Source organism: Miniopterus schreibersii (assembly GCF_964146895.1).
Source record: "Miniopterus schreibersii genome assembly, chromosome: 6".
NCBI lineage: Eukaryota > Metazoa > Chordata > Mammalia > Chiroptera > Miniopteridae > Miniopterus > Miniopterus schreibersii.
In genome coordinates, this window is record NC_138107.1 from 49,034,892 (window position 1) to 49,179,070 (window position 144,179).

Here is a 144,179-nt window from a genome sequence, read left to right on the forward strand (position 1 = left end):
TCACCCATAAATGTGTTGTAAACTAGTCTACAATTTATTTTACTATAATGAAATTCAATTTTACATAAACTTTTTTCATTCAAGTTAAGAGTAATATGCTCCCTTACAGCTGTTTTATTCCTATAAAATGATACTCTACTATATCCTCTGAGTTTAAATGGTACATTTTCATTTATAAAATTTCACATAAATTGGTTAACTAGAATTATTAGAATAGTTTTATTTTAACTTACCATAATCAAAATGTGGCAGATTTAACCTGTGTGTGTTTAGAGAAGAACTCTATACCTGGTAAACCTTCATGGTATAAACATAACTCATAAATGCCATGTTAAACTGACACAAACCTGCCTAATACAGCACATGACTTATTTTAGGACTAATAAAAAACCTATTTTCTCATTTCAGTTTAGACTTTACAACCAAATTCTGTGTAATATTGAAGAACTTGAGGGCTTTAAGTGTTCATGATCTTGGAAATAACCTAATTCCATCCTTATACAGTTGAAGACATTAAGGCCCATAATGATTAAGTGATTTGCACAAAATACATCAAGTATCAACAGCCAGGACAATCCAGTATATCACTACTTCCATTAAATCATGCTTAGTAGACCATTTTTAAAACTTTAGTAAATTAAAATAGATTTTAATATATGTAAGAAAAGAACTCAGTTTAAAAGAAAAAATTTCCAGAAGACAGTATCATAGACTTTGGAACTTACATAATTCCTATGTAAAAATAGACTATGTTTGAGAAATTCACCTATTGTGCACATACCATTAGAAACAGATGCTATAAAATTTTTTTTTACAATGGCAGAAAACATACACCGAGATTCCACACCAATCTTTATTTATATTTTGGGGCCTGAAACAAATCTTATAATTACTTCTTCCAAATTACATTTTATACTCTTAATGGTGTGGTTTACCCCCAATCCACAAAAACAAGTATGATTAATACACTAGAAATTTTTTTTTAAAAACCTCTTAGACAGTTTTTATTAACCAATCCAGACCAATGATTGTCTCAAAAATTGAACCTATTAATTTTCTTGGTGTCATTTTAGAAAAGATTTCATAATCAAATTATACATTTAATTAACTTATGTGTAAGTTTTAGCATTCACATCCCAAATCATGGAAGCCCTATTTTATAAAATCTTACCATTCAAGGTAAACATACTTCATTACATGTCAATGAAATGATGAACTCTCTAAATTATCCATAAAAATCTGAAAAACCCAAATATCTAATTATAACACTAATGTGTCTTCTAATAATCACACACATCCTGACTGTGTTTTTAAAAATATCTACAGATTTAAATTATAAGAGGCTTGCATATTATGGCAGAGTAAATAAAACTGTCAAATACTGCTTTTGGCTGTAGTTCATATCTTGCCCAAAAATGTGCATATCATAGCCAGCAGAACTTTTCTGTAGAATTTTATTTTGAAAATATTATTTCACTTGAAGATTGATCTAAAAAACATTTTAAGATATGAAAATGTTATACAACTTATCTATTACAAATTAATTGAGTAATTCTACAATTAGGTATACCATGTTAGCTCACCTACATAAAAAATATTGCACACTTTCCTTTATTTTGTCTCCAGATGGGACTGATGTCTAAACTATATAGAATTCTAAACTATTTAAAAGTTATTCTGTGAAATGTCAACTTTATAAATATCAGAACTAAATGCACTGTAAAACAACCATTTTGGTAAACATGCATTTATTCACAGTTGATTTATTTCCTCTAGATAAATGCATAACTGCTCAAAATTATTTAAGAACTTATATAGAGGTACAAGAGCACACTATACAAATCTATTTCTACCTTCGTTCTGAGGAAACACTGATCTTGGCAAAAATCTGGCTTATTTTAAAATAAACTATTGCTGGTAAAAAGGCATACTTTAAAACATTTCTGTGACCTGCACCTGCTCTTTTCTTTTTAAATTAAAATTTAAAAGCATTTGTTTTCAGAGATTTATATGACTACTGTGGCATAAGTGAATAATCACAAAAAAATGAACCCTGAAAGCAGCTGAGCATTAAAATGCCTGCAGAACCATCATTTTACTCTTAAGTTATGACTGCCTTAAATTGCTAGATCACTCACTGAGCCTAATTTTAAAAAACTAACAAAACAAAACCATTTCAATGTTATGAAACTGACACAAACCTGCATAATACAGCATTTCTCCACTGAGCTGAAGTCTTATTATACGTTAAAAATATAAATAAATATATTGAGTTGTGAATCTTATTTCTATAATAACGCCAAAGTGTTTAAAATACGCTTCTAAAACAGAAGTGGGTAACTGCAAAATATAGTTCCAGACTTGACTATTAGTGTCAAACACAATCATTCCTTATAAGTAACTCTAATTGGTACACTGGCTTGATTGAATCCAGCAATTTCATTTTACAGGAGTGAACCATACTTTATACACACAGAGAATATATTACTTGAAAATCTCCAAAATAGGAAAAGTTTAGAAAGCTGTCTAATGATTCCAAATAAAAAGTAAATGTCTGCTTCTGGCCCTGTTCCACACCCTTAAAGTTGGAATTTGACAAAAATCCATGGGTACAATTTACAAACTTTGACAAACTATTGAGATAAAACCATTTTCTTTGGGGATGATGGGAGGAAGTACCTTTAAAACTTGTTATACAAAGTTCCAGCTGCCTTTTTATAAAAGTACGTTCCTTAGATTAAAATCATAAAATTAAGGTGCAAGAGGTTAACAAAAATGAACTAAAGAGCTTTATTGACATCACAGTACATTCAAGAATAATTTTAAGAACATTACAGCTGAAAGAGAATGGCATGTTTATAGTCTTATTGTGCACTATTTTTTGGAAAAAAAAAAAAAAAAAGAATACAAAGAAATCCTATTAACTTGGAGCAGCATTTGGAAAAAGTACACCTATTTACAGATAAAAAAAAAAAAAAATTCTGGTTTCACCTACACAGCCACAATGTGCCTCTATAATGAGACAAGCCCTTAAAACTCATGGAATTTTTTAAACATCATGGCATTCTTGCCACATCATTCCTCAGCGTTTACGACGGGGAGGGGTTGTTGATCTGAAAAAAAGGGAAAAGACAAAATTTAAAAATAAAAATGTATTTTAAACTAAAGGATCTGCAATTTAAAAATAAATAATAATATATTTCTAAAATTACTTAAGACTATGATCATTTATCAAGTACCAAACTGAGTTTATTAAAGAGAGAGAGAAAGGACACTTTCAACTTTGAATAAATTCAGTCAAATTTTTAAAAAAATCAGACAAAATACTTTAAAAAGTATACTACCTTGATCGGGACTTAGACTTGTGTTTGCGGCTTGCCTTCTTACCAGACCTTTGAGATTTCTCCATGGATCGCGATCGACTATGTTTAGGCTTCTTAGCCTTCTTTTCTTTGCTACTTCCTGGAGATTCAGAACTGCTCCTTCCACTAGAATCAGAGCCTGAATGTTTTTTACTATCTTTGGTAGTACTTTTCTTATTATCCTGTCTAGAATCATGCCTAATGATTTTAACAGATATAGAACCACTCCTAGAGAACGTTCTTTCACTTTCTCGTTTCCTTTTCAACCTATCATCCTGACCACTGAACTTAAAATCTTTTTCTTCCCTTTTTTGTTTCTCTTTTCTTTTATCCTGTTCATGCTCTCTTTCTTTGTCTTTCTTTTTCCTATCTTTTTCTATACTTCGACTCCTCTCTTTTTTCCTCTCTTGTTCTTTAGCCTCACCTTTATGTTTATGACTGCTCCCACTAAGATTTCCACGTTGGTCATCAATTTTACGTCTATCTCGACTCCTACTGCGACTGGACCGATTGGTTCGCCTATCCCTTGAGCGACTTCTACTTCTACGTCTCTCTCGGGAAGGACTCCGATTTCTTCGTCTTTCTCTTTCAATGCTATTTCTATTAGATCTTCTCCTATCTCTAATCTTTACTCTAGCCCTATTGCTGTCTATTTTAATTCTGCGGGAGTAACTTCTACTCCTACTACGTCTAGCTTTAATTGTTGGAGATCTACTCCTACTATGTCTTTTTTTCCTTTTAGGAGAAGAAGATCGAGAAGATGTGCGACTACTACCTGAGCTAGAACTGTATGAAGAACTAGAGACAGTACTACTAGTACTACTAGTTCTGCTATTGCTACTGGAACTACCACTACTAGAACTTTCTGATCTACTCCTTCCTTGTTTCTCTTTTTCTTTATGATCTTTTTTTGGTTCTAAAACTGATGTAGTTTCATTTGGAGTTCTTTTCTTTTCATTAACCACATCACCATCTGTTTCTCTTGCTTCTAATGATAAACTATTTTGCTCTTTATGGATAAATTCATTCATCTCTTTTGTAACCCTTTCAGTTTGCTGCTTTTCTTCTGAAACAGAAAAAAGACAAAAATATTAAGGAAAATCAAATGTACAATGAAAAATTCCCACATAAGCAATGCCAAATTATCTAGCAGCTACATTAAAAAAAAAGGTAAAAACAAACAGGTAAAATTAATTTTTATTTTATGAACCCAATATAACAAAAAATATTATCATTTCAACATGTAATCAATTAAAAAGAATACTGAAATATCTTTTTTTCACAAAAAGTCTTTGAAACAGTGTACATTTAATACCTACAGCACATTTCAATTTGGGTTAGCTACATTTCAAAACTTCAACAACTACATGTAGTTAGCTAACCTCCTGGATAGTATAGCCACAGAGTACCGGGGTATAGAGGTACATGTGAAGCAAGTAAGTAAAATACCTCCCCCTTGTCCAATAAGGCAACTTAAAGGTAATGCCATTTTTAGGGAATTTTTGGCTGCAAACTCTTAATAATTACCTTTCACATTGTCCAAATAAGAATTTTCAAAAAATAAATTCTAAATAAACATTCTTTATTATTTCTAGCATCAATTATGTAAACAGTTACGAATGGTAGTTATTACAGTATTTTACATAAAAAACTTCTAAAAAGTCCTGTATTATCCTTAATTATCCTAGCTACAAATTACTTTTTAATAGTTTTACAAATATATTTCCCCCATTTCAAAACTCCTTTTAAGAACTTTAACAAGAAATAAAAATACACTTAAATAGCTACTTATAGCCCCTGAAATTAATCTCTCCCCAAACAAAAGTTTACCTTTCCTAAACTATATATTTCGAATATTACAATTAATTCTGAGTTTACGTTTGATAAAAATTACAAATGAGCCAAAAACCCTAGTTTCAGTTACATTTCATATTATTTATAATGTAGCCTCAATTCCATCCTTTGGTATTTTCACTTATATGAAAAATGTAAAGAAATACAAACAAAACTGGACAAAATTAAGTGAATCTAAAAGATGTACCTTCCATCTGTTTATCATGTAACAGCTGCTGTTCTTTTTCCTTTCTCCAAAAAGCTTCCTGTTTTTGCCGGATTCGGTGCCGTAATTCCTCATCGTCAGTGTCAGATGATTCAGAGCCTCTGTCACTCCTTTCATCTTCACTGTCTCCTGATCCATAACCACCCAGTCCACCTGTGTGCATTAAGCCCAGTCTATCATATGGAAAAATTATTCTGTGCACTAAAAACTTTTTAAGGTCCGAGAAGAAAGCTCATTTCTTTTTTTCATTTCATTTTGTTGGAAGAATATGCTTATTCGGGGTGGGGAGAAGCATAAATTCCAATGCTTAAGGAGTTCATAGCAACCGTCAGGAAATTTGATACTTAGTATCTTATTCTTCCTGAAATACTTCATATATTTGTCACCATAAACGAATTGTGATAATAGTTTTACTGTCCACACTAACCAAAAAAACTATTTAATAGGACAGAAGTAACAAAGCCTCACTAAAACATAATCAAATAAACTACCTTAAATTTTATGATCCTGAAAATAGTTCTACAATTAACTTTTTCATTGCTCAACACTTAGAAATGCCAGGTAGTATGCTAAGTATTCCCCCCACAAATTAGGATACTATAATTCTGACTGTACAGAAATGGTATGATGCTAAAACTACTCCCCACCCTGAAGTGATCTAAATAGTAATAACAAATCATATGGGCATTTGGTTCCAGGCATTTCTGTTCATCCTCACAAAGATTAATGTTTGAAATGAAGATGTAGAAAAGGCAAATTCAAGCTTTTAAATACTTGATAATATAGCATGCAAAAAGAAAATTATGAACACATCACTACTATTCTAAGATAAACCCTTTCCTCTATGGTAAACCTGACTTGCTGCAACACAATCTAAATAAAGGTCCTTAAAAGCATTAGTGGATAGGTTCCTCTCTAAGGCTTGTACGCAACAATTTTGAAAGTGAGCTTAAATACTATCATGGCTAAATTATAACTATTACAACTTGCCTTATTAACTATGAATTAGTCACCACATTTAAAATAATCCCACTGTGAATGCTTTAGTCAAAAAAAAATTTAAAAATAGGCAAACCTTTTAGAGACTGATATAACCCTAAGACCTAGGTTTTATAAACTGAGTAGGAACAGTACAGTTTCAAAACAGAACATGTAGAGAGACAAGGTGTGATTTTTCCCTTTAAGGCCCTCTCACAAATAAGGAGAACACTTACCGAGTCCAGTGAGGGAAGCCAGTGCACTGGACTGTGCCAGCTGTTTTGCAGGAGCTTTGTATCACATCAACAACAGGAACAACATGTTAACACAAATAGCCACGATTTCATAGTCATGAGAGTCTATGGTATTGTTAAATCTACTACTATTGCTGCTTCTTGGGGAGAGAAGAAACATTAAAAACATAACATTCATTTTAAACCAGTAGCATGTCTGGCCTTGAAAGTCTAATTCTGATGTGAGTTGAAATTGGTTTATAATGAGGAAAAATGTTGACAGCATATTGGTATTTTTATTTTTGAGGTATGGTCCATAATTTAAATTTTGCTTTCAGTATATTTTTTAAGTGTTACTAAAAATATGGGGGCTGGGTGGAAGAATCACTAGCTTTTGTAAGAATTATAAGTGGTAAACTGTGAAAACTCTGAAGGTTCCTAATTCAATTCATTAGTAAAACTAAACTGCATTAGAAACCATACACCACCAATACCATGGTATCTATAAAAAAAAAAATTAGGTGAAATAAATTGAACATCAAGAATTTTCCACAGTACATTTAACAGAACAATAGTATAATTACTAATTTGTGCTCAGATAGGTAGGATAAAACAAAAATATTTGTATAATTGTAATATGGTGTCTATAAATCTGAACTTTCCCAAAGAGTAAAACATGCAAGAGAATCTTCAAATATCTGCTAGTGTTTCAACAAGGACAACAAAAAAAGTCCAAAATAGCCACCAAAACCAAAACAACCCCAGAAAAACAAAGCCAAGAACACCCACAATATACCTTTTGTTGCTTTCCGGTGTGCATCTTTGGCTACATAATAAATTTCTTCATCTGTGACATCCAGCAGAATTTCAGTCAGAAGCATTTTTGTCAGTAACATCTACGGAATATATATTGTTTCTAATTATTATAGTTACTAACACAGTTTGACATTTTCAAAAAAACTAAAAGGCGAAGGCATTTTATAAAACATTTGTAGAGATGAGATCAAATCACTCAAGGAATAGAATATCTTGAAAATTATTCTACATTATCAAAACTTTAAAAAATTTCAAAATTATATGGATTAAAGAAATAATTTATTTGTATAGAGACACTGAAGTCTAACTCTAGAGACAAAACATTTACAAAGTTCCTAATTTTAATAAAAATTTCCATAGGTGTTTTAAGCTGAAAGAAGTATCCTTTCATTTAGTATTATTAATAAGCAACACATTAGCTTCTAAGTCACTTAAGAACTTAAATTAATTAACCCTCAGCTCAAGGTAAAATTTGAGGAGGGAAAATAAGACAAAGGCAGTTATTTCACTTTGTTAGATGAAGTCCTTTTTTTCTTGATTGCTGCAATACAGAGTACAATAGACTTGAAATAGAGCTGGATTAAAGCACTGGTTTGGCTACCAACAGCTATTTCAAATGCAGACTACTTGTCCCTTAGCCTCTCTGGGCTCAGATCACAGTACTCATCTACTAAAATGAAAGTACACTGAATCATCTTCTAAACATATTCCAAAGATCACTGTCTTACAATATGAAAAATGCAGCATTTTATATTTCCAATCTCAGAAAAGGAAAACACATTATAGATATTAAAGGCTTTGAGAAGTTTTATAATGAAGAAATATGTTTACCTGTGTTACCCGTGTTCCCACCCAATGCTTCCTAAACTTATTTTTCTATAAAGTCTTTTAATTTTTCCCAGTATTAAAAAAACACACTTTAGAAAATAACAGACATGTTCTCTTGGGTTTCACATAGTAAAACATTGTTTAATTACAACATTGGTATTAGGAAATGTGCTTAATAATTGCTTTACAAGCTGTGATTTCATATTATGTGTTACCTGGATTTTACAGACATTATTGCCCAGGAAATCTATATATTAATACATACTTTAAAACTGTTTCATGAGTTCTCAGTTTAAATGTTTACGATACCAACCAATAGTTTTAAAAAATTATAAACAAAATCCTATGTTAATTATACCTCAAAACAAATTTTTTTTTTTTTTTAAAAAGAAATTTACATTTTTACCATTTGATACTCTTTCTCTTCTTCAGTCATCTCTGGTTCACTTTGCTCTTCTTGAGGAACTGGAGATGGACTTCTGGTGACTTTTCCACTGCTTGCAGCCTCAACATTTTCAACATCTTCATCTTCCTCATCACTATCCTAAAAAAGTAATATTATGTGTAGCCCAAATTCATGCTTATAAAGTTGTTATCTTGCACATTCTATTTTAAAATCCTAAGTTTAAAAAGTCTATGAAACAGATAAATAAAAATGAAATTTCTCCCTAAATTATATTTTTGTATGATAAATTTCATTTGGTAATTTGAAGTGTAGCCTGAGAGGAAATGTAAAATTATAAGATGGCTTATGAGATTCAATTATTTTAATTATTTTACTCAATTTGCTTTTTTCCTTAGTCATTTCTTTTTAATCCTCACCTGAGGATATGTTTTTATTGATTTTAGAGAGGAAGGGGGAGAGAGAGAGACAGAGAATCATCGATGTGAAAGAGAAACATCCATCAGATATCTCCTGTACACACCCCAAAGGGGGATTGAACCCACAACCTAGGTATTTGCCCTGAGGGGGAATCAAACCCAAAACCTTTTGGAGCACGGGACAATGCTCCAACCAACTTAGTCACCCAGCCAGGGCTTTCCTTGGTCAATTTGACCTCATTTTATAACCAAAAACACATCATGCCCAAAGACTGACTTAATTAATAGTCACTATATGATGGCTGAAATGAGTGAGTGGCTTGTAGAACTTTGGGTAAATGAACTACAATCATATTATTCAGTGTTACTTTTATAGCTATAAATGTAAGCTATTTACCTAAAATTGTGTGATTTAAAAGGAAAAATCTGTAGTCAGTTTCCAGATCTCAGATGGCCCTGAAACTTACTGAAATTTGCTTCTTTATAGTTATTTAATGGATAGAAAGATTAGAAATGAGGTCTACTTCAGGTGAAAGAAATGCTAGCAGTTTGTCTCTGTCTCTATATAGGTCTTAGGTTTTCAGTATCCAGACAGCATACCTTAAAAAGAGGACTCTACTTTAGGCAAAGAAGTGTTCCATAGTCACACTTAGCAATCCTACTAAGAGACAAGGTGATCACCTAAATACTACTATGGAAAGACCATTTGAACCAGGAGAAGAATTCATGTAACACAAGCCCAAAGGCATCTGGGAGGAGAATGATAATCTCCAAACAATTTTTTTTAACACTTAAAAAAACCACCAAGTCAAGCCCGGCCGGGAGTGGCTCAGCAGTTGAGCGTCAACCTAGGATCCAGGTGATTGAGGTTCGATTCCCGGTCAGGGCACATGCCCAGGTTGTGGGATCAATCCCCAGTTGGGGGCGTCCAGGAGGCAGCCGATCAATGACTGTCTCATCATTGATGTTTCTATCTCTCTATCCCTCTCCTTTCCTCTCTCTGAAATCAATAAAGATATATTTTTTAAAAAACAAAAAACACCAAGTCTGGAAATCCACTAATACTTTTCTATAGACTAAAATACTTATTTCAATAACCTTTTCACATAGATATCAAATGGAGTTTCAGGTCAAGGGATTCTACTCACAAATTTACTTCTCTGAGGTAAACGAGGGCCATCACCTCCTTCAGCATCTTCTGTAGTCTTCTTTTCTTTTTTGGACAACTGTGAACGCTGTTGCTCCATTCTTTCTTTCTCCAACTTCTTTTGCTTTTCACGTTCCATTTTTTCAAGACCTTCCCGAATCCAAGCAGGAAGAGTCCTGCGTTTTACTGCATCTGTTTCACATGAGAAAAAGAAAATTTGTAAGTCAGTTAAGTAAAAAACAGAGGCATGAGTTCCTTATTCCTGAATTGTAAATTTTTTGGAAAAAGAATGCTGGTGCCATTTGAGCACTTGTAACAAATACTATCATTCTCCAGCAAGACAATGATAATAAAAACAACCCATTAAACATCAAGGTTTTCTTTAAAATCAAAACTTTTAATAGCAGCATAAACATTGTATTAATGTTTACAATGTGCCAAGGAACTATAAAAACACATTAAACCATCATCTCAATCCTAAAAAAAGCCCTAAATGATCACTACTATTACTTGATCTCTTTTGCAAATGAAAAAACTGAAACTCAAAGAGATTAAGAGATGTCCTCAAGGTTACAAAGCCAGTCAAGTAGTGATATGGGCTACTTCAGAGCCAAACTTACACTATATTGCTTCTTAAAATATAAAGACAGAAGAGAGTCAAACTCAAGTCCATTTTCACACTGAAAATTCACTTAAACATGTATTCCATATGGAATACTTTTTAATTTATTCTGTAAGTTATAAAAGAACTTCCTAAAACGTCTACATTGTAATAAGGAAAGACTTAAATGTTCTGATCCATTAAGTGCTGGATTTGGATTTCCAGATATATAGTAGCATAAATACATAATTTTTCACTGGAAATAAGTTCTATTATGTTATTTAATAATTGAAATTTTCTGCAAAATATTTATGGAAAGTGAAATAGTGAAAGGAAAATTAATCTCTCAGCAGCATATTGGATGAGCTGAGAGTACAAAGAACCCAGAGAGAAAAACTAAGAGGTTTTAAAAGTGGGAAATGCTCATATACTGTCAACACTGAAAAAAATACCAAAATGCTACAGCCATGTTAAATTTTTATCTCATCACAATATTCAAAGCTTCTAACATTTTAGACAAATCTCTTCTTTGGAATTTTGAGGTTTATGACTACAAAGTAAAAGAGTTTTAAAGTGTCAATTCCTCACATATCAGAGGTATTAGAACAACTTAAGAAAATAAGACATCCTTTTAATATGATCAAGAAATCATGACAACTGTGGTTCACTAAAGTTAAAGAACTACCAATCTGCGGAGGCTCCTGCTTCACGGGAAGTGCAATAGGCGAACGCTGCCGGTCCCTGAACGATGACGGCCTTTCTCTGCGGTTCTGGGGAGGGGCAGGAGGTCCTGGAGGTCCCGGCTGCCAGTAAGGAGGATGAAAGCCACCTTGCGGGGGACCAAAAGCAGCCCCGTGCTGAAAGAGTATCGCAGTTTATTTTTCTTCACATAAGACAGCATACACTCTGGGACACATGTGTTATGAACTGGGACAGTAGAAATCCACGTGTGCAGCAAATCCAAGAATTCCACTGTTCTAATAGCCACTGATACTTCTGTAGCCCAAGGACCTAAGCTTACTTTCCTTAAGAAAGAGACTTTCTGCCTACATAAACACAAGAGCTGTCTAAAATTCAGCTGATATGCTATTTTCAGAAGTACAGAAAATAATATATATGAACTTTTAAATTTTGAACCCATTTATAAACTAATCCTTTTACCACCAAAAAATCAAATGTCAATTTTTCTACAGTCAGGAAATACAGCAAAAATTTTTTAAATCAATTCCAACTTCCTATTTCTTGTGAATTTAAGTTGTTCCTATAACCTTGCAAAAAGTATCTCCTTTAAGCAAAGATAAAAATTACTAAATCATTACATTAAATATTTCTTGTAACATTATCATTTTCAAAGGCATTTCTAAGCCAGTTGCCAAAAGAACTCTTTGTCTTGTTAGCAAGGGGCTCTACCAAGTACATGTGGTAGAAGCAGAAGCTCCCTCACACAAAAAACTATCATATCTGTATACCAAGTATGAGTGTGCAACAAGCATCTGAATATGTATGAATAAGAAGATTACTGTTTCAAGGTGAATTGTTTACACTTACATCCATTACCCATATAATTAGTTATATAATGTATGGGTTTTTTTCAAAATTTTAAACTATAATAGCTTAGTTTACAAGGTAACAGCTGCAATAGGTTATTTCAAAATGACACCTAGTATTATAATTTAAGAGTGGACCCTGGCAGAGTGGTTAAAAAAACAATGACACTATTCACCATAGAGTTCTACGTCCCTAGGAATGAATTAGATGCCACAAAGGAAATTATGTACAACTCCATTAACAAACATGTCATGTCAGGATGGAATAAAAGGAACAACACTAGAAAAAGTCGTAACTTTACAGAGGAGAAGGAATTGCATTTAGAAGATGATCTATGTCCTTCACATCTTAACCATAATCTATTATTGATAAATAATGTCTTCAACTACTGTGCATTTCCTAAACTTTATTGAACATTTAAATATACCATATTGAAATTATAAATCAGAAAACTATTACACTTAAACATTTTTCATTTTATGCAAATTTTTCCCTAATGACCCTTTATGCCATTTTCTAATAAAACTAACGATTTTAATACTCAAAAACGGATAACTTGTCTGAGACATAATGTACACTTATCTGTATAAGACTGAAAAGTGAAACACGTATCTCAGGTACTCTTGATGAGACAAACTTCCAAAGAATGGATTATGTGCACATCTACAGTATTAAAGTAACAAAATATCTTTCACCTGATAGTCAAACTGGTTCACTGGGCCCACTGCAAAATTATCGGGTGGTCCACCAAAGTTGTGATTGTTCTGGTTAAATATATGCCTGTTGTCAGGGGCAAATTCCCCACTGTCCTGACTGTTGCTGTCTTCGGAAGGAGGAACAATGTCCATTGGGCCTGGTGTTGGTGGCATCCATGGCTGATCTGGAGGGGGATGTGGGGGTTGCTGATGCATTCCCCATTCTATTTAGGATTTAGGCATAAAAACATTCAACAGGGAGTTATAACAAAATCAACACAAATTTTTAAGCTCTCAAGAAAGCTAGATTTTTCAGTAAAGAAATAAATATAAAAATTATGACTTCTTGGTCAAATTCCTTTTGTATATCTTAAAAATAAGCAATGAATTAATCTAATAACTCAAATGAGCTAACTCCACTCAATTCATATCCTAAATAAATGGGAACAAAATGCCCAAAATTATTTTTAGTAAATGTAACAAAACTCAAAGCAATTTTTTGTTGTTGAAGTTTTCTATTTCTGTTCAGTAACACCTCCATAAAAATAATGTCTAGGGATTTTATATAATTTCTTTCTTCCATGAACACATTTATCCTCACAACATCCCTGTGAGGTAGGGGGAAATCAAGTATTATTTTTTTGCCAATTTCAGGAGAGGAAACTGAGGCACACAGAAATAAATCACTTGCCAGGATCACAAAGAAAGCCAGTAGAGCAAAGTGGGGGAAGTGGAAATGCTATGGTGAGTCATTTATAAACTTGAACTTGGGGACTAAAACATTTTCAAACTTGAGAAAATTTGGTAGAGCTTCAAGAAAACAAGAAATGAACTGCCTCACAGTATCAAATATTAGAATATTCATTATCCTTTTAAAAGTGATGTTAGAGGATTACCTTTCATTCTTACACTGAGAAACAAAAATAAGTATTAATAAGGAGAAGGGACATATGATTTTACCATCGGCACATGTAAATGTAAGATTCCTCTATAAATAAATTAAAGTGACTATTAAAAATAATAGCACAAGTCATGGAAAACTAAACTAGCATCAAGGAATTGAAATCATACTGTGAAGTAAAAAAACAAGCAAGCAAACAAACAACAGATAAAAACTTATGAAGATCTTTACTATCTGAAAAAAAGGGAAGTAAATATGGGTGGACGGTAAGGGCAAAGTATATTTGACCGACTAATTTGTCACATAGTGACACAATTTTTCTTTAAAGACTAGACATGTTTTGCTCTGCCAGTCCTGCTTCTGAAAAGGCCAGAGGTTGCAACAGAGAGACCATAGAATGCTCTCTTCCCTAGATGCCAAGTGAGGTTTCCAGTGTTCCCAGCCCCTGTCAGCCTAGGAATGAAGAACCAAGAAAAGAATCAAACTGAGTGCCACAATGCTAGCAGACTGAGTACAGAATAATTTTAACCACAAAATTTCAAGGTCAAATCTAATTAAAACTCCCTATTCTTTAAGTATTAATTTCAAGAAGTCATAAGGCTAAGCAAATTAAACAATTAATTTTAATATTTTTATTTTAAAAACAGTCCTAAAATTTAGAAAACATAAACAACAAACCTGGCTGCCACATCCTGTTAAAGTTTGAATCCCCTTGAAAATTCCCATGATTGTTTGGACCAGATTCCATTGTAGACATATCTTGTCCATTTGGCATCATTCCTGGTGGTTGTTCTACCATGCTTTGCTGTCCTGAAGCTTCTCTTTGGGCAATCCAAGCTTGAGCCAATGCAGCCCAGTCAATCTGGCCTAATATAATTTAACACAGCAGAATTAAACATTCAGAATGTAGAAGCTCACAGAATAGTGCCTCTATGTAAAACAAGCATCTCAGTAATTCCTTACTAGAGAATTTAAATATTACCAAATGTTATGACTGAAAGGGCACTGAGAATACCACCTATATTCAGGCTACAAAACAAACTACTTAACACTTTCCAAAAAGGACTCTATAAAAACAATCTTAACCAATTAGTTTCTAATATTAACTCATAAGAAATTTATCTTCTACACTTTAGTTTATTGAGTTTCTTTTTCTCATACATGTTTTTATTGATTTTAGAGAAAGAGGAAGGGGGGGAGAAAAATCAATCCCGCCGCCCGCTTCGCCCCCCAGGATTGAACTCGCAACCCAGGCATGTGCCCTGGCCAGGAATCGAACCAGAGGCCTTTTGGTGTATGGGATGACACTCAACCAACTGAGCCACACTGGCCAGGGCAGTTTATTGAGTTTTTTAAAAGTCTTATTCCTTTTTAAACACATGATCAAACTCACTCATTTTTTCCTCAAATAGATTTTCTTCAGGCCTACAGTGGATCCTATAGACCTCAGATGAGTATAACTATCTATCCCTGGTCCTCCTCACAGTCACCCTTCTTTAGTTAAGGCTCCCTTCTCTAGTCAAAATACATCTATAACAAATTATTAGTCATTTTTTACTCAAATTTATTGTCCCCACTACTTTAAAGGTCCTCCTTTCTTTCTCAAATATCTATACTTAACACTTAATATCTAGCATTATTAATAAAGGAAACAAAGTAAAATAAGATAGTTTTTCACATCTCAGTTTAGTAAAAATTAAAAAGGTATTCTCATACATTCTGACGGAAACATAAATTAGTCACAATCCACATGAAGTTAAACTTGGCAATGTCTATCTAAAACTTTCCAAATATGCAGCTGTCATCTAACAAACCTAGTTCTTAAATGTTTTTCCTAAGAAAATAATTGGAGCCCGGCCCGCGTGGCTCAGCAGCTGAGCATCGACCTAGGATCCAGGAGATCGAGGTTCGATTCCTGGTCAGGGCACATGCCCGGGTTGCAGGATCAATACCCAGTGGGTGGCATGCAGGAAGCAGCCGATCAATGACTCTCATCATTGATGTTTCTCTCTCGCTCTCCCCCTCCCGTTCCTCTCTCTGAAATTAAAAAGATATCAAAATAATAATAATAATTGGACACATGAATAATGATATGTATACAAAATTATGGCAATTATTTTAAAAAGTAAAAACTACAACCAACTGATCAATCATCTAAAAGTGGATCAATTAAATTACAGTATAGGAATAGGATAGAAATAATAGAATGCTATGTAGCTATTGAAAAAATAGGTTCAGATTAACCCAATAAAGGCAGGGCAGTAGAAGGGGTCATATCAATGAAAAAAAATTGGCCATGAGTCAATAACTACTAGAGCTAAGTAATAAATGGGGGCTCCCTATACTCCTTTCTGTATCCATATATGCTTGAAATGTTCAATAATAAAGAGAAATGATTTAGCATACCATCAGCTGACTATGATCTACATAGAACTATAAGATTCAGAATTAACAACAGAACTATGCTTTACTTAAATTACACATTTAAGAAAGACTTTCTACTTTCTTTAGAAAAAAAGAACTAAATCAGTTTTAAAGATTAAATACTGATCATAAAATGATCCAATAAACCAATTCCAATTCCATCTCCCTTAATCCCACTGAATATTTCCCACTTAGCTCTATATCTTTCCTCGCCCACCCTCCGAATTCGGTTTGTTTCCTTACTTGGATCCTGCTGGTGCTGGAATGACTGCATCCACTGTTGTTGGTTCAATGGCCATTGCTGCCAAGGCTGTCCTCCTTGATCCCACATCCTGACTTTAAAAATATATTGGATTTTCTATCTTCAATAAAATGAAAACAGTTTAAAAATGAGAATGAGTTCCTTAATTTTAAAATCTCACATAGAAATTACTATATGATGATATATTTATGTGATCAGTGCTCTAAAATTCTGGTCAATAGGTTGCCAGAGGCAACTGGAATTTTTAGGTTGGCAAGCAAGAGTAGAAAATTTCACACTAATACTTGTGTCAGAGTCTGGTGTTAAGCATAGTTCTAATCAATTTAGTTCAAAAAGGAAAAAAAAGTCTAATTTCTCCCAGTATAAACCTCTGGAAGTATAATTATTCTGAAAATAATAACAAAAAAATGTGACTTGATCTCCCCCAACCAAGACTCCTTGAAGAGGGTAACCAAATAACACTAACAATGAAGGAAAACTCATCCTTATAAATAATGAGGGCTAGCGACTGCATAGGGTAGAACAGATTTAGAAAACTGCCATATTTCCAAACCTAACAAAACAACTGACTCGGACAATCTTAGAAATAATGGGAAATCACAAATTAAAAGGTTGTTGAAATGTCGCCTCTACAGATTTAATAATCTGTAATGGTAACTCCTCATGAGATACAATATTATGTCCCCAGAATCATTATAAATATTTTTACCAAAAATGTTTTACTGAATCCAACTGAGCTTTTTGATCTCACTCCTAGCATGTAGGAAACCATAAGGGGACAAAGGTATAAGAAAAACGGTATCGAAAGAAACCACCAGATAAATCCAGAAGGTGAGATAGTTTACAAGACCAGGTTTGGTAATGTGTAAACAGCATGGTAACGATTCGGGAAGGGAACTATTAAATTTAGATAATGGGTATGGGGAAGAGGGTCATCACACTAGTTTAACTAGTTTGAAAACTTTCATAATAAAAAGTTTAAATTCCTACAAGTTTAATATCTTTGTACTTTATCCAACACTGATATACAACCCTGTTCAAGAATCAATGACACACATGGTAAGCAGCATACGTTTCTTCATTTTTGCACCCTAGGGCTTAGCATAAAGTAGGCATTAAATAAAATAAAAGTTTACTAAATAAATCCTTCTAGACTGACCCTTTCCTCTAAAAACAAGACAAAAGCCTTATTATTGCAGGATCACAAGAAGTAGAGAAGCCAGATAACAAGGAAGTAAGAAACACCAACTCAAATGGAACAAATGGCTATTATAATTCAGGCTCTTATAGGTGGGAACTCCAGTCTTTGCAGCATTTTCAGAACATTTTATAGTTTTATCTATGGCAGATGTTGACCTCTCAATTGAAGAGCACTATGCATTAGGGAAGACACATTCCTTTGTTACCTTGACTCACTTACGAGTAAAGTGTACTTATCTTCTAATTGCATGAATATAGTATATTATAAAGGCATTATTAGAATATGGCAAAATAGGCACCAAATAGCACCATAGTTGAGGCCAACAACTGAACTGCGTATCAAGTCCAAACTAAATATACTTTTCCTAATCTCTCTTCAGATTTTCGTTCCTCTCCCCCTTTCCCCCCTCTTCTCTTTTCCAACTATATCTTTAAAGCCCTTTAAAAGTTAAATTATTCATTAAATCCCTTGAAAACTTCACTTATAACTTTAATTAAAAGGTAACAAATAAAGAGGAAACCCCCAGAAGAAATATCAACTGCTATTTTGACTGACCTTAGAGGTTCACCTTCTGTTTAAAATTTAGGCTGATTCAGACTACAGCTTGGAAGCATAGCAGCAAGATTACTTATGCCCTGGGGAAAAAAAAGTAAGTTTGCTCTTAGATTATGAAAAATTAGAATAAAAATAAATTTTAGAGATGTAACATGAAAATGTGATAATCTCCAAATTAATTTGGAACTTTTTCATTAACTATAGTGAGAAAGTATTTACCATTATAAGGTTAAGGGAAACAGGAACATCAGAAACGAGAGGGCAACACTTCTTAACATTTTTTTTCTTTTAAAATATCTTTTTTATTTACTTGAGAAACTCATTAACAATACAAAGCAGTGTCAAACAATTTAGGGATTGTAAAATATGCTGAGAGAAAAAAAGGAACAAACATTTGAAAAGAAGATCTCATCCACCTGGTGTTAAGTGGTACAAGTAAGGTAATAAAATACATTAATTCAGATTTTTCTATGGAATTTTAAGTTTAAAAATTAACACCAGCAAAGTGAGAATAGTGTGTCCCTATTTTCTTCTTCATTTTCTTCTCATTAGAGAAGAAGAATAGCTTTTCAAAAATTGAAAGACAAATGTATTCATCTTTTTATCTTCCACAAGGTACAGGACAGCTTCCTCCACATGCAGCCACTAAACACCAAACAAATAAATAAATGGTCTGTAACTCTTTCTTTCTGTTTACTTTGAAACGTTAACGATAAGGAAGCTGCTGACCTACATTTATGAGAACCAAGATACTGGCGATAGCACAGCTGGGTGTTTTCCAAAGTTCTAATGGCATATCAGAATTCAATGTATAGATTTTTCTGTCATAGGCTGTAAACTCATACAATGTAGGAATTATAACTAGCACTATACAGTGCCTACTTGAGTTGCAGACAGATGTGCACTTAGTAAAACCACTTTAATAATGAAAATGATGTATACTGACCCCCTACCATCATTTTCAATACACAGATTTACTTTTCTAAAAATCCCTCTAAACAAAGTTTCTTTTACTTACTTATGTTTAAAGGCTTTTAAAAATCCTAACCTGAGGATATTTTTTCCATTGCTTTTCAGAGAGAGTGGAAGGGGGTGGGAGAGAGAGAGATGTGAGAGACATCGACTGGTTGCCTCCCACATGAGCCCAGACCAGGGCCAGGGATGGAGCCTGAAACCAATGTACGTGCCCTTGCCTGGAATCAAACCTCGGACCCTTCAGTCCATAGGCTGAGGATCTAACCATTGAGCAAATGGCCAGGGCATTTAATGGCTTTTATGGACAAGTTTTTCAGTTCTCTTTTTAAGTTTTCTGATCGTCACTTGCCACTTAAGACTTCAGAGCACAAGCTCTGGTTCATGATGCCTCCCTATACCGCTCATTAGCTGTGTGAACGTGGACAAATGAACTACTCTAACCCTTGGGTTTCTCCTCTGTAAAAGGGAGGACATATAAGTGTCTGTCCAACAGAGTAAGTGTGAGCATCAAATGAGAGACCCATGAGAATGCAGCACAGGAAGCTTCAATAAATGGTGGTGAATATCAACATTGAGTTCGTCACTTTTTTTTTTGTTAATCCTCACCTTGAGGATATTTTTTCCATTGCTTTTTTAGAGAGAGAAGGGAGGGAGGGGAGACAGGGAGGGACATCAATGTGAAAGGGACACATCAGTTGGTTGCCTCCCGCACATGCCTTGACCAGGGACTGGAAGCGAACCCACAACCAGGTACATGCCCTTGACCGGGAATGGAACCTGCAACCCTTTGGTGCGCAGGCCGACGCTCTCACCACTGAGCACCACCGGCCAAGGCTCAGTATCACGTTTATAGCTTTCCTCAAGTTTACAACTTAAGTGTCTATTGGGTAGACACTTATAATGTCCTCCCTTTTACAGAGGAGAAATGCAAGGGTTAGAGTAGTTCATTTGTCCACATTCACACAGCTAGTGAGTGGTATAGGGAGGCATCATGAACCAGAGCTTGTGCTCTGAAGTCTTAGGTGGCAAGTCTTGGGTTGGGGTGAAGGTTGATCAAGTCAACCCATTTCTGCTCAATTCAGATTTCATTTTTTATTTAGAAAAAAATTTATCCTGTCCCTACTCCTCACATCACAGGTTGAAGCTTTTATTACTTAAAAAAGGGGGAAAAACTTCAAAATTTTCCTACCCACAGAGATTTAACTTACATGTTTTCAAGACTTTAATTTGTATTACTTGTAGCCATTTTTCTGTTTGTTAAAACTAACCACTTCTACTTTTACTACGTTTTCCAAAGCCTTTTCCCCAAAAAACTTTTGTGGGGGAAAAAAAGTTTTTATGGAAGCTACTATTCAAATACAGTGTTTGATACACTCAGGCTGAGAAAAATATTGAAAGAGAGGTGAAACTCTGAGAAGCAGAGCAGAATAAAAATGCAACAAAGGTGACAATAAAAGTCAAGGAAGAAGTTAGAAGCTATTTAATAAAATGTTTCAAGCAAATCTGCACTTGAGAAACTTGATTTGACTACAGAGGATGAGTGCTGAATAAGGATGCCAGTAGAGTACCAAATCATTAGTGTTTTGGGAAGACAATGTAATTTAGCATTATAGTATTTTATCAAAAATTGTGACCCACCAATTCCACTTCAAGGACTTAAACCATGGGTGAGGATACTCACTATGTCATTCAAAAACCTGCAGCATGTCTGTAACAGTGAGCATCTTCTTTTAGTGACACTCAGCTAAAGGGCAACAGATAAGGTAAAAGTGAGCCATATAGGGGACTCCTATGCAGCCAGAGAAAAGAATAAGGTCAGCTCTTATATGCTGAAATACTGATGTACAAATCATATTGAGAAAAACTTATGTGATACAGCATGAATAATGATACCACTTGAGGTTTCTTCTTTTTAAGAATGCAATCTTGTATACAAAATTCCTAAATTACATGTAACTAAAAACTGCTATGCTCTGGGAAGTGAAAACAGAGATTGGGGAATTTTGATATTTTATATTTTTCTGTATTCTCTGAATTATTTTATTATGACTGTGTGTTTTTAGTAAAAGGCAAGAGATTTATACACTCTAAAGAGAAACTCTAGAATTGTATTTTAGAAATAAATTTACAGCCCTGGTTGGTGTGGCTCAGTTGGCTGGAGCACCATCCTATACACCAAAATGGTGAGGATTCGGTTCTCAGTCAGGGTAAAAACCCGTGTTGTGGGTTTGAGCCCTGGTGGGGGTGCATATAAGAGGCAACCGATCAATGTTTCTCTCTCACATCAATGTTTCTCTCTCTCTCGCCCTCTCCCTTCCTCTCTCCCTAAAAATCAATAAAAACATATCCTTTGGTGAAGATTCAAAAATTTTTAAAGAAAGAAAGAAATCTACAGATTTTTTAAGATACGAAGAAAGTTGATCAGCACAGTCCATAATGACTGGTACAGGCACTAACAATTACACAAGTCATATAAATGTGAGACCTTGGGCAAATTACCTCTGTGTAATTTCCTTATGAAGGATTTGGAGTAAATTTCTGTTACGTAGTCCAAAAAAAGTATCTCTGATCATGAGAACAAAATTTAAGAGTTATGCTGAATTTTGTAAAGTGATGGGTTTTAAGGAAAGACTTGGTATACTTGAATATTTAATATAAATTTGTGTTTATATTTCAACGTCTAGCACAATGCTTAAGAGTTTCACTAATTATTCCTTTTTTTTAAAAAAAATATATCTTTATTGATTTCAGAGAGAGGAAAGGGGAGGGAGAGAGAGATAGAAACACCAATGATGAGAGTCACTGATCAGCTGCCTCCTGCACGCCCCCGACTGGGGATTGAGCCCACAACCCGGGCATGTGCCCTGACTGGGAATTGATCACCCGAATCCTAGGTAGATGCTCAACCAGTGAGCTACACCCGGCCAGGCACTAATTATTCTTAATTTGAGAACAAAATCATGATTTGATGGTAAGGATTTAAAAGCCCTACTCTTTCTTCCTTTATTTTCACCATAAAATCTTGACTAACATAACAAATGCAAAATCTGGAAAACAAAAGGAATATGGAGGCACACTTGGCAATAATATATATATATCTATCTTTTAACTTCATTATGGTTTAGTGAAATAACAAACCCTTGTTATGACTATGTTATTGACTAAAAATGACATTTACACACTGGTTTAATAATAATTTGGAAAATAATAACTGTTAAAGACGGGTGAAAAGTACATTAGGGTTCATACTCTATCTCTGTACTATTTAAAAATTTCCACAATAAGTTAAAGATGATAAAGAGTACAGGTTACAGAGAAATTATATTGAATTTTCATGGTTTTTTGTCTTGACTCACACAAGAATCTTCTTGAGGGCAGAGTAAATCTTGGATTAATTAAATCGTCCATAGTGCTTTACCCACATTCAGTGATGAAATATTTTACTCATTCACTTAAATTTATTATCAAGTAAATGTATTAATATTCAATGATGAAAACATTCTAATACTGCTACTCTGATTTTATAACATCAAAAATAATTCCAATTTATTCGATCTTCCTTTAGCCTTCATTTTAAAGATCCTTAGGCTCAATTTCTCAAATGATTATTTCTCAGGTTTGAAAGAACTTGATTATTGATGAGCCAGATTGCAAGATTTTCCCTTTATGAGGTTTAATTAACTGCTGTTTTCTTGAAAACAACTGGGATTTGGAAACAAAAGAAAGATCAATAACCATGCTTTGCATGAGATCATCCAAGTTATCACACTGGGCTGTAAAAATCTAGCTTATGAGTATGACCAACTTTATGGATTGAATTGTGACCTCTGGAAGATATGCTAAAGTCCCTACCCCAACCCATAAATTGTGAATGTGACCTCATTTGGAAATAGGGTCTTTGCAGATGTATTCAAGTTAAAATGAGGTTATACTGAATTAAGGTGGGCCCCAATCCAATATGGTTGGTATCCTCACAACAAGACACACACACACAGAGGGGGAGGGGGAGAGGGAACGAACTAACTATGTAGCCACAGGAGCAGAGACTGGACACGTGTCTAAGTCAAGGAAAGCCAAGGGTTGCTGGGAACCACCAGAAGAAGCTAGGAAGAGGCAAAGAAGGGTCCTTCCCTATAGCAGAGAGCAAGAGAGACACTGAGACAGACACAGAAGAAAAGAGCGAAAGCCAGCATGGCCCTGGCAAAACCCTTATTACAGACTTCTAGCCTGAAGAATTATGAAAGAATAATTTCTGCTTTTGGCCACTCAGTTTGTGGTAATCTGTTACAGCATCCTTAAGAAACTAATACAACCAGAAATGACCATCATTCATCCTACCCATTTCTTAGGTGACTCTATATTAGAACACTCTGAAGTTCTTAAAAATATCTGTTTAAATGACAATCACAGACTGTGTTGTGAGATGAATGAAAATAAAAATACAATGCTTTTAAAGTCCTTAGGCATCAATTGCAAAATCAAAGAGATATTGAGGCACATCTAACCTTTGATGCATATGGTCAAATGTTTCTCACATCAAATACAAAGTTTAGAAACTACAAAATGCAACAATCCTCCTCTCCCTTGCCCTTTTAGTCCTACATAACAGATGACTGACCTCAAAAAAATTCATTTGTTCCACTCAGGTTAGGCAGAAATGGCACCAGTAAAGGTTAATTTTATAATCATTTGAAATGTGATACAAAATTTTTTTCTACTCCATGTTACGTGCATTTTGATATATACTGAAATACTTTGCAGCTTGCAGCTTAACACAGGCATTCAAAAAACACTGGAGAATTGGACAGTTTGGTTATAGATACCAATAAAAGTGATAACTGAAAAATAAATGAAAGCATGAGTCTAAAGGTAACATCATCCCAGCAGCAACAAGTACATGTATCTTGGTTCTAATACCAGTCTATGATAAAAGGAATCAGGGATCCTTACAGAAAGAGCTGACTCTTAGGACTGGAGAATACAAAATAAGCCTGCAGTACTAGGAAGTAAGAAAGTGCTAAAAGAAAGGAAAAAGGAAAGAAAAAAAGAATAGGGGCATGTCAAAAGCGTACAGCCAATTGAAAGAGCTCCTGAAGTCCAAAACTGAAAAAAATTCGAGCAACAAAATAAAATAGTACTGAATTATAACACAAATGATATGAGTCCATGCTGATACAAATAAATCAATGGGAGGGAAGAGACAAATCTCCTATACAGAATTCCAAATAAATTATGTATATATTCCACCCTAAAGGAGGAAGAGTACAGTGGTACCTCAGTTTACAAACGCTATACACCCGGACGAAAATGCTTCGGTTTTCCAACATGCCTCGGAAGTCGAACATGCCACACGGCTTCCGCTGAGGGCAAGATCCTGAGGCCCAGCTGTTGGCTGTCGTATGTTTCAGAACTCAACTGGTCTTCTGGAACGGATTACATTTGAAAACTGAGGTACCCCTGTATAACGCTGCACTCCTGAAGTATGAACTGTGCAAAGGGACTTCCTCCCAACGAGTACAGTATAGAAAGGAGTGGATATGGGAGAGTAACTTTACAATTTAGAAACCTGACAAACACTTCTTTACGGACGTGATCAAGGTCAATCTCAGTGTGGTAAGTCATTTTCATAGCATGTACTTTTGATAGGATGCCTCTATAATCTTCCTCCCTCAAACCCCTAACACCAGCTTATGAGAAAAACTGACAAATTTCAATAGCAGGGCATCCTACAATCTACCTGACCAGTACTCTTCAAAACTGTCAAGGTCACTATATTAGTTTGCTAGGCCTGCCATAACAAAGTACCACAGACTGAGTAGCTTAAATAACAAACTTCTTTCCTTATAGTTTTGGAGGCTAGACGTCCAAGATCAAAATCTCAGTAGGGTTAGATTCATTTTGAGGCATCTATCCTTGGTTTGTAGATGAATGCCTCCTCCCTATGTCTTTACATGGTCTTCCCTCTGTGTCCTAATCTTTTTTTTTTTTTTTTTTTTAATAAGGATACCAGTCACAATAGTTGGGGCCTACTCTAATGACCTCATTTTATTTCTTTACAGACACTATCTCCAAATACAGTCACATTCTGAGGAATTGAAGTTAGAACTTCAACATGAATTTTGGAGGGATACAATTCACTCTGCGACAGTCACTGAAAACAAGGAAAGTCTGAGAAATTGTCACAACCAAGACTAAAGATACATGACAACTAAATGTCATATGGTATCCTAAATGGGATCCTGGGACAAAAAAAGAATATTGGGTTTAAACTTAGGAAATATGAATACACATGGACTATAGTTAATAACAATGCGTCAATATTAATTGTGTCTTTTCATAATAATGTGTCCATTAATTGTGCAACAAATGTATCACACGAATGTACGTTAATAACAGAAGAAACTGTGTGTGTGTGTAATGGAGGTTTGGGGTGATTATTTGGGAGTTCTGTACTATCTGCTCAATTTTTCTGCAAGTCAAAAATTGTTCTAAAAAATAAAGTCTTACCCTAACCAGTTTTTCTCAGTGGTTAGAGCTTTGGCCCGCAGACAGAAGGGTCCCGGGTTCGATTCCGGCCAAGGGATACCTCAGTTGCAGGCTGATCCCTGCCCTGGTCAGGGTCCTGGGGGAGGCAACCAATCATCAAAGTTTCTCTTTCTCTCTCTCCCTCCCACTCTCTCTGAAAAGCAATGGAAAAAATATCCTCAGGTGAGGATTTAAAAAATAACAATAAGTAAATAAAATAAAAAATATAATCTAGTAGTAAAAAAGAAGAATTTATATAGAGTCTCAAGAACATCTTAAAAGAACTTACTGTTACTTTCCCTACAGCCCCAGGACACTTTACAAAGTAGTCACACCAGTGAGTCCTTATATAGTGTTCTGGTTTGTTTTTTTTTTGCTTTTGCCTTGCTGCACTCCAATCAGAAATTCAAAACAATTTTGCTCTTTTATAAAATACCCCCGACGATCAAAATCTGTCAAATGCCCATGATCTTCAGCTGACAATAATATCCACCACAGGAAAATACAACTAAAATATTGGACACCGCCGCTTTCACTAGTGAAGCTTAACACATAATGCCCATCCCCGGAAAAAACAGAAAAAATACAAACTTAAGGAACCTAATTATAGTTAACTGGACGTGTTTGCCTTTGGCTGCGCCTGCGTAGTCAGAGCTGCACAGCGCAAAAGGTCCAGGTCCGGGCCCTCCGCCTCCCCCGCCCCCCCACACCCCCTCCCCACAGGGGGTTCCCTCTGCGCACGCGCAGTGCTTAACGGCAGGTCAGAAGCCCAAGAAATTAGTCCCTTCTCATCCGAGAAGAAACTCTCATAGTTAAGAGGAAGGGGTCGTGAGCGCTCTCTTTCATGGGAACAGTCCCTTTTTACCGAAAAGACCCGTTTGATTCACCAAGTCAGGCGGACGCCGCGGCTTTAAGGGGATGAGGTTCCAGCGGTAGCGCCAAGCAGCGTAAGCAGCCTACGTGTTTTAAGTTATGCTACCTTCGCCACAGAAACCAAGAAGGCTGTAATGGCCCGGCAAGTCCCCACGCGTAAATGTTTCCCACCACTTACTCACTGTGTTCCGGAACACGGTTGCCGCCACCGTTCCTGTAATACCTCTCCAACCCTTTCGCTGCTTCTGCCTCTTCACGAACAAGACAAGATGGCGCCCGAGTGGTCTCACCCGGAAGTAGTAATAATGACATCCGCTTGTCATTTGAAGCCGTACGGTTCCTGCATCCTGGTCTTTGAGCACAGATGGCACCCGATGTACGTGTTTCCACGCCATTTTTGTTATGGGCAATACCACCTGGAGTCTGATATATACACAGTGGAAGTGTCTTAACATTCCTGTACGTTACCCTTAATGTAGCCAGCGCCATGCCCGACCCATTTTTATCTTCAACTGGGCAGAAACCCAAAAACTTAAGTGTCTGTGCAGAGCGCCCTGAGATTGTCTTTAGCAACGAGACCCGCCTCCAAGGGGAGATACGTTCTTCCCTGGGAACACTTTAGCTTCGGAACAGAGGGCTGAGTTTGCGGCACTAAATTCAGACTACGGAGGGGCCAAAGAGTCAAGCTGAATAAACTGAATAACTGGCGGGTTGCTCCGAGCGCCTTTCAGGCCCGCCACGGGCCAGTGCGGATCTCGGGAGTGCCCCAGGCTTCGGTGCCGTAGGGCGGAGGGCTCCGCCTCCCGGGGACCCGAGGTGAGCCGAGTGGTCGGTCTAGACGGTAGCGACGGCGGGGACCTGAGCTGACCTCGCAGGGTCGCTCTTTTTGTTAACGGCAAAACCGCGCCCCCTCCCGGGACACTGGCTTAGCGGAACCTCACCCAGCAAGTCCCGGTATTGCGCTTTCCCCTCCTGACCTGTAAGGGAAGGCGGCGGGGAAGTCCAGTTTCCCTCTCTCACTGCAGGAGCCCCCCTCCCCAAGGATTTGTGCAATGAATGCAATTCTTCAAAGAGAATACTTGATTCCATGTTTTCATATGAAACAATGTTGAAGTATAAAAAGTATCGATTTCCAGGCTAGGGTCTACAAGTCACAAGGAAAACAAAAATGTTCCAAAGATACAGTATTTATTTCTCTACTAACCCTTGGAAAAATGTCTTGCTGGGGAGTAACATGAAACTTTTGTATGACTGAAGAAAGTGCACCGAGTAAATTGTGTAGAAATAATATATTAAGAGTACAATTGTTAGAGCATAGTAAAAGTTAGGAAAATTCCAGGACACGCGGAATAGGGAAACTGGGGTAGTTAACCAGCAGTTTGCAGCCACCTGGTAAATCCTATCTCCCCTAAGCCAAGCACATTTAAGAGTAAATAGTCAGCACTTCTTTCCAACCAAAGGGTGAGTAGCAAAAATCATCCTACACAGAGACAGATAACAGAAATCCAATTAATGCCATTTGCTAACCATACCCAAGGACAGACAAATTATTAGAACAAATCTCATTTTGGCACAGTAGCATAAAGCTGATGGATATTCTATTGATCTGCCCCTAAGACCTCCCCTAAAGGCCAAGCTTTTAAAACCCCTGAAAATGAAGGTCCTAATGCTCGCTCCCCCCCCCCCCCCCAGGGAGCATGTCCCTGCAGTTCCCATTCCCCAAGACACTTGCAACCAGGGGGACCCCATGAGACTTGCCCATCAATGGGCAGCAGCAGCTCAGTTCTAGAGCGCTCTCTGTCCAGGGAGCCCGCAGGTGCCAGTCTCTTTCCCCTCCCCCACAGGCACGTGTCCCCTAACTTCTAAGAGAACCCCATGAAACTTGCAACAAGGAGAGCAAAGGGCAGCGGCAGCTCGTGGGGGGGGGGGGGGGAGCGAACCCTCTGAACCGGTGCAAAGGGAGTCACCAAGTTCCATGTGTAGGAAGAAGAGTGAACTGAGTATTTAGTGACTAGAGTGGACTGAGAGAGACTCTGTTGCACTCACACATCCCATTCTTATTTTCTGGGAGACTTAGTCTCTCCTACCCATTCTACCCATCCCTGCTTGCAATTGGGCAGGGACACGTGACTACTTTTGGCCAATGGGTTGAGTGACACATCCATGATGAAAAATTTAATTGCTGGTGCATGACATTTTAATGCTCACTTCCCTTGCCATAGTGGGGAGGCCTGGCATTGAAATGATAGAGCCACAAGGCAATCAGCCTGGATCACAGAGTCACCATTTGGAAAATAGTTGTCCTTACAGATTGCCAAGACTCATAGTGGAGTCTGGGTGAGAAGGAAATAAACTTTTGTTGTGTTAAGCCTCTGGAATGTGGAGTTCTTTGCTACTGTGGCATAACCAGCCTGTCTATATACAAATGGGAATGCAAACATTTTGGATATTTCTGCTTGAATGCAACTTTAAAAATGTATGAAAATGGTCTTCAGGGGACTCGTGACCCTCTAAAATTACATTAAAAAATCCAGCGCGTATGTTTTTCTGAGAATTTTCCTTCCCATCCTCTATACCGCCATTAGCAGGAGAGGGCCCCAAAATTAAAACCCACCTCTTCCCCAACACTCATATCTTCCTTTTGGGACTAGCAGGACCTTAATTCCCATATGGCTCTGTGGATAATATTGCTTGATTTTTCTCCATGTCATTTGCCATTTGATGTCTTTTCCTTACTCTTCATTTCTTAGAATGTCTATTTCCTCACTTCTTGGAGATTTCTATTTCCTGTGGTCAGTGCTGTATCCTCAATGCCTACCACACAGCTGGTATTCGATAAATACTTACTAAATTATTGAACAAATGAAAGACAGGCTATAACTTTCATTATAATCTCAAAGGGCTACATGACCCAAAAAAGGTAAAACACAAACAAACAGTTAAACAAAATATTACCTAATGATCCTTTATCCTGCCTACATAACCCAAACATTTCAAGAAACATCTGAAAGGAAGAAGACTAGCCCTTGGTAGATAATGAAATCTGAGTGAAATGGCCCATTTTAAGATAATTTATTCTGAAACAATGAATTTCTAAAAATATGAAGAATATTTTGAATATAGCTAAGTAAATAAATATGTTGATAGATGAAATATGCTATCAATAATGTGTGCTGCAAAAAATGCCAGGACCAATCTTAAAATATAAAGTAAATAAGAATTTAATCTTTATTATGCATGTTTATACAGGAACATCAAAATAATGCTCAATAAGTTACATAGCTATTTTCTAAAAACACTGCAAAAAAAAGTAAAGATAAAACAGTAGGAATGATATATTACCCAATATTACTCAAAATTAAAAATATAGTTATCTATCTTTTAAACAGATTTGATGAATTTTACATCAACCAAAACATTTTAAATATCTAAAAATAGTCTTTATGCACTATATATAATATATAAATTGTTCAGTTTTATTGCACATACATATTTGGTTTACACTTATTTATCAGGTAACATGCAGATAAATAAATTATGAATATGAATTTAAGAAAAATAGGCAGGATGTTATTTTATACTATAAAAATGAGATGAAAATGATACATTTCACAGCTTAATCTTCATGAAATTTTATTTAGCTATTGTATAAAATCACTGAGTAAAATCACATGCGAGCTAAGAGCTATTAAATATTATACTGCAAAATAGCTCTGTTGGCACATTTAAAATAAGAAAACAGGTATCAACTAACTACCCTTAGAACTGACACCAACTACCACTCTCCTTGGCCACCCAAAAAGGTGGTCTTCAAGTCAGGTTTAAAAACATTAAATGACAAAATCTTAAATATAGGCATATACATGTGTATGTCAAAAAGTCACATAATTGGCACGATCAAAATTTTATTTTAAATATGGAAAAAAATAAGGGAAACTGGGCTTGACATACCTTCTAAACCAGTTTCTAAATAAAGCTAGTGAAACTTCTCTGTTTTACTTTTTAAATTCATTTGGCCAAACACTATGGTTGGTGTTTTGAGGATCTGTAAACATTCTCATTTATTTGTAGTTTCCTGAGGTCATCTGGAAACTATTGTTATTATAGTAGCTTCACAATTTTGTACCCCTGCAAATGTGCTTTGGAAATATTAAAAATAAAAACAAAAACTTAAATGCAGACCCATGTGTAACTTAACATACCTTCTCTTTTTACAAAAGCTATCATTAGAAAATTCTTAGGTTTTGAAATGAAATTTATTCCATTATCAACAGACCTGGAAAAGCATTCATAAATTCTAGACCATAAAAAAATAGATTTTAGAATTAGCTCACTTAACATTATGGGAAAGGAAATAAAAGCATTCTATTTGTATGTTTCCTATGAGATGTGTAAAACTTATATAGGCCTTTCCATTTCAAAACATGTTAAAATAGTGTTAGCACAGTGCCTGACCCATACCAGATATTTAATAAATACATGTATAATGAAAAAATGTGAAGTTAAGCATAAAAACTACTGCAGTACTTCAGTACTGAGGTAATGTTCTGAAGCTATAATGAAAAATCACTCAATGAAAAATCAGTTTTCACTGGTATTCAGAATAAAGCTTAAAATATTTCCTATTTGATAAATACAGCAGTAATGCATTTTCTAGGATCTATCAACAAAAAGAGGAACTAGGCACTTTCCTTGATTCTGGCAACAGAAAAGAATGCTTGTTTCCTTCCTTCCTTCCCTCCCTCCCTCCTTCCCTTTCTCTCTTTCTTTTTTCTATCAATGATACAAGAAGCAGGTGACCATCCAATGAAAAGTACGTGCCTCTTAATAGTATCTTTTCTAAGAGAAAAATGAGGGGACAATATTTACATTTCGGTGAGCATATGATAATTGTCATTACCAAGATGACTGACTTGAGTAAAGAGATTTAACTAGTATTTCTCAAAAAATTTTACTGTTCTGGTACTGAAATCTTCAATGTTAATGGATTACAATTAAACAGAAATACTAATTTAAACTACCTTTTATAAGACAAACAACCTGAGTTTGCAGATTAACGGATAATATAAAGATATATTTCTCCATCATTTCACTGTTAAAAATCAAGAAAAAAATACTACTATTGAAATTCCAACAGCTTAAAAATAGAATTTGTGCCATAATTTTAAGTTCTACATTTTGTATATTATCACCCTCTTTAACAATAATCACAATTCCATTCATCCATATATCAAAAGGCAGCACTGGTAACCTTGATAATGTTATATGTACTTACATGTTAAAAAGAACCAGACTCTTGGTCAAATAGTTCCATTGTTACTTCCAGCCACTATTCTTTTCCTTCCCAAGAGGAGAACTGGGGGTAGGCACTTACCCAGCACCTGCCTGTAGTATCATTCCTTAGCACTAATGGTTAGGATGCTTGAACCATGCAATTACACATTTTGATTCAATCAAGTGACACCAATAAGTGATTATTTTTTTCAAAATTTAAGCCCAAGCAAGAGTAATATTTTCATGCCAAGTTTTGACAGCTTAATAATTTGCATTCTAGGGGGAAAACTATCATATCTTTGCTATTATTTAATTATTTAAAAAGAAAATCAGAAATGCCAACTTCATGTCCCATTAAAATAAAAGCTAAACTCACTTGAACTTATTAATGATGCTTGTTGAATACAAAGTGATCACAAAACCCTAATGCCATGATTAATATTTACTGATCTACAAAACTAAAAAGAAATGTATTATACTACCCTGTTAACTATAAGAATTCTCTACCATTTACAAATTTAATTTGGTAATTTATATTTCAAAGTTATGCTATGATCTCATACAGATTAACAACTTCTATTTATCAATTCTGTGTGTAACAATTATCTATAATGATATTTTGACATTGGCTAATCACTTGCAAATTATCCTCAACTCCACTACGAATAGGTTACAAATAATATGTTGATGAAATATTTCAATATTTTTTTAAGTTCTCAAAACCACAATGAGCTAATCAGTATATTATTTGTAAATCCATATTGCTGAAGTTACAGTGATACCTTTTCATATGGCTGAATCATGCAAAATATGACACGGTCACTATGCCTACTGTGTAAGTATACGTGACAGCGATATTCCCCACACAGTAGCATACATATACCACTGGATAGTCCTGAGATGATTTTAAGTGAATTGCTACATGAATGAACAATTTTTCTTTAATAGTTATACATTTATTTTAAAGTTTATTAGAAAAAAATACAGCTAGCACATAAAATGTTGAATATGCTCAAAACAGGGCTATGGTTAAAAAAAAAGGCTAAAAATATGGTTAAAAATTATAAGTAAATAATGGCATTGGAGATACATATATATCGGAAAGGTGGTATGTGACTCACATTTGGGTAACACTGTTTTGTTTTTTTTTGTTTTTTGTTTTTTTTAACACTGTTTTGTTTTATTATTAATATATTTTTTATTGATTTTAGAGAGAGAGGGAGAGAAAGAAACATGGACCACTTGCCTCCGATATGCACCCCAACTGGGAATCAAACCCACAACCTGGGTATGTGCTGTGACCAAGAATCAAATCCAAAACCTTTAGGTGTATGGGACAATGCTCCAACCCACTGAGCCACCCGGCCAGGGCTGGATAACACTGTTTCAGGGAAGGATCTGATTTAGCCAGCAGCATTTCTGCATGTTTGTAACAGTAAGTCACATCATAAAGGAGTTTCCTCTACTACTGTAAATTATAGTTTTGTTCTAGGACAAACATTTTTTTTTAAAACATGTGTTTACATTTATTTAAAAATATAAATTTGAAAGCATTGACTAAATTTAATTTACTTTAAAAGGATTCCCCCAAATGGTAAAAATGTTCAGGAGCATCTGAGGGGCATGCTATTCCTACAGAAGAGAACAGACTACAAAGGCACGTTGCATATTATAGTTATCATGGCAGCATTTAAATAAAAGTGATCTAAGTAATCATTACCCTTAATAATTAACAGATAATTAAAATATCCTTTCATAAAAAAGAAGATATGCTTGTGCACTAAGTGCTCTTGATTCTGGAACCTCCTGTACGTAAGTGTCACTAACGTGGACCCACTGGTCTGCTGATTCACTATCAGCTTCTTTCAAGCCTAATAAAACAAAAAGAAGTATAATTTTACAATAGTATGTTCTTACTTTACATTATAAACAACAACATATTAATCACAAACTAGATTTATTTAGTGCTAGATCTTATTGCATAAGTCTGTTTCTTTCTAAATGAACTAACTCTTTCAAAACATTAATATGACTATCATTTTACTTTAAAAATCTAGTGAAATATTAGATAGCCTTGTAAATATTTATTGAAGTTTCAGGAAAATCATTTTCACTAAAAGATAAACAATAATAATAACAACAAAACAAAATTAGTTTGCTGATCCATAAGCTAAGTCAGCAAATTTTCAATTCCAACTCTATTCTGAGGACCTGGTATGTCTACAGAAACTTTTGGTATTGTTAAATAAAATGCTACTCCACTGCAATACATGATGACTTAGCACCTTGAAAAACTGTAGCTTCACATCGACTAGAAGGGTACATACAGTCTTAGGATATTTAAGAGTCTTTAAGATTATCTCATACTCTTAAATGTAATTCTCACTTAACAAAGTGAATCCACTTGAGTCATCCAGGAAATAACTTACCTCTTCCAGAAAAGGAAGAATAAATTCATTTGTTTTTAAGAATAAAATAAACTTAGAGTAACATACCAGGTACACTTTTCTTTCCAGTGATATGTTCCAGTAATTTCCTGGAGGGTGTTCTCACTTTCACATATGCCGTGTAGTGACCTCCTCTCATTGAGCCACTGTGTTCCACTACGCCATACAGACCATAGAGAACTTTCTCTCCCATGCTTACATTCTTTAGACCAAAAACAGAGAAAAAGTTAGTAAAATTTAGTGAAATAGTATTGTAAGAAAAATTAAGTCAAATGCGTGTCCTACTTAACGTAAGAGAATAGCGTATTAAAAATACACTGATCAGACTGGCAAAATCAAATGCTGCACAACATCCTCTGTTGGACGCTATGGGGAAAGAGTGCTCACACACACTACATGTGGGAATGCACACACAACCCTATGCTGGGATATTCAATGTCATCAAGCTAAATTACATATGCATTACTCTTCGGTTTATCCTATTGGATATGAATTCATTTAAGATTTTTCATTTATGATATAATTAGAGATATGTACACTGGATGACAAAAAGAAATTGTTCATTTGCTTTAGTGTAAAAGTGGTATTGTGGTTATGTTAAAAAGGGGAGTGCTCCTATCTTTTAGAAATACATAGTGAAATATTTATAAATGAAATGATGCTTCAAAATAATTAAAGATCCCAGCCGGGCGTGGCTCAGTGGTTGAGAATCTACCTAGGATCCAGGGGATCGGGGTTCGATTCCCAGTCAGGGCACATGCCCGGGTTGCGGGTTCGATCCCCAGTCGGGGGCGTGCAGGAGGCAGCCAATCAATGACTCTCTCATCATTGATGTTTCTGTCTATCTCTCTTCCTCTCCTTTCCTCTCTCTGAGATCAATAAAGAGATATTTTAAAAATAATAATAATAATAAAAAAGGAGGTAGATGAGCATGTGGATGGGGCAGGACGGCCACGTATCTAAGGTTTTAAGGTTGGGTGATGGGTGAAAGAGGTTCACTGTACTGTCCCATCTACTTATGTGTATGTGGGAAATTCTCCATAATAGGTACTTTTAAAAAATGTTTTCATAAGTTTACTACAGAGCTTGTTAAATTTCATTTTATTCACCACATTATTAAATTCTATGAATATTGAGTGTTAATAACTGACAGATAGTGTTGGTATTCCACAAATGAACTGGATTCACCGAAAAACTGCATTTAAGATGTTTTTGTTTTTGTTGATTTGCCTAACCATAAAATCTTGTGGTTAAAAAAAAAAAACATTTTTGTTTTGATTGATCAATATATTAAAAATATTAAGTTCAGTAAGCATTCTCTTATATAACACAAAACCTAGACTACTAACCAGTAATCATAAACAGGACATATGTTAACCCATAACTGTTTGGTTCCCTCAAGGAAGTCAAAGTCATCGATTTCACCTACACAGGTCTTATATACAAGTACAAGCAATTATAAACCAGTCTGCTTTCTATACCTAATTTTTAAAATTTTAGTAATTTAGAAGTATCATATTCAGCTGACAAGTACACTATTCTCAGTAGTGTTCCTGAAATGGAATTTAAAAAGCAATGCACTAGTATACTGATTTGCAAAAGATAAAGACCTCAACAAACGATGCCATTTATGCATACCATTCACAAGGACCAGGCTAGGGCACAAAATATGCTCACTTCTCTTAGCAGTTATCAGCTTCTAGTAGCATTTACAAGCAGCTTTAATCTTCATGACCACCAGGTCTCATGCTTTTGATTTTCCCTTAATCTATCTCTCAAAGGACAAAAGTCATATTCAGTGTGTTAAATGTTCCACATGTTACTGATTTACCTTCACTAACTATAAAATTCCCTTTCAGAGGAGCTTATTTTTTTAAAAAAGGAAAGAAAGAAAAGCATAACAATCATAGGATACTTTAAGCATATTATTCACAAATCAGTTAAGTATTTTAACATTATACTATACCTTACAAGTAGCAGAACAGAATGGTGCTAAATCAAGCATAAGTGGAAAATCTACATGTCTGTTTACTTTGCGAAGACTCAATCCAGCCTAAAAAGACACACACACATACAAAATTAATGTCACAGACTCAATCTAAATTATTGTGTTTGTTATTTAAAACTAAAAGAAGGCCAGCCAGCATGGCTCAGTGGTTGAGTGTTGACCCATGAACTAGGAGATCACGGTTCGATTCCCGGTCAGGGCACATACCTGGGTTGTGGGCTCGATCCCTAGTACGGGGCGGGGGGAAGGCAGCCGATCAATGACTCTCTCATCATTGATGTTTCTTTTTTTAAAAATATATCTTTGTTGATTTCAGAGAGAGGAAAGGAGAGGGAGAGAGAGAGAGAGAAACATCAATGATGAGAGAGTCATTGATGAAGCCCGCAACCCAGGCATGTGCCCTGACCGGGAATCGAACCCCGATCGTCTGGATCCCAGGTCGACGCTCAACCGCTGAGCCACGCCCGGCCGGGCTCTCATCATTGATGTTTCTATCTTTTCTCTCCCTCTCCCTTCCTCTCTCTGAAATCAATAAAAACATATTTTTAAAAAAGAGGAATCCTAGAAGTTATATTTTATATAAATATAAAAATGATTAATGAATAGTCCAAAATTGATATATGACCAAGTTTTTAATTAGGTTTCATAAACTGTTACTGCAAATATCAATTATTTACATGTGCATTTTTACCACAAACAATATGGGTATTCAGTTTGTTTGCCTAGTTTTTTCTCATTGGGTGACCTCTGTAAGCATCCAGTACGGGCACTGCCAGAGACCCTTTAGGGTAATGTGCCCTCCTCCCCAGATGGTACTTGGTTAAAAAACTACCCAGCTGGCGGGGCGCAGCTCAACCGCTGAGCTGCGACCGAGGATCCAGGAGATCGAGGTTCGACCCCCGGCAGGGCACTTGTGGGTTTCGGGTTCGATCCCCAGCAGGGGTGTGCAGGAAGCAGCCGATCAATTAATCTCCCTCATCATTGATGTTTCTATCTCTCTCTCTCCCTCTCCTTTCCTCTCTGAAATCAATAAACACACATTTTAAAAAAAGAAACTACTCCATAATAGGAGAGATTTTATAAAGGGCCTTAATATAGGATGAATTTTTTTCAACTTATAGTGGGCATACAATATTATATTAGTTTGAGGTATATAACATAGTGATTCAATACTTATATACCTTACAAAGTGATCACCCCAATAAGTCTAGCAACCATCTTGAATCTCTTTTTCTAGGGGATGATTTTTGTAAAATACCTTGCCTTATATTTGGACATATGCAGTCTCCTGCCTTGTAAAATTTTTCCTTTTACCTGAATATCATAGGTATTTTCCCCATGTCATTAAAATATAAATATGATGTCCTGAATATTGGACAGTTGTGCTAGGCCTCACAGCTGGCATGGTCCATAATGACTGAGATACACGTTTTTGTGTATGTCTCTATTTCCTTGTAATAGGTTCTTAGAAGTGGAATTACTTAGTCAAAAGTAATACTTTTGTTCAAAAATGTTTTATTCAAAACCTTACCTAATGTCCTTGAACTGTATTATTAAATTGCTTTCTAGGTGTCACCAGCTTGCACCCCCACCGCTGGAACATGAGTGCCTGTCTCCCACTTCACCCTTATCAGCACAGCCATATCTGGGTCAAGCTGAACAGGTTAAAAAGGAAATCTCACTGTCATTTTACTTTGCTGGAAAGGATGGGCCATTTTCTTCACACTTCCTTAGAATTTTTACTTCTGTGAACTGTCGATTCATGTTCTTTACCATTTTTCTATCAGGGTCTTGATATTTTTCGTACTGATCTTTAGGAGCTATTTACATATTTATGATGCTAATCATTTGCCATATTTATGACAAAGATCTACCTCTATTCTGGTTGAGATTGGCCTTTCAGTGTGGTCAGTGTTTCATAGACAGCTCTGAAGTTACTACAGGGAAATAGGCTTTCAGAGGCAATAAATACTAAAAGCAGAGACACTGTCTAGAGTCTGCTCCCTGTAATTCCCAGTCCCTGGGAATGAAATGTGGCTTTGTGACATTACATTTAGCCTGAGAGAGCAAGAAGGGACCAAGATGTCCATAAGAGCATGAATTCCTGCTGTAAGATGTTCCTAAATAGGGATACAATTAATTAGCAAATATAAAATAACTAGCACATCATGCAGTTAGCTTCCCACACCCTATCTTGTTCAGTCACTGCAGATATACACCTGCTGTTAGGCATTGATACAGTGAGACCCAACATGCCTCTCCACGGCCACTTCATTTCGTTAAGTTTCTACAACCTTGGCGACGGGAAATCAGGAACTTCACCTACTCTCTCCTCGGATAGGACGAGTCGAGGGAACCCTCTTCCGCCCACCTGTGGCCCACCTGAAAGGGTGCAGGCATTCAATCAAAGCTGTTCACCTTTTCCCTCGAGATTTCTTTTATGGGTTTTATACTTAGAAAGCCTTCCATACAGAGGTCAGGTTGATATTCATTTAAGTTTTCTTCTAGTCTTTTGATAATTTGTTTCATACAATTAAAAGAATCCACCTGAAAATAGTATCGATATATGGTATAGAGAGGGTAGCTATAAACTTTTATTTCCTTCAACAGCTATTTTTCTTTCCTAAGTCCTTAACTGAATAATACAGCCTCCTTCCCAACTGATTTCAGGTTATTTCATTATCATAACAAAAGAGCTTTAAATTATACTCATGTTTTATATGACAATCCTGATCTGTTTTACTTATAGTTTTATTTTAAAACAGATTTTAAAATCCCTTCTAATTTTTGCAAAAATGTTTTAGTATTTTCACTTATTCATTCCTCCAGAGAAATATTAAAGTCATTTTATCAAATGCAAAAAAAAAGTGAGACAAGGCATTGAATTAAAAGTACAAAAAAAAAATGGAGAAAAACCTGATAACCTGATATGTTGAAAATATTTATTGTAGAGTCCTACAGGGGTGCAGCCTGCCTTTCAGCCTTTTTTGCCTTAGGCCTAGTCAGCCATGCCAGCCCTCACAGCCCTCACTGGAATCTGAGAGCTCAGAAAGCTATGTGCACTTTGCTATTTACCTACTTCTAAGGGATTTTTTTTTAAGGGTTCTTAAAAATTCTCATTTTCCATTGGCAAACACAAACACATCCCACTTGGGTTCCTACCACCTAAATCTTTAAACATTGTGAGTTAAACAATATTAATTAGAAAAGTCTTGTAAACTGTTACAGCTGAAAAAGAAGTAAATTCCATATGACAAATTTTTAAATGCAATAAATTAGTGCCTAATCCTTGACAGTATTTTACAAGACTTAGGGCTCTACAAAACATCTGATGTAAATTACTATAGTGCTACTAAAGGGACTTTTACCTGATGGAATCTTTTAAGGTGGAGTATTAGAATAACTGGAACAGCAGAAATGAGCAGCTGCTTCCTGGCATTAGTATAAATCCCTTCTGCTTTCTTTTCTGTATAAAATACAATAAATTTATTTGTAAGATTCCATTTTATACATTATCTACCGCATAACATAATCAACATTTATATAGAAGCATTGTGTCACATTTTTGAAAGTATTAAAAAAGAAATTAGAATGAACTGTTAATAAGTGTAGTAGGATGGATGAATCCCAAAGCATTATGCTAAGTGGCAAAGAAGCCAGAGACAAAAGGCTATATGTTATATGGTTCCATTTATACGATATCCTGGAGAAGGCAAAACTATAGAGAAAAGAATCAGATTATTGAGTGCAAAGGACTGGAGAATGGGGGAGATTAACGGCAAAGGGGCACAAGGAAACATTTTGAGGCAACAGAAATGTTTTATATCTTCATCGTAGTTAGTTGCAGGACTGTACGTTATCAAAACTCATTAAACTGTACACTTAAAAAATAAATTTTATTGTATGCAAATTATATACTATATGCAAATTCTATTATGTGCAAATTCAGTAAACCAGATTTTTTAAAAAAGCAACTAGAGCCTGGCCGGGTGTGGCTCAGCGGTTGAGCATCGACCTAGGATCCAGGAGATCATGGTTTGATTCCAGGTCAGGGTACATGCCCAGCTTGTAGGCTCGGTACCCAGTAGGGCCCACAGGAGGCAGCCGATCAATGACAACTCTCATCATTGATGTTTCTATCTCTCTCCCTCTCCCTTCCTCTCTCTGAAATCAATAAAGATATATTTTTTAAAAAGGAAGAAATTAGACTGCTGGTTACAGGGTGCCTCTACTCCTTCCAAAATCACTAAAATGAAAGTTGTTTATTTTGTTTTGTTTTTTTAAAGGCACGCACTTATATGAACAAAGAATAGGTGAGATGACACTTGCAATACAATTTTTGGAAGCTGGCAAGAAAATGGACTAGTAATGACTTAGGACAAGGGCCTCCAGCCAAAGGCCACCAGAAACACACCTGTAGTTGATAAAATTGGCTCAATATTTGTTTCAGTGATAGGAGAGCTCGTGTCGTGAGGACCATGGGGAATTTCAATAAGAGGCTGTTAGAAAGGCCTTGTGATAGGATTTGAATATGACCAATTGCATATTTAACTTGTATTAATATAAATTGGTATTTCTTCCTTCTCCCATTTAGACATTTCCTTAATTAATAGTGTATTAAGCATGTCTTTGTTTTGATGCTTTGACAATTGGGGCCTTGCAGACACTGGAAGGAGGGCTTCTCCCAGAGCTAATTCCTAGAGATGGTGAATATTAAATGTGGCTTTCCTATGCAAACTAACCAATCTAAAACACACCTCAACTACCACCTGCCCTAATCACATCATGACCAAGTTCTAGACAATGAGAGATAGCCCCTATAGCCCAGAGCCCAGTCCTAAGCCTGTTTACCCTGCCTTATCCATTCCTTCCCTGGAAACCACAATAAAGGCTCTTGCCTAGTTTCCCCCTCTGCCTCCAGATCAACTCTGGTGCTTCCCCATGTGCCCCCTCTTCTTGGGAACTGTAAGTAACAAACTACCTTCAGTGGCAACCGTATCCTATCCTATCAGATGGCTTCACCATCCCTGAATAAAAATCTGTATTTTGAAAAATCTGGTCACTAGGAATCTCAGTATTCTCTCCATTTAGTGAAGTCTACAGGTACACTGAAAATTTCTTACTAGACAAGTGCCCTTTTTACCATTTTTTTCTAGTTAACTAACTATAACTATTACATTGCTAGTTCTATAATATACAATTATTTGAAACCTTCAAATTTATATTTTATTATGACTTTATACTAGATTAATGGGATTTGTGAAGCCCATTAATCTCATCATTAATCTCACCAGGATGAAATTTTAAGTTTTAGGGAAATTCCTTCTGGAAAGATTTCAGATAGCTAAGCCGCTGAAATAAGATATATGGATTTGTATTTTCAGGGCACAGATGGATACTTCCTGTTCTTCATTTCAACAAAAACCTGTTGAACATTTCCCCTGCCCGGTCGGTGTCTTCAGTGCTGAAGTACAAACATACAAGTATGAAAAAGATAATCCCTGCCTCCACACAGCTCAAGTATAGAGACAAGGGTCTTAAGTTCTTCTCTTTGGAATCTAATGCCAATTAGTTACTATCAGATAATCCATTAATCCATGAAAACAAAAAACAAAAAAGCTAAATATTTACCTGCAGACCCGGTTTCCCTTTGGCACTTCTGATTCTTTTCAGTACAGTTCTCACAGAGAAGCTTGTTGTTCCCCATTAATAGCTCCATAGAGGTAAACTGGTGGAGACAGGACTGAACTGAACATTCTTTAGAAGTAGTCACATAGCTCTGAGAAAGGGTCTGAAAAGCATCTTGGGGACTGTGAGACGTATGCTTCTCCTCTGAAAAATATAAATTATTTGGAAGACTTAGTGGCTGATTTTCTCCACGAAAATCTCCATCTCCAGTTGCAGCGCTGCTTAAGTGAAGTTCAGAAATAGCTGCAGCCACTCCCTCAGCAGCACTCTCCGGCTCCTTGGCCGGCGGCTGGCTCGCGGGCGGGGGGTGCCCGTTGGTGGGCACGCAGCCCCCGCTGCCGGGCCTGGGCAGCGCCGCCTGCTTAGAAGCGCTCTCGGACTCCGAGGCCTCGCTGTCAGCGTCGGCGCTGCTCTCACAGCGGCCAGCCTCTTTTTCACTGCCCTCGGCAGGGTTTTCGGCCAGGCTTGATCCAGCGTCCCTGATGCCTGCGAACACTGACGAATCCCCATTCACTTCCATGCTTCCATTTTTCCGGTACATGACAACAGCCTTATCTTCTCCAGATGACAATTTCCTTGTACGTTTTCTGCCATGAATTAGTTGATTCTGTAAATTGACAGTGTTTTTAGAGAAAAAAACCTTTTGACCTTACTGAAAATAAATGTCAGTAAGTCTTATTTAAATGTTCCACAATTATAAAATAAATACTATTTCTAGTACGTCTAAAAGCCATCTCCTAAATCTACATAAACTATAACCAGTATAAGATATACTAACAAGTAGTTCTAATTTAAAAATAAGCCTTACCCAGCCTGTGTGGCTCAGTGGTTGAGTGTCAACCCATGAACCAGAGGTCACCAGATTCATTCTGGTCAGGCACATGCCGGGGTTCTGGGCTCAGTCCCCAGTAGGGGGCGTGCAGGAGGCAGCAGATTGATGCTTCTCTCTCATCATTGATGTTTCTCTCTCTCTCTCTCTCCCTTCCTCTCTCTGAAATCAATGAAGATATATTTTAAAATAAATAAAATAAAAAATAAAAGAGCATTTATCTTTTAGATTAACACATTGAAGTATATGATACATTTGGGTTTTATTTCAAAATAATCTGGGGAAGGAGGAGAATGTGAGATATACATCAAACATGATTAGCCATGAGTTGATAACTATGAAGCTGAGAAATAGGTACATAGGAGTTTATTATATTATTTTCTCTATTTCTGCATATATTTGAAATTTTTCATATTAAAAAGCAGATGTCTCACAAATACACATAATCTTACCTTATCTTTAGATGGAGACTGCTTCCTGATGGCTCTGGGTTGAGGAGTATTTTCTATAGTAACAGGGCCACTGTATTGGCCATTACGTGTCTCCTGTAAACTCCTATATTTACTAGTTCTTCCCCAAAGTACAGGCTTTGAAACCTATATAGATGCCATGTACATGACACAAAACTTCTTTAGGACATACATTCTGGATGCAATCTACTTTTTAAAATTTCTAACTCATGCAAAATATAATTTCCTCAACATTAACTCTCAAATCTCAAAATATAAAACATAAGGATTTAAATTCCTTGAGAATAAGAACGATATCATACTTTATGCATGCATACACAAACCCCAATATTACACTGTACAAACAACTACCATATATAAAAAATGACTCTCAGAGATCTGATAACATACTCAACAAACGTCTAAATATATGAATAAGTAAATGCCCTTCATAAAAGATGTATTAAGTTTTTTTCTTCTTACCCTTTCTTCTATTATAGGAAGTGAAATATCAAGAAAAGGATCTTTCACCGTGGAGATCTTAAAAAGAAAACAGATTGAGAACTTCAGATAGAATTCTAATATAGACAATGTAGTTTTGTAAAAGCTGAAAGAAAGCAGGCTACCCTGGCAACTTAAAATTTTAAGTTACAAACATTCCTGGAACAAATAGCAATTTAATTGGGTATAGCAGCATGTACTGTTAATCAAAACAAGATATCCCAAAACTTTAATAAATGCAGCCCTGTTAAATTTTATAATGTTGTCAATATCACAATATCAGTAATATTTAAAGTAACTTCAAAATAAACTGTGTTTAATAATAATTATTAACTAAAGATATAAACATATTTTTGGTGAAATTAGTGCCATACCATAAATAAAATATGAAAAAGCCATGAAAAAAGCCAGAGTTTGACTGCGTTTTGTAGATTCTTTAGCATAATTCTGTTTTGAAAGACACTCTCCAGCTTGTGAGAGAGAAATCAACTTCTATTTTGAATACACTAGAGATTTAAGTAGTATCTCCTTGACAGTCTGTGCTTCAATGTGACAGGCTAGAAGGAGATACAATATATAACTCTGGTTGAATAAGATGAGAGAGAGAAAAACACTCCATAGTCTGGGACAGGAGAATGCACATAAAGACTCTCTCTTTTATAATGAAATCTAACAAAAGTGTAAACTCATCATACTCTAAGTCGTATGCTTTCAGAAATACTCCTTACCAAGCAACTGAAAGCCTATAAAAATGTATACGTCTTTACATTGTTGTTAAAGGACAGATAGCATTCCACCAAATAAAAATTATCACTAAATTCAACGGTGAGTCAAGTCTACTTAATAATAATAATAAATAAACTTTAATAAGTCATATAAAAGTAAACTTTAAATCAAATGTGTTGGATCACCCTAAGCTATGTTACTACATTAAATTATTTCTATTGGAATTACATTTTAGGGCAATGCATACAGGGTGGGGAAAAGTAGGCTTACAGTTGTAAGTACTTAAAACACAGAGTTTATTCTTGTATTAATATTTATTAATTATTCTATTATTTTCCATACAAACAACTGTAAAGCTACTTTTGCCTGACCCTGTAGTTACATAACAAGGTTATTCTCTTTACAGAACTTTCTTTTATTTCAATCCAACCAAGTAGCTAACACATTGGAGCATATTAAAATAAGCTAAGAGAACTTTACAGGTTTCTTGGGAGGAAAAATAAAATAAAACATTTATTTTTAAAAATTATAAATTATGTTTACTTTCCAGGAGTGAAGGATATGTTTTAAGAAGATTTTCAAAAACTGTTATGTAGCCATCTGTCACAAATAAAAGTGACTGCTGCTGATTGTATGTAACCTATTCCATGTTGAAATGAATTTCAAAGTACCTACATTAGCACATTCTTCACACATGACTGTGCTAGTTAATTCACCGATAAAGATCCGATCTATGAAGTTCATTTTCACACCTTCGCTTCCATATGCTGCAAAAATAATACTTTTTAATGCAAAAACAGGTCAGCCATCAACCTTACAATACAATATGGTTGTTTTATTCTATTGACTCAAAAGAAATCTAAGGCAGATAGATGTCCAGTACCACATTTAATAATGTATTCTACTATATGACATTATAATGTCTTTCTCCTTCACAACTCCGTAGAGAAAATGTGACTATCAATGACTATAGTCTCCAAGAAATAACAAACTGCTCTTAAGAGGTAAAATAAGTAGAGCAAAAACCACGACTCATAGTACATCACAAATGCTCCCATTCAATCCTTAAAGCCTCTGTGCCTAACCTAGAGGGAGAGGGATGGGAAAGGAGATTATGCTTTTAGGGCTACAGATGTCAGGACCCTAACTATGGAAAGGACAGAGTAGTAAAAGACAAGTAAACACAGCACAGTGTAAATAAGTAATATGGCAATTAACTCAGTTACATACAGAACTGCTCATTTATATTAAAAATGCCAGAATTATTCTGTTTGAAAAATATTTATATATCAAGGGAAATTATGCCTATGATTTGCTTCAAAATAATCTGGGACTGGGGAAAAACAGATGAAACATACTCCCCCATAAACTGAATGTAGTAAGTGGGGTGACAGGGACATGGGGCTTTATACATTATTCTCTCCACTTTAATAGAAATGTGACACTTTCCATAGTAAACACTGGGGGAAATATATTAACAAATCTATTGACTCCTGCTTCAAACTTCTTTTTGGGTCTCTACCTTCTACAATGTATTTTCTACTGTTTAAGAACATTATTTGAAGCACCGAACGAGAGAGCAGACATATCTGGAGACATAAACAAACATTTACCCATTATAACTATTGAGAGATTATGGTAAATGAAGATGTTTCATTAAGAAAAATCATACCAGGGATTAACAATAGAAAAGATTACAAAACTGGGAAGAGATGAAAGCAAGCTGGGCAGTTATTCTAAACGTGCTCTAGATGGCACTCTCTAAACAAAAGAGCATGCCTGAAAACCTGCACTTTTAAAAAAGCTCGGACCCTTAACGGCGTACAAGGGTCAGCATATATAACCATAACGTATATTTGTTTATGAATTACAGACATGTAGTGTGTACGTACAGTACTACAAAAAACAGAAGTTAGGAAAAGAATGAATAAAATACAAACAATATTTCAAGCGTCTTCTAAAAATGACTTTATACTACCATTAGTTAATATCTCAAGGCAGAATATACATTTAGGAAATGGAAAATCACTAGTAACATAGACTAGAAACCCACACTTAAATACTTATAAGTGATCAGCTTTGAGTAGATAATCACTGTTTTTGCCTCAGATTGTGGCTGATGAAGAGTTAACAGGTCAGACATGTACTCTTGACCTGCTAGTACTTTCTTCAATAAATGGTTTCCTTGCAGGAATCGTTGGAGCATTTAAGCATTTTGTCTACTTAGGACTAGATAAAACCCATAAGTCCACTCATCCAAGCACACCTCAACTGCAAAGTGATACAATATGATAAAAGTGAACTTCCAAGTAAAGTAAGGAAGCTACTTTCAACCACCTTCAAGTCTCCCTTAGAACCTCCTTCCTATAAGAGCAACAATGTCCATCTGTATATTTGATATTACTCTTATTTTCTAAAATTCTCATGGCTAAATTCTAACATTTTCTTTCTATGATGCACTGGACTATTTTGCAGCCACCGGAATAAATATACCTTCATTTTAAGGCAACTATTTTAGAGCATTCCTTCACATAATGCTGAGTTCTTTTTCCCCCCATAAAAAAACTTTAACATTTTCTTCTAGATGAGTTTTAAATGTGAGACAATCAACATACCTTTGACTTTTTTCCTAGTTTCATCATCAGCAGTTTTAGTTGTTGGGTTGTTAAATGCTTTCAGAATGCTAGCTTGTATTCTCTATAAAACAAAGTTAATAAGAATTTATTAAGAATCTATTCTTTCAAAGCAGTATTTTGTGTTCCTTTAAATAGAACCTGTTTTAGTAAACAGTTAACTCCAGCCACATCTTCCTACTAACAGAAGGACTTTCAAACAGCAAGGTGCACTGGATCTCAGTTCCCTAGTCTGTAAAATTAAATATGTCCTTTCTTCCAGTCTTAAAATTCCATGAACGAACAATCTTCTTATTTGGGGGAGAATATGGAATTTGGGTGAAAGGTCCTACGTTTAGGTTCTCTCTTGGGTGTAAAGTATTTTTCTCAGTGTACAAAGAGCAAGCAGCCTAGTCTCACTATTCTATGGGTTTAGAGGAACTCCTCCCTTTTTCTCTTCTCCCCCCTTCTCCCTCCATTTGTCTCCCTCTCCTCCCACCCCCCTCCCCAACTCTGTCCCTAAAATGATGTATTCCTTAATTAGGACAAAAAGTCACAAATAGACCACATGAAATTTCTTGTCTATGAAGAAAACCTTAATATACAATCTATATGACTTCCATATAGATTATTTTATTTATATAAATATATGACTAAAGTTCAGAATATCAATTCATGTCCTCAAAGTTTATGTTTCCACATCTCTTCTGCATGTTTTAGGAACGATCCAACCTCACAGAAAATTTTTTGAACAAATTAAAACTATATATTCCAAAAATAAAAACTTAGATCTAATAAATCATCTTTTACACTAATGATGCCCCTAACTAATGGATAAATTTAACCTTCTCTAATTCACATTTTAACAGTGGGGTGAAAGGAATGTTTGTTAATTATCCTTCAAAATATTTCGTTAAGTCTTAATCGCAGGTTTTCATATGTGAAACCACTATTTGACCTGGACTTTCTGGTGTAAAAATGATACATAATTTTGTTTAAAAATTATTACGTCAAAGGGAAACTAAACCCAAACTGCAGATTTCCCAGACAATAATAAAAACACTACATAACAGAATCCATAATACCTTCCACCGTTCAGAATAAAATTCATGGCCTTGAATCAATTAAAAAGAATAAAAACAAGTAAATTAAGCAGTCTGTAAGTTTAGAAAAAGAGTATCAACACTGAACAAAAGTACAGGGTGAGAGTGAATGAAGATAAGCTGATTCTGTGATTGGGGGATAAATACACCCACTCGCTAATTTTAAAATAAGGATGAAAAGCACAACGTCACACCTAAGAAAAAGGGGAACCCACCAACAAAATTAAAGACATTTGAAATAATCACGAGAGACCTCTGCTAGTGGCCTTGACCTTGCAGGGCCTGGCTCAGGACACATTCACGACTCAGCCCAGACTTCCACAGAAAGACCTCTTGTAAACTCTAGAAAGCCAAAGCCAGATTATAATCCAGAGATGCTCTCAACTCATATTCTTTTGGGAGCCTTCACCCAAAAATGCCGACAGATTTGTGCTTGCTACCTACCCAGTTTTGCAAAACTAAATATGTTGTTTAAGCATACATCAGTAGCTCTCAAAACCATAAGAAAAAGCAATGGAATGACTTCTGTAAAAGTCAAAATAATGGTTACCTTTAATGAGAAAAAAGCGTTTGTGGAAAAAAAGGAACAGGCAGCTACTATAGTACTAATAATAATGTTCTATTTTTTTTAACTCTGAGGTGAGGAGGACTGCTACTGGTATTTATATTATGCTTTAAACTGTCTGTCTATTTGTATACATTCTTCTGTATGTATGGTATGTTTAATAAGTTTTTAACACCCTCCCCCAATAACTGTGGAACTGAGTTTTGTTTATTTACTGGCCTATGATCAGTGCATATTCCTGGAACTGCTCACTATTTTCTTCTAGTGTATTTTGAAAGTTAATGCAAAGTTCAAAAACTTAAATATATAAAATGTAAGCTCTGATATCACACTCTTAAAACAGGAAAGAAGCCAACAAAAAAGAGTTAAAAACAGCGAAGTTGATTAAATTATTAACTTTTAAACTATTAAACTTTTTTTTATTGTATCCTAGCCACAAATTTATGTTCTCTGCTCTATACTGTTAAAGTTAATTAATACATAATTCATCAAGCTCAATAAGACAAATGGGTTTAGATCCATCCACAATCTCTCACCGTTAAGAGCTGTGCTTTGAACCATTTAGGTTAAAAAAAAAAGATAGACTTTGGTCAGGGAACTGCTAACAATCACAGCACATTAATCAAATAGCACTATCCAAGTTCAACTATTTCAAGTCTCCATCTTAAACTTCTTTCAAAAATAAGAATGCAAAAAAACTCACAGTTTAAGTTAACCGAGATACTGTGGCTTTAAAATAATCCTGTCCAATAATGTATTAAAGTGATATGTCTTTGAGAAGACAATAAAAGTGTGACATTAATTTAGTGAGAGCTCAAATTAAAAGGAAAAAAGTGAAGCATATATATTTGTAAGTTGAAAAGACTGCTTATATTATAGCAAACTTGATTTTATTTGCACATAAAAAATTTACAATATTTTGCACAAATGATCCCTTTAGTCCTCTATTCAGTGAGAGCACGTTATAGTCCTGAACTTGATTGTCGTAAGAAAAAAATCTTTAATAGGAAAGGAAGTCAGTAGTTTTTAATCATTACTAAAAGATTCTGGTGGCTGACATAACGCTGTGGCCCTTCTTCAATCAAAAAACACATGGCAGTGACAAAGGACAACAGCAGCGCGACGAACAGCTGTGGGTTCCCAGGCCGACAATGCAGCGCCTGCCCCGTACCACTGTAACTGACGCGCCCACTGCCCTCGCTCACAGGACTGAACAGACCCACAGACTTGACATTTTCATTTCGCCACGCCATCTAAAACCCTCTAAGAGCTTTCAGAAGCCAGTGTTTCCTGCTCTACTTCCCGAGTGTTTAAGATGCTGTGAATCTCAATGCACCATTATGACAAAACAATGATTTAATTGGAAACAAAGAATGCCATCAAGTAATAGACGTGAGATAGAAACAAATGACAGGGATAGATGTCATTGTTTTATTTGTGATAACAACAGAGAAAAACAACGTAAAGAGACAATTTTTAATTCCATTTACATTGATACATGACCACCATGTAGTAAACATATTCCTAAAAATCATAGGAAAAAATTATTCTAACAACTGATAGTCCAGATTAATCTTAAAGTAACTCCTATATCATCTGTAGGCTCAGAAGCGTCAAAATACATTTACTGCTCATAATGCAAAGACAGAGCATTTCTCTCCACCTGCTACTTTATGGACCCCTCAACTAGAGTATCAATGCAACAGAATTATTAAGTTAGACTTAATAAATTTTCAAATAGTGAAATAATTATGGTTAAATTTTAAATTAAAAACAACACATATTATTTATCCTAGTCACTGAAGACCAAACATTAAAGCTAAACTAAGACCGTTTGTTTGGTAGTCAGAAAGACTTAAGTTGGAATCTCTATTCTTCGTATGTTTCTAGATCTAAGAAAATGTGATAAGATCTTAGCTCATGGGGGACTGTGCTAATGTCCCCAAAATTTAACTAATTATAAATACAATAGTTAGAAAAAAATCAAGTTAACTTCTCAACCGTGCATAAAAATACAGTAGGAATTCATTCCTCCCGTCTTGAACCCTCTTCTTACAGAGTATACGAGATAAACATAAAGAAACCTGACCTTTGTTTCTTCTGTCCTCACTGCATCCAGCAGATAATGCAGAAGCTCCTGACTGTCCTGTTGCTGAAAACTTTTAAATCGAGGGGCCCTAAGATTTAAAAACAAAACAGGAAAGAAAGAAAGAATGATCATTTCATCAACAATATATTACTAATATTTAAAATCACTTTGTAATAACATATAATCAAAGATTCAATTTACTTTTTGTACAAAGTCAAAAGACAAAATGTGCCCTAGCCGGTTTGACTCAGTGTTTAAAGTGTCAGCCTGCGGACTGAAGGGTCCTGGGTTCGATTGCAGCCAAGGGAACATCCCTCGGTTGCAGGCTCAATCCTCGGCCCTGGTCCGAGTGCATGTGGGAAGCAACCAATCAATGTGTCTCTTTTACATCAATGTTTCTCTCTCTCTCTCTTCCACTCTCTCTGAAAAGCAATGGAAAAAATTTTAAAAAAAGACAAAATTTGATTACTGTAAAATCAAATAAGTTATATCCACATGTACTATATGGAAAGATATACAAAACATATTAAACAAAGCAAGCAAGTTGCAGACAATTTTTATATATCTGTATATGCATAATCACTTTTTTATGTTTATTTTTTGCTTTAATTTTTTTAAATCCTCCCCTGAGGATATATTTTCTCCATTGCTTTTCAGCGTGGAAGGGAAAGGAGAGGAAGAGGGAGGGACGGAGAGAGAGAGAGAAGGAGAAACATCAGTGTGAGAGAGACACATTGACTGGTTACCCCCCACAAGGGCCCCGACCAGGGCCTGGGATCGAGCCTGCAACCAAGGTACATGCCCCTGGCCGGAATCGAACTCTGGACCCTTCAGTCCGAGAGCCGACGCTCTAACCACGGAGCAAAACTGGCTAGGGCGATAATCAGTTTTCAAAATAAAAAACCATAATACAAATTTGAATTTTTATCTATGAGTATCTCTTTAACAATTTATTAAAAATTTATAAATCTTTATAAAACCAGAAAAAAATGATACAAAACAAAGTTATTTTGGATAGAGTCTAAAACAAATTTCTAAAGCACATAATATCCTAAAAATTTCTTAACTTTATGAGGCACCCATGTCTCTAAGACTTTTCAGGGATTTTTTTTTTTTGTTCCTCAGGCTTTGAAAAAACAGCATTTGCCAAGCAGATGAAACACAAAACATACCCTCTATATTTTGGACTAAATTTAATACAATGGCACATTATGCTAAGTGAAATAAGCCAGTCACAGAAAGACAAATACTGCACGATTCCATTTATATGAGGAATCTGAAATAGTCAAATTAATAGAATCAAAGCGTGGAATGGTGGCTGTGAGGGGCTGGAGTGAGGCGGAAATACGGAGTTGCTAATCGGTGGGCATAAAGTTTCAGTCAAGGAAGACGAATAAGCCCTAGAGATCGGCTACACAACACTGTGCCTAGAGTCAACAATAATGTATTACACACACACAAAATTTTAAGAGGACAGAGCTCATGATGTATTCTTTCCACAATAAATTTTTTTAAAAAGAAATTAACATTGGTACAATATTATGAGATAAAATACAATAAAACACAATACGATACCATGGCACAGATAATGAGCTTAAGTTAAAATGAAATTTTAAAGATTGTAGATATACAAAAATGCAAGTTCATATTTAAAGAATTTTGTTTCTACATTTCAGTTAATTGTGGACTGGACTAGTTTATGAGCTCCATGACAAGGTCCATTTTTAATACATGATACATTGTGTGCCTGAATTCTAGCAAGTACAGACAACAGAGTAAGCTCTCAATTTTCTAGATGAAGGAATAAATAAATATATTAAAGTTAAGTCAGGACCTTTATGGTATGTGTTTATTTCTAGGCACTCAAAGATCTTGTTTTGAGACATACTGTAATATCTTGAGAAATTCACTTAAACTCTATTTGCCTCAAAGCTCATCTTTTAAAATAAATAAACTAGGTTAGATGATCCATTACAGCACCTTTTAGATTTTACAATTCTATAATTTTCTCACTTTATCATATTATATCATGGGCTTCTGAGTTAGGACAGACCTCTATTTGAATCCTGGTTTTGTCGCTATGAAACGAGGTAAACAACTCAACTTGCATGAGTCTCAGTTTCCTTACATATAAAATGGGCATAGTCACTTCTTCAGAGTATTATGAGATATAATTTCCATAAAACACAGAGCTGCAACTAAACAATGTTAATTCTTTCTCTTGGTAGTCTAGGCAATAATAGCAATGTTACAGTAAGATTGAAAATACTCATAATAAGTATAAACACAAGAGTACTTTGTGACTCATGACTATTTATATTAAGAATGTAGGTGCACCCACTTCTGACAAAGCTGACTGAAGAGAGCTTTAGGAGAAAGCGATCCTTTGTCAGTTTCCTTCATGCTGTGAAGAAACAGGATCAAGGCTGAGGTCAGTGGTCCAGGGCTTGAAAGCTCCACCATTAATGGATCCTTTAAAAACATGATCAACTCTGTGTCAGAAATATACAGTATATTGTTTAAAATCAAACAGTTATATTGTGTTTAAATGATGACAACTAAGTTGCCTCAACTGTATTAAGAAACTTTATTCCCTCATATATAAAATATATAAAAATGAAAAATGGGAATAAGTGCCTTATCTTGAAAAACACAGGTATTCTCATACCATCTGCCCTTTACTTAATAAAACTATTAGCTTAAGAATGAAATCTCCAATTTTTAGTTGCTTGTAACTGTCCATTAATGTGCTCTCCTAAAAGTAAAATTATTCATCTACTTGATATTTGTACATCTTCACAAATAATCATAAATTATATTTATTAGCAAAACTCCACACCCTTTCCCCCCCCAAATAGTTTACTATTAAATAAGGAATGGGAAATTACGTCACAAAATTGGCACACCATCTTTGTCTTTAAAGGAGAGAGACAAAAAGCTGGACAAAAGTAGTTTAAATTGTGGGAAGGATTAACGCACATTCAAAGCCCAAGCACTAAGGTGTAGTATCCCCCAACCCCAAATAAAGCATTTTTAGACAAGTGAAAATCTTCAGAATTAACTGAATAAAGAAACCTAGTTTTAAAAGTACACTTTAACTTGAAAACAAAAGCAAGTCGGCTAATGAGAATGCAATGAAGCCTTGATGAATCTCACTGACCTGTGTCAGGAAGAGGTCAAATACAAAACAGCATATGCTGTATGACTTCACTGATGTGTGATATTAGAAGAGGCACAGCTAACCTGTCCCGTTAGCCACCGGGCTGGAGGCACCCCTGGGACGCAGGGAGGGAGGGAGCGGAGGCAACCTGAAGGGCTTCCGGGCGCTGGCGCCGGGCTGCTTCTCCAGCAAAGCGCTGGTCGGCGTCAGCTCCGTGTGCGCACTCTGTGAAAGCCCGTTATCTATGTAATTACAAAGTGCACTTCTCTGTATGAATACTTTAGTTTAACAAATAGTGTTTTAAAAGTAAGCACACTGCTGAGATGCATATAAATATTAACAAGTTGAATCCGGCAACATAATAATAATACAGCATAACTAAGTGGGGTTTGTCCTAGGAATGAATACCAGATAGGTCTGAAAGTCAATGTAATTTCAGCCACATTAACAGAGAATAAAGAAGAAAAACATACAATAACCTTAACAGGTGCAGGAAAAGCTTTTGACAAAATTCAACATCCATTCATGACAAAACTCTCAGAAAACTAGGAATCAAAAGGAATGCCCTCAACCTGATGAGCACCTATAAAAACCTGCGGTCAACTTCAGTTTTCATAACAGTGAGAAGCTGGATTCTCTGCCTAACTTGGGGACTAAGGCGAGGAAATCTGCTCTCGTCACTTCCAGGCAACATGCGACTGGTGGTTCAAGCCAGCACAGTAAGGGAAGAGGGAAGAAGAGGAGGAGGAGGAGGAGGAGGAAGAAGAAGAGGAGGAGGAGGAGGAGGAGGAAGGAGGAGAAGGAGGAAGGAGGAAGAGGAAGGAGAAGGAGGAAGAGGAAGAGGAAGGGAGGGAGGGAGGCCTACAGCTCACAAAGGCCGAGTGGACTGGTGACTGACAGAGCAGTGGACTCAGGCCAGCTCTAAGGCCCGAGACGGACACTGTCCCTGTGGGAACGAGCAGACCTAAGGACCAGCTCCAACACCAGCTCCACAGAGCGGCCCTGAGGCACAGCCCCACACAGTCAGACAATCACGTTTCACAGGAAGCCTTTCAGATGACTAAGCGGTAACTCACCTAGTGAAGGAGCCTTGACTGTCTCACTCACTCTAGAAGAGGACACTGGGATCTACCATGAAATGTTAAGGGGCTGGACAGGCAATGACTTTAGAGTCTGCTTTTTCAACAAAAAATACAACAATATTGTCTTTCAAAACTGCCTCCTTGGAAGAAAAATCTAAGATTACTACATTGGGCTAAGAACTGTGAGGACACGTAAGTGTTTCTGAAAGCCAGGTCATGAGCTATTCATACACTCTTTCTTCCACTAACACAAACACAAACACACACACACACACACACACACACACACACCAATTTCTAATTAAAATCATTATTACTAGTGTCAATGCCCTCCAGCCAAAGGCCACCAGCACACACCTGCAGTTGAACGAGGTGGGCTTATTACTTGATGCACTGAGGGAGATAAATGAGTCTCTCTCATCACTGATATTTCTCTCTGTCTCTTTCCCTCTCCCTTCCTCTCTCTAAAATCAATAAAAATGTATTTTTTAAAAATGCTGTATTTAAGCAAATGTCACCAGCAACTACAAAACAGGAGTCCTAAACATTTTACTTAACAAAAGTCAAACATGTTTTGTTATTTCTAGTATGTCTGTTTTCTAATTTTCACAAAATATTTCTGAATTATTTTTTCAAACTCTCTAACTACCACCTCCGTTGATAGTTCTGAGAAACAGAAAAGATAGATTTCAACAACATCAGTGGTTCATCCCAAAAGAGCTTTTATCCAGATAGTTACACTTCTTACCAGCTGAGAGTCTGATGAAGGAAAAATCTTGAGTTTTGTACCATTTTCTTTTATCTCATTCATCAGTTCAGTAAGAATGTAAGACTGTGCCAAGTTCTAAAAGAAAACAAAGGAAAGTCTTCTGATTCAGGTATTCTATGCTTCCGATTTTATGGAATAAATTACTCACAAATTTTCAAATTCCATCTAGCATAGCAAAATTTTTTTAAGTTAAAAAATGTAATTGAATACATTTTACATTTAGAAATGTCACAGTTACTGATAGAGCCACGGTAAAATACAGAGAAGACATTTAAGAAGCACTGTGGAAAAAGGTTTATGTATTCGTGGGACAATGGCTAAAGATAGCCTAAAACAAAAAGAACACAGAAATTTCTAGGTGAACATTTAGCAGTCATTTGACAGTCTACAGGTGTGTACACAAACATGAATTAAAATTATCTTTTACATTTTCCAAAGCTTTCTGATGGCTCTTACCTGCATAACTGCATTAAAAAAGCAAGTATTTCCTAAGTTCGTAATTCCTTTTACAGATGCCACACTGCTGCCTTTTCGCCCCTTCTTTTTTTCACCTGTCTCACATTTTTCTTCACAGAGTTTTATAATTCTAGAAAATGCACCTAAGTTGGAGAAAACATAGCTGACATGAAATGTAAGATTAAATATATATCATCCAACATAATATAAGTGCATTATTTCAAATTAAATAAGCTGTCTCCCCTGAATCAGTATTCCTGAAGGTCAGGAACACAAACACAAATAAATGTCTTGAGTTTTGTACCTTACTGCTAAAGCAATTAATTTTCATTCATTTTAATATACACATCTGTACCTCACACTACATAGCAGAATCAATCCCAGATGAATTAAAAACTTAAATATAAAAGAATAAAGTAAAAAACAAGTACAAGAGATCCAAATCTTGGTTTCTAAATACCATCCCTTACTACAAGGAATGTAGACTCCTGGAAGAAAAGGCTGATTGTTAAGCTGGGGCAGCAAAGGGGCAAAGTGAGCCTATAACATTATTACGCCGGGAAATAAGCAAGCGTAGTGTGTCCAAATACACAGGTGCCATTTTCAATAGGTTCCCACTGGCCGAATTTGAATTTGGGGAACAATTTGAATATCAAACTAAAGAGGGCACTAATAGATTACTATTCACTGAACAAAACAAACGTGATTCTGAATTGATAAGTAATTTTAAAATGGGGATAAAAGGGAAAAACTCTTCCTTACAAGAGAATGTCAACTAATAACAAAAGAAATGATGAAACTAAAAAATCTAGTGGAAATTTTTTTGTATTATTCTTGCAACTTTTCTGCATTTGAAATTGTCAAAAAAAAGTTAAAAATTAACAGAATTATAATATAAGTATTAGTGAACTAACACGATTAATTAAATCTATTTCACAGCAGATTACTTTCTGAATCATTATTATTTGAGGTTTGACAGGGAATTCCTAAGTTCTCAAATCTTTTGGTTTTAACTGAATGTTGTTTTAAATTCCTTTCAACCTTCAGATTTTGTAGTTCTTCACATTATACGTTTTAGTCATCTGATACTGACAGGTCCTTGCATTGTTAATTAACTTTTAAATGTTTGGCTATTTGCCCTCCAATCAGATTAATGGAAATCAAGGAATGTCTCTTATGCCTGTTCTTTCTTCCACAGGGGTGTGATGTTGAGGAGAACATACATCATCATCATCATAAATCAGTACAGCCCAGCCGGGCGTGGCTCAGCAGTTGAGCATCGACCTAGGATCCAGCAGATCACGGTTCAATTCCTGGTGAGGGCACATGCCCGGGGGGCGGGCTCGATCCCCAGCAGAGAGCGTGCAGGAGGCAGCCGATCAATGACTCTCTCATCACTGATGTTTCTATCTCTCTCTCTCTCTCTCTCTCCCTTCCTCTCTGAAATCAATAAAGATATATTTTTAAAAAATTTTTTTAAATCAATACAAATGAAAACCTACAAGATTAAACAACAAATCCAGTAGACTTGTAGACTAGTAGCCCTCCATGTCCCTGATGAGCTCTTAAGAGAAAATAAGTTAAGACATCCCCTCCCCACCCTGCCCTTCTGCACAAAAGCATTACGGGAAGTGAACAGGAGTGGAGGTGGCCCTATTCTCTGGACAGGAGCAAGAAACCACTGTAAAGAGAAACGTTAGTTTCGGGTGCTAGCAGACTGGCGTCACACACATACTGTTGGTTCAAACAAAGCTTGACTTCACACCTTGAAATCTGTCACATGAGGAAATATCTCAGAGAGAAATGAATTGGTAGTATCTAAGATGTTTCTATCATTTAGCAAACTGATGGCTCAGAAAAGATTTTTCTTTCAAATCTTAACTTTTATCCTATGACGCAATATTTTTTCATAAACCCTGTTACCTGCTTTGCCCCTTTATTCCTGTTTGCTTATACTTTAACCAGTATCGGTGGTTACTGGGTGTCTGTTGTCCACATAATGAAGAGTTGTTTTCAACTCCCAAGACTAGAATTCCAAGTTAACACAGTGAAGAACAAGGGAGATCTCTTCTCCTGTCCTGCAGATATTACAATAAGTGATACAAATTAAACCCCCTACTAGAGCTTAGCAGCAAAGGCTAGTCCAATTAACAGAGGTCACTGCAGTGCAGAGGCCAGGCATGGAGAAAACAGAAAGCAAGAAAAGGCCAGGCAGTATTCAAACTCACAAGTGAATGTAAGAGCAAATGGAAAAAGCCCATCAGTGCTTAAAAAGCACTACACAAACAAGAACCCCACTGTGAGCCCGGCTGGGTCTGCAAACGAGAACAGTTCACTTCTTCCTATTATATCTGAGGTTCCAAATGGAGGCTGGAATCGGCAGGTTCCAGCCCTCACTGTAGCTCCTGCCACTAGATGGTTTCATAGTGATTTGTTTGTAAGAGGTTCAAGATGAAAGAGTAATTAAAGCCATGCATTACTCCATTTTTTGGTACTAGGCTGTTGCTTTGATTTTACATTTACAAAACTCAGTCTCCAACAGGTGAAGTGATTTGCCCACAGTCATAATGATAACCTTTTAGTTATAAATCCTTGTCATTTTACCACCTAATTTCTCTTCAGTGATTTATGTACAATGAGGAGAATTATAAAAGACAGTAGGGCAACATTCTTACAAATTTGGGTCCATGCAACCCTGAACAGATATGACTCTTCAAAAGATTTCCTTTAGTTAATATTCTTAATAAATGTTGACATAGTAATTTTTAGCTTATTAACATAAAAATAGAGTGATTGAGGAAACTATATAGATTATATTAACTATATATAAATATATTACATATATAACATATATTATTCACTTGGGAAAATTTTCAGAAATAAATTATATTTTAATCTTATAAGAACAAATAGCATTTTTAAAGCATAACATGTAAATGATTTATGTATCTGTGTACCACATTTACCCATCAGTTTTCAAAACATCTGGGATAACATCCTAAAGTAAACAATGTTCATAAGACCATCTGGACAAAACTGCAGGCAAAAAAAAAGCATAAACATATGGAAAAACAGATTTTACCCTGCCCTTCAGCAGTAAGAGACGACAAATGTCGAACAGAGATATGTCCACGCTTCACTGTGCGATGCTTTTCAGCACCACCTGGCTCTCCATGCAGAGCCACCAAATATGGACAGCACTGCCAGAGAGAACATGTCCACGGGGCAGTGGCAACAAAAGTAGTTATTTCATGGTTAAACAGCCCCTTCACACAAGTAGCAAGGATCTATTTGTTGACTTTTACATGTAAGTCTGTGCGAACATATTCACAATTAATTATGCTATTGGATTTGAATATTAAATAGATGAGATCATTTAACAACAAAATGACATTTTCTAAGAACTATTTAAATTTGTTTTATTTACAGTGCAAGTTTTTTGTTTTATTAAGTAACATGCTTATAAAATGTAACAATTCAAATTCAATTGACTTATCAAATGTCCATTGAACCACTACCTATATATACTCGACTGCTTATGATTTATGACTTCAGTATAGGAATTGATACATAGTGACCAGCATAGAGATATTAAACCTTAAATTCATGGGAAAATTTTAGTAAAACTTTAGAAACTAAGCATACATGTATATTTGCTAAGAAACTGTCAACTGAAAGTTTAAGACTCTAGATTAAAACAAGGGTGTCTGAGAGTCAGTCTCTCAATTATTTGACATACAAAGAGGTATGTGTTTTAATAAAAAGCAACTTATCCTTCTGTTAAGGGCTGACGACTTATCATTTTGTTTTTAGAGACAACAAACCTTCTCAGTCTGGCAGTGGTTTTTGATCTAGCTCAGTTTAGGAACTCTTTCTTTATAAACAGAACCAAACGTGCCAAGGACTGAACTGCAAAATGTTTTGAAGTATCGTATAATTAAAAAGACAGCAATAACGAAAAAGACAAATTATACAAAACTCTGATTATCATTTGTTTTGTTCTCAAGCTTTACCTGAATCCACAAAATGGCTATAATTGGAAAGACTGTTAGACGGTTGTCAGGGTTAGGAGATTATGTTATTGGGAGGGATTTACTGCCTCACCTTTGTATTGCCAGCACTCTCATCAGACCCTGCACTTACACAGACGTCAGAATGTAAGGAACCCTGGCATACACCTTCAGGCACTCTAGATGCAATTTTTAAAGCTCTTTTATATCTCTGCAGTTTACCTTTAAGCCTACAATTTGAGTACTCAAGGAGCTGCTGGTTAACTGAGTAACCTGATAAGGTTTTGTACATACTCAAGTCCTGCCAGGCAGAAAAATGGTTGAAGCACCAGCAAAGTACCTCCCCCCGCAAGAAGACTGATGGGACCTGGCAACAATGGCATTATTATTACAACACCCCCCCTAAAAACCCTACAAACTATAAACAAAGACAAATATGGGAAAATGGGTATTCTTGTCAACTATACTTTTGTATAACCTTTCTGGGGGGTGTTGAATAACAGTAATCAAAATTTAAGACATGTTTATAAATTGGCCAGAAATCCCCCAAAATTTAACCTACAGAAATAAGAGAGCAAGTACACAGACATGCAGCTTTTCTTATCATAGGAGAAAATTGAAAACAACCAGTAGTGCATTTGTTGCCAAATAATATTAAATATCTCTTTTCTCAAAAGTATGAATATTTATAAATTACTTTGGTCAATCCAGGAGGGGAACATTGGTGCTTCCCAAGTTTCCCATAGGCATGGGGAAAGTAAACTATTTGGTAGTTTGCTTATTTAAAAAAAGAGTCTGAGAGCATTATCTCCTCTCCATTGTCCCCACTGCAGAGAGGTGATGCAATTACCTAGTTTGTAACAGAGCACAGATTCAAGCCCCAGCAGTTAGACATTATGACCTAATATCTGTCTGTATGATAATGGCTGATAAGGTTAATAAGTGTGATAATTTAAGACACTAATGAAATGCTAGTGATATGAAAGAAAAGGCCACTACCCTTAAGCAAAGCAGAATGTACTGAATATCTTCAATGTGTGAATTTATGACTTTATTAAAGTTTATAGCAGTCCTTCTCAAAGGGTTCCTCAAAAAAACTAAGCCCTAATGCTTTAGGCACCCAATGTACCCAATTAACTTCTTATGTATCCAGAAGGGTACTAGCCAGGTGCCAGCTTTGGGGGAACTGAGAAAATAGTCACTCAAATAATTTTCTGTGCTCTGTAGTTCAAATGAGGAACCCCAGATTTAAATCCCTACAGGTAACAGCAAGCTGTTTTTTAAATGTCCAACATCTTTTTGTCCCTAAACCCTTTTATACAGGGAAATAATTATTTTTATACTTATTTTTGAAAATGCATATTTCATAGGCAAGCAACTGTCACTTTTAAGCAGAACAAAATGTATTATTTTTGTAAAAAAAAAGTTAAAGTATTACATTACATTAAAATTGCTACTGTAAAAGGGCACACTATTATTTACTTTCAGATATACTGTTTCAGATCCCAAACATACCATTTACTCTCTTACTTAAAAAAAAAAAAAAGATACAGCAAACTTAATCTTAATACAACCAAAAGAACCAACATAAATCATGCATTTTTATACCAAGAGCCTACGCTTAGTGAATTTAACAGAAAATTTTATTCTCCCTTTAAGCTCTTTGAAAATGGCATCCCACCAGTATTAAAATTATGGGCTAAATTTATTGTTTTAGGGGGGGAAATGTGGGATTGTCAATTACCCATCTAGTTCACAAACAGCAAACCAATATTTAACAATATTATTTCACCAGGAATTCCTATATTTGATAAGTATTTATGGAATACTTATATGACATTTATAAAACTATCTAAGTGACAAATGAGCCTTTCAGAAAATACCCACTTTTTAACAATATATATTTCTGGATGGGTTTCAACAGAAAATTTTCTTGCTCTTTTTCAATTTTGTGTTACATATGAGGAATTTACTGGTTGTTTTTAGTTTTCTGGTGTATCTTTGAGGGGGAAGGAATGGAGGGATTTTTTTTAATTTTTATTTTTTACACAAATCCTAGCATCAGATGTGAATTCCACACAGCTGTAAGCATTCTTCTGGGAACCTGCGCTGGGGTTCCCTCAACTGCTTAATGCAATTACCTAAACCAGTCATGTAGTATTAATGTAATTTGCCCATTTCTACAGCTGAAAAGAAGTTTAATCTTTAAAAAGAAAAAACTTGCTGCCCCACGACTCCTCTACCTTGGAACCAAATAATAATTACCTCCCCTGTTTATTCTCAAAATTCCATAACCTATTAATTAGCCTTAGATATCTTTATTTGATCATGTAGTCAACTGACACTGCCACATGAATGAGCAGGTATACATACCAAGGCATTCCCATCTATCTCCACACGATAGTCAAAGAGATCTTTCAAAAATACAAAACCCATCAGCCACGTCTCCACTTAAAAGTAGCCAATTCCTCACTGGTTGCAGAATAAACTCTAAACTTCAAGGCCCTTTAATATCTGTTCCCACTTACCTTTAGAGTCTCACCTCTCACCACTCCCTAACACACAAAACTCAACCTTGCAGCTCTATAAAATTCCCTGAACGTATCAAGCTCCCTCATCAATATGCTATTCCTCTGCCTGGAACACATAACCCCCTGCCTCTTTACCTCGCTGATTCTGAGATATCTTTTAGCTCTTGGCTTAGAAAGGTTTTCCTCTAAATCAAACGTTCCTGTCTCTTCCAGTCTAGGTTAGAGACTACTCCAAAGTGTTCTCACAGTCCCCTGCACCTACTCCATCACAGTGCTATTTAAACAAGCAATTATAATTGTGATTTATCAATATCCCTTACTGGACCAAAAAGATCAACAATAGCAGGAACTGTCCCATTTACTACTGTATATCCAGTATCTAGCATAGTGAATGGCTAAAATAAATGAATGAATAAAATAAAATAATTTTATATTAATATTCAGGGGTTTTTTGGGCAAAAATGCAAAGCTTATCAACTTCCCCAGTAAAAACTGGTTACATACTAGTTTAGTTCAATTCAGCAAGTATTTACTGCTTAGCCACATAGGAATCAAAAAGAATATAAGCCAGGTACAATCCTCAAGGGACGTACAGTTTTAAAAATAAGACATACAAGCACATGAAATCTAAACACCACAAAACCCTGTGTTATTACATTCTAAGGCCTGCTACGTTGGAGACCAGAGCTAAGACAAAGGATTGGGCGCTTATTCTTGGAGTAGGATTTGAGTGAGCCTTAGGGCAAGTGAGGCTGAGACAGAAAACAGACAGAAATGTGCTAGGCCAGCAGTTCTGAAAGTGAACCTGAAAACACCTTTCTGAAGACACCATCCTCCTTTCAGGGTCCTTAAGGTCAAAAGTACTTTACAAGTCTAAGATGTTATTTGCTTTTTTTACTTTCATTCATTCTCAATTAAATCAATTATACAATGCAGTTTCCCAGAGGCTACATGCCATGTGCTACAACAGATTGAATGCAGAAGTAGGCATGAGAATCCAGCTGTTTTCTATTAAGCCAGACATTAGAGATTTGTAAAAATGTAAAATAATGCCATTTATTAAGTTTGTGTTATTCTGAAAAAAATAGTTCTTTCATTGCTATTTCTCAGTGAATTAATATTTTAATTTTCTTAGTTTTAAGTTCTATTATAAGTAGTGATATATAACCTACCTACCTAACCAAAGCTCTTTAAGTCCTCAATAATTTTTTAAGAGCCTAATGGGCTACCTACCCAAAAGCTGAGGTTCACTGAGCTAGTTGTCTTTAAGAGATGGATGGGTCAGCAGCCTAGATTCTCTGTATAGAGAAGCTGATTTACATCTATTAGACATTAGCTCAGGCACTGTGTAACTTAAAATCATGTTTAGGGTACAGGTATGGGCTTTCCTCTCAGTAGAGTTATTTTTAATTAGTGCAAAATATAAAAAGAATCTTTTAAAATCATTTTTATTCTTCCACCTAAATATACAGTTTCCTATTTTTTGAATTACCATATACAGACATTTTTACATTTCTAGTCTTCACAATTCTAATCTAAAATAGCTGCATAATCATATCCAGCATTCTTACAAACCTCAATAGCAACGTTCACATTTGGTTCTTAAAGTATTTTATAAAAATATGCTAAAGCCTCACACAAGAAAGAATACGGCAAATTACCACCCCAAAAACTTACTTCTAGAATGCCAGGGGGTCTTATTTTAAACCAAACTTGCCTGAGAGATCCTGTAGCTTTGAAAACAAAGATAACCACATTTTCCCTCGCCCTTCGGGAAACCTTGAATTCAGGACTATGTCTCTCTAGCTTTGAAAGCTCTACACACTCAAATTCCCGCAAGAATCTGTCTCCCACCAGTCCAGGTGCTACCCATGGTTCCCTCAACACAATTAAAGCCTACATGGTCCCTTCCACCACCTGAAACGACTTCTCCCCTCATCTGGGCCCATCCAGAGTTCACCCTCCAAGGGTCAGCGTGAAAGCCAGCTCACCCGGACCCCTTCAGGATTCCTTCCAACGGAACGTTACTTCCCTCTTCGAACATCTAAAGGACTTTGTTTAAACACCTCTCAAAAGACAATTCTACTCTTTCATTATCATTACTTTTTTATCTCACAACTTCTTTTAGATCTTAAGCTTCTTCAGGGCAGGAACTGTTTCATCAACCTCCATTTCCCGAAGCCCCGTGGGAAGGAGGGAAACAGTGCTGAGGAAAACCACGCTGAGACAAACTGTCATCTACCCCAAGTCACAGAGCCAGCGACAGAGAGTCCAATGCGACTGCCAGACGGCCGGCTCAAAGCCCATGTCCTTTCTCCACATTATCCCATGCTCCCTGCCTTACGTTCCTTATGACAGTAAATATTCAAGAAATGTATAAAATTAGGCCCAGCCGGCGTGGCTCAGTGGTTGGACATAGACCCAGGAACCAGGTCACGGTTCGATTCCCGGTCAGGACACATGCCCAGGTGTGGGCTCCATCCCCAGTGTGGGGTGTGCAGGAGGCAGCCGATCAATGACTCTCTCTCTCATCATTGATGTTTCTACCTCTCCTCCTTCCATCCTCCCTCTGAAATCGATAAAAACATATTTAAAAAGAAATGTACAAAATGAATGTAATCAGACTAGCTTTGTTCTTAATCTAAAGGAACCTCCAAGGTGAAAAATACAGAGAAAATAATTTCTACAATTGATTGCACTTTTGCCACCCATGGCATCATATCCCTATATATTTTATTATGGCCAACAAAACAAATTTAATGTGCAGTTTTCAGGAGACAGCACTGAGGCCAACATCTCTGTTCCTGGAGTATTAAATGTCTATCACCACCTCATTTTTCCTGATTCTTGATTTGAGCATAATTGGAGCTGACTAGTATGCATGGAACAGAGTAAGATTTCAATAAATGTTCGTTGAATAAATAAAGTGATAAAATTAATCATTTCTTCTACTGTCCAGGAGCCTGAGTTTACTTCCCCTAGTGCCTCATCCAGTTTCTTCACCACAACTGTCTTAGAGCAATAGCTAACAAATACAATGTATATCAGACTACAGAAATACAGCTGACAACTATATGTTTGTATAATTTTTTGGTTTCTGATGTCAATTACTAAGCATTCAGTTCTGCTCCAAAGGCATTTCAAAATTATCATGTCCATTCACTCCCATTCATCTAGTTAATCAAAATCCTGACGTTTGTACTTAATTCCTCCCACTCTCCGTCACTCATTACATCTGACTGCACCCACCTTCCACCAGAGCCTCTACTAGCCTCTCAGCTGGCCTACAACAATAACCTCCTTTAACCTTCTTAATGATCTCCTCGCCTTCACCCAACAGTTTATTCTCCATATAGCAATCAGAGTAATCTTGTTATAAAAAGATGGAATAACTGTTACTCCCCTGCTTAAAATACTTTAATAACTTCCATTACACTTCCAATAAAAAAATACTCTTTACCAAGGAATTCCTTACAGTATCCTTCATGACCTGCCTCCACCTCTTCATCTCATTCCACTCCCTCTCAGGAAACCACACTCCCCCTACTGGCTTTCTTGATCACTGTGACCACTACATTATCACTTATCAGTGCAACCTGTTCCTTTCCTTTGTAGCACTTACCAAAAGTTATTATGTATTTGCTTATTTTTGTGTCTCCCCCACTATACTCTAAACCCCAAAACCCCAAAAGGGTGAGATAAAATGTTTTTGTTTTACCATTACGTGTCAAATAAAGAATAAAACCTAGCATGTGGTGTAGGCACTTAATATTTTTGAATGAAGAAACTGCTTCCCCGTTACTCTTAATTTATATTAACATGCATTATATATTGCTAATATGTTAGATAACAAAGTATATAATATATAATACATTACTCTTGTATAATAAAGGACTTACCTGCCTTTGCCCCAGGTTCCTGGGAAGTGCCCACTAAATCCCTGGATATTCGGAGTAATTGAAGTGTCCTTTTCATTCATGTTGGGCCCCTTGGACCACACTTGAGAGCATATGGTAACAAATTAACAACGTGTCTTTTATATTCACTGTGGGTGCCTGGACAGTTTACGCTAATGAAATGACTCAGGATGGGAGCCAGTCACGCCAGAAAGACCAACCATGTGATTAGAGGGTTGGGGTACTGGACACTGACTTAAATCATGTGGCAAAGTTTATGCAATGAAACCTCAATAAAAACTCTGGACATCAAAGCTCTGGTGAGCTTCCCTGGCTGACAATACTCTGTGTATTGTTACCCATCAGTGTGCCTGAAAGGTGATGCATCCTAACTCCACACGAAGAAGACAGAGAAGCTGCGTGTTTGGAACCTTCCCGGACCCACTCTATGTGTCTCTTTTATCAGCTGGTCCTGATCATTTTTTTTTTTCCTATAATAAAACTGTAATTGTAAATTTAGCACTTTCCTGAGTTCTCTGACTCATTGTAGCAAATTACTGAACCTAAAGAGGGTAATAGGAACCCCTGAATTTGTAGCCACTTGTTCAGAAATGTAGGTGGCCAGAGAACCCCTGAGCTTGAGGATGACGCGTGAAGTGACGGTGTCTTGTGGGGCACTGAGCTCTTAGTGTGCAAGGCAGCCTAACTCCAGGTAGTTAGCGTCTGAACTGCACTATAATTACATAACAAATAACCTATCATTTCGTAAATATGTGTCAGACATTACACAAGTGTTTTTACATACATGATTTCTAAATCTTCAGAAAACATCTCTAAGCCTCACAACAACTGCACACGATAGAATTATTATCCTAATTTTTTAGGTAAGGAAACTAGGAGTAAAGGCCACAAAGACAGTAAGTCATTTAGGTGGAGCCTAAACTCAAACTCAGCCCCATCTGTCTCAGAAGCCCACGATCTAGTCACTGCCCTCACCAGCTGCTCATTACTGGTTATATAAATACAACACAGGATAGCTACGGAAGAATGAAATGCACTCGCACTGAGAGATGACCATAAAATCTAAGGTACTCTTTTATGAACTTATGAATTCTTTAAACAAAGTATAAAATATTTTAGTTTAATACAAATTTCTTTAGCAATTGCTTAACTTACTTGTTTGCGTTTTAGAAACATGTTTCTGGAGAAAATCAACTATCTGAGCCAAAACCTTCTTATTACTATGTGTTGATAATTTTTCATCACACTCGTAACACCTGAAAACATATAAAATTTAAGCAAATTATTATGAAAATATCTTCAATAATTTTGCACATCAGGTAATAAAGTTGGCATTTATCTACTTTTGCCTTTAAATTATGTGAGTAAGGGAGGTACACAGGGTGAGGCACCAGGGAAATCTAGAGACATAAGCAGTGAACAGTTCATACAGAGCCTTATTATTTAAATCAAAGTTTTAGTAGTTTATCCTAAGTGTAATGGAAATGCCATGAGGGTTTTCAAGCAGGGGAGTGATATGATTCAATTGAAATTTAAAAACATCACTCTGACTAATGTCAAATTGGAGGATATCAGGAATAGAAGCAGATCAGGGTAAGAAACAGTGAATCTTGAAAAGAATGAACAGATTTATTTTACATATTTTCAGGTATAAACATGAAAAGGGAGAGCCAAATGTCAAAACAACTGCCGGGAGAAGGGAGAAGTGGATGAGGGTGTGTCAGTGATTCTCAAGCAGGAGCAGTTTTGTTCCCAGGGGACCTTTGGCAGTGTACTTGGCAATGTACTTGGCAGTGTGTTTGGCAGAGCATTGAGAACATTTTGGTTGTCACACTGGGGAAGCTGCTACTGACATCCAGTGGGTAGAGAGGCCAGGGATGCTGCTAAACATCCTATAATGTACAGGACAGTCCCCTCACAACAGAGAATTATCAGCCCAAAAGCCACTAGTACTGAGATTGAGAGGTCCTGGTTTAAATAAAACAAGACTAACTGAGTGCTGATAATGTTTAAAGCTGGGTGATGGGTACAGAGGAAATCATTATACTATTTGTCTACTATTGTTAAAAGATTTTAAAAAAATAAAATAAGATTAAAAAAAGGGAAGAAAACAACTGCCAGGCTTCTGGCTTGGATACTTAGTTCTACTTACAGAGATGGAGAAGACTGGATGAGAGTGTTTTATTTTGTTTGGGGTACTGTGCAAGTAATTATCATCTGTTAAAACAGTATCAAATCCACTGTCTAACAACACTTTGTTAATCATAATTAAATTATCAAATCTACACTATTCCTTTCTTTTTTAGGTTTTTCCCCAGCAGCATAGGCAATACCTGGGGACTTGATAGAAAAGCAAATTCGAAGGCCCTACCCTAAAACCACTAAAACAGAATCTGTAGACCTGAGACCCAGCAATCTATTTTAACAAGCCCTCCCGGTGATTCTGACACACCCCATAATTTGAGACCATTGCTACAGAGAAATGTTTATTGAGCTGCCATACTAGGCATCATCCTCCACTCCTCCGGCTCCAATGCATCATTTACATAGTAAATTCCCTCTATTCTTTCCTCATTCTCCCCAATACTATTACTTGGGGCCAACAACAACAAAAACACAAATGCAGCAACCACCCAACCCTGTGGCTGAATTAAATTATAAGATGGTGATATCTCCTACAGGCCAAAATATCCTAACATTAATTTTAGAACCTTGAAATAAAAACACAAAGCTACAATATTTTTGTCTTAAAGAAAATTTGAAAATTCATTCAAGAAACCCTAGTAGTCTATAAATTCCAATTCGAATACTTTTGTCGTAAAATACAAGGCAAGCTTTTCAATAGTGTCCACTTATATTACTGAAGCAGTGTGGTATGCTGAGAAGAGGCTAGGGAACCAAAAGATTTGTTTTAGTGCCTGGATTTTTGTTTTGCAACCACAAAACAGTAAATGATATCCAGTGTCCTTATACAAAAAGTGAGGGAACTAAACTTGATTCCCAAGCAAGGTTTCATAGTAGAATCACCTAAGAAGTTCCCTTTCCCCTGCAGAGAATCACCAAACCACTTGGCTGCTTCAAGTGCCCTCCTCCTCTACAACTCTGGGATTCTGTATTGGCAAGTTCATTACAAAAAGGCAACTGGAAAGAATTTGTCTTTATTGTAAAAATAAAAAGTTAGCCCCGCCAGGCATGGCTCAGCGGTTGAGAATCGACCTAGGATCCAGGTGATCGTGGTTCGATTCCTGGTCAGGGCACATGCCCAGGTTGTGGGCTCGATCCCCAGTCGGGGGCATGCAGGAGGCAGCCGATCAATGACTCTCTCATCATTGAGGTTTCTATCCCTCTCTCTCCCTCTCCCTTCCTCTCTTTGAAAGCAATAAAGATATATATTTAATAAGTGAATAGATTAAAAGTTAAAGAAAAGTAGAGGAATGACTGATTTCTTATTTAAATTTTGTATTCATGAGTAATATTAATTTTCTTAAATTATTCCATAGATTGTATTTCAGGCTAAAAAGCATAAGCTGGTATAACATCTTTAATTATTTTACCTGTAAAGCTAAAAAAAAAAAAAAAAAGATATTTTTGTAATGGGCATAAGTACTAATAAAATCTAACTTACCATATAATCCAAGAGCTCAGACTAATTACAATACAATGAAGCTCTGTTCTCCAACTCTTGAAGTGCTTCAATGAATGTTGGCTTTCTGAGTTTTTACCACATCCCTAAAGATGAACAGAATGCTATTTGTATGATTTACATATACATTTGTTTCAAATTAACCAAAACTTAAATCATACTCACACTCCAAAAAACTTACAGAATACTAAGTAGGTAATGGCAGGTCTAGATATGAGAACTATTGTGAGTGGGCTAGATTCTCTTTGAAGTTTTTATAAACCACACGATTACTTTCTGAACAAAACATACCTTTTACTTTACCTTAAACATTTCTAAGCTCAGCCTTGGAGAGTTCTATCAAAACATGGAATACATTTATCTTAAGTTCTAAGCATTACTAACAGACAAACTCAAAATAAGCATTAAAGAAAATATTTAAGACAAACTCACACATGAAAAAAACCCTCTTTTCTCACCTGAAAACCACACTTGAGGCACAACCAAATATCAGAAGGAAGTACTGCCTGCCCATCACAGCATCTTCTTTCTTTTAAACATTCTGAGCAAACTGACCACAGATTCTCAGCTATTGCTCTTTTCACATGATTCACACTGACAGCCTGACTTACATGCTGGCAAGTGAAACCTACTAAAGAAGAAAAAACAAAATTTGAGCATTTTCTTTGCTAAACCAAAGTGCTACCGTTGGTAAGCAAAGTCACTAACATTAAAATGCTGTAACTAAAAAGCACTGAGATTTTTAAAAAATAAAATAATTCAAAAAGGATACATATTGCATGATTCCATTTATAAAACATTTGTGGAATAACACAATTCTAGAGTTAGAGTTAGATCAGTGATTTCCAAAGGCTGGGGATGGGAAGAAGGAGTTGTGGTTGTAGACAGGTATAAACTTCGCATGATTTAACAGACAAGTATCTTGATTATTGTAGTTATAGAAAGTTACACATGTAACGAAACTGCATAAAGCTACGAATGCGTGCACACACACACATACACACACGCACACAAATGCATGAATATCTGGTGAAATCTGAATAAGCTCTAAAGATTGCACCAATGTCAGGTTCCTGGTTTTGATACAATACGTTAAACCAGGAGAGGTTAGGTGAAGGGTGAGTGGGACCTCCTTGTATGTATATTTCTTTGTACCTTCCTGTGAATCTAAAATTAGTTCAAAAATAAAAGTTTAATAAATAAATAAAATAAAGGAGATTATTTATTGAGCAGCTACAATGTGTCTAGTATTTTGAATGTATCTTCTTTCGATTAAAATATACACATAAAATCTTTTCAGAGACTAGCCTTGCTATGATGCTATTTTCATCACTGTTGGGAGAAAGGAGAGAGAAGAATATGGATGTAATTTACAGGAGTAAGAATTCTCAGAATCCTCCCTAATGGATATTCCCAAATAACAAATGATTTTGCATGATCCTTAATTACCCTTTATAACAGATTCCCGCTGTGTGCACTGTGTGGAGACAAATGACCAAAATGAGCAAACATGCTTTTAATTCTTCAAAGACCACATTCTTCTGCCAAGGGCACAATGATGCTTCCATTTCTCCCAGATACCTGAGCACTTTAATTTCTTCACCTCAAATATCCCCAACACCAAACCTACAACTCCCTGCCAAAATCAAACACTGAGGCTGAGTAACTTGAAGAAGGAAACAGGAGTATGTACATTCCAACTTTCTCCACTTCCCCTTCTAAATGCGAAGCCTTCCTTCCACCTGCTAGTTAACTAGAGACAGGCCAAACATTACTTCCATTTCACCCTGAAGACTAAGAATGTGATTCCTGACAAGTTACTTATAATAAAATATAATTTTAACAAAAATAATACATAAATCTGATAAAAGATTAAAACTAATTTTACATCAAGAACAAGTTACAAGAATAAAGGAGAATGTTTGAAGTATGTCTGAAGTTTGTTTGAAAAAGGGGGTGCATGCCATTAAAGAAGGGGATGTTTGGGGGAAGACTGATAAATGATCACACAAGTTCAAGACCTAGAAATGGTTTTACCAAGTGCCAACGCTTTGAGTTTTTATATTTTCGCATCCTAAGGGGAAAATCATTCCGCACACCTTCTACATCATCTTTGGGATGGGATCAGGCCAGGTTACTACTTAACATTCTCTGATTCTGTAATTCAAATTTATAAAACTGAAATTGTTAATGAATTCAAGATAAAGACTTGTTTAAAAAAGATAACAGGACCAAAACAGAATCAGTTATGCAAAGCCCCATGTCACCAAACTGAGATTTAATCCTTAGCTTAATTACAGTTTCAGCCTCTGGAAAGGACTTTTAAACTTTCCCAGGAATGGAATCTTAAAGCAGTCAGCCTGGAATTTCCTAGTCAGCACTAGAGAGGTCATCTGCTAGGACCTCCACCAACCCTTAAAGGAAGGGGATCTTGCCACAACAAACCCCTTTTTGCTAGTATAATTTCTTTACCCTGCTCCCTTCTGCCTATAAAAGACTTTCATTTTGGAACTCCTTGGAGCTCCTGTCTGTCTGCTAGATGGACTGCTAATTCATGAATTATTGAATAAAGCCCATAAGTTCTGTAAAATTTACTCAATCAAAATTTTAATAGGTTCCAAGCCCCTAAATTAAATCTATTAGCTTTTTAATGTCTCACCCTATATACTCTTTATAAGTATAAGTAAATTTAAAAGTTTGAAATTTTCCTACAAGAGCTAACCAGTGTTTAAATGGAACTATCTTTTGAGGAGCGGGGGAGTACTCAAAAATTCCATCTGTGTTAATATGCAAATTTCCTCAGTTTTCCATAATTTGTTTAATCATATAATTATCTAAATTTCATCTGACAAGTAGGTCCTCTGGAGATTCCTGAATAAAAATATAAAAATGTGTTAAACTCTATAGTTGTTTCACATTAATAAATCAAAAACAATAATCCAAATCTCCTTTTTTACTTTAACTATTAATAAAAAAAACTTTACAAGAAGGTCTTCCAGTTGGCAAATAGTGGCATAAAAATTAACACTTCCCCTTTTTCCTCCAAGAAATTATCCAAGGGCAAAAAGACTAGTAACAAATATCATTTTCAGTGACACCAGGGTACAGCTGAACACCCCAATCACGAACTCAGTGGAGGGCTCCTGCCCTGAAGCAGGACAGATCCGATGGAAGCGCACACGGAGGCAGAGAGACTGCTGCAGCTGCGGCTCTCACTGGGAACGACGATGCCCTGCAGGCACGGAACAAAGCCAGACCTCTGTGCTGCAGCAACAGGGGCGCCCCAGGTCCAGTTTTGTTTTGAGAAGAAGCAAGAGAAGGGAATGTCTCATTCGTTAGGGGGAAACAAAAAAGCAAGCCATATTTGCAGGATACAGTCTTGTCTCTATGACAATTGGGAAAAAGAGATACTTTGGATTCGGAAAAAACCCAGTGCTGCATAATCCTGTTGGTTGGAAAGAAGGAAAGGCTAAATGACTCCAACTCAAAATTCCAGGGAGGTCGCAACAGTGCTCTGGCCCTCCTTCCAGCATAAGTATTCTAAAACTTACTGGTCCAAGAAAAGCAATCCTACATCAAAGAAAGTAATCAAAGAAAATATCAAAGATGCAAATTCTACACTAAGGTAATATAAGGGAAAGGAAAGAGGAAATGGAAAATCATAGCAGAGTAATCACTGCCATGAAAGAAAAACACAAAACAGAAGCAGAGAGGACACATGAGGTGGCAAAACAATAGGAAGTAACTGTCAGAGTTCAGGAAAGAAGTGGAAGAAATATAATAATAAAACCATAAAAATGAAAGCAAAATTAAAGCCTACAAGGTGACACAGACACTGCTGAAAATACACTAAAGGATAAAAATGAAAACAGCACAAAATGAAAAGGAAATGGAGTTTTAGAGAATCTGAGAAAAAATTATAAGTATGGAAGACCGGCAAAGGGGAGTTAACATAAGAATACAGGTAATCAGAATTCCTGAAGAAAACCATATTAACAGAGGAGACTATTTAAAATATGTTTTTATTGATTTTATGATTTGAGAGACAGAGGAAGGGAGAGAGAGAGACAGAAACATCGCTGAGAGAGAAACATCAACATTGATCGGCCGCCTCCAGCACAACCCCCTCTGGGGATCGAGCTCACAACCCAGGTATGTGCTCTGACCGGGAATCGAACCGGCGACCTCCTGGTGCATGGGTCAATGCTCAACCACTGAGCAACACTGGCCGGGAAAGAAGAGACTATTTAAAGATAAAATTCAGACTTCCTTCAATGCAGCAATCTAGCTATCTTGAAACACAATCCAAGTTAATAACATTAAAAAATGGAAATAACATATTAAAAACATCTTTTTAAATGAAGAGCTGACCTAACTGGTAAGAAAGTAGAGAAAATCCTCCAAGGCCAAAACCAAAGGCATGAGGCTAAAGCAAGCCCTGAAGCCAGCAGCTCCCCAGGGTCATCTGCTCACTTTGGTGACTTGAAGTCTTGGTTTTAACAGACCATGAGAAACAAAATGATGACAAAAATAAGCCAATTTCAATTACTTTATAAACTAAACAAAATCTCAGTAAAAACACCAATGCCATATTTTGGAACTAGACAAGCTGATTTTTAAGTTCACACAGAAAAAGGTAAAAATAAAGAGAAAAGAATTTATTAATTAAAAGTATATGTTTAACCACTATGCCGTACACCTAAAACTAATACAAAATACTGAATGTAAATTGTAACTGAAAAATAAAATTAAAAAAACACATATATTGTTATTCCTTTTCTGCAATACTATTTAGGAGGCCAGATATCACAATTTACCAGCAATGTCATCTGAAGAGTCTTCATCATGAGGTATAGTAGGCCTTTTACTTCTTTTGGGTTTCTCAGGTAAAACTTTGGATGGCTCTTTCACCCGCATCTGTTATTTACTGAAAAGGTTGGGGGGAAAATAAATACAGTTTAATCCTCAAAACTAAATTTTATGTATTTTACTTAACACATATTAAAAGTGAAATTACTTCCATTTTAATTGGTCTACTAAATCAACAGAGGAAGAAGAGGGGAGAGTCAGCTGAAACCAAAAAAAAAAAATCTTTATTAAACCAATATACGAATGGCACTTTACATTCAACTTTTACCAACTGCTCCCTAGATATATGCTGTCTAGGTGAATGAAAAACTAAAGTTTAGATCAATGAAACAAGTGTTGCTTCTGGGTCATGTGCTCCCCTTGCCCATTCTCCTGTCCTACTAGCAAGGAGATAGTAGGAGTTGGTAAAGCCACAATGGACCAGGAATGGAAGCCATGTGACAAGCACAGTAGAGCCGCCCCACCTTTGCTGCATGACCTAGTGCCAGGCTACTAAGAGAGAAATTTCTACCTTTTGAAGCTATTGCATTTTCCTCAGTTTTTTTATTATGAAGTTTTAAACTTTCAAAAAAGTTTAAAGAACAGCATAATGAATACCCATGTACTATCTAGATTCCACATCTAGAACATTTTGCCTTATTTATTTTACCTAAATATCAATGTACATACAGAGAGACGTATATACATGTATGTTTTTGCTGAACTATTTGAAAGTTGCACACAGCATGTATCTCTTAAGAATAGAAATATTTTTCTGTATAATCACATCATTATCACACCTAAGAAAATCAACAATTTGCTAATGTTATCTCATACCCTATCATTTTCCAGCTTCTTCAGCTAACCCAAGAGGTCTTCTATGCTGGTTTGTTGAATAAGGATTCAGTCACGGCTTGCACTTTGTATTGGTTATGTCACTTTAGTACCTTCTAATCTACAACTGTTCTTCCCATAAAAGATGGAAGTTAACAGCGCCCTACTTTCCTAAGACACTCGTGTTTTTAAGAGATCAGGGCAGTGCATGGCTCACCTTGGAGATTTTGCTAAATGTAGATTTTCTATTAAACAGGTCTGGCACAGGATCTGAGATTCTGCCCATTTAGCAAGCTCCCAATGGGAAGCCAGTGCTGGGGGTCTGCAGACCACACTTTCAACAGCAAGGCTGTATAACATCCCACGCTGAATTTGACTCTTTCCTCGTGGTGTTATTTACCTCTATCTCATATTTCTTGAAAACTCAGTTAATTCTAAAGATTTTAGATACAAGTTAAGCAATTTTTTAAACCACTATATTTTAAAGTCTCTATTAAATTAGCTTAGCCTAAATCCTACCTACTATCACCCTGCTCCATGGTTAAGCTTCACTGCAATATTCGTGGTTATCTGCTTTTATTGATCAAGGTGAGAGAAATTTTCAATTCAGTAATAAATTCTGAACCTTGATTTAGTCATACCATGTTCCACATAAGGGAACTTTTGAATTTACCATTTTACAAGCCATTTTTTTAAGTCAAAGGGTCATCATATTGAACTGAGCTGCAACAAATGAAGGCCTTCAAGGTCACAGAGATGGACAAGGCCTCTGAGGTCCTTGACCACTTCATTTCTGACTGCCTTCTCCCTCCAAACTTCCTCACCCACTTAGCCCTATAGTTCAACCTTGCAAAATCACTAATTCAAGTATTCCATTCTCTGAACAACTTCAAGTTCTTTCCACTTGCTTGATCAGCCACTCCTACTCTCCTTTAGTGCTCAGGCTACAGGAGTCTGCATCTCAACAAGTGCTTCCATGATCACTATAGCAGCACAGGGAAAAGGGGACGTGGCAAATGGGAGTGACGGTTCTTTGAGCTTCACTTTACACATGTCATGTCTGCTCATATTTTACTGGCCAAAACAAGTCATATGGCCATGTCTAATTTCAAGTAGACATAGGGAGTGGGGGTGTTAGAATGTGTACAAAGAGTGCCGCCTTATCATGTACCCAGGAGGAACAAAATATGTGTGCACAGCCTGAATGAGTACATCGCCCTCTAACAGAACCCCAATCCTAGTTGAACACAATTAACAACTTTCTTGATGTCTGCATCCAAACAGGCTGGAGAAAGTCTTGTAAGAAAGCAGAGTGGGTCCATTAAATTCGTAAACAATTTCAAATGGATCAAGACATCCCATTAGCTACTACACCTTCTGGTCAACTTACCTATCCTCACACAGCCATTGGAAACCTTTTTCACTCTTCCAAACCTCCAACTCCTCCATTTCCCTACTCCTCAAAATAGAATCTAGTTTTCTACTTTACTGAGACATAATCAGATGGCAAATCTGACCTTTCCACCCCCAAACGTACAAACTTACCTCCAACTATGTTAACTTGATGTCCCAAAAAGAGATAGACATAACTAAAAGAATCTAGGAAAAATGGCCCATAAGAAACTGGTAATGTTTTTCCCCAATTGTACAGATAAACTCTCAATAAAGAAGAGTATTAACACATAGATAATGCTGGCAGAATAAAAAAAAAAAAGAACCAGTATTTGACCTAAAATCTGTAAAAGACAGCCTTTTTAAAAAAACACTGACTTGCCCGGCCAGGCGTGGCTCAGCAGTTGAGTGTCAACCTAGGATCCAGGCAATCGGGGTTCGATTCCAGGTCAGGGGAGTGCAGAAGGCAGTGGATCAATGACTCATCACTGATGTTTCTCTCTCTCTCCCCTTTCCTCTCTCTGAAATCAATAAAGACATATTTAAAAAAACAAAACACTGACTCAAACTTAACTTGGCACTGTCAAGTCAATTTCCACTGTTTTTTCTGACATATACAATATGTCTAAACATACAGAATCATTCTGGACAGTAACCCACATTTAACAATCGCTTATCTGTATAGGTGTCTTTTTCAATTTCCCTTTAAAGCAAAATGAGACCAGTTCAATTATTAGAGCTTCAAATACTTCCTATCATCAATATAGTGTGTGGGGTGTTCCAAGATCACCCTCACATTTGGAGATTCACTAGGACTTACAAAACTCAGCATATAGTTAGCTGTACTCACAGGTAACTTTTATTACTGCAGTGTAGTATGAAAATACAGCCTGATCATAATGGAAAAAGATCCAGGTGAAGTCTGGAGGAATCCATGTGCAGGCTTCCTTATGTTCTCTCCCTCCCAGAAGGAATGAAATCCAGCAAAACGTCTGTGCAATATTTTTGCCCAGGGAAGCCCATTACAGCCTCGCAGGCCCAGGATTTTCACGGGAGCTGGAAACTTCAGTGCAAACCATATTGTCAAGCGCAAACCATACTGTAAAGCATAAACCATATTGCTTCCAGATGCCGAACAAGGTCTAACCTTGCAAGCAGGCCTTTCTAAAGACAGCAGTCGCAGGCCTACGATGCTCTTTTCAGCACAGTTACTTTCTGGCCATTTTTCGCATGTGGTTTCCCAGCCAAAGCTTTCCATTTTCAACTTCAGCATTACTCTGTCTTAGTTGTTTAGAAATGTTTGATTTTTTTAAAAGCAGGTTAGGCAAAAAAAAAAACAAAAAAAAGCCCATATTCTTAAATAATAATAAATCTCTCCTTTCCTCCCCTTGGGCAATTATTTTCAGCGGCGGGGACAGGGGTGGGATGGAGGGTGGGGGACAGGACTCTCCTTTTAAATACCAGGTCCAGAAGGAAGAACAGCACTTAACGTAGTTTCACAGAGCATCACACTCTGCTCTAAGCACGTCGGAGATACCAAGCCCGCTGAGTCCTCACAAACACCCTGCGAGGCAGGTTCCTGTCCTTTCCCCCATTTGACTCTTGGAGAAACTGAGCCGCACCGAGGCTCAGGGCCGGGCGGGGCCGGGCCGGCAGTGGGGGGCGGGCGTCTGGACCCCGCAGCCCGTGTCCAGGCTCCTAAAGCTCCGCTGGGCTGCGGGGACCCCCGGTGAGACACGCCGCCTCCGGTCGCCAACAAAAACACCCCGAGCGTCTGCAGAGGAAATGCCCGGCCGGGGAGCGCGCGCCGGGGGAGGCCGGCGGGGCCGCGGCCGCGCGGCGCGTTCAAGGTGAGGCGGCGACTCCGCCCCTCCGCCCGGCGCCCCGGCGCCCCCGCCGCCCCGGACTCGGGCCCGCCCGGCCGCGATCGCGCGGCCCTGGGCGACCGCCTGGCGCCCCCAAGGACCTGGAGGGCGGGGGGGCGTAGGGGGCCTGTCTCCCAGGCCCATCACGCCACTTGGGGCCGGGGTCGCGGAGACCAAGACCGAGAAACCGCGCCCCCGTCGCCGCGCCCCCAACTCACCCAGCCGGGCCGAGCCTCCGCGTCCACACCAGAAGAGACTGCGCCTGCGCGGCCGGCGGGGGCGGGGCCTCGGTGACAGTCCCGGGCCCGGGCGGGCGGGGGCCCCGCAGGTGGCAGCACACCCTGAGCGGGGCGTGGACGGGGCGGTTCTCTCCGCCGGCGAGCCGGGCAGGCGGCCATTAATCTTAAAATAACAGCGGAGGACTCCCAGTTGGATTCGAATACTAATCTGGAGAGCGCAGCTCGGGTCTTCCCGGAGCTGGGCGCCTGCTGGGACAGGACAGCCTCTTACTCTGCGCCGTCACACTCTTCTGTACAATAACGTCACGTCTGACATACATCATCCATTACCTTGGTTTTTTTGGTAGGGAAAAGAAAATATTCCCCAAATAAGTATAGGCTGTGGCCAGCCAGTGTGGCTCAGTGGTTCAGCGTCCACCCATGAACCGGGAGTCAACAGCTTCATTCCCAGTCAGGGCACATGCCTCGGTTGTGGGTTCAATCCCCAGTAGCCTGCATGCAGGAGGCAGCCAATTGATGATTCTTTCTCATCATTGATGTCTCTATCTCCCTCTCCCTTCCTCTCTCTGAAATCAATAAAAACATATATTTTTTAAAAACTTAAAAACTTAGATTGTGCTGTGGTGTAATTTTGAAGTCTAAATTGTCTACTTAATAAATTAAAAGTTTTCAGTTATTTTAACATCAGATTTGAAACAGAACATGGAGGGGAAAAAAGACATGCAAACTTGGCAAATCTGAACAATTTGCATACTAAATTGCATTGCAGTAAAAGGAATTTTTTTTAAAGTATCATATATTGGTATTCAATTTACACTTTAAAAAGGGGAGGACTGCATTAGAATTTGGAAATTTAGCTTCTCAGACTCATAAAAAGAAATTTAGGAATTATGCAAACCACCCTACAGCACCTAAATTATTTTCTTGGAAATGACAAAATTCCAAAGCTATCTTGATTTTCCAGCAGATGTATCCTTAGCATAATCAAAATCTCCAAAGATTGCAATCTCTATTTCAAAACTCGGAATGAGTTAAGGAAAATTGTCTAACTTTTTTTGAATCCTGGCCCTGAGTTATTTTTTCCATTGCTTTTTCAGAGAGAGAGAAACGTGGATGACGCATTGATTTGCTGCCTCACGCACATGCCCGGACCGGGATCGGCCTGTAACCTAGGTACCTGCCCTTGGCCGGAGTCCAACCTGGGACCTTCCCACGCCCTAACCACTGAGCCAGACCAGCTACGGCTAACACTAAGTTTTTATTTCTGATGTTTTTCAAACTATCTTTTCACTTAATTTAAAGTAAAATTTACTACTTGATGGATTTATTTTAAAATATATATGTATATCTTTATTGATTTCAGAGAGAAGAAGGGAGAGGGAGAGAGAGAGACAGAAACATCAATGATGAGTCATCATTGATCGGCTGCCTCCTGCACGCCCCTGACTGGGGATGGAGCCCGCAACCGGGCATGTGCCCTGACCGGGAATGGAACCTCGATCGCCTGGATCCTAAGCCGATGCTCAACCGCTGAGCCACACCGGCCGGGTTTAGTCTGTATTTTTGAAGATACACTCTTTATTATCAAAGTAATACATGATAGTGTAGTATAAAGTTCATCTTTTTCTCCTGCCCACACTTCCATTTCCTTTACTCAGCAGTAACATTTCCTCTCCTCTGTTCACTGCTGCTTCTATATAGTTTCAGGAATTGCCTATGCATTTGTACTATATTTTTATATAATTACCATTTATTAAAAGAGAACACAGATTACATTAAAGTCTACATTCTATTCTACGCTTGATTTTTTTCACCTGACAGTATACCTTGGATATATTGCCACATTAGCCTCATTCTTTCATCAGGACTCCAGTGAATGGGTGGAAGGGAGGGGGAGGGGAGGGGGAGGGAGGTGGGACGGGGGAAGGAGGGGGAGGAGAGGGAAAGGAGGGGGAGAGGAGGTAGGAGGACGGCGAGGGGGGAGGCAAGGAGGGGGAAGGGAGGAGGGGGAGGGGAGGGAAAGGGGAGGGAGAGGGAGGGGGTAGGGAGAGGGGGGTGGGACGGGGGAAGGAGGGGGAGGAGAGGGAAAGGAGGGGGAGAGGAGGTAGGAGGACCACGAGGGGGGAGGCAAGGAGGGGGAAGGGAGGAGGGGGAGGGGAGGAGGGGAGGGGGAGAAGAAGAAACAAAGAGTTGTTTGAAAATTAATGATTCATATCAATTTAGCATTAGTAGTCCTCTTCCAGAAAGTTAAGTGATTTCTTTCCCTTTCATCCCACTTTAAGCCTTGCTGACTCTCTCTGAAGGAAGAACTTGGGCACTTGTCTGAGGAGCAACCTCTTTTGACAAGATCTTTTTGCTCTAATGACTCAAATAATACAAGTTTGGCACTGTGCTAGGTACCAGAGGACATATTCACCTTTTCAGAAAAAAAAAAAAATCTTACAGAAATATATTTCTCAAATAATTAGTCATGAACATTGGGGGGAAATTGTTTAGTAACATATGCTCTTGCCAAAGCATAAATCATTAAATGTGATTCATGGAGGCCATGTACATTGTTGCCAAGTCTGTGTCCATACAACCTGTTGTTTATAATGCATATTCAAGACAGCTTAGGGATGCAATGGAGAGTACATGAATCTGCAGTATATAATGACATCTTGGTTCAAAGTTAATCCACAAAATAAATTACACAGAGACTATGATTAAGCTCCAAATGATTTGGAAAAACATAATTGTAAGTGTTGTTATTGGTATAAAAATCTGAAGTGTTTTTATTAATTATTAAATTATTGAAAACTGAACAATTTAAAAGTACATGCTTAATGAAATTATTCCTTGGACACATATTTTAATAATGTCATTTAGAAAGTAAATTTTAAATTTCTCACTGTGAATGAATTTACAGTTAAACATATCTTTCATTATGCTTGGAAACCAGAGTTGAGAATCAATTTTTTAAAAGGCGATAAGAAACTTTATGCCGTAGGATGAATAATGCTCCCCCCAAAGGTGTTCTAATTCCTGAAACCTGCAGATATGACTTTGCATTGCAGACATGATTAAATTAATAATCTTTTAAAAAATTTATCTTTGTTGTTGAAAGTATTACAGATGTCTCCCAATTTTTCCCCATTGACCCCCGTCACCCTTCACCCACCCGCCAGGCCCTCACCACACTATTGTCTGTGTCCATTGGTTATGCATATATGCATATAAATTTCTTGGTTAATCTTTTCCCACCCTAGCCCCCTACCCCTTTCCTCTAAAAAAAAAAAATCTTGAGATGGGAAATTATCCTGGATTATCCAAGTGGTCACATGTTTAACTTCCGTGGAAGGCCGGCATTGAGTTTAACATCTACATACACTTGGACAAATCTTCCGGCTGTCACTGTGGGGGGAAGACCTTATTCCTCCCATTCTTCCTCCTATCCCAGCCCATTTCTCTCTGGCGTGATCGCTAATGCCTGTAATATTTTCCTTTAAATTTGGGAAACTAACTTATTTTTAAAAATAGTTGCACCTAACCCTGACAAAATTATTGTCAAATATAATCAAATATCAAGTTGTGGGGGAAAGATTATAGCATGAGATTATCTTTTTAAGAAAAATGTTTTTATTGATTTCAGAGAGAGGAAGGGAGAGGGAGAGAGAGAGACGGCAATGATGAGAGAGAATCATCGATCGGCTGCCTCCTGCACGCCTCCTACTCGGAATTGAGCCCGAAGCCTGGCCATGGCCCTGACCACGGAATTGAACGTGACCTCCTGGTTCATGGTCAACCTCAACCACTGAGCCACACTATTGGGTAGCATGAGATTATCTTAATACATCGGTTGAACTATTGGAGTTAAGAGCAATTCTGAAAAAAGCACCCGTTTAGTTTGCTTGAATCCAACGTATTAGAATCCTGTTATAAAGCAAATTGGAGAAATGTATTTACTTTAAATCTTTAAATATTATCTTTAGAATATTTCTTACTTTCTACTTTTAAACTTTGTCTCTCCTTAAAAATAATTTAAAAATTAAAATTAAAAACAAAAAAGCAAGATGTCCTGGCCGGTGTGGTTCAGTCGTCAGAGCGTTGTCCGGTATACCCGAAATGTGGGGGTTGATTTTGGGTTCATTTACCCGTCAGGGCACACGCCCAGATTGGGGGGTTCAATTCCCCACGGGAGGCAACCGATCCATGTTTCTCTCTCTCTCCCCCCTTCTTCTCTCTAAAATAAATAATAAGAAAAAGAAGACCCTATTTTAAAATAAATAAAAGCACGCCACCCCTTGGATTCTTTCCAAAGACGGGGATTTTAAATGGTAAAGCGGGGCACGTGTTGGTCAGCGATTATGCCTGGGGCAGTACCAAGTTCGGCCGGCGCCCGGCTGGAGGGCGCTCAAGAGCCGACGCGGTTCGCGGGCGGCGGGCGGGGGCGGGGGCGGAGGCGGAGGCGCGGGAGGCGCGGGAGGAGCGGGAGGAGCGGGAGGAGCGGGAGGAGCGGGAGGAGCGGGCGGAGCGGGAGGAGCAGGCGGGGCAGGAGGAAGTGGTCAGCAGTCGGCCGGCGCGAGCCGAAGATGCAGCTGCAGAGGTTGCTGCTCCCGAGTGCGCGCCGCGCGGTCTTCGGGTCCGCGGAGGCTGCGCTGTGGGGTGAGCTGCGGGGTCGGTGGGGAGGGAAGAGCGCCTACCCTCGGGCCCCAGGGAAGGGCAGGGAAGGGCAGGGAAGGGCAGGGGTGGGAGCTCTCGCTTCTTTAGACTTTCAGTTGTCAGGCGCGTTCTCCGCACCTGTGGGTTACTGGGGGCTGGGGCTGCTCTGGGGGACGCAGGGAGCGGAGTAAACATTGCTCCTGGGAGCTCGCGTGGGGAGGCAAATATAAAGATATTGTGCTCGACTGAGCAAGAAAGGTCAACTCGCGACCCGGGGAAGCGAGCCAGACGGCCAGCTCCTGCCCGGCAGAGTCGCAGTGAGGAGCCCGGACTTGCGAGGTCCACTTGGGATCCACCTCGAATTACAGCACGTTAGAGCTATTTTAAAAAGTACTGTCTTGAGTTTTACAGATGGGGTAAGAGAAGACAGAGAGCAAAGGTAGTTCGGTCTGGAACTCAGAGCAAGCCTCCCGTCCCTTCTCTTTGGTTTACATGCTGCCCCCCCCCCTTTTTTTTTTTGCTGGTGCGAAAGGAGAGGTTTTATTCAAGTGCCGGTCACCTGAGATGGGGGACTCTTGTCACAAAGCAGATCTCAACATCTCAGTGCAGGCAGGTGTTTTTATAAGGAGGGAGAAGCAAAGCAGAACAAAGAAGTGAGGCGGCCCTGGCGGGTTCGGCTCAGCGGCTAGAGCGGGGGCCTGCGGACTGCAGGGTCCTGGGCTGGATTCTGGCGAGGAACTGCCTCGGTTGCAGGCTCGGTTCCGGCAGGGTCGGGTGCATGCGGGACGCAGCCAATGGGTGTCTCTCACTCTACTGCTATCACTAACAGCAACTATGCCACTGACCTGCACACTGAATAGTCAAAATGGTAAATTGTATGGTGTGTGTGTATATATATATATACACACACACACATACATACATACATACATATATATGTTATTACAACAGTAAATTAAAATAGAGGTTTCCCCATCCACTTCAGCCAATGGATGTGTTTCTCTCACATCCATGTTTCTCTCTCTCTCTCTCCCCCCTTCCACTATCTCTGAAAAGCAATGGAAAAAATATCCTCAGGTGAGGATTTAAAAAAAAATCAAGGGGAGGGGGTTGAAAAGTTCTCTACCTGCAGGCCAGCAGTTCATTCTGATAAGGATCTTGAAACTGGTCAAGTGATGGTCTGGTGTGCGTCAATCTGGTTCTACAGTTCAAGGTCATCAGATCCCCTGGGAAGCATTATTTACCTTATAGTGGTCATTTTGTTGTGAAATATGAACATTAATCTTTTTTTTTGCTTTTAATTAAAATGTGTGTTTTTTTCACTTTTTAAAGTGTAATTTTGGACCTATAGGTAAGTCACAAAAGTGGAGTTTTCTTTATTCTTACCCAACTTCCCCTAAGGTAAACATCTGGTACAATTATTGAAATCAGGAAATTAATATTGATATAATACTGTTAACTAATCCACACACCTCACTTAAATTCTACCAGTTTTCTCACTGATGCCTTTTATAGTCCCAGATCCAATATTGTATTAAGTAGTTATGGCTCCCTTGTCTGCTTCAACCTGTGACAGCTCCATAGTCCTTGTGTTCCACGACTGTGACATGTAAGAGTGCTGGCTGGCTATTCTATAGATTGCTTTGAAATACTCTTGATTCAGGGAATGCATTTTTAGCAAGAATCCTAAGGAAGTGTTGTGCTCTTCTCATTGCATCGCACTGGGGTATATGTTGCCAACATGTCTTATTATTAGTGACATTTGAATAATTGGTTAGTGGTACCTTTCAGGTATCACTTTGTAATTAGTATCTCCTGGGGAGATACTATCCCATTTTTCATACCTTTATGCTCTAACTCTAGCATCTACCAGTGGTTCTTGCTGCAACAATTATTACTGGGTGTTTATCTAATGAGGGCTTTGTTTCCATCATTCCTTCTATATTTATCAATTGAAACAATCCCTTCTCCCCACTTATTTATTATATCCTTATATCAGTATGGACCTGTGCATTTGTTTTATGAGTTATTTACCCATTACCATATTACCAATTATTTAACAGAGATAAACTTACATATTATTTGCACAATTCAGTTGCCAAATGCTTTATGTGTATTTACAAGTCCCCCACCCCCACCCCAATGAAGGGGCTTGGAGGGAGCAGAATATGGAGCTGGCATAAGGCCAGCCAATAAGCAGGCAGGGAAAGAAGATAGGGTGGCATCCTCCTGCTCAGCCAGGCTGTGCGCAAAATATATCATGGAATACAGTTTAGTAAAGTCAAAAGATCAAGTATAGTTAGCTGACTGGAACCAGGGGGAAAATTCCTTCAGCTTTCTCTCTGCAGCTATTAATGGTAATACCACTTTGAAGGTGCCTGTATTATTTTATTCTTTCCAGGTTTGAACTCAGTAAAAGGAAACTGTCACAATTTTTGTACTGCTGTTCTTAAAGCTGTTACTTATAAGGAACTGAAAAACCTCTTGAATTCCAAAAAAATTATGTTAATTGATGTTAGAGAGACATGGGAAGTTCGTGAGCATGGAAAAATCCCCAGATCTGTCAATATACCATGTAAGTGACATGTACCTTAAACCGATTCATTACAAAAAATATATATTCAGCCAACTTACTGTAGGTAAAATTTAATTGAGATTCTTAACATTTTCTTTCAGTGGGTGAGGTAGGTGAAGCTCTACAGATGAACCCAGAAGACTTCAAAGAGAAGTACAACGAAGTAAAGCCATCCAAATCTGACAGTCTAGTGTTTTCTTGTTCAGCTGGAGTGAGAAGCAAGAAGGCTCTCAGCAAAGCACTGTCTCTGGGCTTTCACAGGTATACACAGATGCGAAGGATAAAAATGGATTCAAAATGAATACTGTAATGTTTCATATGCGTTACACTTTTATTGGTCTATTGAATTTCGTATACTGTAATGGCAGTGTAGCGAGAGTAAGAGCCTCTATCTTTTTATAGTACTCAAAAGTAACACATCTTTTAAATAGGCTTGAAGTCTAAACAGTATGGTGAATAGTTACTGCATCGCTAAATCTCTCAAGTTCTTTAAGTTTCTTTCAACCTCGTGTTACAAAGCAGGAGAAAATGTTCACGGCATTGTTTGATGTACGTTTTCAGTGCTCAACACTATGCTGGAGGATGGAAGGAATGGGCAAGCTACGAACATCCAGAGAAGAAACCAGGAAACTGAATTTTGGAATACAAGCTGGCTCTTTCCTTGTGTATATGCAGCCTAGCACAGCGGAATGAGCGAAAGAATAAAAATCTAGCTCTGGCACCACTGGCTAATGGGAAGGGGATTTTGTAGAAGTCAATTATTTGTTGAATCTTTTTCTCAACTGCAAATTGTTACCCAGCCAGGTAACTCGGCTGGTTAGTGCGTCATCCGATATGCCAAGGTTGTGGGTTCGATCCCCAGCCATGGCACATACAAGAATCAACCAATGAATGCATAAATAAGTGGAACAACAAATCAATGTTTTGCTCTCTCTCTCCCTACAAAAAAAAGAGAGAGGATACCACTTCCCCCTGCCTACATGCAAAGGCTACTGAAGATATACTGTAAGTGATTTGCCATGGAAATATAAGGGATTCCAGGAATTAATTTTTAAATAGTTTAGTCAAGTTCAATAGTATAAAAGACCAAGTTACTACTTGTATTTCCTAGTCATAACACACGAGTATTTGTGTTAGTATGCCTTCTATTCATCAGAGGCTATGAGTTAGACCAGATTAATAAATAGACTTGACCTTAAAACACCAAGAATCTGGTATCCTTGTAAGTAGGTAAAATAATAAACAATGAAAATACGTTAACAGCAACCAAAGACTTATGGCAGTGTTGTGACCAGCATGGTAGTGATAGGAATCAAAATCTGAACAGTGGTTGCTTCTGTTGAAGGAAGGAAATTACTGGAAAGGCAAGGAGGAAAATTTCTAGGTTGATAGAAATACCTTGTATCTTGATGTGTTGGTACATACATTATCAAAATTCATTGAAGTGGACACTTAAAAATATACATTTTTTTTCTGTAATTTAACAGCCAGTAGTGGGGGGGAAAAATAAAAAAAATATATAAAAGCTTAACCACTAGCATGAGTATATTCCTTTGGAATGTCTTACACTGGTTAGTGCATTAGTGTACTGGTAGTAAAACAAATTTGTGCTTTCTTCCATCCGTGACTCTTTGGACCCACCTGGTTAAGTCAATGATTATGATATATAATCACACTGCTCTTCCAACCCAAGCTAAATCTTAATTCCTTCAGACCTGAGAAAAGCTTTTCTTCTTATTTCTTATCCTGCCCATGAGCCTAGAAGACCTGTATTTGTCATTGGTACTGAATAAACACAATCTCTCCTTTCCAGATTCTCTGCTACTCCCCATAAGGAAGCAGAACTCTGCTTTTAAACCTTTGGAAATTACACACTTGACGAACTACAGAAGGCTTTAATATCTGTCTAAAGGAAAAAGGACTCTCAGAAAACATCATAATGCAGATTTAAAAAGATAAATATTCAAGACACTGGCCAATATAGCTGGAGAACGTACTTTTATTCTTGCAATTTTATACTAGGAAATCAACATTTAATTTCATAATTCATTGTTCACATTTGATTTATAAAAAACTTTTAATCCTTAAATTGTACATCAATATCCTATGACTCCAAATTTTATTTATCACTCTCCTTCAAGTCTGAAGAAAATGATTAACTTATTAAGTTCCACAGACAGCACAGTCCCACTGACATAACATTTAGTATTAAGTCCTACGCTCGTGTGAGAATTAAGAAGAGCCAGTATCAAACTGGCCTGCAACCTGATTGTGTTCCTGGCTCAAGATACCTGTAATAAATTTGTAAATCCACACTAAGACACAAAAATAAACTAGAGTGTGTATGTCATATAAAAAACTTTTCACAGTAGAGTAAAAATTAACATTAAAATGTTACCAAATTTCAACCATATTATGTTTTATGCAATTAGCTTTCTAAATGCCTGATTTAACTGTGAATCAAATGCAAGTAATTTCATGTAGGTTTTTTAAAAAGTTTGCCCAGCATTTCAAAATGGTTACAGAATTAATATAACTTTAAAAATGTCAAAGTATGCTATACATATTGCACTTTTCTGCTAGGCTGGGCTAGTATCTTCAATGGCAAGACACTAAAACTACTGAATAAAATACACTTTAAAATCAATAGGTACTTGGTTAATTTCCCTGAAATTATCAACATCATTACCAAAATCTTCCAGGATTTTGTAAGATTTGATTCCTTAAATACAGTTTTAAATTTTAACTTAAGGAGAGGGAAAACACTCATATATTTCACTTTTTATGTCCTTTTTTGGTCCTTCAATGACCAAAGAGAATTTTAAACAAATTAAGCTTCATGTTTCCTGGCTTAACAGAAAACTACAATTACTATTATCCAAATTAAGAAAAATTAAACTAAACAAAAGCTATTAATTTTGAAATGTCTGTCTGTAGGTTCCCTTAGAACCTTTCCAAACTTTTATAATCAAGAGCCTTTAATCAATTATGTTACTAGAATCAAATTAGGTAAGGAAAAACTTATTTTGCAAAAATAAAATTACTTCCCAATATGCTTGACAGAAACAAGCTATTCATGTTCATTTGTGTTCCATTGAAGACATTACTGAAATCTGTCCAATGGTTTATTTCCAACTGGTCCACTACGGAATTCTTCGGAATGTTTTAAGATTGGCTGTAGCTAGAATTCTGACTTCCATTTGGACCCTGCTCTCCTTCACTGTTCAAGTGGGGAAAGAAGAGATTTTGTACCAATTAAAAGATTCATTTTCAACACCTTGATAAGCCTACTAATTTTTAAAGTTAGTTATTCTGTGATACAAACTTACAAAACAAAGACATTCCCAACTGTAAGACACAGATGTGGAAAAATTAAAATCCAGAAGACTAACATTTGGATTTATATTTTTATTCTTACGTAACTTAGTGTTTTCACACATAACAAGCATTCTGGAAGTTAGTGTCCATATACACTCAAAACATTTAAATTAGGGTAGGGGATTTTACTGTCATTACAGGTATCACTCAACATATAGATTAGAGCCTCTGAACAAATTTCCTATGAAATTAAATCTTATGTATAAAACCTTATTCCTACTAACCAACTATGAAAATCAAGTAGTATCTTCCAAAAAAAAATACTGCCCAAAGGCATACTAAAATCATATGTAAACACAGCAAACCTTTATATATCAGAAATATGGTAATTTCCTGGAAAATACTGAATATTCAAAATAAAAACAACTAAAACTGAAAATACCAGTATCTGTGGCAATAGGATTATTGCCTTATCTCGTCCATCATCATCTTGCAGCTTCAGGCCCTGCCACTACTGGAGAATCACTCAGGGAATTTCTGCAAAAAATGCATCCAAAGGTAGCTGTTTGAATGACTGCCTTAAAACAGCTCCTTGTATAAGTATTTTTTCCCAACAGTGACAGTAATTTATCACATCTACAAATCTATCTCAGTGTTTTATAACTTAAGTAAAAGTTAATTAAAATGGGCAATATTTCTTTACTTCCCTTCTGACCTTTTTTCCTTACCCCAAATGATATGATGTACAGTGAAAGCTAAGAACCACTAAACTAAATGAACAGACCCTTTTAAAAATAACATCAAAAACCCCCTTAGCACAAGTGATTCATATTTAGCAAAATTATGTTACTGGGTGCCATTTGGGTGACTCAGAAGCCAAAATTCTTTATCTTTACAATATCAGATCAATAATCTAATTTATAAAACAGGCTAATAGCCAGTAGTGTGGGGGGGGGGGTAGAAGATGGCACAGAATCAAACTGACGTGGGAATACTACAGAATTCTTTATCTCTGAATTTCCGATAAACTGGCCTAATTCTGTCCTGTTTAAATTTATGTATAGTATATAGCCATATGTTGAGGGATACCTGTAATAGACCTGCCATTGCATTAGGAAAATTTACTAAACAGATGATCCAATTAAAATTTTTAAATGAGACATTCTCAATCTATCAAGTCAGAAATAAGAAATTTTAAGGGAAAAAACAATGTAATCTATGAAAAATGCAATAATGAGTATGAAATATGTAATTAAATGGAATCTATAATTAAAGTTTACAAAGTACCTGTTTGGAGGAGGTTTGGGTTTTGGCATCTTACTAAGAATAGTTGCCATCTCTTTTCTCTCATCAAAATTCTTCCACTGTTCATATAGTTTTAAAATAACCCTGATTATTTCCAAAATCTAGAAGAAAATATTTGAAATGCTCTCAGTGGTAATATCAGGCAGCAATGAGTACATAAAGAATACACACCACTTACTAGGCACCCCTTAGGAAACAGTCAAAAGAGTCTCTGTCCTTAAGAATTCAGGCTAGACAGTCCTGACAGATGTGAAAGTAGTTATCTGTGCCACACTGCTACTCAGGCTGCTCCTTCCAGCCCCTCATCTGCTAACATGTATGCCCTGTCCATCTCTCTGCAGCTGGTTTCCTTCTATCTGCTGATGTCTAAACCAAAACAAAACAGTGAGGTACTGGGAACAGAGGTCTCAGTCATGAAGTTTACCACTATACAGTGTGCCAATTGCTCCAAACAATTTATTGGGTGGTAGTGCACAAAAGACATTTTGATTCTGTTAACTACTGTAAACGAGGTAAGGTGCTAAAAAACTGGCAGCTACAAATCTGTCATATCCAGTTTCCAAATTAGCCCTTTCTTCCTCATCTGAGTAGACCTAACACATTGGATTAATTTTAATGCTATCAACATCTCAGCAGAAAAGATAAAAGTTTTCCTGGTAGACATTGTAAGATTTTAGGCTCATGATAAGTAAATATGACATTAACTTTTAAATGTTCAAGTCTATATTCCACTAAGGGAATTTAAAGAATACCTTCTCCATATCCACAGAAAGCTCAGCAAACCACTGTCTGGCATCTTTCTGCTGTACAACACAGGCTACATGTAGGCAAGCTGGAAAGAAAATAAGAGACAAAGGCCCATGTTTAACTACAAATATGTAATGTGTGGACTCAGAACTAAAGATAAAATTTTCACTTAAATTTTTCATGTATATTTCCCAATACTTTTTTTAAAAATTGCATAGGGTCATATAATAGTTACCACTGACCATTCCATCAATTTAATCTGATGCAGACAGAAAACATTACTAGACTACATTAAGGTTCTTGACATCCTCACCTGAGGATGCTAGGCATGGTGCAGCTGCCTTGAGAGTCAGGGCATGTTGGAGAGGGGAAAAATTCAATGAGGAAATTAGAGCAGGGAAATAATCCCTGAACAGTGATGCAAAGTAGTGTGTAATATAACCAGATGTCAGTGTGATGAAAAAAACAAAAACAGAAATAAAATTCCCTGGCCAGGTGGCTCGGGTGGTTGGAGTGTCGTCCTGCACACCAAAAGGTGGGGGGTTTGGTTCCTGGTGAGGGTGCATACCTAGGTTGTGGGTTCAATCCGTGGTCTGATGGATATTTCTCTTTCACATCGATGTTTCCTTCCTCCCCCACCCTCGAAAATCAATAAACATGTCCTCGGGTGAGGATAAAAATAAACAAACACATAAATAAATAAATAAATAAATAACCCCAGCCAAGCAATACACTGATAAATTTCAACTGTATTGACTATGTTTTGATATTTCAACTAAAAATAGTGCTTGTTGACTGTTTTTAATCCTCATGCTAAGATATGCTTATTGGTTTTAGAGAGAGGAAGAAAGAGAGGGAAGGAGGGAGGGAGGGAGAGATATCGATGTGTGAGAGAAACATCGGTAGGTTGCCTCCCATACCAGCCCCAACTGGGGATTGGACCTGCAACCTAGGTATGTGCCCTGACCAGAAATCAAACCTCGTATAGGAGGATGCTCCAACTAACTGAGCCACCCATCCAGGGCTGCTTTTTAAAGTTATTAGTATATCACATTAGGTGAAAACTGGGCGCATTAGTACAGAATTGAGTGTTGTAATAAAATAGAGCTTAGAAAAATACATAAAGCAATGTATATAATTATGTTCATTATATACAACTAACAACGATAGTAAAAATGCTCAGACAAGCTACATCATAATTTTGCCCAATATATTCCTACTAAGCAGCTGGCTACTCTGATCCCATCCTAGCTTGTTAAGAGTTATATTCCCTGATGTGGTTACACATATGACTTTGCTAAGGATGACATTCTAGGCAAACAGTGACTCAAATGTAAACTGATACAGTGGTTCCCTCAAGTCAAATGGAGCTATAAAGTAGGACTTATATCTAGAAGGGATTGAAAGGCTAAAAGACTGAAATTATAATAACACATAATTAAAACACAGTGGAAAACACTAGGATAAGGGTATAGGTAGAGTACATTAAACCCAGCATGAGATGATGTAGGGAGTTTTAGTGGGGGGACAGTGTTGCTAAAAAGGTGAAATCTGAGCCAAGTCTTAAAAAAAGGAGAGAGTGGGAGCAGAGGATGACATGCATACAAATGGTAAAAAGAAGCTGTAGATTTTATCCAAAAATTGGGAGAAGCACTTAAAAGTTTTGAGGCACAAATCCTGCATCAGAGTTTCTCTACCTTGGCATTGTTGACATTGTGGGTTGGACAATTCTTTGACACTGCTTGTGCATTATAAGGTACTTAGCAGCATCCTGGCTTCTATCCACTAGATACCAGTGCACCCCACTGCAGCAGTGAAAACCAAAACCATGCGAAACATCCCAAGTAACAAAATTATCCCTGGTTGAGAACCATTAGCCTAGCTCTAGTGTGGAGGATAGATTCGCGCACTGGGAACAGGGATGCTGGAGGCCAACCGGTCAGGAAGTAGACTACTGTGAGAACCTGAACAGAAATGAGATGATGGCTATGAGTTTAATAAAGAAAGGTATTGGTTACCAATACAGTAAATCCTTGATTTAATGAACTTCAGATTTAATGGACAAAATTTCTGGTCCATATGTCATATATGAAAATTAACACCCCATTAATTTGAAAATGCTTTTAATCAAGATTTGCTTATAATTAAATCAACAGGTTATTTTTTTGTTATTAATTCACTGTTATTTTTAACAAATTTTAGCAAATGGGCTATATGTTGGGAAAAGCGCTGTAGTAATTTTGCCGACATAAATATTACATATCTACAACTATAGTCTACATATTTAAATCCAAGAGTCACCCCTAGTAAACAATGTTTGGTGAATGATTAGCATGTGATCAAACCACATTGCACACGGTCACTGGTTCTGTTGTCACGTGGTGACTTTCTGCAACAGTTTTAATGCGACATTCAGATGTGCACTAAGCCAAATCCCAGCTATGGGCATTTGTTTACTTGTGACTGGTGAATACATGCATTTACTAAACCTATTTAGTATAAATTTAAAATTACAATAATACATATAGAAAACTTTTCTGTGAAATTAAACTTTTCATACATAATTTTAATTACACAAACGTCTACATAAGTAAAAACAGGTAAACTAATTTGTCAAGTTTTAAACAAACGTATTTGGAAAACCTACTTTATTATATAATGGACTTTCAGCTCTAACAGACACTCCCCTCAACAGAATTAGTCTGTTATATCGAGGTTTTACCGTATTCAACAATAGGTATTGGTTACCAATTAGATGGAGGTACTGAGGGAGATGAAAGAGTCTAACTGCTGCTTTTCCCACTAAAGTAACTAACTAGTGCTATCCACCAAGCTAGCAAAGGCATTCAAAGGAGCATATCTGGGGGCAAAGTAGGGAGTTCAGTCTTGTTCATGAGCTTGAGGTGCCAGTGAGATGCAAAGTGAAGCTATCTATAAGGCAGAAGGATATCAAGAACCAGTCAGGAGTAAGATCTTGGTTAAATAAAGAAATTTAAATGTTTCAGAACCTAAGAAATAGAAGCCACAGACCTCAGTGAGACTACCAGGAAGAACAAAGACAGGAAAAATGGCAAAGATGTAGCCTGCTATTCCCTCCTTCCTATCCATGCAGATCCTTCCATTCCTTCCCACTGAACCAGGATGACACTTTAGAATCCTTCCAAATACAGTGCTTTCAGGGAGCCTCCAGTACTACAAAAATATAAGTATAACCTATGTGCCACCCCTGATGTAAGAAAGATAAGAAATATTAACATTTAAGGAATAATTGAAAAAAGAGAAAACAGTGTCTCACTGGTAAAGAATGGGGGGTGGGGTGGGGAATCAAGAGGATAGAATCATGGATATCAATAGTAAAAAGAATGGGAACAAAAAGAAGTAAGTACCTAATATCTCGCAAACACTATCTGGTGCTCTAAAGGTATCTCATTTAATTCTTGCAACAACTCTGGAATTGTTAGTATCTCCCACATTTTACAATTTAGGAAACAAACTCAGAAAAGTTAGATAATTTCCCCACAATTATAAGGGAAGCAAAGTTTAAACCTAGGATCATCTGACTCCAAAGACTGTGTTCTAACCCATTACAGTACTGACTTTCACAGATAATAGAATACTAGCTAACTTCTCCCTCCAAAACGGCATTAAGGACCAGAGAGGCTCTTTTTAGCAACCTCTCAGGACTTTATTCTGAACTTTCTCCCCTAACCAAACACTGGAATGATTAAAACAAACAAACAAACAAAACAAAACAAGGGAGATAGGGGTACAATAATCCCGATTTGTGATAGTTGCAGTTCGTACTATTGAAAGCTCACATGCAAGGATTAGTCTATTACTTCATGAAACATAAAAACATAAAGTACAATAGGGTAAAATTTCTTTTAGGATGGCCTAAACAGATGCACAAGTTAGCTAACAAAGGTAAAGCACACTTACATACCTAAAGCTATCATGAAAGGAGGATACAGTAGGCAAAGATCCGTCCTGTAGGTATCATTCACTATCCTCCTACAGGAATGCAAGTCACATCATTACTGGGAGCAGAACTACGTCCTACGATGGCACATTTCCCTCCAGAGAGGGCTGTATTTCCCATCTTGTACACATTATTTCTCGATTATATTACTGAAGCACAGATATAAAGGTGAAAACATCAAGGGGGAAAGATGGATACATGAATGATTCAATAAATAATCATATTTTAATGAATAAAATTATAGCTAAATATATTTTAAACTTTAAAACGTCACAATACATTTTAAACAGATTTTTTCTAATTTTTCAAAAATTAGAAAATCAGATAGGAAACCAGAATTCATACAATGAGTTAATATGATTTGATGGTGATTTGAATACCATCAAAACATATTCTGATCATTTTAAAGATAAATTGGCTTTTTATGTAAAGTCTGTTTTTCATAATAATCAAATTTTAATGGAAATATTCATCAAATAGATCATTTAGATCTTTATCATTTGTACCAATATAATTACTGAAATTCAGTAAGTAGATATTTTCTTCAACATAAAATATCTTGGGGCACTACTTTACTTTAAAAATACTAAACTTAATATTTAGTTGTCAATCTTCCTAGCTAATAACATGTTACACTATGAATAACTTCTGTTCTAATTACCATGCAAGGGGAAGCAACATGTCTTCTTGGCCCATGTCCTGCACATACTGGAGCAAAGGTCTATAAGGATGATACACTATCAAGCAACAATCCTAGAAACAGTTTAAAAAATGTGTATGTATAAAAACAGATTTATTACAACACAAAAACCTTATTATTACCCAATTGATTTGTAATTATGTATTTCAAATGTATTTCTCTAACTCATGCTTGCTTCCCTCTTATTTTCTTAAGAAAGCAGTATGGCAGCCCTAAACTCTACTATAATAGTGAAGGCAGTGCTCTCTCTGGAATATACCTTGGTAAATCGGTTGGCAGTCAGTCAGCATCCATTCCCTTAGAGACTCAAAGTGTCACATCTGCAACACACTGAAACCTCTTATTAGCCTATAAATCCGTAATTCCCAACTGGAGGAGCAGAATTCTGCCAAAGACATAATCTATCTTTAAATAACACCACACACATACACAAATTGTGCAAATAACTGACAGTGGTTTAATGTCCTTACTGGTTTGCTTGTGATCCTTTTATTATAGTTACTATAGAACAGAAAAATATTCCCATCCTAAGTAGGATATACAAATTATTTTACAGGCTTCCAAGAGGATACAGGTGATGATGCTACTAGATACTGCAATTTCACCATCATGTATCACTTAGATGGTTTTAAAATGCACCTCCCTACAAATCATTTCTTTAAATAATTTCTAACTTCACTAAATAAGTTTTACTCTGTTAATCATAGGGAAAAAATATACTTACCATTAGTTCTAAAAGATAGAATTCACATTCTAATATCTGTTTAAAGAAGATTATAAATGTCAACATGAAACCAAAATTAGATGAATTTAGTCTAACAACAATTTATAGGCATAGTAATTTATCACAAATTTTTACTAAAATTCTTTTAAATCAAGAAAACAGTAACTTATATTGGAATTAACATATGCAATAAAAAGGTCGATTTTTACTACATAATGCATGCAATTATGATTATAAAGCATTTTAATCTCCCAAAAAAGCTAGTCTCATATAAGCATCCTTATTACTTATTTTTATTTAAAATATCCTGTATAAACTTAAGATTTTCCAATATGCAAAAATGTAATTATCTTAAATGTTATTCTTATTATATTATATTCTTATATTATAAATCAGTAAAAGGAAAGAATACTGAAATGAAAACAAAAAATACAAGTTAAATAGAATGAAGAAATCCCTTGCAAGATAGACAAGAACATGCCTATTAAAATGTCAATAGAGATTTATCTTCTAACACACTGTAAAATTTCAAATATGATTTTCACACTATTCCATTATAGTAGCTCCAAGTGCACACTAGTATCACCTGAGAGTTTTTAAGAAATACCAGACCCCAGGCCTCAAGCCTGAAAATTCTCATTTAGTTGGTCTGGAATGGCCCTGACATCAGTATTAGGTTCCCAAAGTGATTTAATGGGCACCCAAGATTTATAACCACTGCTATGAAGTAATTTTTAAAATAATAGAAGCAATTTAGCTTTAATTTAGAATTAAAGGCTATATTGTAGTATTTGAAACTGCCCTATTCAGTTTATTTTAATATAAAAATGGAGCTAGTTTATATGCAACTTTGACAAATAGTTCTGCTTTATACAATATACTTACATGGTTCATCCTATAAGGAAATTCCTTTGGAAAGGCATATGAAAATCTAGTTTTTACTGGAAAAAACAAAAAAACAGCTTAAACTGGGAAAGTGAATTAACCCCAAATTTCTTTAAAACTGTGTAGAATATTAGAGGTAGGGCTAAATCGTTTTTAGTAGGGAGCTTGGAGATGCTTAGGGACCCAGATTTTTTTTTGTTTTTAGGTGAGGAGAATGAGTGGCAGGAAGCCCTAGGTCCCCATCTATACTACAATTACAGAGGCTCAATAATATGTTTAATATATTAAGGGTTCTGCAGCTTAAAAAAATAAAGGGATTAGAGAAAAGAAAAAAAATCAATGGCTCTTATCATCTCTAATATCTTTCCAGCTCTAGAATGGTATCTTCTTAAGTGCCATTTTTATACACTTCCCACACACTGGACAAAAAACACAGAAAGATCTGGTCATAGTTAAAGATAAAAAAAAATAACAATGCTATAACCAAACCAATATTCTTAAGCCAAAACTTTCACTTGGTAATTTAGCTTAGAAGGAACCTGTTCATAAGTATATTTGTAAATATATATAAATTGGAAGGATAACACAACCCAAATATGTTAACAGTGTTTATATGAGATTTAAGGATTTTTACTAATCTGTACTTTCTAAACCTTTTATAAAAATAGGTATTTGTGCCCAGGTGGGGTGCTCAGTGGTTGAGCATCGACCCATGAACCAAGAGGTCACCAGTTCGATTCCCAGTCAGGGCACAAGCCCGGGTTTTGGGCTTGATCCCCAGTAAGGGGCAAGCAGGAGGCAGCTGATCGATGTTTCTCGCTCATCAATGTTTCTCTCTCTCTATCCCTCTCCCTTCCCTTCTCTCTAAAATCAATAAAAATATTTAAAATAAATAAATAAATAGGTATTTCTTTAACAAAAGATAAATTTTAATAAAAGCAGGAATAAATGTGCAAAGGTCTCTAGGACTTTTTTCATACCACACATAAACACATACACACATAGCTGCTATTCTTCTTAGTCACTAAGTAAAATGAGAAAACTATTATCAATCCTCCTTTTCCTCAAAATGAAATGAGTACATACATTTAAGTACTATTTGACATAATTGTATTCAAGTCATGATACATCATTTCATTCAATCAAGTGACTATTGACAGGTTCTAGAGAATCTGTTCTGTGATCCCTTCCATTTGTACAGGTAGGCTTCTGGTATTGGTTTTGAGTACTTCCTTACTTACTGGTATTATAAGATGCTCCATCTTGTATTTTTCCTGCCCCAGTCATAGAATCAGCCATCTCTCCAAGGAGCTCTATCTAGTTCCTTTTATTGGAGAATGGTATTAAATACAAAGATCGGGGCACTAGGTGAGCCCACTGCTTCTAGGATGTCAGTGCTTATAGACCCTCTTAACTGACAAAGCGTGCCTACACACTCACTCAAACACAAACACTCATTCACCACAGAAAAATCCATGTATCTATACATACTTATGTGTATCTATGTTAAGGCAAATATGAGTTCATACCCTAACTGATTATCACATTGATCATTCTGGTCTTCTCTCCTCACTTATCTGTAAATTCCTATTCCAGCAGAGAGAAGCCTGGCTCTTTACATCTGCCATCTATTTACCACATCCATTTAGTGGAATTGTTCAATTTCACCATACATTTGTAGCAGTATCAGAACTGTTAACTTGTACCACTGTATAAGTTACAGTGCTTATGTACACTTCTTTTTGCTTTTAGTCTCACAGACTATACTCATTTCCAAAGTTACTTAGGTCAGCACCTTCCCCCTCACCTTACCCCATTCACTGAGGTTGTTTCATACAACCCAGGTATGTGCTCTGACATCATGTTCTCTCTCGAAGGTCACAAACTCAAACGTCTGGTTTTATTCTTTGGAACACATCTTTTATACAGCACAAAACACTATGCAGCTCTCTTTCTTAAAATTTATGAAGTCCCAAATTTCTATTACTGGCTTCACATTTCTAAGAGGATATTCTACTGATACATTTACAACTAGAATGTCTAAGATTAAATTCTTTTCAGAACCCACTTCTTCTCCTCTCCTGGTACCACCTTCATCTCCTCCATGCCCAGGCATGAAACCTCAAAAATTGTTTTTGACTCTCCTCAGTCCTTTCTTTTCAAAGTCCTGCTGACTCTATCATTCAAATCTAGCTTGCTGCTTCTCCTGGCTGGCTGCCAAAACATCACTTTACGCCTTTACTAGTGCTCACCTAGAATACTTCTTAAACCTATTAGCTTTTCTTTCTCACAGCACCCTGTAGTGACAGCATTCACTAGTTTGCAGGGTTTTTGTTGTTGTTTGCTATTTTTTAAATGATTTTATTGTCTTTAGAGAGGGGGAAGGGAAAGGGAGATAGAGATGGAGAGACAGAGAGAGAAACATCGACTGGTTGCCTTCCATACACGCTCCCCTACTGGGGATCAAACCCACAACCCAGGTACGTGCTCTGATAGGGAATTGAACCTGCAACCTTTCAGAGCATGGGACAATGCTCAACCAACTGAGCCACTCCAGCCGGGCTTAAATTTATTTTTAGTCAAATACACTAGCATAAAGTTGACCTCAGGAGATTTAATAAACCCGACTAATCCATTAGAGGTCTTATAAGCTGAAAAACATCTATGTCCTATGGAGCTTTCCTTAGAATTACATCTTTAAAGCAGGATATACTTTTTGCACTTACATACAGAAGTAGCAGCAGAAATCAGTCTTGTATTTGAGACAACTCCAAATTCCTAGAGAAAGAAAAGTGGACAAGATGAGGTACATAGAAACCCAGTGAACCTAAGGGTATCTGATATCTATTCAAAACAGGGTATTTCCTGTGTTCCCCCCATGTTTATTTAGTCTGTTCATCTTCTACCTACTTGAGGTTTGATGTACTTAAATCTCTAAATGTATTACCTTTCCTTAAAATTGCTACAATTTAAGACAAGTGTTTAAATAATTTTAATTTAATAATTTTAATCTGAAAGGTACCAGATTAGAAACCAAGCTTTACAAGGACACGATAGTTTTCTGCACTCAAATTAGTTTCCAAGGAGATATTTTAGATTCTACACTTAATTGGAAGAATATTAAGTATGCTTCCTATTCAATTGGTCCTGGACTAACAGGTATTTTATGCCATTTAATAATAAAACAGTTGAATCTGTGAAGAAGATAAACTTTAATGTCACAAAAAGAACTCAAAAGACCACACAAACAATAATTCTTTATGGAACAGAAACAGAAGAACAATATAGTATAAGATTTCCAATGTCAGTTCCCATTTTCTCTTTCAACTTAATATGCCACCATTGTAAAAATAACTAAAATTTATAAGGTGTTCCACCTTATATATACTGCCTCATTTAATTTGATTAACCTAGTAAGATTACTAAAGCTTTAACTTCACTTTAAGACATAAAAATTAAGAATTGGTTCCTTATCCTACAAAGAAACTGAACTAAATCCAGTCTATTCAAATACCTTCAACCTACATCCTTAACCTTGGGGAAGGGGGGCGTGCAAGGGCATGCATGTGTGTGTATATATCTATATTCACATTTAAATCTCAAACTATAATAACTAAGACTAAAAAGTAAACACCTGAGACATCTTAAGTACCATCTCCATACAATTCCCACACAACTGGGCAAAACACAAAAAGATTTGGTCACAGTTAGAGATTAAAAAATAATAATAATGCTAAAACCAAATATGAGGATATATTTTTTCTAGGAATAATTTTTATTCAAAATTCTTAAATAAATTATAAAACAGGGTTCTACTTAGAAAATCATATAACAAAAAATATAAAGAAACAAGACAAATTAAAATCCCCAAGTTAACCTATAAGAGAAGTTTATAAAAATTTTGTCTAAGTTCCCACACTGGTTGTGCTTCGAATACATAAAATTACATGGTAATACTTGGATAAACCACCCCATACTACAGACCTTTTATAAACATTTTGTTTTTCATTAAAGAACTTAACAACAACAAAGCTGGTTCTGCCTCCTTAAACTACTTACAATTAGAAAACCTTAAACCTCTAGAAAACTTGTCTTAATATAATTTCTAAGAATCAACTCTCATTATTTTAGGTAAAGGTAGGAAAGATGTTATCAATACTCTTAGATAATGGCTAAAACAAAATTAAAATGAGTATCAAAAGGAATGTAAACTTACTTGGTTAAAATTATATTCAATATCTAAGAATATAACTACAATTCTAAAGACATAAACTAAAAATAGAAACATAACACAAAAGTTTCATAATGCTAAAGATTGCATGGATTATTATGTAAACTAGTCAATATCTGCTATCAATGCTACTATTGTCTGGATTTTACCTGAGCTCTCTCAAAATATTGAAAAGATAAATAAGGTGGGCAGAGATTTGGTTTCAGCTGCAAATTCCCATCTCTCTTCTCTCTCCCTCACCTAATTTCTCTACCCCCACTGCAGAAATTATTCATTAGAATTTACATAGCTAGAGCCACCCCCAATCCTTGCCTTCCCTCTAGCTTGGTAGGAAGCCAATCAACGGGAGGCAAGGAGGGAATACAGTAGGAAGCAAATGGAGAAGGAGGCATTCTGTCCAGTTATAGTAAGAAGCTGTGGCACTCAGGGAATACTACTTAGTGCCAAACAATAAATGTCTTAGAGACTGTACAGCAAAGCAGTTAAGTGCATGGATTAAAAGTGAGACTCCCAGGGTTCAAATACTGGCTTTGCTGCTTACCAGCTCCGTGATCTTAGGCAAATTTCTTAACCTCTCTGTGGCTCACTTTCCTCATTTATGTATCTATATATCTCTTTGCTATGAAAATTACGTCCGTTATAGTTGTAAAAGGATTTAAAACAGCACTTGGTACACAGTAAGTACTATATAAGGGTTTGTTAAATGAATATATAAAATAAAGAATATATTTCTTTGATTTTGTACAAATGTCAATATTTTGTATAAATCACCATATGTTATTATTTTTACATAGTTAATATGAAAACTAGGGCAGATTAGCCAATACACATTGACTATACTTGATGAAAATCAGAAAATTATTTCATACCTCTACTTTGGATGCCAAAAACACACATGTAGGAGCCATTAATACAGGATCTATACTTTTCAGAGAATACCTAAAAAATAGTACAACGAAGTTAAATGTTGAAAAAACACTTGAAAAAAATCAAGATAATTCTACGGCAAACACATGATTTATCTATACTAAGGTTCATCAAAATTACATAAGACTTTCAAATAAGCGTTAACATTCCCAAAATAAAAGTCCTACCTGGCATAGAATCTCTTGAAATAGACTGTAGCAGTGGCAATAACTTGTTGTCTTAATTTAAGATGTTCACCTAATGCTTGGATAACTAAAAAGAAAAAGTTTTAAATGTATTTTCTGATATCCATGTGGTAAAATCATAACTATATTCATTTTTAACACAGAGAAAAACCTACACATGCTATAAAGCTCTACTTGGATCACAGTGCTAATACTAGAATTTACAAATTTGTTAAAAAATACATAAGTATGTATAAACAACTCAAAGAATCAAAACTGCCCCACAACAAACACTATTCTTGTATTAAAGAGGTTGAATGATAGGTATTTCTTCTTTACCCTCTAAGAATTTCAATGCCTTTCATATTATCTTTAGAATATAAAAAGAAAATATTAAACACCGATCAAACTCACTATAACTACTGATTTATAAAGTTTATTTAAAAATCCATAATGAATCCTCAAAACAACAGAGAGGTAGGTGTGCAGAAGAGTAAACTGAAAGTTTGAAAGATCATGTGAAAAAGCCATCATAGAGCAGAACAAGAATCTTCTGCCTCTAAATCCCCTTCCCTCCAAAGCAAACTTGTAAGATAGGAACGCCCAATATAGGATGTCAATCCAAAGAATCATTTATCTTCAAAGTAATCTGCTTTAGCCAATCTTAAATTGAGTTTAATAACGCAAGATAAAGACTTAGAAAGATTAATGAATACTTTGAAACTGTCTTAAATGTCTCCGATATTAAGATTCAAAAACGACTTTATTTAGATCACTTAAAAAGAAAGATAAATGAGTATGAGTTGTAAAAAGGTTACATGTATAAATAAAAATGTAAAGTAGGGACTAAAACAGGTCATCACAAATTACTACATAAAAAATATTTTAATTCCAAGGTAATTAACTGTACCATTTCAACCAACTAAAAAAAGTTTACCATTTGTAAAAAATATTTGTAATTTCCAATATTCTTCTTCTGAGAGAAACTTTAAGTCCTTTTGGCGTTCCTTCAACAGATCTTGTTTATCCAAAATCCATTGCAAACTAGAAGAAGCACAGAAGTTAAACATGCTATAGAAAATCAACTAACAAAGTCATAGAAAACATTCTAAGATTCAACAAGTTATTAACATTCTGAGAAAAACAAAGTACACATAACCCTGAAAAACAGTATCTTCCACATTTCTTAAAACTCCCAACACAGAGAATTATTTCACTAATAAATGTAAATATGACCTGAAAAAAATTCTTCTTTTCTCTCCTTCTCAGTCTCTGTCACTAGCTTTACTGTATTTTATTGATGCTAAGATTCTGACATTAAGACTCATCTTACAATCAGCGATACCTTAGACTTTTAATTGGCCCCACATTTATTTTTCCCTAGTGATACATAAAATAATGGTGAAATTATTTGGCACCAATTGACGGTGCCTTGGATTTGATGAAGTGTATCTTTTCTCAGTTGTTCACGACTACCTACAGTATTTCGTTTCCCTACCTCACAATTCCAAATATGTTAAAAGTTGCTTTGGAATTTATTCACTGATAGCCTCCTTCCTCTTGCCTAGTCTACTATTTTAAATCAGAAATATGAAATTGACATGACCCCCCCCCCCCCAAAAAAACTATTCTGCAACCAGCTTTTGTCACTCGGTATGTATTGGAAGTCTTTTTATGTCAGTGAATTTATTATTCAGCATTCCTTTAAATCGCTGCACAGCATTATAGATTGAACCATTATTTATTTAGTTAATTCCTACTGATAGGCACATAAGTTATTTTTTTCCCCACCCATTACAAGTAATACTTTAATGAATATCTCTGTAATTCATCCTTATATATTTAGTTAATATAACACACTTGAGATAATTTCCTAGAAGCAGAATTGCTGGGTCAGTTTTGCTCGAAACTGATATAAATTGTCAGTTTACGTTCCATAAAAGTCACACCAATTTCCATTCCTATTAGCAGTACGTGAATATGTCTTAAAGTATTTAACCCTATGGGTTACTGCCAATCTTTTAAATACTTTACAACTTAAAGACAAATTCGTATCTTTTTACTTGGGTGTTTTTTAAGTGTACATCTGAGGTTAAACATTTTCCATGTCTTTATTAGTCAGAGTTCCTCTTTTGTAAATTATAATTCTAATATGACCATTTTTCTAATGATAGTCATCTTTTTAAAGAGATTCTTCTGACCTAAAGTTTGATTATGGATAATAAATCACTTGTCTGTCAAATATGCTGCAAACATTTCCCACATTTAGCACGATCTCTCAATATTTATTTGTAATAAAGAAATCAGAATCATATATGAAATCTAGCCATATTTTACTTTGACTTTATGCCAAAGTAAGGCCTTCCCTGACACAAAATGATAATATATATATTTACAGTTCTCATATTTTCTAATACCCTTAAGGTTTTTTCTTTCAATTTGTGATTCATCCAGAATTTATTTTGGTATAGGGTATAGAGATCAAGTTAAATGTTTGTCAAATGGTTATCCAAATGTCACCAAAGTATTTCCTAATCTATAATTTTATCATTGTGTTTGGATCTTCATAACTTCCTATTTTTAATTTTTTCCCCCTATGCCATACTATTTTAAAACATAAAATTAAATAATTAAAATCTGGTATGGAAAATACACCTCCTTGCTACTATTCTTCAGAAAATTTCTGGCTATTCTATTACAATTATTATCCTTTTAAAGAAAATATGTCTTTATTGATTTCAGAGAGAAGGGAGAGGGAGAGAGAGAGAAACATCTATGATGAGCATCACTAACTAGCTGCCTCCTGCACACCCCCTACTGAGGATCTAGCCCGGATCTAGCCCACAACCCAGGTATGTGACCTGACAGGGAATCCTGAACCTCAATCTCCTGGGTCACAGGTCCATGTTCAACCGCTAAGCAACACCAACCAGGCTGGTTTTATACTTTTAATTTCGTTAACTGTTCATTAATTCAGTCTATCAGCCAGTATTTAGTTTCCTTCTAGTGTGACTGCATCATGGTCAAAGAATGTGTTACTCTAATACAACTTTCTGGAAAATACTGTCTCTCTGCTCCAGAATTATCATTAATTTCATCTCTACAGTCACTTTGTTTTTTAAAAAATAAGTTTCACAAATATTTAAAAGTTTTTCCTCACAATACATAGTGTGCAGTATAAACTAAGAAGACTTATAAATACTGCATTGCATCAAATTTAAGATGACATTGATTTTAAGATTCACCATTATTTTATTTGCTACTAAGAAGAAAAAAAAGCCATGCTGAAATGTTGAAATGTGCATCTTAAAGCCATGAAATACAGTATATTTCATGTCAATTTTCTTTTCACCAAAATCACCTAAAAACAATGGCTTTCATAATTATTTTGTGTGTTTTTTCAGAATTGTCTTGTCTTTCATACTTGTTACCTTTTGCAGATCAGGAACTCCATGATTCTCAAGGAATCAGAGTAAGACAAAGAGTCCCCCTTCCACCAGGACTATTTGAATTGGGAGGCATGGACAGTTTCAAAAAAGAACATTTAATGTTATAATAGTTCTATATTTTAAAAGTGAAAAAAAAAATTGTTTTTATAAAACATATCCTGGCCCTGTTTTGACAAGCATTCTCATTATGACATAATGCTCATCAAAAGGGGAGCATGATCTTTTTTTTAAAGTTGAAAAACGTCTATAAATTCTGACAAACAGCTAGCTAGCTACCTGTCAATTCTCTGACCGTCATTTAGTTTCTCAGAATACCTCTTCTCCACTACCTAAATTTTCTGTATTTTAATTTTGCCCAAGCAAATATTTCAGTGAGTGAAACAGAGTAAAATAAAAATATCAGGAATAAAGCTTCTATAGCATTTCATCTCCACACAATCACTCTACAGTAAGAGGAAAACACACTTTTCTGAAAATAAGTTTCCATGCCCATTTCTTTTTTCCTGCAAAGGGCTAAAAAAAAAAAAAAGAATGAACACTGGAACCCATCTTTTTAACGGAATCAAAATTTAAATTACAATTACTAATGCTCTTTTGGCATTCGAAATTATTTACACTAAGATATAATCTTTATCAGGTTGTGTTCATCTTCCAATTGTACAGTTTAGTCAAAGTTCAATTAGTCCCATCACTCACCTTCCTGACTGCTTAAACAAATATATTTAGGGAAAAAATGTTTTTTAAAATTACTCTAGTTCTTCCACGGCCACTGACAGAAGCAAAAATTTATTCATGAAAAGGGTTAAAGAAACCGGCAACGTCACTGATAAATACACACTTAAAATACAAGGCACAGATTAACGAAATGGATAAATTTTGAGAGCACCTGCCCTACACCTTCTCAACATTAAAAAACCCCACAAAACTCTACGTAGACATAAAGGAGTGGCAGGAGGCGGTTAGTGAGAAGGAACAAGACTGAGTCCCTCCTCTTCTCGGAATAATATTAAATCCACTGAACACAGGCGGCCAATGACAAAAGACTACGATACCGACCCACTGACGAGAGCCCAAGCAAAAAGTAAACCACAACAGTCCAGAAGAGCCAGCGTCACAGTTCTGAGCTGTGCCACACCTCCCATGCCGATGCCATCCCCTCTCACCCCACCCCCTTCCGTGCCTAGCTTATCCAAGAATCCTAAATTAAACTCTCGAACCTTCCTACCTTGGAGACTGAACCCCCTTTCCCCACCCTTCCCGCTCACAGACCTTTCTCCCCGAAACCCAAAAGGCGAAGAGAGGGGAGTCGCCAGAGAAAGACGCGTCCCGCTTCCGGCCGCGACCGCCTCCCGGGAGACTCCGCGGCGCTCGGGACAGGGGCTGGGATCCAAACCAAGGGGAGTCGCAGGCCCCGTCATCACCGCCCCCGAGAGTCAGCCCCGGCGAGAAGACGGAAGGTCACTTACTAATGGGAGCTCTGCCAAAAGTTTCCTGCCATGGAACACAGCTTGCCCTGATAAAAAAGCACCAGCCGGCGGAGCGGCTCGCGGAGCGACCATAGACCCAGCCCGCCCGGTAAACGCGCTCCTCGATCTGATCTGCTCGGCTCCGCTCCGCGGCAATGACGGTAAAAGGAAGAGGATGGCACCCTGTTCTTTTTGACGCCGGCCGGCAACACTCTACCGTGTAAAGCGGTTCCTATGGATAAAAGTTCCGGCCCGCCCCGCCCCGCCTTAGGGGAGGAAGCCGGCTGGGAGGAGACAGCCTGTGGAAGCACTGAGATAGTGGATGGGAACTAGGGCTCGCGAAGGCTCGCGGCTGTTGGGAGGCTCTCGCGAGAGCTTCGCGGCCGTTCAGGCTTAGAGCTCCTGCGGCTCGGTCTTCTGGGGGCAGTAACGGTTCGCAGCTTGGCGAGGCGACGCCCGTGGGGCTCCGTTATCCCACTGCACGGCTTGCAGGCCTCCGAGGCAGCACGGTAGCATTATTCTCTTAAAGGTTTTCTGACTTTGCTTCTTTCTTCTCCAACTAGGAAGAGAAGTAGAAATTATTTTGGCCTCAAGGACCTGCCAGGGCCCACTGGCACCAAGCGGGATACGCTCTAAATGGAGTTCTTTCGGAGCGAAGCAGGACATTTAGAGCAAAAGCGTTTTCTTTTCATGCCAGAGAACCACTAGTTTTGCAGAACTGTACATATGTATGTATATACAGTATATGTACGTACAGCCAACAACGCAATAGTTTAATTTTATAAGATGAACTGATCGGTATTTCTCATTTCTATTATCATTGTGACGTTGCAATTATTGTAAAACTTCTAATTATTTTCCCCCAAATTGGACACAATTGGAAGTTGTTCATAGACGACCAGGGTTCTGAGGTAGTATGAGAAAATATTTTTCATGCTGGGAGTGGAGACCAGTTAGGGCGTGGTGAAACAGTATAATAAGCGTTTTCCTAAGTGAAAATAAATCAGGTTTGTTAGAAATAGAAAGGATGTTATTTAAAGTTTTTAACTCTGTTACATGTGAATGCATGTACTACATCAAAATGCGAAATGCCATGTGGTTTCACTTATATGTGAAATCTAAAGAACAAAATAAAGGAACAAACAAAATAGAAACAGACTCACAGATACAGAGAACAGATGTCTAGTTGCCAGGGGAGGGGCAGGGGGCTGGGTGAAACAGGTGAAGGGATGAAGAAGTACAGATGGGTAGTTACAGAACAGTCACTGGGATGTATAAAGTACAGCAAAAGGAATACAGTCAATAGTATTGTAATAACTATGTGTGGTGCCAGGCGGTGTTATAGCGCAGTAAACGCTAGGAAGATTCCAGGACAAGCAGAATAGGGAAACTAAGACAGTTAAACAGCAGCTCGTGGCCACCTAATAAAATTCTATCTTCCCTAAACCAAGGACACTTAAGAGCAGTTGGTTTGCACTTTGCCCCAACCTGAGGGTAAATAGCTTAAATCACCCTACTCTTGGAGCCTGGTATCAGAAATCCAATTAGTGCCATTTGCCAACCACATCCAAGGACAGAAAAATTAAGAGAATAAATCTCATTTTGGCACAGCAGTGTAGAGCTAAGGAATATTCTATTGATACATCACTAAGACCTCCCCTAAACACCCAGCCTTTAATGAAGGTCCCAATGTGTTCTCCCTCCGGGAGCAGCTGGTGCCATACAATTGACTGTACCTTACAATTACTTGGGTTGCTTCTAATAAATTCTGTTTCCCCTTTCCCCCTCAGACACGTGCCCCCTGACCTCTAAGGGCCCCATGAGATTTGCAACCAGGGGAGCAAGGGGCAGTGGCAACTTGTCCCAGGCTAACCCTCGGAACCTGTCTCCAAGGCCCCCTTTTACTCTGACTTCCCAGAGAGCCAAAGGAGCCGAGCCCAGGCTCTCCTGTTGCTTCTTCTATGCCCTTCCTTGTTTTATTGTCCTAAGTGTATTTTTGCTGTGGTCAGTGAATTTTTGCTTTCTTTCCTACACTTTGTATCTTGATTGAAATCTTTCCCTCAAGGAGACAAAAACCCAGGTCTCGTCGTCTCACCAGTAACAATAGGTACTGGAAATACCAGGGGGATCACTTTGTAAAGTATATGATTGTCTAACCATTATGCTGTACTCCTGGACCATCTCTTAGGTCTGAACACACAGTAATCAAGGCCACAGAAATTCATATATTAAATAATATAAATTAATTGATTGATAAGGAAAATAAATTAATTGATTGATAAGTAATAACATTTACTAGATACTTTTGTTCATTAGAGAGAGAGAGGAAAGGAGGGGGTTGAGAGAGAGAGAGAGAGAATTTGTTTTTCCACTTATTTATGCATTAATTGGTTGATTCTTGTAGGTACTCAGCCTAGGGATCGAACCTGAAAAGTTGGTGAATCTGGGAGACAATCTAACCAACTGAGCTACCTGTCCAGGGCCTATAGAAATCTTTACTCAGCTACTGGGCAATCAAATTTTGATCTTTATGTGTGAAATCTATTAGCTACCTGAAATGTTAATAATAGTTGCATGTACATATTTTATTTAGTCTTGTTAGCAAGCCTGTTAAGTAAGTATTATTATTATTATGCTTTTATGGATGAAAAAACTTAGGCTTAAAGGTTAAATAATGAGCCCAGGTCTACATATTAAGTATGGTGAAGCAGGATGCAGTGACAGTGCATAGGTGCCTCGAGTATGTGTAGTTTCACATTTTACTGGTAGTTCCAAGGAGGAACAAACCAGCTATGTGACAACATTGAACATATTAAGAAGTAGCAAATATCACACTCCCACAGGCTATCCTACAGTGCTGAGCACTTAGTTACTAGTGATCCCTCAATAAGTGCTTATTGAAAAAGAAATTTTTTTTTAATGTCCTTGCTGAAATATAATTACTATTTAGGAATGGTGGGCAGAGCGCTAAGCTAAGCGTCAGACCCAGATACTATCAAGGACTCTTCCATTAACTAACCATGGGGCCTTGGACAAATTACTTATCTGAGGCTCTGTTTTAAAATAAGAATAACAATGCCTGCTGGGCCTACTTCCCCATTAAGGACCATATATGAAAAATATGATTTGTTGAACAAATGAAAGGCTTTACAGTCTCAAATTCTAAGTTCAAAGAAGCCCATTAGATAGGGAAACACTCCTTTGGAAAAACCATCTCAACCTCTACTACAGACTTGATAATGGTATGAATCTAACTCAACATCCCACTGTAAGTCTGGCTAAGAACTCCGGAATCCCTTATTAGATTCCACTTCTCTGACCTTTCTGACTTTTCCATTTGATTTCATCACCCCTCCACTCAAACTAATGAAGTCATTTTTTGTAGCTGAAGAGAAGAAAGTATGCTATCCAGAGGTTAGACCCCAGGGCATTGTATTCAAAAAACGCAGGAATCTTATGTACCCTTTTCTTACCCTAGGCTGTATTAATCATATTTAAAATTTTCTGTATATTATGTTTTGACATCTTTAAAAAACCTTTCTGGCTGGAGAGCGACTGCCCCTTCTAGGGATAGCCAATTCTTAGAGATTACAAATGGCCTAGCCTGGCCCAGCCGGCATAGCTTAGTGGTTGAGCATCAACCCATGAACCAGGAGATCATGGTTCTGGTCCAGGCATATGCCCAGGTTTCAGGCTTGATCCCCAGTAGGGGGTGTGCAAGGAGGCAGCTGATTAATGACTCTCATCATTGATGTTTCTATCTCTCCCTTTCCCTTCCTCTCTCTGAAGTCAATAAAAACATTAAAAAAAAAAAAAAGCCTAGCCTAAAGCATGCCTTTGATATGCAAACTAATCAACCCAGAGCCATACCTCTTCTCTCTGGCCCATACATCCCAGGAGACAATATTCCTTTGCCTTAATCATTCCAAGGCCAGATGTCAGGCTTCTAGGGACCACTTCTATAGCCCCAAATCCAAAGAAATTATTCAAAATAGCCAATCCTAAACTGCTCACCCTGCTCTGCCTTACCTTCCCACAGAAACCCCAATACTCTGGTCTAAACATATTGCTTGCTCCTACTTTTGCTTCCTACCAAAATCTGGTGTTCCTCCTGTGTCCTTTTGTGGTGATTTGTGCCTCTTATTTCTAGGGGAGCTGTATCATTAAACCTTTCTTTCAATGGCATTGACCTCTCTTTGTTGTCACTCAGCCACCTTTATAAATTAGGATCTAGGCAAAGAATATAGGTCCAGCCAGGTCTTTTCAAAGCCAGAAGCTAAAGTAGCTTAAGGGGAAGTGGAGTAGCTAGTACTAGCAAGATTTCTACTTCAGGGTAAGATTGTCAGGATGTACTTATTATGATTCTAATTTCTTTAGTTGGCAGTCCTTGATCTAAGTTAAAAACAGTGAAGAGTTGCTATGACTTAAACTCACAATATTTCTTTGTGAAAAGGAAAAATGGGTTCCAATGTTAGCCCCACCATTCTTTTTGTTTTCAATCTTTGGAATGCCTGTGTACCTGCTTCTCCTCATTCCACTCTTTTCACCTTATTTATTCAGCGTTTGTACTCTTTGGGATGTTCTTCCTGAGACTAGACTTGCAGATTATGTGTAGACCCTACAGTATATGAAATACACTGAATATCTTAGTCCATTCTGGCTGCTATAACAAAATACCACAAAATAGGTGGCTTAATAACAACAAACATTTATTTCTTACAGTTCTAGAGGCTGAGAAATCCAAGATCAAGACCCCACTAGAGAGCCCACTTCCCAGTTATATGGTAAATCGGAACATGGGCCCCTTCCCATGCTCTGAGTCCCCCTCCCATCCTGTGGGAAATATAGTGAAGGCCATCTGTAAGTAGACCGTGAGACCTTGGGAACCTGGCCAGCAACTTGGTCCAAAAAAAGGCCAAAGAGAAACTGCTTCTAGATATGAGCCTGGATTGTAAACAGTATTTTGATCTCAACACTGCATGCCCTGTTTTTCTCTGTTTTCTGTACTCTACGAAACCTTGTGTTTGGAAAGTCCGGGTGACAGCAAAACAGTAGTACTAGCTGGCCACCTCCTGTGGGGCCACATCTGCAGGCTGCACAGGACTTAGTGGGACAACTTCAGCGGTGGCAGCTGGTTCAGTCGTAAACTTCACTAGGCACCTTCCACCAGTGTACATATAAGTCCTAATAAACCCATGTTTTTCACAGCCAGGCCTCAAGGTTATTGCTTTGGAATCCATGAACAATCGCTGAGGTTTTCTGGGACCTCAGCACTTTGCATAATTCTGGTTCACAGACTGTGACCCTCCCAGGCCTAAAGAGGAAGGGATCTCTTTGGGGTCTTTTCTATAAGAGCACTAATCCCCTTCAGGAGGGCTCCACCCTTATGGCCTAAGTACCTCCTAAAGGCCCCACTTCCTAATACCATCACATTGGGCATTAGGATTCAACATATAAATTTTGAGGACAAAAACATTCAGACCATAGCACTGAAAATAGGTAGGTAAGGAGTGTAGGTAATATTTTTCTATGCCCATAGAACACAGAGCAGATACTACAGGAGATCCCACCAATCATCCTTTACCTTATTTCCTCTCCCTAGAGACACATGGAAAAGGGAGGGGATGGTTCTAGTTCCATGGTAGGCAGTTAGACCTGAGCAGAGCAAGGATGATGCGTCAGGTAGAGAAGGTCACCAGGGTGGAAAGTCCCGGGTTCCTAGGGCAACAGTAGGGTAGGACCTCCTCTGCAGGGTGACCTTACCTCCCCTAGCATATCCTTGGTCATGAGGTTTAGACTCCCTGACCTCTCCTCCCTATAGAAAATATCTAGGTGTCAGTTATACTTTAGCTCCAGAAAAGCAGCAAAACCGGACAAGTGACAGCACCCCCCTCCCCTCCTCCGAATCCAGCTGCAGAGACTAATGACCCCTGCCCTGGAGCTAACCAATCAATCAGTGGAGCCGCCTACCCTGAAAGGACACACCTAGAAAGCTGCTGAATATTCTATTGAGATCTTCCCCTGGGACCTCCCCTAAAAACTCCACCCTTAAAACCCTTTAGGACACCCTGGCAGGTGTACTCAGTGGTTAGATCCTGGGCCCACGCACAGAAGGGTTTCCAGTTTGATTCCAGTTCCCCTGTGGGGGTGCGTACCTGGGTTGCAGGTTCCATCCCCAGCCCTGGCCAGGCCCAAGCAGTAGGCAACCAAATCCATGTGTGTCTCTCACATTGATGTTTCTCTTTCTCCATTCCACCCTCTCTAAAAATCAATGGGAAAAATATCTTCAGGTGAGGATTTACAACAACAAAATAAACAAGTAAAATCCTTAGGAGGAGGCCCCTGCCCCCAGCTCTCCCTCCAGAGAGCGCGCTGGCGCCTTTCTCCCTCCTCCCCCATCCCCCAGGCGCATCACCTCTACCTGCCTCACTTCTAAGCTCCAAGGGCGCTTCCTTTGCCTCTGTAACTTGTTTCCTAACCCCATTTCTTCGTCTATGAAATTACTTCCTCTACCTCTGTGATTTTTTAAATAAATGTTCTCTTGTAATAGTTTGAGTCTTGGTTCTGAATTCTTTGGTCGGCCTAGCACCTGGTGCGGTCCTGCAGCCTCCACAGTTCTATCTTCCTGGCCGGTTCCCCTTCCTGCCCTTTTTGAGGTGACTAGTGGGAAAGTGGCCCAGAGATGGCATTTTCTTTTCTGCAGCTGCTCTTGACACCTGACTCGTTTTTATTTATTCAGCCAACGGGAAATGTAAACTTGCTGAGGCCAGAAGCCTTGTCTGCGTTCACGACTGTGTCAATGTCTGGCACACAGTGGGCGCTCAGCAAGCACTTGTTAAATGAACGGGCTGTTATTTTATTGAGCGCTGCTGTGTGCTGGGTACCACTCTAGGAGCTGAAAGCAGGAAGGTAAGGCCTGGAGAGCTAACACCCACGCGCGGAGCGCCCCGCCGAGCAGCGGGAACGCGGGCCGAGACCCGCGCCGGGCGGCGCTGGGTGGCGAGCGCGTCTGCGGGCTCCGTTCCTGCCGGGTTCTTGCGGCGCAGACGCTTCCGCAGCTCCAGCCCCAGGCCCGGGAGCCGCTCGAGCGCCAGATGATTCCTCTCGACGGTGTCGCCCGCGGCGTTCCGCGCTCGTTCCCAGACGCCTCCCGGTGCCGCGGCTCCGGCGGCACGCACCTGTCGACCTCCCCAGCCCAGCTGAGCCTCAGGCCTGCGGGACCCCAGGGAGCGACGGCCCGGCCCCCACCCCCTCCCCAGGCTGCGGGCCTGAACTGCAGCGGGGCCTCAACACAAAAAGCCGCAGGATTCTTCCCCCCGCTTCACCCACTCTGCTCTGCGGCTGAGGCGCGGACTCGGCTCCACGCCCGGGGAAGTGCGTGGAGCGCAGCCTGGGGGCGGCCGAGGCGCGGCGTGGCCCTGACTTGCTTCGCCTGCGCGCGGGCGCTGAGTGTCCTCGGGTCCCGGCGAGGGCCTTGCATCTCGGTCGGGGCAGGTTCTAACCGCAGCTGTGGGACTTCTCCAAGCTTCAGGTTTAACTAGAGCCAGAAAAACGCTCCGTGCGCGGGAGCTAGTCTTACGGGCGCAATTCCAGAGATATCTTGAAATTCCTCTGTTATCTTAAACCCTAGACAGGTTCAAGAGACCCAGAGGGGAGAGAGTGGCTGCCGCCTTGAAGCTGGGGGGTGCGGGGTGCGTATGTGGGGGTGGGTGGGAAACAGAAGTAACAACAGCCCAAGAGGCCAGCAGGGCATTGTGTGCGCCTCCCTCTGCAGCCAGAGTCAGCCTTTGCCAGCCTCCTTTGCTCGGACACCCGGGGAACCTACTAACCATCTTTTACTTCGCGAAGAGCCCTGTTACCACTGCCCGACAACCCCAAACACTGTCAAGCCCCGCCCCTGTGTGTGCCGAGTGCGGAGGGGGAGGGAGGGTCAGAAGAGTTAATCTCTCGGGAATAGAGCATCTGCACCTTCCGGTCACTTACGTTTAATTTAAAGACAATGCTAGACTTTGCCAGATATTTCAGCTGACAGTTTCAACACTTCACCTACAAAATTTTCTGGAAGAACAAAGTCCCCCGTCTTGATAAGGGCGCTTTCTCGCCTGTGTCTCATAACGCACAGAATGCAGTTGCCCACTATGGACACAGGAAGCCAGTCACTACCTTTTACAATCACAGCCATCAAATGTCCATATTTTTCCTTAGGATATGACTACTTACATTGACTACAGGTTTACTCAGCTGCAGTTGTAACTCTTTGACTAAGCAGAATTAGACCTTTAAAAAAAAGTAAAAAATAATCATGATTTTAAAAATCATCGTTAGAGTCTTCCTGGTGGTTGGTGTGTTTTTTTTAAACTCTGACCCGAGAATTTTTCCATTGCTTTTTCAGAGAGAGTGGAAGGCGGAGAGGGAAACATCCACGTGAGAGAGACACGTGGATTGGTTTCCTCCCAAAAGGGCCCCATCCCGCGGAGAACCGAGGCTGCAACGGAGGTTCGCGCCCCTGGCGAAATGCACCCCAGGACCCTTCAGTCGGCGCTGGCGCTCCAACCACTGAGCGAAGTTGGCCAGGGCGAGAGTCTTCCTGGTCTTGACTTTGGTCTATTTTCTCCCAAACATCAAAACCCGGGCCTGACTCTGGGGCTTCACCCTAGGACCATGCAAGCGAATTGGACCGCCTTTCCCCTGAGTCACCCTCTTTCTTTGTACGGTTCACCAAGCTCTCCTGATCTTTTGACAACTGTCGATGTAACAGTTGCCCTGCAGTGCTCCTGAAAGACGTGGGAGGAAGGTCATATCTGAAGTCCTGGGAGGGCCTAAGGTGACGCTTGTCAAGCACTGCACGTCTGCCCCATAGTAAGTGCTCATTGCGTGTTCGTGGAAACCATGAACGATGCGTACATTAGTAATAGGCTGCTCACACTAAGAGGCCGGTTACTCAGACTTTTACAGACCAAAGTGAGCCCTTGCTTCTCTTTTATTATCATTTATGTGTTTATCAGTAAATAGCATTTGATTTTATTATTTTAAAAGGCTTCCTGTCTTGGGAGTGCGAGGCCAGCCTGGGACTGTCACCGCGGCCCACGCCCCGCACCACCCACCCCCAGCTGTGCGAGCGCTCAGGCTCTAAGGCCGGACTCCGGGTGCCTTACGTCCGCGAGTGAGGCGGGGTATCTGGTGAGAAGGGGCGCCGAGCGGGGTGTGGACGGCGAGCGGCGGGCGGTCGACCAGATACCGGGGCGGGCGGGGTCAACAGACGAGCCCCGCCGCCCTCCCGGGCCGCCCCAGGAGCTCGCCCAGGCGCGCGCGTCCGCACCCGCTCGCGAGAGAACTGCGGTCCCGGGGCGCGGTCCCGGCGCCACCCCGACGGCAGCCGGCCACTAGGAAGGCGCTAGCGCGGCGTGGGGAAGGTCCGCGCCGAGGCCTGCGGACAGCTTTCCCTCTCCATCCCCGCAGGAAAGCAGCCTGACCGGCCAGCAAGCTCAACCCCAGGAGGAGAGCAGAATGGACCCGGCGCCCCTTTCGTTTCAAGCCCCAGAGGAGGCCCGAACTTTCCCCCGCTCCCGGAGCCTGGTGTCGGGGAGGAGGCCTAGCCTACGAGCTGGATCCCGAGCCCCGCCGGCCTGCCGAGCCCCTCGGGTCCCAGAGCCGAGCCTTTCTGGTCGCGGTGCTGTCCCAGCGCCCAGCCAGGGATTGGGACGCCCCCCTTCCGTGGCAGGGGGCAGGCCTCGGCCCGACTCGCGGAGGTCCCCAGCGGTCCGCTCTTTGCCGGGCCATCTTCAGCGTTTGCGTTTCTACGGACACCCAAGGTCACAGCGTTTTGCGAGGGGCCTGAAGAGCCCAAAGCGGGACCTGACGGAGTCTCACGCTTCATTGCTTTCTCACTTGTGTTTGTCAAAGGGCACTTTGCGTGGAGCTTTCTGCACCTGACCATCAGTTTGATGGAGTGAAGTAAAATCTTGTGCCCTGAGCAGCCCTTTCTTGTCTGAGATGACCCATTTAATCATCGGGAAACCCAGCTAATTGCGTTGCTCCAGAAAGAAAAATCTTTTGGCGATCCCAGTACTCATTGTAACATTTGGTATCTCCAGTGTGTGGAACCTCTTGTTGGAATTTATTTTCTAAAAGGGGGGATAGAGTTGTAATGTTGTTACAAATTTCTAACCAGTTTTTAAAAGACCAAACAACGGTGAAAGGTTAATTGGTAGCAAGCACAGGAGGAAAAATACTAGTTAAAAATTTGTTAAAACACTGACTTAAAAGTGGCCCTCCTTTTTTAACCTCTCAGTAATTTTCTTTTCCCTATTTCAGTCTCCAACTTGCAAGAGGGAGAAGCAAAGCAAAATACCCACATCTCACTTTTAGACTAGATAGTGTCAAATTGTTCAAACAGACACCCAACATTTCTTTCTTCTTTGATGTGAAGGTCTAACTGCCTGGGCTTAAAAAGTTGGGCAGAAACTTTCCTTAGGACAGAACTTTTCCATAGTTGAAGCACTGGTTCTTTTTAATTTATAGGTTCAAGCCTGAAACCTATATAATTTTATTAACCAATGTCACCACAATAAATTCAATAAATAAATTTTTAAAAACAGCAAGCCAACTCGTCCTTGATCTCCTCAGATGGGACAATTCTGCCAAGCAAAGTAGAAAGGAGCGCCTAATTCAGAATGTGTTTTGGAAGTAATAAACTTATGATGCTGAGAACAAAAGCTCTTCTTTCTTCTTTTAAGTAACACCATTTCTATATAAGTATTTTCTTTTAAAATGAATATTTCAGCTAGCCAGATCTAAGTATCTTAAGTCTTAAATCTATTTGGTAATAAATACATTTATTAATAAACTTGGTGGAAAAGCTTAATTTAAATTTGCTTCCATGTTTATGACCTTTAGTGCCAAGAATGAAAAGGTTACGGCTTTGAATAAATCACAACCGTCCTTAATTCACAGGTTCTTTCCAACTTGGGTGTAACATTCTTCCTGAGGTGAAACAATATTTACTTTTCTTTTTCATACATTATTTCCTTGGCCTACCATTCTAATAACAGGAAGCCTTGAAAATCTGTTCTCTATTATATAGACAATATGAAAGAATTAGGAATGGTTTCAGTGGTCAACACATACTGAATTTATTTTCCTTGTAAGTATGTGGAGTCTAGTTATTCTCCACTGTCATTATCTTTATATCTAAAATAATCAAAATTAGAACTTTGAATGTAATGCTATCCAGCACTTAAATAATACCAATCGTTTGAAAAATTGCTTCATTGGCTATCTGGGCAATTTAGCCCTGACTGAGTAGCTATGTTTCCTTAAAATGGAATAAAATTTAAGAAAATATAGTCCTTATCTTTAGTATTCTCATTATTAAATAAACATTTTGTTACTTTTTATCACTCTCTAGATATTTCAGTTGCTCTCAAGTGTTTTTATTTTTATTTTTTCTCCTCACCCAAGGATATTTTTTTCTATTGCTTTTTCAGAGAGAGTGGAAGGGGGAGAGAGAGAGAGAGAGAAAGAGACATCGATGTGAGAGAGACACATCAAGTGGTTGCCTCCCGATTGCACCCCGACCCAGGGCTGAGCCTGTAACTGAGGTACATGCCCTGGGCTGGAATTGAACCCAGGACCCTTCAGTCTGCAGGCCGACATTCTAACCACTGGGCCAAACCAGCTAGGGCGATTCCTCTCTTTTTGACATCCCAACCCAATCATGAAGAAATCTTGGCAGCTCTGCCTTAGAAACATCTTCAGAAGTTTGCCTCTTCTTATCATAACCACTACCTGGTCCAAGCCACTATCATCTCTCCCCTGGATGTTGTTATAGTCTCCTAGTCAGTCTCTGTTTCCACCTTTGTCCCCGTCAACAGTCAGTGGGATCTTTCTAACATAAAATTTCAATTATGTTACACCCTTGTTCAAAACCCTATAATGATTGCCCATATCACTAGAGTAAAATTCACAGTCTTTAATGTGACCCAAAGGGCCCTACATGAATAGGCCCCATTATTTTCTCTCTAATCTTACCTCCTACCACTCTTCCCTTCACATACTCTGTTCCAGTCACACTGGCCTTCTTGCTCTACCTAGAATTTACTAGGCACACTTCTACCTCAGAGCCTTTGCACCTCCTCCAGATATCTTACAGTCTTCCCCCTTACTTTCTTTGAGTATCAAACATCATCTTATCATTATTAAAACAAGAACCCCCAAATTGTCTTCAGTTTGTCAACTTCATTAATTACTTGGCTACAAATCTTAACATGTGCTTTCGGTTCTGGTGTAATAATGAGAGAGTAAGTAGCTTCTGATTGCTGCTTTTTTGTTAAATGCCTCTTTTTGCGGTTAGTAGGCACTGAGATGTCTGCTAGGTCATCACAGATACTAAATATTATCTGAAAAAAATATTAGCTTTGTTGCATTTTTCCTTGTGTATTAAATCCAGATACTGTCCCAGCAGAATCCATCTCTCCCCATGTTTTCAATCATATTAATTAGCAAATCATTACATCTTTCTCTGTTGCTCTACTGTAAAGAATTCTAACAGCTTCTCTTCCTCCCTCGTTTCTCTCTCTCCTGTCCTTTTATCATCTTCTCACTCCCCATTTCTCTTTTTTATTATCCCTGTCTCTCAAATCAGCTTTTCACATGACTCAAAATGAAGCAGCTGAAATTAAGTAGAGCCCTCTGTTGTCACCACCAGTAGTAAAATTATGTTGTTATAACTGGTTGGTTTGATAAGTACATGGTTCAGTTTGATCTTGGAAACCAGTAAGTGTATCTCCTTCATGTTTACTGATGGAAACCTGCTTTTACTTTCTGCACTTAACACAGTTTTGCATTTGTTACTTTTCCCGAGAAACCTAAAATATGTTACACAGCTATTTGACATGAGAAATAAATAAGTTAATCAATTTTGAAAACTAAGAAACTGAAGGAGATAGGTGCTGTGTGAACAGTTTATTGCTTTTTTATTAAGCAGCTACTAAAATATACTTAAACCTTGAGACAACTAACAATGTCCATAATTTATACCACAGATCACAAATCCATGAATGCACAGCAGTGTTATACTGGATTCAAAGGATGTCTTTATTTTAAAAAATTAAACGGCAGTTTTCAGGAGAATGATTTCTGTTTTAAAAATAAATTGAATTTTTTATTCAAATATTTTGGGTAAAATAAAATCAGTGGTATCTCAATTTAAAAGGTTTATTTATTTATAAACCTCCCAAATACAAAAATTAACATAAATTACAAGAAAATCTAAACAGTCAGTTCATTGGTAACAAAACAAAGGCAAAGCCCCAAAAGAAATAAGCCAACATCTTTCCTTTGTCAGTAGTACCACTTAGGAATTGCTTTCAGCTGTAACAAGAACCCCTTCCCTCCTCCCCCTCCTACCCACACACCCTAAGTAGTGGTTTAAAAATACCAGTGTTTCTTTTCACCTAAAAGAACTCAACCCATAGGCAATCCGGGGTTGGTGTGGTGGTTCCATTAAGTCCTCCGGGGCCTGCTGTCCTCTGTTGGGCATCCTCAGCACGCGGCTTCCATGCACAGCGTCATTTCATAGGCCACCGTGGCTCTGGAGTGCCGGCCATTGTGTCTGGGTGCAGGCGTGAGGACAGGCAAAGGGAGGCTGAGCTCTCTTCCTAGTTAGGACAACTCCTTTCTTACATCGCGTTAACCAGAATTTGCAGAGCCACATCTAGCTACACAGAGGATGAAGGCACAGTCTTTGTTCCAGATGGCAACATAACCGGCTGCGATGCAGCGCCCTCAGGGTTCTCTTAGGTAACCGGCTGCGATGCAGGGCCAGCAGGGTTCTCTTAGGTAACCGGCTGCGATGCAGGGCCCTCAGGGTTCTCTTAGGTAACCGGCTGCGATGCAGCGCCCTCAGGGTTCTCTTAGGTAACCGGCTGCGATGCAGGGCCAGCAGGGTTCTCTTAGGTAACCGGCTGCGATGCAGGGCCAGCAGGGTTCTCTTAGGTAACCGGCTGCAAGGCAGGGCCCTCAGGGTTCTCTTAGGTAACCGGCTGCGATGCAGCGCCCTCAGGGTTCTCTTAGGTAACCGGCTGCGATGCAGGGCCAGCAGGGTTCTCTTAGGTAACCGGCTGCGATGCAGGGCCCTCAGGGTTCTCTTAGGTAACCGGCTGCGATGCAGCGCCCTCAGGGTTCTCTTAGGTAACCGGCTGCGATGCAGGGCCAGCAGGGTTCTCTTAGGTAACCGGCTGCGATGCAGGGCCAGCAGGGTTCTCTTAGGTAACCGGCTGCAAGGCAGGGCCCTCAGGGTTCTCTTAGGTAACCGGCTGCGATGCAGCGCCCTCAGGGTTCTCTTAGGTAACCGGCTGCGATGCAGCGCCCTCAGGGTTCTCTTAGGTAACCGGCTGCAAGGCAGGGCCAGCAGGGTTCTCTTAGGTAACCCGCTGCGATGCAGGGCCAGCAGGGTTCTCTTAGGTAACCGGCTGCAAGGCAGGGCCCTCAGGGTTCTCTTAGGTAACCGGCTGCGATGCAGGGCCAGCAGGGTTCTCTTAGGTAACCGGCTGCGATGCAGGGCCAGCAGGGTTCTCTTAGGTAACCGGCTGCAAGGCAGGGCCAGCAGGGTTCTCTTAGGTAACCCGCTGCGATGCAGGGCCAGCAGGGTTCTCTTAGGTAACCGGCTGCAAGGCAGGGCCAGCAGGGTTCTCTTAGGTAACCGGCTGCGATGCAGGGCCCTCAGGGTTCTCTTAGGTAACCGGCTGCAAGGCAGGGCCAGCAGGGTTCTCTTAGGTAACCGGCTGCAAGGCAGGGCCCTCAGGGTTCTCTTTGATGATGGGGAGAATGGATACTTGGGAGGCAAACAGAAGACCTTGCTACAGTGACTAAGGCAATCTAGTGAAATTGTATTATGCCTTCCCTCCCCCTCCCCCCCTTCAACTATGACTGGGAATATCCTCCTTGTGTCTCCAACTTTCTCCTATTTGTAAGTCAAAGCTCATTTTCTCAGCCTTCTTCTTGCTTCTAGGACAAAGCAATGCAGGTTGGGATCTAAGTCAGATGCTAACCCTAGGACTTTGATTTGGAAGTAATGTGAAAAAGAATGGCTGTGTGGAATCCATTTTTGTGAGGGTAGCAGGAGAGATATCGAACTTCCCGAGGCGGCAGTGGCAGAAGGCCATGCTCAGAGCTGTCAGTGCGATTTGTGGGGCCTGTGTCCTCTACAATGCCTGTGGGGTCTCCAGTGCAGCCTCCACGCCTGACTTTCTGGCATTTGCTTAGAATCAGAACTGCCTACCAGCCTCTTCTGCTTCAACTCTTAAGAAAGGGTTTCTGAAGTTTGTACCTAGATTAGTTTGCTAGGACGGCTGTGACAAAGTACCACAAACTAGGTGGGTTAAACAACATACACTTACTGTCTCACAGTTCTGGAAGCCAGAAGTCCCTAATCAAAGTGTTGGCAGAGTTGGTTCCTTCTGAACTACCTTGCCTATGAGGGAAGGGTCTGTTCCAAGCCTCACTCTTTGGCTTGTAGATGGCTTTCTTCCTGTTCATATAATGTTCTCTCTGTATTCATGAATGTGTCCAGATTTCCCCTTCTTATAAGGACACCAGTCATCTTGGGTTAGGACCCACCCTAATGACCTCATTTTAACTAGATAACTTCTGTGAAGTCCCTATCTCCAAATAAAGTTGCATTCTGAGGTACTGGGGGTTAAGACTTGAACACTTAACCCATAACAATACATAAGGACTCTCACTGATGCAGGTGTGTCTTGGACACCAATTAGGGACATAGTATCCCCAATTTTAGTAGTAATACAGAAGACTCTTCTCCCCCTGCCTTCCCTCTTTCCTATTGGTCTCAAAACCAAAATTGCAAGGCTTCAGAGGTCAAAGATGAATGTAAAATAGTCTTACTGATATTTTTTAAAGGAAGGTCTTTGTGTACATAAAATGAATTTAGGCCATTTATGATTGACTTTAAGCACAGTCCACATCTGGTGGCTTCTGTTCCAACTGAGAAAAGGAGAAAGAATTTTGTTCAATGCCATGGGATTAGCATTTTTGATTGTGACAGTTTTAGACACTGTGCCTGTGGGTTCCTGAGGCCTGGTGGGGCACCACTGTAGCTGTGAGGATTCCAGGTGGCCATTTAGACCACAGACTCTGCAACTCAGCACATTCTCTCTGGCGCATCCTTGGTACTTCTTAAAAGATCACAGAACAAAAGAATCTATTTTCTCTCACATATTTCAATGAAATATTGGCAATGTAGACACACGCACTGCCTACTTCAGATCTCTCCTGCCCTACCATAAACCTACTTTTGCCCATCCCTGTGGGTAAATGGGTGGCTCTTTGTGATGCTAGCCATCACTGATATTCATTTTCTGCATCCATTATTTCACCAAGGGTTGCAAAACATTAATATTTGAATTCTCAAACTGCTTCATTTATTATCTGGAATATGTCTATAAAGCGAGGAGGCTTCCTCTCATCAATTATTTGTTGCTCTGAAGTACACATGACTGTCTTATGTGACTGCCTAAGTGGCCCCTGGTGTCAGACGTCCTGTTCCATTTAACTTATCATGTATAATTTCCAGCCTAACATTACAGAAGCTTATCATAGGGCTCAGCAAGTGGTAAGCATAGGTATCATTATACAAATATGAATAACCAGCATTTCTGCATACATCCTATGTACTGAGTGCTGTGCTAAGCACTTTCCATCAACATCTTATAATCCGCTCAACAACCCTGCGAGGCAGATCTTATTACTCATATTTTACAGATGAAGAAACTGAAGACTGGAAAGATTGCCTTACCACATGATTAGTAAGTGGCAGAGGCAAGATTCAAATCCAGCCCTCCTGACTCTAGAGTCCACTCTCTCAACCACTAGGATATCTCATAACTTAATGATCCTCATAGAGAACAGCAGATATGTGAAGTCAATTAACCTTCTGGACGTGTGTGGTCAAGTAAAAATAGCCTGGGCTTTTAACTTAGAAGGATGTGGGAGGAATTATGTCTCTATATTTACTGCATAACCCTAAGCAAGCTTTTTAACCTCTCTGAAATTTTCTCATTGGTAAAAGATAAATAATGAAATCTACCTTATAGTGTTGTTGTGATGGTTAAACCTAACAGGCTGTTTTGTGTTGGGCATTTTAAAAGTTATAAAAAATGTATGCATGGTCAAAAATAAAAAGACAAACAACCCAATTAAAAATGGGAAAAGGGTTTGGATAAACATTTCCCAAAAGAAGATATACAGATGCAAAAAGCACATAAAAGAAAGCTTAAGCATTAGTTTTTCAGGCATTAGGGAAATGCAAATTGAAACTACAATGAGATACCACTTCACCCCTAAGATGGGTATTAATAAAAAAGACAGATAATAAGTATTGGAGGATATGGAAAAACCGGCCCCTCATACAGTGCTGTGAAAATGTAAAATGGTGTAAATAGCCTGACAGTTGTTCAAAGAGTCAAACATAGACCCAGCAAATCACTCCTAGGTATACATATAGTCAAAAGAAATAAAAGCATGTATACACGCGAAAACTTGTGTGCAAGTGCTCATAGTGGCATTACACATAATTGGCAAAGAAGTAGAAAGAACCCAAAGGTCTATCGACCACTGAATAGATAAATAAAATGTGATACATCTGTACAATGGAATTTTATCTATCCATAAAAAGGAATGGCATACTGATACATACTACAAAAGCATGAACCTTGAAAAATTATGCTAAGTAAAAAAATACAGTCACAGAGGACCACATGTTGGACGGATCCCCTTACATGAAATGCAAAGAACACGCAAACCTTTGCAGGCAGAAAATATGTTGGTAGTTGCCTGTACCTGGGGAGTGTGGGAACAGGTGAGGAGTAACAGCTAATGGGTATGGGCTTTCTTTGGGAAGGGTGAGTAAAAATATTCTAAAATTAAATTGCATGATGGTTGCAGAATCCTGTGAAATGCTAAAAAACCACACCCCAAACCCACAAACATTGAATTGTACAGTTTAAATGGGTGAGTTGTAGGGTATGTTAGTTATATCTCAATAAAGCTGTTTAGCAAACAAAAATGTTTTTGTGCATGTATAAAAATTCAACTTTTGTAAACTTATCTCATTTTTGTGTCATAATTATGTATATATTTGAAAGGTTATCTGAATGTGAGTCCCTACTGGAAAATGAAGGATACATAAAATTCAAAACTACTTTCAGGAGCCTAAAGTGTACCATCATTTGGTCACAGACTTGCATGTCATGAGCGACAGTATTGCACCTTAAAACTTTAAAACAAACACACAATTAGTGTTGACATTAGAAGAGAATACAGGACCCTGCTAGTGAATTTGCTAATAACACACGGTTATTCAGAGATGCTGGTTATGAACCTGAATTCAGTTTTTGTTGTGACTTAAGCTAAATGTTTTTATTATCTTTTTTGCTATTGCAATCATAATGGCCCCTTAATGAACTTCCATCACTCACAGACTGCCCAGGGGCTAGAAAGGTATCTGCCAGAACAGCTTCCTCTTGTTATGCACCATTTTCTGAAGAGTTGAAAATGGGTCACAAGTTAAGGGAATTTTCTGTGCCTTCTGAGCACAGATTTACAAGTTCTCTCTTCATGATGTGCGCCAGCCAGCCTGGGGAGAAAGGGGGATTTTAGGTCTGCAGAGGAATTAAAAGATAGAAAAAAAATGTTTGACTCATGGCTCACCACTGAGGCTTGTCCTGAGCTTAGACATCCAGGTCTCCTATCTCCCAAGGAACCTATGTTTCGAGGTGGATTTAAACAAATTAAGAAACAAAAAAGGAAATTCAGATAATTTTGGAATTATCTGTCTTCCCCCTCAATATTCTTTTGTTCAGTGTTCATCTGTCATTTCTGGCTTCTCTGCTCCTCAGGGGCTAAAAGGCTGTCCCTGTGCTCTGCTTAGACAACTGTCCCAGCCTCAGCTCCAGGCTGATTTTCCAGTCCTTGGAAGGCCTTGCCACCTTCACCTGTCACGTTGGGGTGGAGATTTACAAGAGGCTATATATATCTACATACACAGCCTGAATGTATCAGAATACTTACCCTTATGCTTGTGTTCTAACTTAGTGTCTGTATATTTTACACACACACAAACACAAAGCAGGAAATATTGTCATTAACTCATGTGGTTATGAAGTTCTCTTTAACATACAGAAGAAGATACTTTTGTTTCTTTTGACTCCCCCTCCCCCGCCCAATTCAAATACCAAATTGTTCTTATTGCTCCAAGAGTGGGTACTCTTTGGGGTTGCCCAGGGAAGGCTGAGATAAAGAAAGCGAGCTCTTCAAGGGGAAGGGAAAAAAACCCGTCTGGGAATCTCAAGAACATCTTTATTTCGCCTTTTAACTCTCCGCCTTTCTGATTAAAGAGTTCAGACCCGCTCCCCCGCCCGCGTTCAATTATCCCCCAGCATCTTTTCTCTGAAGCTGTCACCACCACTTGCTGAACCGCAGCCCCACCGCGAGCCATTAGCCCGGTTCTTTTCCGTTTTGCTTTTCTTTCCTCAGTTTCTCCCTGCAAGCTTTATAAATCTCCCTCGGAGGAGGAGTGTCCAAGCGGGTGGAAGTCTGGACACAATGCAACCTGAGAATTTCTGTCACTCCCTGCATATGCTCCTAAGTGCTTTAATCCCAATTAGGGGCGGCTGACACACGGTCCTATTCATTCCCATCAGCTCTTGAATACATTTGCCTAAAAATGAACTTCACAAATAGAAGCGCTCCTAAATGTGCCCAACAGCAAGGAAAATCGAATTGAGTGCGGGCTCTTTGGGCAGCGGCCGGCAGAGGAGCGCTGAATGCCGAGGTGCCCCGAGACATTGCAATTCAGCAACGCGCTCGCTGACTTTTCTTTGCACCATGTCAACCGAAAGAACCAAGAAATAAGTTGGGGAACTCCGGTTAAAAGGCAACTCGAGAGGGACTCTGAATACTTTTATTGAGCCGCTTCCAAGGAAGGACTTAAAAAACAACAAAAAAGGCACCACAAAACCCACCAGCGGCGTCCGGGCTGCGTCCTAGCGGCGCGATCGGAGCCTCCCGGTCGCGGTGCACCCACTGGCCTCGCAATTACGGGGAAAATGGCCCGGTTGCCGACGTGTCATCTGGTGGCGTTCCCAGAGCCCCTCGCCGCCGCCCTATTCAGGCCCAGCCTTAATGTCCCACCCGCGCCTCGGGGGCCTCGCAGCTGGTCCGCGCTGACCCAGAGGCCTTGCGGGCGCGGACACCCTCGGGGGGCGCGGCCAAAGCCACCCCAGACTCCAACTCCGCCCCGTCTCGGGGCCTCCCCTGCCGCCCGGCCGGGCCTCCCTGACAGCGCGCGGCCCCCTGCATCCCGGGGTTCGGGACTCTGCACACTGCGGGGGTGGGGCAGAGGGGGTTGGTGGCTCCCCAACACCCGGGGCCTGGAGCCGGAGGGCCACAACTGGCCCCCACCTGGAGGCCTCAAGCTCAAGAGCTTTGCTCCCCGAGGCCGGCAGCTCCAGAAGGGTGTTCCGAAAGGGGAGGCTGACCGCATCCGCGACGTCGGGCGGGGGCTCTGTCCCTCCAGGTCCAGTCCAGTTCCTTCACGCGCGCGGGCGCGGGCGGCGGCGGAGCGCGGCGCTGGGGCGCAATCCCGGGCGGGCGGGGCGCCCCTCCCACAGCCCGGGGGAGCCCCAGCAGCCCCCCTGTGCTGGCGGCCGCGGCGGGAATCCAGCCTCGTTCAGGGCAACCTGCTCCGGGACGCGGGTCCTGCCCGCGCGGCCCCGCCGTGCGCCCGCAGCAGGGCCGCCCCCGAGCCGCCTCGCCCGCGCCTCGGTGCAGAAGGGATTTCGCTTTAACGGGGCCTCTGGACGCCCATTTTAAGTCCATAAAAAAGCAGAGTGGAATGTTTTGATTGAGTCTCAACATTGTCTTTGAATAAGGCTGAGACCATGTAATTAATGTGTCTTTTTAATAAGGGACAATACGGCCGTTCAAGCTATTTAATTTCATTTAATTTTCCATCCCATTTGCTGCACAGCCCGCTTTTACTTTTAACACCCAGCCTTTCACGGCCCATCTTGCTCCACTGGGCACATTAGATTGGTTTCACCCTTGCTTTTTAGGGGAGGAAAAATAAAAGAAAATGTGTTCCTTTCCTCCTTTGTGGACAATTTATTTCACTTGGGGAACTTCAACTCTGAGCCACAGGACAGAATAAAACTCGGCGAGCTGGTGTGAATGCCTCTGGCGCAGTCCCTTTCTTCTCGTGGGGCTGGGAACCAGCCACAATTGGCTATATTAATAAATAACTTTCCTCACAGTCGGCCTTTACATGGTCCTATTGATAAAATTGTTCGCGTGTCGTTCACGCTTTTTCACTCATTAAGGACGGCCGGGGAGGAGCCCCGAACCCAGGCCCGCGCTCGCCCTTCCCGCTCACAGAGCTGGTAATTTAAACTGGGTGTCATCCCGGAGTCGCCAGGCCAGAGGTTAGAGGGACATGTTCATGGCTTAAATTTATTGCCCTCCGCTCTCCGGAGCGGCTTCCTCTCCTCCCCTCCCCCGGCTTTCGCCATTCACGGCCGCGGGATCAAAGGCTGCCCCTCCCCGCGCCGGCAGCTCGGCGGCCCGCGCAGGGCGCTCGGGGGGAGAACCAGCGGCACGTCCCTCAGAAAGTGGCCCTGGGCACGGTGTGGCTGCGGGGTCCGGGGAGCCGCACCTTGCGGACGCGCAGACCCCCCAGCGGCTCTCTTCTTTGCCGCAGCAGCCGGGGCTACACGGGACTCGGAGTCACCCCGAGGCGGGCCATCCACGTGTCCTGTAGACCTGGCCTGGATCCCCCGTTAAGCAAGTTTGGGAGCGCCCCCAACCCAGTCGCTCTACGGATCATCGCCATTGACCTTCGCAGCCGCTGGGGGAAGCCTCGTGTTCGCACCGTTCCCATTTGAAGGATTAGGAGACTGAGGCTCTGAAGCAACCCACGAAGGAAAGTTCCCCGAGTCCTGAGCGACAGGGAGCAGACCGAACGACCCCGAGCCTCCGGGCCGTGTCCAGTGTGGCGAACTCAGGTCTCCACCGAGGGGTGCCACACGGAGCTTCTTTGGGGACCTCACGGGACGAAACCGTCCGCGCTGCAGGTGTCGCCACCTTGCGTCCTGCCGTCGTCGTTCATCAGCGTCACCCGGCCGGTGACCTACGCACCGCACCTTCGCGGCGGGGCAGGGCCCAGGGGAGAGTTCCGCGCGGCGGCCCGGGGGTCCTCCCCCGCCTGCGCGCGGTGGGGCCGCCGACACCAGGCCCCACACCCAGAGTCACTCGGGCCTCGCGGGGGATTCCGCGTCGGGCTCGCAACCAAGTGCCCAGGAGCCGGGAGCAGGGCCCGGGATTAGCGGAGCCGCGGAGGCGCGAGCGGAGCGTCGCGGGCACCTGATGAACTCGCGCACGCGGCTGTGCGCTCTGAAGATACGCAAACCCGGGACTTTCCTGAAGAAACCCACGAGCGCCCTGATTTCACTCCGAGGCACCCCTGCTCCGAGTTGGGGAACTGGGCTATAGGCAGGGGTTCCGATGCCCCCTCAACCGCCCCTTCGATAGAGTTTTTTTTAAAGAAAAGTTCGATTTGTTAGTTCTCAGGAAGTTACCCCAAGTGCTTCTTCACCGTGTTAAACTTAAAAGCAAATCAGGGTTTGGGGCAGTTGGTTAGCATGGGGGGGCGGGGGGACGGGACAAAAAAACCAAAATAAAACAAAAAAGCAGGGAGCAGAGCCCCTCCTCTCCCTCGGGTGCGGTCAGGGTACCGGATACTCCGCGAAGCCGGGGCCCTGCGGCCGCTCGGTCCGGGCCTCCAGGGCAGCGCGGGCCGGTCCAGAGCAGAGGCGCGCGGCTGGCCTTGTCTCCCCAAGCTGGTCCGGAGGCTTCATATTCCGGGCGGGACTGGACAGAGGGTTGTTCTAAATAGATGACTGGCCTGAACCCAATCCCCTGAAATGGTAATATGGTCGTTATTTAAAAAGTGTAGGTATTTTCTGGTGTTTTCCCATCAAGTACCTGCCTAATTTCTGTATGGCACACGCCAGAAATCAATAGAAGTTAACAAGTCCTCCAAACAGTCCCCATCTCTTTGTTTAATCTCCTTTACAATAAAGCCAAGGGGAGAGAATTAAAAATCTTTGAAGTAGACCAAGGCTCAAAGGAATCAGCCAAGTAGACTTAAAGTAGTCACTTATTTCCCAAAACTGGTTTGTCGGTGAACAATAAAAGGAAGTAAAATTTATGGAGAAATTATACAGTGGATTTGTCACTTAAAATATCGTAACTGTCTCGAAGACAATACCCCATGCTGAGGATTAATGGTCCCGCCGGACCTTTGATTCACCAGCGCCTTTTCTTCGCCCTTGACAAATTGGATTTTTAGGAATGGGAAGGTCGCCTGGACCATTGTGCGCCAGCCATTCAGAGGCCTCGATTATGCAGGGGGCTGAGGGAACCACTCCATGTGACCCTCTCGGGTGGGACTCTGCAGCTGCTCCGCAGCGCAACTCTCTCACCAAACTCCGCGCCCTTGCGCTGGCGGTGCCAAAAGGCGCCCGCCGGGATAGAAAAGGCGCAGTGCATGCCCGGCCGCGTCACTGTCACTCCGCGGGCGGAGGACGCACGTCGGGGCGCAGCTCCCAGGCTCGCGCGCGACGCGGGCTCCGTCACTCCCGCCCTGCGGAGGAGCCCGAGAGCCCAGGCGCCTGCCCCGCGCGCCCGCGGCCATGCACGGAGCGGCCCGCGCTCCGGCCGTCAGCGTGAGCGCTGACTGCTGCATCCCCGCCGGCCTGCGCCTCGGGCCGGTGCCCGGAACCTTCAAGCTGGGCAAGTACCTGTCTGACCGCAGGGAACCCGGGCCCAAGAAAAAGGTATTAGCCATCCCGACCTTCGACCCTTGCCCTTCGCCTCCCTTTTCCCTGGCCTAGGAAACGGGTAGATGAGAAAGGGGTGACTGAGCTGCTCGTTACCTGCTAACTGTGCCAGGTGGAAGGGGACTCGGCTTATTCCCCCGCAAGTCGCATTCACTGAGAGTTGAACGTGGGCCGGGTTGAGGGACCAGGACGTGGTTGCGAGGGAGACAGCCCCGGGTGGGGTGCAAGGGGCTCTTTGCGTGCCGGGGCCACTCGGAGCCCAGGGTTTCGCCGCGGCTCCGGGGGCTCAGCAGAGGCGCGGGTGTCCCTGGCCTCTCCGCCAACGCTCCTTTCCACCGTTTTACTACGCTCAGTGGAGGACTTTCATTACCGCCTTTCCTTCAATATGCTAATTTGAGGCTTAAATTTACCTTAACATAATTTAATCTCATGTCCGAAAAAACGATCCTTGGGAAACTCTCAGTTCCTAGAACCTCCCCAGATTTCCCTTTCCTCGGATGTCTACTTGTGGGTTTGCGGTAAAAGGATAGAGGGTGAGCCAGGTAACGGCTTTGACGCGGGCTCGAGGGCGCCCGCCGCTGGGCTCTGAGAGCCCAGGGTCACAGCTGGGAGGCGTCAAGGCCAGCCCCCGGGCTCTGACTCCCCAGGCTGCGTCCGGACACCTGACTGCAGAGGGCTTTCCAAGGGCCCCGCCCGCCCGCGGGCGTCCCAGCCCGCCCAGTGGGGGCGAACGGCCGCGGGGAAGCGCGGGGGCTGGTGGGGGGCGGGGTGGGGGAGGACTCTGCCTCGGCCGGCCGCTCTCTGGAGTTTTCCTGTAAGAAATTTCTCCGGTGCTCAGCCCACAGCACCCGCATCGGGCTGCTCACGCAATCGTCCTCTCCGCGGCGGTCCAGTGCCGGGTGTGCCGCGCACTACTCCTTTAAATGCGCCTTAATTGCTTTTAAATGGCTAGCCTGCGGCCACTTTGTCCCAACAGTGTTGCAGCCGGGGTCTCCAGGACCTCTGCGCGGTGCAGGGAGAATGGGGGTGGGGTGGGTATAGAGGGCTTGGGGGACACTCTGGGTTCTGGCACTGACTTCGAAACGACACTACCCTGATAATGGGGTTGCTCTCAGAGCCGCGAGAGGGAGGGCTTGGGTGGGGAGGGGGCTGTCTTGGTAGGAGAGGCGCCCAGGTGCTCAGGAGGGGATGATGCCCAGGTGGGGCGAGGAGGGGGACTGTTATGCTAGACCGCCTCCCCTTTTCCTTCCCCCAGGCAAGGGTCCTAAGTAATTACCCTCCTCCCAGCAGCCCCCAGAGGTGTGGCCAAAGGGAACACAACCGTGTTCCTGAGTCGGGTGGGGTGGAGAACAATCCCTCTGGGTTGTGGGCCTGGCTGTGGTGCGGGAAGGACGACCACTGCTTGTGTTGCAGGTGCGCATGGTGAGAGGGGAGCTGGTGGACGAGTCGGGGGGCTCCCCTCTGGAGTGGATAGGGTTAATCCGGGCAGCCAGGAACCCCCAGGAACAGACTCTGGAAGCTATTGCAGACTTACCCGGAGGACAGGTACTGTGGGCTTCCCGCTGCCAATTCTATCTGCCTGACCGCCACCAATATTAAGAGCAAAGCGCTTTAGCTCCAACTCTCATTTAAAAGCCCAGGTAGATACTATTATTTTCCCCGTTTGAAGAATAAGGAAACTGAGGTTCAGAGAAGTCCAATAGCTTTTCCAAGGTCACACAGTGTCTGAGCAGGGATTTGAACCTTCCTGTCAGTTGTTTTTTGACCAATTGCCCAGGAAATGACAGCAAGCTGTCCTGTTTCTTGCGTCCCAGATCTTCTACCGAGCACTGAGAGACGTGCAGCCAGGGGAGGAGCTGACTGTGTGGTATTCCAACTCCTTGGCTCAGTGGTTTGACATCCCCACAATTGCAACTCCGACTCACGATGAGAAAGGTACCGCTTCTGAGAGGGCCTCTGGGCCTCAGTGGGTGGGCAAGAGTCCAGCCCTCCTCCCGGCTTTGGGTGAATCCCCAGACTTGAAAAGCCTCTCTCATGCTGTGTAAAATTGAATTCATGATTCCTGTCTGTATAGGCAGAAAGGTGACGTCACCACTACCTCCTTAAAATCAACAGTAAATTACAACAGTGACAATAATAATCTGGTTCTCGGTGGCAGGGAAAAAAATACTGTTTATGAATTTCATGGGGGTCATCCTTTCCTATTGCATATCCAAAGAGACAATTATTTACTCAATTAAGAATCAATAAAGAAGCCTTAACATATTATTAGAGAAATCACCTCATGAGCTCCAGAAAGCATAACAAACCTGGAATGGTTTTAGAAGGTGGAGGGGCATCTCTCCACTGATTTGAAGGAGAGTCATGTATTTCTACAGCATTTTAGCAGCATTACGGTACTTACAGCTGGTCAGTTGGCAGGTACTGAGGCCCTTCCATTTAAATGGTATTTATGCACTTCCCCTCTCCCTACTTAAACTGAATTTGGGATGTATCCCAGTTTCTTCTCAGATTTATTTGATCCCTTCCAAAGCCAAGAGAGGATTTATGCAAATTAAGGTGCACTAACTAAAGAGAAAAACATTTTCAAAACCTTCCCAAAACACTGAAGAACACTTCCTGTGGAAAAAAAGCTGTGAGGTGCTAAAGTAGTTAAGATCCAGAAACTCCCTTTTAATGCTTCCATGACTTTTTCCATTGCCAATTGTTTATCTGTAATTTCCCCTAAAAACACAGTTAATAAAGTCAACATAATAAATGCTGAGAAATATTTTAGCATGCTTTCCTCCTGCATTGCCTGCTCAATCTCATCTATTTACAAATAGCGTTAAATAAATTAATACAAATGTGGAAATTAAGAAACTTCATGAACAAGGCCGAATAAGTTTATTTGGACCAATGAATCACTTCCCTTCAAAGTATCTCTGTCTTCTGTAAATTTTATTGATTTTGTGTGTAGATTTATATGTACAGTATTCATAAACAATTATCCTAAAGTAGTTCGTTACTTGCATCACATATTAAATTCTCTTGTCAACTTCTTCCAGAAAAAGAGAAACATAATAAAAGCCCCATAGTGGAGAACTTAAAAATCTGCAACTACTGAACAATTCTGAGGGCTACTGGCATTTAGGGGCCATGAATTTCTGCACAGAACACCCTTCCTCAGGCACTCTCAAATAGTATAAAGGCAACTTGTTTCAGTGGTGGCCCTTGTGTTTTCATTTCAGTCAATCGAGCTTATTATAAACACTGTTTGGTAACAGGCGCCAAAACAGACACCATTTTCCTTTTGGGGAATGTATGGATTATTTTGAATCCTGACTTCCCCACCTTTGAGATGCTTGAAATCTTGACAACCTTAGGGTTACATGAAGGAGAGTGGGTGAGGTCACTCATAAAGTGTGTTTAACACTTTGGGCATAGGTTTGGTTTCAGAGTCCAGAGAACATGTCAGTTGGTTAGGAAAAAAGAAATATATTGAAACTGAAAACACACATTTGCTTAAATCTTACAAAGAGAAAGAAATAAGCAGGGATGGCTGCTATTATTCCAATATTCACTAATTCCAGTGGATTTCAATTTCATAGTAAGATTAAAGAAAATACTGACCCTTTGTCTTAGGAACAAAGCTTACTTGGCTTTGCATTGAGCTGAGTCATTCGGGGCAGCCTCTGAAAACTCCCTCTTTAAAAAGTGGCGATGAGAGGGAGGTTCTGAACTTAAGAGAAAAGAGGTTACTTAAAATATTCAATCAACATGCCCATCTAGAGAACCCAGATCTCTTCTCTCTTTTCTTCAAGATTTATTTTACATGGCTGTTCAATACAAGGTAACAGAAATATTGAAATATTTTTACCCAAATCTTTATTCTATCCAATTGGGATAGGATCTGACAGGCAAAATCCTTCCCCCATTTTTTTCTTTCTGTTCTCCCAGTGGCTTCAGCTGGAATAAACTGCTTCTTACTTGAACTTTCACTTTAGTTATGAGGGAGGGTACTGCTTTCTTTATGCAAAGCCAGAAGTAAAATACAGGAAGGAAGGAAGATATGCAATTCCCCCCTCATTGTTATTCTGTAGTAACGTTTTAAAAGTTTGAGCTACTTGTGTGCATGGAGGGAAATTCTAGCTTTTCCATTTAATTGAATGAGACTGACATTTAGTTTGGATACTTTCTTGGGACTCAACTGACTTCTTTTTCACAGAAATCCCTCCCCTCAGTATTACCAATAAACCAGAACATTTAAAAAGACACACAGTTGCAATTCCCTGTTCTCTGTACAGATGTAACACGGTCTTTTTGAGTGAATGTTAACTTTCACTATGTGGTCAGATCTGTTTCACACATGTGTCCCTTGATTGTGTTCACAGGCCCTGACAAAATTAAAAGCAACTAATGTTAATAATATTAAACACACAAAAAAGATTTGACACCAAAAGCACCTATACAGATCCTGGTAGAGAATTGTGCACTTATTAAAAGCTGAGTATCTTTATCTATATAACATATATATTCACATAATAAAAATAAACTATATATCTTTTCCAAGGACTTTACTAAGCTTGGATTTGTGCAGCCATCTAGGAGTTAATTAATTAAAAACTGACAACATAATGCAACATTATCCTTCAGCTTTCAGAATATCAGGACATAGGACTTTTTATTTTCTCCCATCAAATTAAGTGGGGTTAAAGAGGAAATAAAGATACAAATAATTTTGAAGAATAGCAAATCATAGTCCCTATGTGGTCCTTCAGTTGGTCACGCTCCAGGAAAACCTCAGGCAAAGTATTTAAAGCTGAGAGGGGGTGGGAAGGGTGGGTAGTGGACATAAAAGACATTGTTCTATGAAAAGGGATGATTACATATGGCCCATACATACAGGATATTGTCTCGCCTGGTAATGAGGAGCTCACGACCTTTAGATTGGCCTTTGTTCAGTTTATCCAAACTCCTTGACATACGCCACCTATTCTGCGAACGCCAACAGATGGGCCCATGCACAGCACAGCCTCGACACTTGATTTAAAGTAACAGCTGCTCTCTGCTCTGTCTCTTCCTTGGCCAACCTGCCTGAGCTCTGCTCTCTTAGCGAGAATTTGCTCCGATGGCCCGGAGAAAGTCTTCGTTGGAAAGGCCCCATCACCCCTCTTGGCCTCTAAGTAGTCTCAGAGGATGGAGACGGTGACAGAGTTGGCCATTTGGGGGCTTCTCGGGGTCCTTGCTAGAGTGAGGCTACAGAACCCAATTATTCGCGGGGACCCAAGAATATTGCTTCTTCCCATACCGCTGGTCAAAACCTGGGTTTTGCCTTGGGTGCGCTGGACCTTTCTTTCTTGCTTGCTCGCCTCTCACGGGTCGCTTCTCTACTCTTTCTTGCCCAGGGGAGGAGCGCTACATTTGCTGGTACTGCTGGAGGACGTTTAAATACCCCAACAGCCTTAAGGCGCACCTGCGTTTCCACTGCGTGCTGGGCAGCGGCGCGGGCCGCGCCTACCTGCACCACGAGCACGGGCCTCGCCAGGGCGCGGCCCCAACTGCGGAGGGCCTCCGCCTCTCTCCGAAACCCCCGGGGCCCGACTTCGCCAGGGCCGCCCCGGCGGGCACTCTGCGGCCCCACCCGCAGGCCCCACCGCCCGCCCAGGCCTGCGGAGCGCGGGAGGGCATCAAGCGCGAGGCCTCTTCTGCGCCCTCCGCCGCCTCGCCGATCCCTGCCAAGTGGGGGCCGTCCAAGAAGAGCAAGGAGCAGGTGGACCGCGCCTTGGAACAAAGCGGGGCCGCCCGGGGACAAGGCCACTTCCTGGGCGTCGTGGGGGGCTCCCCAGCGGGGGGCGGCGGCCTGGCCTTCTACCCTGGCGTGCGCTCGGCTTTCAAGCCTGCCAGCTTGGCCAGGACTGCAGCGACCGCGCGTGGCGACTCCTACCGGGAGGAGGGCGGTGGCAAATCCGGCGCGGGCCTGCTGGGCGGGGGTCGGGCGGGAGGGCTCCCGGGAAGCAGGGAGAACCCGGCGGCGGGCGGTGCGGGGCATCACCATCACCACCACGCTCACCACCACCACCACCCGAAGTGCCTGCTCGCTGGGGACCTGCCGCTGGCGCCTCCCCCTGGTTTGCCCTGCTCCGGGGCGCTGCGGGGCATCCCTCTGCTCCCCAGCCCCCCGGAAGAGGCGTCCGCCTTCAAGCACGTGGAGCGCGCGCCCCCCGCCGCCGCCGCCGCGCTGCCAGGAGCGCGTTACCCGCAGCTGTCTCCCGTGGCCGGGCTGCACCTCGAGCGCTGCGCGCTGCCCGCCCTCGACGCGGGCGGGCTCAAAGCCTTCCCCGGGAGCGAGTGCAGCCACCTGCCCGCCGTCATGCCGGCCTTTACGGTCTACAACGGGGAGCTCCTGTACGGCTCGCCGGCCGCCGCCGCGTATTACCCGCTCAAGCTGCACTTCGGCGGGCTGCTCAAGTACCCCGAGTCCATCTCCTACTTCAGCGGGCCCGCGGCGGCGGCGGCGGCCACCCTGAGCCCCGCCGAGCTGGGTTCCCTGGCCAGCATCGACCGGGAAATTGCCATGCACACGCACCAGCTCTCGGAGATGGCGGCTGGGAAGGGCCGCGGCCGCCTGGACGCGGGGACACTGCCGCCCGCGGTCGTGGCGTCGGGTGGCGCGGGGGGTGGCGGCAGCGCGGGCGGCGGCGCGGGCAAGCCCAAGACGGGCCACCTGTGCCTCTACTGCGGCAAGCTGTACTCGCGCAAGTACGGGCTCAAGATCCACATGCGGACGCACACGGGTTACAAGCCGCTCAAGTGCAAAGTGTGCCTGCGGCCCTTTGGCGACCCCAGCAACCTCAACAAGCACATCCGGCTGCACGCCGAAGGCAACACGCCCTACCGCTGCGAGTTCTGCGGCAAGGTGCTGGTGCGCCGGCGAGACCTGGAGCGCCACGTCAAGTCTCGGCACCCCGGCCAGAACCTGCTCGCCAAGGCGCGCGAGGGTCCGGGCGCCGAGCCCGACTGCCCCGTGGAGCCTGGGGAGGCCAAGAGCGACGACGACAGCGACGTGGACGTCTGCTTCACAGACGACCAGAGCGACCCCGAGGCCGGGGGTGGCGGCGAGCGCGTCTCCTAACCAGCCTTCCCGGGAAAGGGGGTGTGTGTGGACAGAGGGAAGTGGGGTTCTGTTCTGGGAGAAGAGGAGCTCCTGGTGGTGAGAAGGACCTGGTTGACAAAGTCGTTTTTATTTTGGTGAAGCCCCAGATTTTGGAACAGTGAGGGGGTCCCAGGTCCGATGCTGAAACTCCGAGCAGAGGTTCAGAGGCGGCTTAAAGAAACCTGGCCTCCGGGACAGCCTGCCCGGCTGGGTCCAGGCGCACCCAGGCCTCGGACTCCGCGGAAAGGCTTCCCCTGGGCCGACGGCTCTCGAGTTTAATGAGAAGCTCACAGCGCCCTTGAGGGCGCGGATTTGAACTGCCACGTATTTTAAAATTGTTCTTTTCTGTGCCTTTTGAAACGACGTTTTGTGTGCGTGTTTTACATTAGCATTTCACTGCACAGGCAAAACAGTAGTTACCATCGGGTAGATGCGCGTCCACACACTCGCTCCATTTCATCTGTTCTCCCGTCAAAGACTGCGCCTTGCCGCATTGAATATATAGTGGTAGCAGGTGTACAAATTGGTCAAGTTGCAATTATTTATAAGAGAATAATGATAAATGTAAAATATCTAAAGCATGCATTTAAGAGCACGCAATGTATAATTTTAAAGAAAATGTTCTATTTGGTAGAGTACAAATGTGATGTTTGTTGTTTTATAATGAATGATGTACAGTGGAGTCAGTATTTTGGTTGGTTCCAGTTTGTGCAATCTTTAATAAAAATAAGGATACAAATGAGAGTTGTTCACATAACTATTTCAGCAGACTCTTTAAAGAAATAGTTTAATTTGAAAACGATTTTTGAGGAGACACCATAATAAAATAAATTGTAGAACACTTGAATACTTTGATTGTTAGTAAAATAAATGTCAAGTAGTGTTGTAAGAGGGAAACATACCATTTTCAATATTCTCATTTCACAGGCTCCCAGATAGCAAGCAGGAAAATTGTTTTCTGAAACCATTGTTAATCATGCTAAACATCTTCATGTTTATGGGAAGAAGCTAATGACCTTCAAGAAACACACACACACACACACACACACACACACTTCTTGTAAAAGAGAATTATGTAACTGTAGAATCATTTTTTGCTGTGGACCATTTTGACAGAACTTTTCTTGGGAAGCAAAAAAAAAAAAAAAAAAAAAGAAAAAAAAGAAACTTGCTCAGTACCTTTTAGGATTCACACACTTTAACATTCATACAACAAATACTAAGGGAGGAGGGTCTATTTTTTTGGAGGTGCTAATCTATTTGCTCTATGTATGTTTCTTTTTGCCATGTACTCCTTCCAACAATCTCATGCTGTGGTATGGGTCCTATTTTACAAAAGCGAAAATAAACTCTTCACTGTCACTGGGAGGCCCATAGTTAGAACAGCAAAGGTAAAAGCAGTGACTTTATCTAAGGGTATAAAAATTAATGCTAGCTAATGGAAAGATATCCATTATATAATTTTGTGGGTTAAAATTGGAAAGTACTCTTTCCCCTTATCCCCCCCTCCCACTTGGCAGTTACATTAGGAAGTGGAGGATTTACCATCCCCTCAGCTAAGGACCTAAGAGCCCAGTCCCCAGGGTTCTTCCCAGAGGATCCTGGGAAGACTCTAATATGTCACAAAAGGTTCTGGATATGCTTCCTGATGATTTAAGTCAGTTAAAAATGTCCTGTATTTTTGGAATTTTGAGTAGCGCAGGAGTCTTCACCCAGATGTCTCCCAGCTGGGAACATGAATTCAGTCACTGGGTGGCCAGCAAGAACTTTTTCTTTTTTTTTAAAAAAATATGCTTTTATTGATTTTAGAGAGAGAGGAAGGGAGAGATAGAAACATCAATGAGAAACATCAATAGTCCCCACACTGGGGATGGAGCCTGCAACCTGGGCATGTTCCCTGACCTGAGTAGAGCTGTTGACCTCTTGGTGCCTGGGTCTAGGCTCAACCACTGAGCAACACCAGCCTGCAGGCAGGGACTTTTTCAGACTCATCACAGCCTGAGGCATGGTTTCGGCGGGGGGTGGGGAGGGTATCTGATTTGGTGGTGATAAGCAAAATGATTTCTTCTATGAGAAAACTTTTTCTGGGAATTACAGTTTTCTTTCTTTCTCTCTCTCTCCCCCCTCTCTCTTTTTTTGTGTCAACTGATCAGAAAACATTTTGCTTTGTAAAAGGAAGCCTAAAGAGAAACAAAAATGTGTGGATTAACAGGTACATATGGTGACAATAATACTATATTTAGTGAGGACCTATTTTGTTCCAGACCCTTATCCTATTTGCAACCCTTTCTCTTCAGATGATGACCATGGGCTTGCCCCACCAGGTTCAGTGATGGTCGTGCCACAAGGAACTGGAAGTGAACCCAAGTCTCTCCCTGTTCAGCATGGGCTCCAGGGGCCCAGTGCTTCTCACCACCTGCTTGGTAGCATGGTCCTGCCCTTTGAAGCAATTATTACTTAAAACCAAATCTACTCCTATAGAGAAATACTGGAAAACTTTTCTGAAATCAGATTGTGCAAGTCATCAGGGAAAGTGGCCAGGCCTGCTCAGATTTGAAACATAGGAAAAGTTTTTCATTTAATGCTTCACGAGTCTGTGTGTCATCCTTGCACAGAGGCCATGCTAATCTCTATATCGTTCCAACTTTGATATATATGCTGCCAAAGTGAGCATAGGAAAAGTTTTTATCAGCTATAAAAATCATGTTTTCTTCTCCCATTTCCTAGCTCAGTACTAAGTCCTATAAGTCTTGTTGTTGTGTGAAAATAGACTTTAAAGAAATTAACTAAAATAGTTTGGTGAAAGGAAATACATTTAGATGGATAAAAATTTAATTAAACAAACAAAAACACCCCTCCTAGCCTTCTGTTTTCCCTTTTGTAAATTGATATTTGTGTGCTATAAAAAATGAAAATTGTACATAGATTTAAAAGGCTCTTAATTGAAAGTCATTTTAATTCTCCATAGGTTGTGTCAGATAACCTGTATATATGTCCATGGATGTGCACACTCATATATAATTAATACAACTATTTATTTCAATGGCAAAGTCAAATCAGTGATATACAATCAGTAACAGTATCACTTATTTCAAATGACTCAGTTGAATTAATGTTTCTCAGATAATTTATTTCAATTTCCTATCCCTTTTTCTCCACTCCCACCCCCAACCCTCAACCCTTCTCATCCGGATGACCCCAAGTAACTTTGAGAGTTATGCTAAAGCCACTGGACATTTCTGAGATTTTAACTGAATATTTTGTACCAAAAGATTTTTAAAAAAGGAGGACTCATGCCTTTTAGAAGTGAAAGATTCTAGGTTGCTTGGGCCCAGTTAATTTGGATATTAAATCAGATAGAAGTGAGTTATAGGCTTGCCCCCAGAACTTACTCGCTGCCCTTGGGCCTGACACACATTAAGTTCTCAAACAATGCAGGGAGGGTAGATGGCAGGAAAGAGAGGAGAAGGGAGAGAGAAAGGAAGAACAGAGGTTGAAAGAGACCCAAAGAGATAAAGGTTTTAAAATGACGAGGGGGGAGGTGAGAGAGAGAGAGAGGAGAATCGAGAAGAGAAATGGAGGGAAGAGAAACGAGCTTGTGCTAAGGGCCTGGTGAGTGTGTGTGTGTAGGGGGCGGGCTCTTTGGCTCCCCTCCTCCCTGTTTAAGCGACTCAGAGGTAGCAGTAAATTAAACACCTGGTAGGGTCCAGCCTTTTCTTGCAACACCCAAACAAACTTTTGAAAAATAATTATAATCCGTTGTAATCTTATGGGCCCAGGTGCCATACTCCAAATGCGGTCTGTCAATCACTGAAACTCTTTATGCCTGCTTGACTGTGTTAAACTAACTCTAGCTGCCCTGGCCGAGGGTGGCTCAGTTGGGGAGGAAGCTGTCCAGACACTCCAAGGTTGTAGGCTGGATCCCCAGGCACATCCAAGAAACGTGCAATGAATGCAGAAGTAAGTGGAACAAATCAATTCTCTCTCTCTCTCTCTCTCAAATCAATCAATCAATAAAAATAAAATAGCTCTAGCAGCTCTTTGTGATTTCACTTGGAAGGCGTCAAGGAACGAGAGAAAGGTCGCCTCCCTGTGTCTCAGCGTTGGCACCTGTGGGCGAGGGCACTCCTCTGCCCCTCACTCCCTGCCAGTCGCGCTTAAACTCACACCAGCCCCCGT

General features: G+C 39.5%; 5 protein-coding genes across 15 annotated transcripts; 2 read left to right on the forward strand and 3 right to left on the reverse strand.

The window, feature by feature from the left end:
* Positions 1-2,766: 2,766 nt before the first annotated feature.
* On the reverse strand, positions 2,767-27,093 carry PNISR (PNN interacting serine and arginine rich protein). 7 transcript variants are annotated; one of them, XM_081140966.1, is made up of 13 exons: positions 26,984-27,093; positions 18,433-18,512; positions 16,658-16,772; positions 14,669-14,857; positions 13,090-13,313; positions 11,532-11,703; positions 10,247-10,437; positions 8,683-8,820; positions 7,429-7,528; positions 6,636-6,689; positions 5,404-5,574; positions 3,345-4,428; positions 2,767-3,113 (listed from the first exon to the last, which is right to left on the reverse strand). In XM_081140966.1, exons 3-13 carry the CDS (start codon positions 16,743-16,745, stop codon positions 3,083-3,085), a joined length of 2,442 nt encoding a protein of 813 aa, XP_080997092.1. In that variant the 5' UTR covers positions 16,746-16,772; positions 18,433-18,512; positions 26,984-27,093; the 3' UTR covers positions 2,767-3,082. The 7 variants fall into 7 exon arrangements, with proteins under 7 accessions (XP_080997092.1, XP_080997094.1, XP_080997090.1 ...); XM_081140968.1 differs by having other exon boundaries at positions 3,787-4,428; positions 16,658-16,776; XM_081140964.1 differs by having other exon boundaries at positions 16,658-16,776.
* Positions 27,094-33,245: 6,152 nt separating this feature from the next.
* Positions 33,246-79,871, reverse strand: USP45 (ubiquitin specific peptidase 45). 4 transcript variants are annotated; one of them, XM_081139510.1, is made up of 18 exons: positions 79,822-79,871; positions 75,482-75,591; positions 71,123-71,295; positions 70,647-70,750; positions 68,177-68,277; positions 56,564-56,706; positions 56,087-56,182; positions 53,438-53,568; positions 51,097-51,184; positions 47,343-47,424; positions 45,403-45,494; positions 43,984-44,040; positions 43,504-43,647; positions 42,166-42,829; positions 39,903-40,000; positions 36,493-36,579; positions 34,575-34,728; positions 33,246-33,950 (listed from the first exon to the last, which is right to left on the reverse strand). In XM_081139510.1, exons 2-18 carry the CDS (start codon positions 75,579-75,581, stop codon positions 33,820-33,822), a joined length of 2,445 nt encoding a protein of 814 aa, XP_080995636.1. In that variant the 5' UTR covers positions 75,582-75,591; positions 79,822-79,871; the 3' UTR covers positions 33,246-33,819. The 4 variants fall into 4 exon arrangements, with proteins under 4 accessions (XP_080995636.1, XP_080995637.1, XP_080995638.1 ...); XM_081139511.1 differs by having other exon boundaries at positions 71,123-71,292; positions 79,822-79,867; XM_081139512.1 differs by lacking the exon at positions 43,504-43,647.
* A 4,437-nt stretch (positions 79,872-84,308) lies between these two features.
* On the forward strand, positions 84,309-88,932 carry LOC308559044 (thiosulfate sulfurtransferase/rhodanese-like domain-containing protein 3). Its single transcript, XM_081141240.1, has 4 exons — positions 84,309-84,486; positions 86,885-87,058; positions 87,160-87,319; positions 87,620-88,932. Exons 1-4 carry the CDS (start codon positions 84,414-84,416, stop codon positions 87,690-87,692), a joined length of 480 nt encoding a protein of 159 aa, XP_080997366.1. The 5' UTR covers positions 84,309-84,413; the 3' UTR covers positions 87,693-88,932.
* Positions 88,933-89,039: 107 nt separating this feature from the next.
* CCNC (cyclin C) lies at positions 89,040-109,192 on the reverse strand. Of its 2 annotated transcripts, XM_081141238.1 has the most exons (13): positions 108,954-109,107; positions 104,976-105,082; positions 104,042-104,126; positions 103,817-103,886; positions 101,443-101,494; positions 98,717-98,772; positions 97,832-97,867; positions 97,069-97,160; positions 96,372-96,439; positions 92,434-92,513; positions 91,664-91,782; positions 90,819-90,913; positions 89,040-90,278 (listed from the first exon to the last, which is right to left on the reverse strand). In XM_081141238.1, the coding sequence occupies exons 1-12, from the start codon at positions 108,983-108,985 to the stop codon at positions 90,862-90,864; spliced, it is 849 nt and encodes a 282-aa protein (XP_080997364.1). In that variant the 5' UTR covers positions 108,986-109,107; the 3' UTR covers positions 89,040-90,278; positions 90,819-90,861. The 2 variants fall into 2 exon arrangements, with proteins under 2 accessions (XP_080997364.1, XP_080997365.1); XM_081141239.1 differs by lacking the exon at positions 90,819-90,913 and having other exon boundaries at positions 108,954-109,192.
* Positions 109,193-132,718: 23,526 nt separating this feature from the next.
* Positions 132,719-139,979, forward strand: PRDM13 (PR/SET domain 13; the record flags this gene model as incomplete). The annotated part of the gene is made up of 4 exons (XM_081140214.1): positions 132,719-132,862; positions 134,279-134,410; positions 134,680-134,800; positions 138,253-139,979. The coding sequence occupies 4 exons, from the start codon at positions 132,719-132,721 to the stop codon at positions 139,977-139,979; spliced, it is 2,124 nt and encodes a 707-aa protein (XP_080996340.1).
* Between the last annotated feature and the right edge of the window lie 4,200 nt (positions 139,980-144,179).

What these genes read in the sequence shown, in the direction of transcription:
- PNISR (XM_081140966.1), bottom strand. Translation starts at nt 16,745, where the DNA reads ATGTGGGATCAAGGAGGACAGCCTTGGCAGCAATGGCCATTGAACCAA. An exon ending in CCAGCACCAGCAGGATCCAA is followed by an intron (nt 14,858 to 16,657) that starts GTAAGGAAACAA and finishes AAATTATATTAG; the next exon opens with GCCAGATTGACTGGGCTGCA. An exon ending in ACATGATAAACAGATGGAAG is followed by an intron (nt 4,429 to 5,403) that starts GTACATCTTTTA and finishes TTTCTGTTTCAG; the next exon opens with AAGAAAAGCAGCAAACTGAA.
- USP45 (XM_081139510.1), bottom strand. Translation starts at nt 75,581, where the DNA reads ATGCGGGTGAAAGAGCCATCCAAAGTTTTACCTGAGAAACCCAAAAGA. An exon ending in CTTCATCAGACTCTCAGCTG is followed by an intron (nt 53,569 to 56,086) that starts GTAAGAAGTGTA and finishes ATGTTTTTAAAG; the next exon opens with GATCCATTAATGGTGGAGCT. An exon ending in AACTAGGAAAAAAGTCAAAG is followed by an intron (nt 45,495 to 47,342) that starts GTATGTTGATTG and finishes TTATTTTTGCAG; the next exon opens with CATATGGAAGCGAAGGTGTG.
- LOC308559044 (XM_081141240.1), top strand. Translation starts at nt 84,414, where the DNA reads ATGCAGCTGCAGAGGTTGCTGCTCCCGAGTGCGCGCCGCGCGGTCTTC. An exon ending in CGCGGAGGCTGCGCTGTGGG is followed by an intron (nt 84,487 to 86,884) that starts GTGAGCTGCGGG and finishes TATTCTTTCCAG; the next exon opens with GTTTGAACTCAGTAAAAGGA. An exon ending in CTGTCTCTGGGCTTTCACAG is followed by an intron (nt 87,320 to 87,619) that starts GTATACACAGAT and finishes GTACGTTTTCAG; the next exon opens with TGCTCAACACTATGCTGGAG.
- CCNC (XM_081141239.1), bottom strand. Translation starts at nt 108,985, where the DNA reads ATGGCAGGAAACTTTTGGCAGAGCTCCCATTA. An exon ending in ACAAATATTTTTTACAAATG is followed by an intron (nt 104,127 to 104,975) that starts GTAAACTTTTTT and finishes TTTTCTTTTTAG; the next exon opens with TTATCCAAGCATTAGGTGAA. An exon ending in TTCAAGAGATTCTATGCCAG is followed by an intron (nt 103,887 to 104,041) that starts GTAGGACTTTTA and finishes ACTATTTTTTAG; the next exon opens with GTATTCTCTGAAAAGTATAG.